Below are 103557 nucleotides of genomic sequence, written 5' to 3' on the forward strand. Positions count from 1 at the left end.
ATCTTCAACACAGTTTTCTACTAAATGTTCACCCCCTCATTTCCTTTTTGCACAGTTAACAAGCAATCAAAAATCAAACAAATAAATAAATAAACTGTTTCAGTAAATGTTGTCCTCTATATTTATATGAGTGTTTGGTTCCCCCCCCCCCCCCCAAAAAAAACAACATTTAACAGTAGTAGTAGGAATAGAATAATAGAATAGGAAAATGTCTCCTATTCCATAAAAGTTGACTATGGTTTAAAATATGAATAAAAAACTAAATATAATGATGTACAAATCTTCATTTGCACCATTTAAAGTATGATTAAAAAATAAGGTCATTTTGAATTTGATGGCAGCAACACATCTTTAAAAAGTTTTCGCTGTGTAGCATCCCGTCTTTAACAACAGTTTGTAAACATCTGGGAAGAGAAGAGACCAGATTCTGAACTTTTTGGAGAGGAATGTGTTCTCATGTTTTCTGATATATGATTCTGCTCAAGAGACCTGGCTCTTCTTTGCTGTATTTTATACTTCATGACACTCAAAATGTTTTCAGTTGGTGATATATGAAGCTATGTTATTGTAGCGAGCGAAAGCCACCGAGTAACCGCTAAGGGCCTCTATACTACTTGTGCAAACTTTCAGGCCCAAAGCTCTCACAGGAACGAGCCCAGAATAAACAGGACAAGAGGGTCAATATCAGTCCGATATGTTAAAATTTATTATTTTAAAAGAACACAAAGGGTTTGCAAAAGGCCTAAAACATCAAAATGGTAAAAGGTCACTAACGACCACAAGATAGTGTTATTGGTGCAACCTGCCAGCAATGCAACTATCACCTGAGGGCTTGCTCTCCCTTGGCGGTCCCAGATGCTCGTTGCTTTAAAAGAAACAAATCCACCCCAAATAAATACGAGCCCAACAGAACACTTATCGCATGCACTAAGTGCTAGTTCAGGCAATAATCGGTGGCACTAAAAATCACTCTTAATAAAAACTTATTCACTGCAAATCCACACAGAGCACCTCTAAAGATCCTAATTCCCCTAAGGTAAGAGCCCCACTCAGGGATTGCACAATGCCCGACTAATATTGCACCAGCCCAGTAGAAATAAAAACAAACCCGGCATAAAAAAAACAGTTTTAAAAGGTGACCCTACCAAAACCAAAAACACAACAACAAGGAGAAGGAGGAAAAAAAACAGTGACAAATTCACATGTGCAGCCTGCCCTCCAGCAGACAACTGTGTTTGCTGCACACCTGGCTTATCTTGGCTTATCTTGTAAAAATCACTACTCGAACCTCTGCTGTAGAGGTTTACAACAACTGTTTGTGTAGCAGACAATTAAAACTTCTCAGGCTCTTCACCTACTCACACAACCATTGTTCACAGCCGCTCGTCAGTGGAAATGAAGAGCACCTGCTGCTACTTCCTCTTTTATACCCTCCATTGGGTCCCCTGGGTCCTAAAGACTTCCCCATTACAATTGCCCCCGTTTTAAAAGGTCACCGTCCCGGTGACCACTTACTGCCAGGGCCTAAATAAATTTTGGGGCAAATCATTATGGACAAGAGAGCTCTGTGACTCGCTAGTGAGAACAGCAGTAGTCTGATTTACTGACCGTGGGAGATTAAAGGGGTTAGAATGCTTTCCTGCTGTACTTCTTTTAGGCCGCCCCTGAACTCTTCCCGAGTCCTGCTCTAAAACATTCTCCCTATTATCAATCCCACTTTCCTCTAGCTGTTCTGGAACTATGGATACAGGGTTCAAGTTGCTCGAGCCTATGCTACTAGTTTCACTAACAAGCTCGGGAACACATACCGAGGGTGGCTGATCTTTGGGTGGGTTTGGAACAAGGGCGAGTACAACTCCACCAGCCTCACTGTCATCATCTGGTGTATCTGATGTTGACTGCCGGGGTGACTCAACTACCAGCCCTGGGTCAGAGAGAGGATATTCGTCTGGAGCAGGTGCTACAATACCTGAAGGTATTACTCTCAACTCGGCCCGATTTAAGTTCTTGTCTGGACCTGACTGATCTCTAGGGCGTATTTTGTAAACCCTGCCTTCTTTGTCCATACTCTGCACAACAACATACACCATAGGATCCCAGGCATCGTGGATCTTATGGCGGCCTAAAGGATGACTTTTCCGATAAACCAGAGTACCTGGGGAGAGAAGGGAAGTAACTGTGGGCTGAAAATGTTTATTTCTCCTCTCTGCAGCTTGTTGGAGTTGTTCTTTCGCATGCACATAAACTGAACTTAGACGTTGTTTATGCTCCTCTACCCACTCCTGCGCAGATCTAGACATTGGTTCCGACTGGGAAGCCCCCAGTAAGAAGTCAACGGGCAACTGGGGCTTCTGACCAAACATAAGCTCATAAGGTGAAAAACCGGTGGACTGATGTTCTGTGGTATTGTAAGCATACAATACCTGTGGCAAGTATTGCGGCCACTTTCTTTTCTTATCAGGAGGGAGCGTACGCAACAGATCATGGAGTGTTCTGTTAAATCTCTCGCATTGTCCATTGCCCTCAGGATGATATGGTGTGGTCCTGCTTTTGTCTATGCCGTACAGGTGACACAGACGTTTCAGCAAGTCTCCCTCAAAGCTCTTTCCCTGATCACTATGGATACGCTTAGGGACCCCATAGATATAAAACCATTTTTCAGTTAATACCCGTGCCACTGTACTTGCCCGTTGATCTACTGTAGGGTATGCTTGAGAGAACTTTGAAAACACGTCAGTGACCACAAGTACATTCTCACGCCCATCACTAGACTTGTCCAAAACACTGAAATCAATGGCAATGACTTCCAGGGGTTTAGAAGCCACCAAACCCCCCCTGAATGTGCGAACTTTTGGTTTTACAGCCTTTGCCAAGACACAACGATCGCACTCCTGACAATATTTCTCAATGTCACGTGCCATAAAGGGCCAAAAACACCTTTCTCTCACCAGGCTGGTAGTGCGTCCAATGCCTTGATGCCCATGATCATCATGTAAACTTCTCAGGACCTCTGTTTGCAAGCACTGGGGTAGCAACAGTTGAAACAAAACTTGGCCATTACCAGGTGTCTGAACTTGACGATACAAGACACCTTCCTTCAACTTAATTCTGGGCCACTGTTGCACCAACTTTTTCACTCCCTTACGTACATTACCCATTTCCTGCTTGGTAGGCAGCCTCCCTCTTTCCCAATACTGTGAAAAAGGGCCAATTACCGGGTCAGCAGCTTGAAGGGATATTAGATCAGCTTTAGGTCGGGATGGAAATGCACCTATGGCTCTACACGTAGCGGCAACAGCATTTCCCAGTTGACCTACATCTGTCTGATCTTGCACTTCCTGTGGAACCTTCAACCCTGGAAGCAGGCCAGATGGACTCTGTGGATGCAGTTGCCGTGACAATGCATCAGCGTTGCGATTGCTGGGACCTGGCCTATATTTAATCTCAAAGTTGAACACAGCTAGTTCTGAGGCCCATCGCTGCTCTACGGCTCCCAATTTAGCAGTTTGCAAATAGCTAAGGGGATTGTTATCTGTGAACACGACAAACTTATTTCCCAACAAATATTCACGGAATTTTTGAGTGACAGCCCATTTTAGTGCCAAGAATTCCAACTTTCTAGAGCTATAATTGGACATATTCCTTTCACTAGGTCGCAGGCCCCGGCTAGCAAAAGCAACTGGCCGCCTCTTTCCTTCTTGCTCCTGAGATAAAACTGCCCCTAACCCTGCCTGACTAGCATCTATCTCAAGGACAAAAGGTTTAGCAAAATCTGCATATGCCAATACTGGGGCACTAACCAGCAGCCTTTTTAGTGTTTGGAATGCATTCTCACATTCCTCACTCCAAAGGTGACACATTGCCCCACTGGCACCACTTCTACGTTTCTTCTTGGTACCTCCCAGCTCGCCCACCAGCCGGTGGAGCGGGGCAGCATACTTGGCAAAACCTTCAACAAAACGCCGATAATATGAGGCAAATCCCAAAAATGACTGTAGCTCTGTACAAGTAGTCGGTCGTGCCCACTCAGCCACTGCACTAATCTTAGAAGGGTCGGTCGCCACCCCAGAAGCCGATATCACATGCCCGAGGTATTGAACCTCTGGCTGGAAAAAGTGACACTTCTCCAGCTTCAACTTTAGATTGTGTTCTTTGAGCCGCGTTAAGACCAAGTCAAGACGCTCCAGATGCTGCTCAAAGGAGGATGAAAACACAACAATATCATCCAGGTACAATAAAAGGGACTGGAAACTTTGATCCCCAAAAATCCGCTCCATTAGCCTCTGAAAGGTGCTAGGGGCATTACAAAGCCCAAATGGCATTCGATTGAATTCGAACAGACCAAAAGGGGTACAGAAAGCAGTCTTGGCTTTGTCCTTCTCGGCCACTGGTACTTGATTATACCCACTTGCAAGGTCCAATGTAGAGAACCACTGTGCTCCCGTCAGGGCATCTAATGACTCCTCAATACGGGGTAATGGATAAGCATCTTTCCGTGTCTTGGCATTAAGCAAACGGTAATCAACACACAGCCTAATCTCTCCATTTTTCTTGAAAACCACCACAATTGGGGAAGAATAAGGGCTACTGCTTAGACGCACTACCCCCCGATCCAACAAATCTTTAATATGGGCTTTCACTTGTTCATACTGAGAGGGTGGGAGCCTGCGATACCGCTGTCGCACTGGGGCATCATCCATTAAAGGGATCTCATGTTCCACCAATGTGGTACATCCTAAATCTCCCTCCCCATAGCTGAAAACTGAACAATACTTCTGCAAAAGTGACACTCCTTGTTGTGACTGTTCATTGGACAAGTTAGGCCATGAGAGCTCGGAAAAGTCAAGGTGCGGATGCGCCTGTACAGTCACTTCGTGCATCGTTATCTGCAACGTGGGATCATCAGACTCTGCAGTAATGCCAGAGTCCCCAGATGATGGAGGGTCAACCAGATGCAATTCACCTAGTTGTGTACAGGGCGGTAACCAAACATCCTCAATTCCCACATTAACCACCGGAATGTCAACAACACCCTGTTCAACAGAAAGGAGGGCCGGAGAAACCAAGATGCCCCCTGGCAGGGGATTACCTGTCGCTATGGGCTCCAGGAGCACTGATGGAAGGTTAATGTTAGCAGCAGAGGGGCAGCTAGTACGTATCCATTTCAACGAACCAGCAGGGACACAAACAGCTCGACCGTGGACTTTTGCTTTACCTAAATACCCGGATGTATTCAAAGCCTCAATGCGCTGACACTTGTGAAGTGTCTCTCTCCACGTCTTACTGGCATTTTCAAGGGCAGGAGATTCAAACAGACGAGGGCCAAACTGCTCAAAGAGTAGGTGGTAACAACGGCTAATGATATTCATCCCCAAGAGGCCAGGCACACTCTGTGGCTGCTGAACGCTCCCATCTAGAGGGTCCTCCACCACCAACACGCCCATTTTTGTCAGGGTGCCACCAAAAACAGTCACATCAAGCTCCATGTAGCCTATATAGGGGATTTTCAACCCATTAGCTGCCCTGAGGCGTAACCATTGGCATTTCTTTAAGTGCCCCACCCCCTGCGACCTGAAGTGCTTCTCAAAGAAACTCTCTCGAATAGTGGTGACCATGGACCCAGTATCCAAAAGACAGGGAACTATAACACCCCCCATTTCTATTTCCACCACTGGACAATTCCCAATTAGTCGAGAGGGATCTTCCATAACAACTTCAGCCGAGCCTATAAACCCTGTTCCTGATGCCTGGCTCTCTGCACCAGAGGGACCTAGTTTCCCGATGGCTGAGACTCAGGGCCTTGTTCCACAACCTGACTTTGTACATGTGCATCAGCATGAGACCCACCACTATTCTTTATAGCTGGATGTTTTACCCTACAGAACCTGGCAATATGACCAGCCCTACCACACCGATGGCAAATTGGCTTTCCATCTGCCTGGAAACGAAAAGGCCTAGTTGTGGGAGGGGTCAGGGGTAGTTCAGTCTGAGACGGCTGTGAAAATTGGACAGACATTTGCTTCATGAGCGTATCCAATTGAACCTGTTGTTTACGAAGGCACTCTTTTATCTGTAGAATGTCATCATTAGGCCCAAGGGTGACTGCATGCATCTCTGCATTAACTCCCTCTACTACCTGACAGTTCGTATCACAAGAATAGGCTCGGGACCTAATTTTCCCTCCCTGCCTACCTACATCAGCCCACTTAAGGGCGATACTGCGTAGGGCAAGAAAGGACATGTCTGGTGTTTGAAGGACCCGCTGTTTCAGCTCTCTGCGCAGCATATCATCATGGACATGTTCAGTAAACTGGTCCCTTAGCAATATATCAGAATTTGGAATACCACCTGGTGTCTTACAGATTACAGTGTCCATTAAAGATTTAAGGGCATGAGAGTAATCTCGCAGAGATTCCCCTTCTCGCTGGGTGCGCTGGAAGAACTGTAGCTGGGCAGCTACATATGACTGAGTGCAGCTATAGTGCTCGACCAAAATATCAAAGATCTTGTCAGGAGTGTCTCTGCTGATACTCGAATGAAAACAGACCTCAGATTTAGCACTGCCATCAAGATGGTCCATCACAAACATCACTTGTGCTGCTCTTGACATAGGACGAATCTCCAGGCATCTACGTACTTCTTCAACCCACTGGTCAACAGTTAACAAGTCCACTGACAATTTACCAGTAAACCTTGGGCATTTACGCTCCTGAGGTGCATAAACGTAACACACATTTGTAGCTTCATTTATTGGGTTGATATTTGATGGCACAGTAGATGGACCTGGCACTGGATCTGGCACTGGACCAGTCCCAGGAGAACGTTCCTGTAATTGGTCTCTCAACTGTTCATTTGCTGCTTTTAGCTGTTGCAGCTGCTCCAAGAGGGCCTGTACGTCGTCCATAGGGTCGGCGAAGGAGGTTTATTATCCCCGCAGCAGCCCAAGCGTTGGCTTCCCCTCCGTAGAAGATGTCACTGTTTTTCCTCCTCTCCTCTAACACTCTTACTAAAATAAACAGGGCCACACTAAAATAAAAACCAAACACCGTAACTGATATGACCTGGATCCTGTCGACAACGCCAAATAATGTAGCGAGCGAAAGCCACCGAGTAACCGCTAAGGGCCTCTATACTACTTGTGCAAACTTTCAGGCCCAAAGCTCTCACAGGAACGAGCCCAGAATAAACAGGACAAGAGGGTCAATATCAGTCCGATATGTTAAAATTTATTATTTTAAAAGAACACAAAGGGTTTGCAAAAGGCCTAAAACATCAAAATGGTAAAAGGTCACTAACGACCACAAGATAGTGTTATTGGTGCAACCTGCCAGCAATGCAACTATCACCTGAGGGCTTGCTCTCCCTTGGCGGTCCCAGATGCTCGTTGCTTTAAAAGAAACAAATCCACCCCAAATAAATACGAGCCCAACAGAACACTTATCGCATGCACTAAGTGCTAGTTCAGGCAATAATCGGTGGCACTAAAAATCACTCTTAATAAAAACTTATTCACTGCAAATCCACACAGAGCACCTCTAAAGATCCTAATTCCCCTAAGGTAAGAGCCCCACTCAGGGATTGCACAATGCCCGACTAATATTGCACCAGCCCAGTAGAAATAAAAACAAACCCGGCATAAAAAAAACAGTTTTAAAAGGTGACCCTACCAAAACCAAAAACACAACAACAAGGAGAAGGAGGAAAAAAACAGTGACAAATTCACATGTGCAGCCTGCCCTCCAGCAGACAACTGTGTTTGCTGCACACCTGGCTTATCTTGGCTTATCTTGTAAAAATCACTACTCGAACCTCTGCTGTAGAGGTTTACAACAACTGTTTGTGTAGCAGACAATTAAAACTTCTCAGGCTCTTCACCTACTCACACAACCATTGTTCACAGCCGCTCGTCAGTGGAAATGAAGAGCACCTGCTGCTACTTCCTCTTTTATACCCTCCATTGGGTCCCCTGGGTCCTAAAGACTTCCCCATTACATTATTATGGAGTAACATGATGGAGAACATGTTTCTGTAAAACATGCAAACACCTTTCAGCATTTATGAAGCCAGTTTTAAAGTACTTTGGCCCAGAGAAGAAGGCAGTTTTCCTGATGTTCAGCAATTTTCAGTCACAGTTTTTTCAAATTGATTAACGTCTGCCCATCGTTACTTTAAATAAGTCTGCCTCTCTAAGATGATGTTTTTATACTCAGTTATGTTACTGATGTTCCACAAGCATTTTCTTTTAGTACCGCTCAGATCTTCAACATTTTGATGCCCCTGTCCCAAATTTTGAGGTATCCAATGTAGCTGGATCGGCAAACGTATGACATGAGAGTACTTAGAAAATTTAGTCAGAAGCCTCTCAGCAGTGTTGGAAATCCAACAACCTGTTGATGTCCCAGGGAGTTTTTGCTTAGACCAATGAACAGTGAATTAAATACATGAATAACAATCTCCAGTTCAAAGTGTGACACAATGGGACTTAACTTAGCAATATTTCTTATGTGATAAAAGAGACTGATGTTACTGAGGGATGATTTACAATAAACCCAGAGCTTTCATTACCTTAGACATAACTCTGTCAGGGGAACAAACAAGGACTTCAGTTTTTTGATCATTAAAACTGGAGGAAGTTGTCAGCCATCCAACTTTTAATGGAGTCTAAGTTCCTAAATGACTGTAACTGTTGAATCAGAGGAAAGTCAAAGGGGCAGAGTGACTCTGTAAAAGAAGTGGTAAAATGGTTTCATCGTTGATATCAGCTAACAACGAGGCTGAAGATAAACATTAAAATATTTCATTGAAGTCCATCTAAATTATGTTATGTTGAGGCTTTTTCAAAGGTTTGTATTATATTATATTTAGCTTAAAAACACAAAGTAGAACTATAATTTTTGAAAAAAGCTTAGACGTTGCAGTAAAAGACCACTAAATTTTTTTTTCATTTCTCTGATATCATGTTGAATATGTATTCAGGTAAAATGACTCCATAATGTCATATATTAAATTTAGAACTTAGTTTAAGCTTTGTTTACAGAGTATCCAAACTCTGTGGTGCCTCCAGCCTGGTCTTTATCGTTTGAACCTATTCGCTGGAACTTTCAAGACAATTTAATTACACAGCAAAAGCCAGACACAAGTAGGCAAAGTTCTTCGTGTAACTCATGCATGAGGGAGAGAACTACAACAAGCGCCGTTCCTTCGCTTGACCCCAGTCGCTCTCGTCCATTCCCCCATAGCATTGATCTTTTATTGAGCTCACATGAATATACATAGGTTCATTAACATAAGACGTCTACATACACACAAAGAGTACCATGCCTGTGCGTTGTGTAAGTATGTGTGTGTGTGTGTGTGTGTGTGGGTGGGGTCAAGATATGACCCTGTGAAGACTCCCCAAAGCTGGTGCCAGGAGTCTAGCGGTCCATCTAAACAAAAGGCTCCTACACTCAAACAGATATACGTGTGTTTGCTATACCATATATCAGCAAGAGAAGATACGACCTCTCCTAGGAGGTGTGTGATCTATGCCAGAACACTCTGTAGAGGAGTGAACGCACCCCCCTCTTCATGCTACACAGAGTTGTTACAGACCTCCTAGGATGAGACATTCTTTCAATCTACAAATGATTATATACTTCTAAGCATATATGAGTAAATATTTCTAAGCATAAATGACAATGAACAATACAAATCTAACATTGGTAATCAGTAAGACCTAAATGTATAAAAGTTCATTACATTTATTATAGTTTTTTTAAATCCAGTTTTCAAACTATTTTGTACAGAATGTGTTATGCATTATTAGAGATGTACAAAAACAAGAAAGAAAACTCTCCTGGAGGCCAAGGCCATGCCATCCAAAGTAAGTATCTCGCTAGGCACCATGTTTTTTCATGAGTTTTTAGGGTATATAGAGTAAAACAACCTCAGTTTCAGGTGAATTTAAAAGCAGAAAATTAGAGGTCATCTAGACCTTTATATCTTTGGGCCTTCAGGTCACTTGCTTAATTTGTGAGTTTGTGAGAAACCTCTTTTGGTTGGTGTAGTAGTGCTGCTGCCAACACAACATTAAGAGTGGTAATACAATTAAGGGGTTTACCTGATTTGGAAAAAAAAGTTTTTCTACCTGTATTGTTGTGTATATATATATATATATATATATATATATATATATATATATATATATATATATATATATATATATATATATATATGAATGTGGAAAAGACCAAAGACACCAAAGAGATTATGGCAGATTACAGGAGAAGTCATTCCCAGCATACCCAACTGAACATCTACTGCGCTGCTGTGGCCAAGAAGGCCTAATCTCTCCTCCACTCCACTAAACTCTTGAATAGCTCCATTCATGAGGCTGTCAGAAGACTGAATTCTTTACTACCTCCCACCTACCCCCCAACACACTCTCACACAGTAAAACTTGACAGTACTGCTTTTCTCAGTGTCTTCAGACAGCATAAGCAGTGGCGTGTCTAGAAAATTTTTGTTGGGGGGGCCAGGTAGGGGCACAGATTTGGAGAAGGGTGGCAGATTTAATTGGCAGATAATGTTTAAAAAAAAATTCTACCAACCCTTAACCATAATTCAATAATCCTATAAACCTAATAACCAAATGCACTTTTAACTCTTATTAGAATGAGATTTTAACCACTACGGTGCAAAGTTTTTAGATACTGCGTTGATAAAGTACAAGAGATACAATCAGTGCTTTGTCAGTGCTTACTCAGCATTCAAGGACATCAATATTTGCATAGCATTTTTACTGACATGTAGTGCACATATGTTTTGGGCAAAAACATTTTTGAAAATTAAAATACGAACATTTGTAACAAACAATTGACAAATTAGCCAATGCCAATGCAAAACTTTATCTGCCTGTTAAAAAAAGAAGATAATCTTCTCACAAACTGGTGTTTGATTTTGAAACAGGAAAAAAGTGGGGAAACAAATGAAAAGACTAACATTTGAATAAAACCTGAAAGCAAGTAAATACTTTCTATGCTGCCTTATGGTAAACTTTGGTAATATTGATAAAGAACAACACTGGCTGATGATGAAATACAGTCAGCTGGCATGGTGACACTGCCAGTATTAACCTGCAGGGCTGGACTGGGACAAAAAAATTGGGCATTTTTACTACAGACCGACCCACCAGGTATTAAAGCCATAAAGCCTTTGAATGAAAACAAATGCTGTTGTGACAGTGATGTACAGTCTTTTTGGTATATGTATGATTTCTATACATTTTACGTCAGATAAAAACTTTGGTTGTAAGATTTAGATAATTATTTAATAAAAACTAGGTATTTTAAATGAGAATAAGAAAGAAAAGTATTTCTTTGTGCCCACCTTTCCCTGTTAATGCCCTACCTGGCCCCCTGGCAAAACTTTGCTAGACCCGCCCCTGCACAGTTACCAGCTGTCAGCTACATAAAAAAGGATCCTGGTGTTATTCGTCTCTCAGAAACAGTTCATAACTTCAACTCATTCATGTCACCTAAAAGGTAAACCTGTTTCTCCATCACCTGTTCAGCTCTGATGATTCCGTAAGGACATCTCCTGGTTTCATCTTCATGTTTCCCTCTCACCACATATCTAAACAGACATCATGACCAGCAGCTTTACAGCTGTGGCTCCAGCAAACATCAGCTGATACTAGAAATTAATATTAAATACATTCTAACAACAGCTGATCAAGCTTAAACGTGCTGCTGTTATTTAGCGCAATATCCGCTGGTTTCCTCTTTCTGGCGCAAAGTGGGCAATAAACAAACAAGAGAGAAAAGCCGATCAGCTGATCATTGATCAGTTTCATGATTGAAGTAGCAACAGGAGAGGGAGGGGGAGAGAATGAGAGAAGAAGAGGCAGCTGTGCAGCATAAAGACAGAATAAATCCAGCTTTGTGTCTTTTTTCCATTCTAGCTAAAGTCCGGGACAAACTGCGTCTCTTCTCAGCTCAATACGAAACGCGTAATATTTTCTCTGAATGAGGGACCATCCCATTTTTTTAAGGAGCCGTTGGCAACTCTACTAACCTTATGAATAAAATAAAGTTCACTATCAGTAACATCATAGCACCCACCCAGCTGTATAAAAACTCCGTCAAACTGGCTAGAACGCAGTATGAGTTATTGCAACTGACAGTAAAAAGTCAGCAACATGAAAATAAACTCCACCTAAACTTGGTTTATATCTGACCCAGATTGCAGGTCATAACTTCTTACCTGAAGTTCAGTTCACCTGACACTCGGACTGGTGGCTGCTTCGGGTCTCTCCTCCTGCCTCCCCTTCCCTCATCCACCTGTTGCCTCTGTGGAAGCCCCGTCATAGCCACCACCAAACAACGGAGTTATTTCTACACATCGACCTGCATCTGGCCAATCCACCACCTCTCATTGTTCATGCCATTACAAAAAAATAAAATAAAATAAGTCACCGGGCACATGCCCGGTATGCCCGATGGCCAGTCCAGCTATGTTAACCTGCAACCAAATCTGCAGCTCCATACAGCAATGTTACGACTTAGATTATATCTTATAACTCATAACTCTTATGTTAGCTGCCCTCAGTAGCATACTGTCTGAAATATTCCACAGCTGCAATAATTCTTTAAGTGTAATTTTTTCCTTGGTATTCTAATTTCACCGAAGTTTACTAAATTCAACAAACTTGATATTACTTACCGGGACATTTATTCTGTCCTCATTTTCTTTCACCGAAAAATTGTTTCCTGCAGTGACGTCTTTCGCGCTTGGCTCTCCTACCTTTGCTAACGTGATGCGCATAGCGCAGAAGCGATGCTGCATTCACTTACACTCGGATATCTGAGCGTCACCGTGAAAACATAATCGGACATTTGATATTTGATTGAATTTTATTGTTTTGCCTTTGGGGTGGCACCTGGGGTGGCCAGTCTGGTTTGGGGGGTGGCCTGTGCCCCCCCAGGCCACCCCGCTGGACACGCCATTGAGCATAAGGCCTGCAAAACCTTTGAAGGCTTTCTGTAATCATCCAGATTTTTCCAACATATAGATTGAGTTCACCATTAAAACATACAGGACCACATTTATGAGTGATAAACTGATGCAAGGGCTACAACCTCTGTGTATTTATTTTACATTTAATGATCAATAAGAGGCTACAGTCAGAGACCTATATCAAAATAATAGCAACTTAAAAAAAACTTCATATTTATTGTTGTAGGCAAATAATTTATAAACAATTTTCATATGTCCTGTTAAAATATTTTTATAATGACCCCAAAAAATATTATAACCAACAAACTAACAAAAACAATAACTTTTGTCTTCCCGGAGCAGATAGAGACTTCACAAATGTTTCATCTGCAGGACAAGAAAAGATAGACATTTTTTTCTAGCAGACAAACACTATAAACTGCATGCGAGTAGGCATTGGCTTTCAGCACTATTGGAAAAATGATAGATTTTTATACAGAGAAAAAATCTTTCACTCTTTTCCTTATTGTATAAGTATAATGTATAACAGTATTCTTTCTTAATAAAGCACAACAGTGAATTTAATACTTACCCTAAAATGGAAATACAGTTCAATTTTTCTTATCATTTGGGGAAGTGTTCTCATACACATGTTCTCCTGGTCAAAAAATAAGATACAGTAATTTTATTTATACTTTCTTTATTTTGTTATTAAAAATGTGAACGTTAAATAGTCTGTATTTGTATAGCGCTTTACTTAGTCCCTATGGACCCCAAAGTGCTTTACACTACATTCAGTCATTCCACTCACACACTGGTGATGGCAAGCTACGTTGTAGCCACAGCCACCCTGGGGCGCACTGACAGAGGCGAGGCTGCCGGATACTGGTGCCACCGGGCCCTCTGGCCACCACCAGTAGGCAACGGGTGAAGTGTCTTGCCCAAGGACACAACAACCGAGACTGTCGGAGCCAGGGCTCAAACCGGCAACCGGGGCTGCCAACTGTTGTGTGTAAGCCGTGAGACCAGTTTTCCCGTGATTCACTCGCGTACGTCAGTTTGAAGAGGAAAAAGAACTCCACGGGACTCCGATGTGAAAAGATGTAACAAAAAATTTATTCCACGGTTTTGCATCTTACAGGAGTGGTCAGGTTTAACTTGTCCTCAACAAAATAACCTACTACGGTAGGAAAACCGTGTGGCTCTGTTCTACCCTGCTGCCCCGTATAGCTTATGCCGTGTTAACTCCTTTTCTCTCTCTCTCTCCCCTCCCGCACCGCATGCACTAATTTGCATACATCCGTGATGCCCGGATTTTACTATAAACACGAGTCTTTAAGGCACATGTATTCATGGTACTACATAACCTAGTTCCACCATAAACATGCATCTATTTCCTAAAATTATTAATTACACACACGAGCTTAACAACAGCGAAATATAAATACTAAAACATATGAACTATCTTAACTTGGCTCCCACATACCGGCCCCTAATTGTGACCCTATTACACAATTACCAAATTACACTTGTGGAGCCAAGGTACACAAACTTCAGTCTCTGCAGTTGATTACTTCAGTCCGATTCCTGCAGAAGGCAAATCTTCGTAATGGGCCTGTCCAGTACACTCGCGTCTTGGTTTTGATCCTAACCTGCCGCACCATTCCTGCCTTGTCTGAGATAGCATGGATTACTTTCCCTGTAATCCAAGAGTTGCGTGGGGCTGTATCGTCAACAATAAGCACAATGTCTCCAACCAAAAAGTTGCGAGATGGACGGGTCCACCTTTGCCTCTCTTGAAGTTGTGGTAAATATTCCCTTGCCCATCGTTTCCAGAATATTTCCGACATGTATTGCACTTGCTTCCATCTTCTTCTTGCGTAGAGATCTTGCCTATCGAACAGTCCGGGAGGAAGAGATGGTTTGTTCCTGAGCAGCAACAGGTGATTGGGAGTGAGTACTTCCAGATCATTTGGATCACTGGACGCTTTGGTTATTGGCCGACTGTTAATAACGGCCTCCGCCTCACACAGAAGTGTATGCAGGCCCTCTTCATCCAGTGTCTGCAGCCTCAAGGTAACGTTTAGGATTTTCTTCACTGACTTGATCAATCTCTCCCAGACCCCTCCATGATGGGGTCCTGAGGGAGGGTTGAACGTCCACTGAATGCCTTGTTGTTTTAGGTGGTCTTCAATTTTGGACACATTCCATTCAGCAATGGCTCTTTTAAGTTCACGCTCTGCACCAATGAAGTTAGTTCCATTGTGAGAACGAAGGGTCTTTATCTGGCCTCGTCTGGCTATGAATCGACGGAGAGCATGGATGAAGGAATCTGTGTCCAGCGAGGCTGCCATCTCCAAGTGTATTGCACGAGTAGTTAGGCAGGTGAAAATGACTCCATACCTCTTCACCGTACTTCGACCACGTTTGATCTCGAACGGACCAAAGTAGTCCACTCCGCAGTTAGTAAATGGAGGGTCATCTGGCAGAACTCTGTCTCGGGGTAGGTCGGCCATTTGCTGCTGTCCTGCAATTCCATGCTCACGCCAACAGGCAATACACCTAGCGAGTATTTTTCGTACTGCAGAGTTGGCACCGGGTACCCAAAACTTTGTTCTCAACTTGGAGATAACATGATTGCGACCACTATGAGCCAAGTTCTCATGTATTTCTCTGAGGATAAGCTTCGTGACGTGAAGATCCTTGCTCAGGATTGCTGGCCGCTTAGCCTCCTCGGGTAGTGCTGCTCTGCTGAGTCGCCCTCCGACCCTAAGGATGCCTTGTTCAAGTACTGGACTCAGTTTGAAAAGACTACTAGTCCTCTTCACCCCCTGACCTTTAGAAAGTGCGCTGATCTCCTTAGGAAATGTCTTTCTCTGACAGTAGCGAATGATTGCTTCTTCAGCCTTCGCAAGGTTCTCTACCGTTAGCTTGTTGGTGTCCCCTTGAAACAGGCTGTCCTTGAAACCTTCCATATCCCTCTCGACTTCAGGTTGTGTTTTAACAGCACACAACTCCTTCCTTTTGGGACACAATTGCAGCAGAATGCTCTTGACTTTAAGCATCCATGCCACTGCCCTTTTAAGTTTAAACCAGGATGAGAAGTACTGCAGGAACTCCAGCACTACATCTTCACATTCCTTGATTGTACTAGCACACACCAGGTTACCCTTTACCTAGAGCTGGGCGATATGAGATTTTTTCATATCACGATATGTTTTTTTCATTTCAGGCGATAACGATATCTATCACGATATAAGCCAAATAACTATATTTGTAAGATTTAAATGTGCCGTTGCTCACAAGTAAAATGTGAAATAATCAGCAGCTTATTTTGATTTAAATATTTATTTCCCATAATAAGTTCAACAGGGTAGATGTACTTAAGGAACATGAGACTTTTTCAGATAAATAAAGGCAAATATTGCAAACTATACAAAAGGCAGCCGCTAAAGCGTTTAAGTTTCAAAATAGAACAAACGAAACAGACTAAATTGTCAATTCCACTTAGAAACAAAATATTAATTCTAAAAATAAATCTTAGTTTGTTTTACAGAAGAACAGACAAAACTGGCTAACTTTTGTCAATATCAAATAAACTGAGAACTAAAAGGAAATTCTCAATCTCTCCTTGTTGTATAGCTTAGCTTTTCAAACAGTTTTAACAGTTACTTTAGTCTGACAAAAGCTGAATGACGAATTAGCGCTTCCAGTCAGAGACTGTGGCTACGTCCACACGTACACGGGTATTTTTGAAAACGGAGATTTTCCGTTTTCGTTTTAAAAAATAATCCCGTCCACACATAAAGGCAGAAATGAAGGAAAACGCTGCTATGAACATGCCAAAGCAGCAGGTGGCGCTAGATTCCTAACCGTGCAGAAATGTTGGCCAATCAGAAGTCTAGAAGCCTCGGTGGGAAAAAGTAAACAAAGCTGCGGCATAGAAGCAGAACCGAGTCGTATGTGTGGACGGACAGTAACTGTGTGTATATGTAAGCATTTAAACACTGCAGAGAGTAGAATTAACAGTAACAGTATTGTAGAAATTCATTTCACCGAAACAATAACGTGGCGCACAGTGTGACGCATGCACCAGTTTATTGTATTTCCAGACTTGCTTTCGGCACAATTTACAGTGCACGCTACTCTGTTTTTTGTCAGACTTGAAATAGCTGAAATACCTTCACACTACGGAACTTCTATGGCTCTTCCGTTCGACAATCTCTCCGGCATTGGAACCATCATCGGTTTTCTCTTCGGTCACGCTCGGTTGATTTTTCTAGTCGGCACACTCATTTCCTCCATTACGCGCTGGCTCCATTACCCGCTGGCTGCTTCCCAAACAAACACACGTGCGGCTTGGCACTTGTGCTGTACGTAACAAGTCACGCGACGTGACGCTGCGGCTGTGATTGGTTCGGCTCTGCGCTACTTAATTTGGATTGGCTAACCTTTTTTTTTTTTTTTTTTTAAGAGGACAAGAGCGGCTAGGTCTATCGCGATAGCTTAATTTCTCTATCGAGTAAAAGTTATATCGCGATACATATCGTTATCGTTCTATCGCCCAGCTCTACCTTTACCTCTGGGTCATCTGTAGTCAGGCCTTCAACTGGGTGCACCTCTTCTGGCCACTCTTCCATAGGTTTGGTGAGAAAGTCCGGCCCCTGTAACCATGTGTGGGATTGCATGAAGCTCTCTGCTCGGAGCCCCCTTGATGCAAAGTCGGCAGGATTCAGTGAGGTGTTGATATACCTCCATTGCTCTGGACTGGAGCATTTCAAGATGGCATCCACACGGTTAGCAACAAAGGTACGGAATCTACTTGTTTGATTTCTGATATACTTGAGTACCGTGGTACTATCTGACCAAAATACAGATGGTTGGAGCGGAAGCTGCAATTCAGATGTCAGAACCCTGTCTATGCGTGCTGCCATGGTTGCTGCGGTAAGTTCCATGCGGGGAACTGTAATGGGCTTAAGTGGGGCCACTCTTGCCTTTCCCAACATGAATGCGCAGTGGACTTCGTTACGGCTGTTCCTCTGTAGCAAGTAGCTTACTGTACCGTAGCCCTCTTCACTGGCATCAGCAAAGTGTTGCAGCTGATTGTATACTGACTCTCCAAAGCCCACAGGTTTAAAACATCTTGGAACGCTTATGTTCCCTAGCTGGCGGAGCTGGGTCTTCCACTTGAGCCACTTGTGAGCTAGGTCTGCAGGTATGATGACATCCCAGCCAATCTTTCTCCTGCAAAGCTCTTGCAGAATCTTCTTTGCTTGAAGCGTGACTGGTGACAAGATACCCAGTGGGTCGTAGACAGAACTCACAGTGGACAGAAGGTTTCTCCGAGTGGGTGCCTTGTCTGGCATTACAATCTTGAACCTGAAGCTGTCAGATTGAATACACCATTGGACTCCCAGCGCTCTCTCAATGGGGAGTGTGTCCTGATCCAGATCGAGATCTTTAACCTCCGATGCCCTTTCTTCTTCTGGAATAGCAGACAGAACTGCTCTGCTATTGCTTATCCATTTTGTGAGCCTGAATCCACCCCTCTGACATACAGCTCTAAGAGTGTGGTATAACTGTATGGCTTCCTCTTCTGAGCTCACAGCCTTCAAACAGTCGTCCACATAGAAGTTGTGCAGGACTGTGTCAACCGCTTGGCTGTTGGCTGGATCTCGGTTGTCTTCAGCACATTTACGCAGAGCAAAGCTGGCGCAGCTTGGTGACGAAGTTGCACCGAAAATGTGAACCGCCATCTTGTACTCCACCATATTCTGAGTAATGTCACCAGATGTCCACCACAGGAACCAAAGAAGGTCAGAATCCTCATCAGGCACCTTTACTTGGTGGAACATTGCTTCCACATCTGCCATGATGACCACTTCTTCTTGTCTGAACCGGATAATTACCCCCAGAAGGGTACTGGTAAGATTTGGTCCTTGTAACAGCTGGTCATTTAAGGTGGTGCCTCTGTACGATGCTCCACAGTCAAAGACCACTCGAAGCTTGTGTTTCTTGGGATGGTAAACTCCGTGGTGCGGTAGGTACCAAACCTTTCCATCGTCACGATCAAGGTCCTATTCTGGCACTTTCACTGCGTAACCGTTGGTTATGACGTTACTCATGAAAGCCGAGTACTCTGCGTGGAATGAAGTATTCCTCTCCAACTTCCGCTTTAGGTGTAACCCACGTTGCTCAGCCACTTTGCGGTTGTTGGGCATCTTAATGCGCTTGTTCCGCAATGGCAGAGCGATGCTGTAATGTCCGTCCACAATAGTAGCTGACTCTGTCGCTATCTCCAGAAACTGCAAATCCTCTCTTGACATTTCTTGTTTCTCGTTTCTTTCACGCTCAGGGAAGTCACTTTTAAACTGCTGGTCCCAGAGTTCATCCAGTTTGCTAACTGATATTCGATTTGCTGCAACCTGAATCAGTCCGCATGATGCCCTTTGTGAACTGCTTCCTTGGAGGGGTTCGCTGATGGTCCAACAGAGCCTTGTCTTCACAGCATATGGACCGCCATTCTCGCTGGCTATAACTTGCCAAGGTTCAACAGCTTTAGGTGGATTAGCCCCGATTAGCAGTCCAATCTTTGCTTCAATCCTAGGTATAGACACCTGCTGAAGGTAGGTCCACCTGTTCACGTAGTCTTGAGAAGGAGCATTGTCGGCAGACGCAGGAATGTCACTGTGACTGTACATTTCTGGCAACTCAAAGAAGTCATTGCTGTCTAAGCTGCTTATTTCCAACCCAGACACAACGTGGCTACCGACGACCTTTTCCTCTCCCATTGTTTTCAGCAAAATGTTTGTCTTCCTGCCAGACAAGTTAAGCTCATGCATTAACTCTTCAGTACAAAAGCAGGCAGTACTGCCAGGGTCCAGAAAAGCATAAGTGTGTGTCACCTTTTGTCCTCTTTTAGGTTTCACTTGTACTGGAACTATTGCCAAAATGTGCTCTGTTTTCTCTGCAGCGTGAGCAGGTGCTTCCATTTCAACAAATCCATTCACGATTGACTCTGTTTGGTCTTCTCTTTCTAATGATTCCACTTCAGAAGCTACCCTTTTGCTTGTAGCACTGGGCTTAGTCTTCATGTGTAACACTGTGGGGTGCGGTTGTGCACAAACCTGACAACTTGCCTTTTCTTGGCACGAACCACTCATGTGTCCCTCCTTAAGACAGCTGAAGCATAGTCCTTTAGTTCGCATGAAGTCAATCTTTTCCTTATGAAGTGACTTCTTCATCCTCTTGCACTGTTCCATGGTGTGCTCTTCACCACGACAGAAAAGACAGGGTTTGGAAAATGCACACACTTGCTTCCCGCTGACCTTGTTCCTTTCTTTAGAGGGTACGTCCTGTGTAGTGGTGATAGTTGCAGCTGCAGTGAATCCTTTTCTGTTTCCACTTCTCCTTTGCAACCTCTCATCCACTTGCCCTCTAACTTGGACCTTTAATGTGCTGTCCTTTATATCACCGAACAATGGATGCAAAACTTCTTTGGCCTGCTTATTGACAAACTCCGCCAGATCTGCAAACGTGACTCTGTGTTTTGCCTTGTCTAAGACCCCACAAGCATATGTTCTCCACCTTTCTCTCAGCTTGTACGGAAGCTTGGAAACGATAGCACGCATGTTGGCCGTGTTATCCAACTCCTCCATGTACTCCACATCCATCATTGCATTATGACATCCAGTAAGATAGAGGCCGAAAGCATGCAGAGCCTCTCCATCATCTGACTTGATGGTTGGCCAGTTAAGAGCCTTGTGAATGTATGCCACTGATATCTTGTAGGCATTTCCAAAGTGCTCTTCTAACAGTCTCTTAGCCATTTGATATCCATGTGTATGTTCCATATGAAGACAACTCCGTGTCAATTCTCGTGGTTGCCCACTTGTGTATTGTTCCATGTAGTACAATCGATCCTTGTCGCTCTCTGTTCTGTCCTCCACACCATGTTCAAAAGCTCGCATGAACAGCCGATACTCTAATGGGTCCCCTTTAAACACAGAAATGTTCTGCGGGGGCAACGTAGCTAACTTCTGTTGCTTAGTTAGCGCTTCGACCACATCCTGTAGAGCACTTGGTGTCTGCGATGGCTGGGAGGTAACAGTGTGTGTTTGCTGTGCGTTTTGGAGAATGTTCTTCTTCTGCGCTTGTCTTTCTCGTGTGGGGGATGGGCTATTTGACTGCTGTGAAGTAAATAAATCTCCAACCTTCTGCGATGCCACGTAGGAGTTCATTCCATCCCGAGTGGATACGCGACTGGATGCCTTGGATGCACGACTTTCGTATTCCGATAAGATCTTGATCTTTGCCTCATTTGCTGCAAGAGCTGTTTGTATTTCTAGCTCCTCCTTTTCAGCTTGGAGCTTAGCCTCCCTTTCCTCCAGCAAGCGTTTCTGTCTTAAAGACGATGCCTTAATCAATAAGGTAGCTCGCTCCACCTCTGCCTTCATGCGTGTGGACGACACCGATGACGAAGCGCAGGAGCCGCGTTCTGACAATGCCTTATCACTGTGTTTTGAGACAGATACATTAGATATGCTGTCAGATGGATCCACATCTTCATTGCATTTTTCAGTCTCCCCAGCGCGCATGGCCATCTTGTCAATCCAAGCCGAAGCTGTCTCAGCAAAAGCCTTAAAGGAATCAGCCTTAGGTTTAAACCATTTTTCCTGGTCTTTAGTTAAATCCTCCTCCGGCGTTTGCTGGAGCACCTCTTTAACATTTGTGTTCAAACCACAAAACTCTCCAAACCGCTCATTAAAATCCTTCATTAACTGTGTTACTTCTGTTAGGCTGGTATCACATTCATTTTCCATCAGCTGGCGCACTTGTTTCACTGTGCCTGTTAATTTGGCTAGCTTGGCCTTCTGTAAATTGATAACACGTTGCAGCCTTTTCTCCATAGCTTTAGGTGTGATTTTCACCGCCCTAGCTTCCAATTCTGCTACTGTGTCTTCTTCTTCGTTGTTCATGCTATTAATTTCCCGAATAGCAACACCAAAATCCTTATTTTATCATCTAAAAATCATGCAGGTTGGCTACCACACAGTTCAGCATCCACCATGACTCAGCAATTTTTCCTCGTGAATTAGCTCCACTTACTCACGTTTGTTGTCGCTGCAGCAGCTCAGGTTTTTTGCTTCTTTAGTCGCGTCAATTACTCCACAACGAGCAGGTTTTCCTACAAATGTGTAAGCCGTGAGACCAGTTTTCCCGTGATTCACTCGCGTACGTCAGTTTGAAGAGGAAAAAGAACTCCACGGGACTCCGATGTGAAAAGATGTAACAAAAAATTTATTCCACGGTTTTGCATCTTACAGGAGTGGTCAGGTTTAACTTGTCCTCAACAAAATAACCTACTACGGTAGGAAAACCGTGTGGCTCTGTTCTACCCTGCTGCCCCGTATAGCTTATGCCGTGTTAACTCCTTTTCTCTCTCTCTCTCCCCTCCCGCACCGCATGCACTAATTTGCATACATCCGTGATGCCCGGATTTTACTATAAACACGAGTCTTTAAGGCACATGTATTCATGGTACTACATAACCTAGTTCCACCATAAACATGCATCTATTTCCTAAAATTATTAATTACACACACAAGCTTAACAACAGCGAAATATAAATACTAAAACATATGAACTATCTTAACTTGGCTCCCACATCTTGAGCCACGATCGCCCCCAATATTTTAAATGTATATTAAAAATATTACTCACCTGTATTATGTGTCTGTGGATTTTTGTTGGTTCTAAATATAATAAATGAAGCATTATCAAAGTCTTTCCACAAAGTTACACAAAACTGTAACACTAAACATTTATATTTGTTTAAAGCCAATCTTAATGATAAATGATAAAGACTTGTTTGTTCAAACAAACAGTGCACTGAAATACTTGCACCTCTGTGGTTATTTCATGAAATGATATGATGTTAAATTAATTACACATAACATTGCTAAGTTAAGCACAAGCATATGCTTTTGCTTATGTGTTTAGAAGTGGATTGAGTACACAGATTCAGAGACTAATAAGATCATTAAGAAATGATCCACCTACCTTCGCCTATAAAAGTAGTATCCTACACCACAAGCAACAGCAACGATGGCAAAACATGCGATTACAATCCCAGCGATACAACCTGCAGCACATTCTGATGATTGATCTGGGGAAGTTCAAATAGAGATAAAATAAAGATGACACAAAGTTGTCTCACCATCTCAAAACTCTCCAATAATTTCTCTCTTTGTTTGATTTCATAATTGAACAGGTTTCAGAGGACTTTTGGTCAGTGCATTGCTGTCTTTGTCTGGAGAGCACTTGTATTTGTCAAAATGATGAATGCACTGTGTAGTTTCAGCAAATATTTTGCTGAAGATTAATGTTTTGATAAAGGGTAGTTAAGTGTTAGGATACATTTCCAAAATTTAGTTCATGGAAAATATTAAAACTATAGGCACACTGCAAAATCCAAGAGTATCAGAGCACACAGTTACCTTTCACATCAAATCCATACAATGCTGATGATGATGCTCTCTCAGTTACATTAATCCATCTTTGAGAAATGTGCTTCACTCTCTTAGAAAAGAGCGAGTGATGCTTAAAAACCTCTATTTTTATGTAGTCACCCAAATTGGTAATGATCTGCCCCATTTTTGATTCTGCCAACAACACTCTCGACAGTTAACTCATTCACTGCCAGCCATTGGCAGTGAATGAGTTAAACCCATTGACTCATTCACTGCCATTGACGTCTATAGACGTCAATGGCAGTGAATGAGTTAATTAGGAATTGCCTTTTTCAGCTCAGAAATATCTCCCAACTGTGAACTTTGTTGTCTAAACCTGAGTTAGAAATAGTTATTCATGCTTTTATTTCATCTTGCTTAGATTATTGTAACAGTCTTTTTCTTTGTTTGAGCAAAAGGAATCTTGACCGTCTCCAGTTAGTCCAGAATGCTGCTGCAAGGCTTTTAACTAAGACACGAAAAAGAGAGCATGTTACACAAGTTTTACGTTCATTACACTGGCTTCCAGTACATTTTAGAATTCATTTTAAAATCTTGGTACTGACTTTTAAAGCTTTGAATTGTGATGCCCCTGCCTACATTTCTGATCTTTTAGAACCCCACGGTAGTCCCATGAACACGTTTTAAGACCAGAGGAGATAGACCTTTTAGAGCGGTGGCCCGCAGGTTGTGGAATCCTCTCCCTCAATCATCGCATAACCTTGATTGTATTTATTCTTTCAAAAAGTAGCTCAAGATTCTTTTAATTAGATTTGTGCTGAATGTTTGATTGGGCTGTTTTATATGTATATCTGTTCTTATATTATTGTGAAGCACTTTGTGGTTTATATCCTGTGACGAGTGCTATATAAATAAATTGAATTGAAATAAAGAATGAGGTAGATCTGGAAGATTGTGTGGATTTAGAAGAGCAGGTCAAATTTAACCCCTCTGTAAATTTACACCTTACTGCAGTTTGTATGTTACAGTGATCCTGCGTAAGGGATTCTGACAACATCTATGATAGCAGAAATAAGCATTGAAATAAATAAGCATTTGAATAGGATGACTCCAGGACTCACTGGAGAGATTATGTCACTTGGCTGGCTTTCCCCAAAGGACCGAACACTATTAAAACTAGATGAACATGAACAGTTGGATAGAAGTCAAATTTAAGGTGTCTTTAATATTGATATGGATATTTTTTGGAACTTCAATTTGAAAATGTTCTGGTCCATCTGAAGGACACCTAATAAAGTAATACACACAATAAATGTGTTCATTGCATTAAATTAAAAAAAAACAATTGCAATGATTGATTAAATATATTGTCAGTAGTGCCAATATTGTACCTCAATATTATATAACCATACGTGTGAACAGTTAGTGTGAACTGAACAGCATGTTACTTACAGTTAACAATCAGAACATATTTAACTCCATCACTGCTGACAGGGTTGCTGATATTACAAAAATATTCTCCTTCATCTTTCCTCTTCACACTGTTAAAGGTCAACACTCTGTTATTGTCAGAAAGGGTCATGTTGTCAGTCAGGGTCAGTTTGGAGCCATCCTTCATCCAGTTTCTGGTAAAGACTGAGCCGGAAGCCTCACAGGTTAAGTTGACAGAGGTCCCCTCAGCTGGCAGGTTTGTTGAAGATTTAAGCAAGATTGAAGCACCTGATATTTTCTCTGTTTGCCAGGAGACAGATTTTTGAGAAAGAAAATGCACATACAATTCTTTACATACAGGTTAGAAACTAAGAGATAAGAGAGTTTTATCTGCTTGCTGGTGATGCAGACAAGACAGAACATACCTGTATGATCCTCTCTCAAAAAATGTAACGGTAAGTAGTGCTAAATACTATTATTTTTAATATTATGAACATTCTGATGATATGGTTCTTTAGCTTAACTATGTCGTAGCAATGATGACTCCCAAAGCTATTAAAATTAGCTAGTGTTCCTATTAACTCATTATTAATCTTCAATGAGCAATTATCCCATGGTGATTAAATATATATTTAAAACAAGTGGATAACAATTTATTCATGCTTTACTTAATTGCAAATAAAAAAATACCCTCAAAAATGCCATTCTTTCAACCTGAAACCATAAATGAACCGAATAATGTTTACTACTTGTTAGCATGTCAGAAATGAACTGAAGACTTTTTTGCCGGCTTGTACAAATTGTGATAATGTTAGGCTAATCGCATAAAGCTCACAATATGTAATGAAATCATAACCAACGTTGTTATCATAACAGCCACATGTTAAACAAAGAAGAATTTATTTAACATGTGGCTGAGAATCCAGAGAGCAAAGAATGCATGAATCTTACATTTTTTAACAATAAATTTGGCTCACCCAGCACAGTGATGGCTGAAGGCTGAGATGTTTGAGATCTCAGAGTTTTGCTGTTAAAGGCCTGACAGCTGTAGTTTCCACTCTGACTCATCTGAACATCCATCAGTCTGAGCTCTGATCCAGTATCAGGCAGCTGATCTCCATTCAGAAACCACTTAAAGTGGGCAGGAGGTCTGGATCCAACTGAGCAGGTGAGGCTGATGTCTGACCCCACAGCAAAGTATCCTTGTGGAGGAGATGAGATCAAATCCATATTTTCTGGACCATCTAAATGTAGAGGGGACATAGAAAAGTTACGTTGGGTGGATGAAAAATGTAAAAGTATGTTACATTCAGTTTCTCTTGTGAAATCGTAAAATTATTCACAATTCACAATTATTCACAATTCACAGAAAAAAGATCTCATCCATCTTTTATTCAGCTTATCGGACATATCTAATGTTCTGAAATCTAAAATGATATCTAAACACCCTGATGCTTGTGTGCAGATGTTTTCAGATAAATTACTGAACATTTACTTTAGTAACTCACAGCTGATGGAGAGGTTTACTGGATCACTGATAACAGTACTGACAGGATTGGACACACGACACCTGAATGGTCCCTGGTCAAAGCGGGTCACAGTGATTATAGTCAGACTGGAGCCTCCATCAGTGAGCTGAACTCTGTCACTTGCTGTAACCTCAGAGCTGCCGTTCAACCAGAGGAAAGAGAGAGAGGGTCCAGAGGCAGAGCAGGACAGAGAGACAGAACCACTGAACTCAACCAAGTCTGTGCTGCTGGAATTTACCAACACACTGGAGACTTTCTCTGTGAAAAAACAAAAAAAAAAAAGTAGTTGTATTTTTTGGCATCAACAATAGAAAATAAGCATTAAAATTACAAAAAATCTGATTCCAGCGAAACTTAAAATAGAAACAATATATTTATAATTAAACCTTAAAAGAAGTACTGTACCAACCAAATGCTTCAAATACTTGAATTCACATAACTGACGATATCAACTCCCTTTAAGTGACTATTCTGAACAGAATCAATGAGATTAATTGAGTTCTCAGCTCGTTCTTTATCGTATGGGGGTCAATAAAATAAATAAACCATTCAGTTTCTTTCAGCCACTTTTTAAAGTCTTTAATATCACAGTCTTAAGAATAAGACGAGTTATTACAAGAATGCATTACTGCAGTGAGTAGAGATGTAACAGATATGTACTAATCATTACAGGTATTTTTACATGTTCAATATATTGTAAACTTGCTTAAATATTGCAAAAACACTTAAGCTGTTGAATTTCTACATCTGCTCACCATGTATCACCAGAGTAGTACGTCCATTCAGGATTGTTCCATCGTGTACAGCGTTAACAGTGTATTCTCCAGTGTCATCCAGAGTGAGACTCCTGAGCTCCAAAGACGCAGTAGATGGGAAGAAGGTGATCCTGCCTTCATATTCAGGTCCAATAATGTTTTCTGCGTTAATTACGAATACTATTATAGGTGTAGATACATTAAAACTCCAGTTCACAGATGAAAACGGTTTCTCTGTTGGAGACATTGTTGTAGTGAATATCATTGTTCCTCCTACAGCTGCATTCAGACGATCATCAGGCAACACACCAACTCCTTCAGTGAAACCTGCGGGAGAAGAATAGAAAAGTGCTGTTGTTACTCAAACATATAAAACAGTTGTGCAATATGTAAAGATTAGAATGAAATATGGCAGGTCTGAAGAGTTTGAGTTATTTTCATTAAAGTCTAATGTCAGCTTTTCCAGATAATACTGCACATAATTCTGATCGAGTTTCAGGAACTCGCTCAATAATCGCGTGGTTATTAAAACAGTTAACCAGCTGTTGCTTATGGTGACTTTCTGCTATTCTAAGCCCTTGGCGAACAACCAAAGGAAAAAAATAACTTTTTGTAACGAGACCATAAGTTCTGCTGAACATCTTAATTTTGAGACTTACTTGCAAATGCCACAAAGACAACAAGAAGCTGTAGTAACAAAGCCATTAATTAAATATCCTGGAGTGTGCAGTTAGTAATGTTCAACTATCAAACTGACCAAAAATCTACTGGCTCAGTATGGTGAATGAAACTCTACTTAACAAGATGCATTTTCAGTTTCATGCGCAAAGAGAGTCGTAGATTTTAAAAAATGTTTTTTTTTGTAATCTGATGTACCAGAAAACTTGCAGGATGCCTCCCTCATGTGGTGCAACTGTGTTAGTGCAAGATGTAAAACTTGAAATGTTGATATAAAAACTTTGATGTCCAGTCACAGGATGTTTTTCCGATTATGCCACACAGTTTAATTGATCAACAGAAAACAAACCATATGCAGTAACATATTCCTGCACCAGTCACATAAAAAAACCAAAACCTTCAAACAGTTTAATTGATCAGTAAACAATAAAGCACGTCTGAAAAGTTAAAGTTATTTTCATTATAGGTTTCATTGAAAAATAGAAAAGAAAAAGAAGCACACACAGCAGGTTAAATCAAGAAAAAAACACTGACACTGACAGATTCACATACAACATAATCTAGAAACAGGTAGCCAACAGGGGAGCCAGCTGAAGCAACCTGATCAAAGGCTTCCCATATTTCTCCTGTCTCCTCTGTCCTACATCTGAAATCAGTCTTGAGAAAGGTGTCCCAAGTCCTGCATCCAGAGGAGAAAGGAGACAAGAACTATAGGGTTTAATTGGAATAGATTTAAACTGAGATTCAGAAGGAAGCACTCAACTTTCTTTTAAATGTCTTTTGTTTCCACTCTTCTCTCTCTATATTCATGAAGAACAAATTAGAGGAGTTAAGAGAGTTAAAGTCGCATGATGAACAATTAACGATCAATGAACAACGACACAAAGGACGAGGAAAACTAAGCATTCCTAGAGAAGCCCTGAGAGAATTATAAGGATCATGGCACTGCTCTCCTACTCTCATTTAAAATACTTTTGTACAAACCTGCTTCTTCTCTGCTCCATGTTATCTGAGCATGAAAAAACAATTTCTGTTTATAATATTCAGGTTACACATGATTAAAATAAAACTTTAAAGTCAGTGTGAGCAGACAGTTTTTTTCTGCCACATCAAGCAGTGAGAGCTCACCTGAGATGGACCCAAAAATGAAGAAGTATATCACAAGTGTATTAGAAAATGTTCCCATTTCTAAAGCAGTCCTCCTCTCTTTGCCTTTTCCTTTGCTAATACCGGTACATGAATGTTCATTCAATAAGGAAGTCATGTTGTTATTCTGAAAGGTTAAACTTCACGAACTTGTTAATCATTAACAAACCTTTCTACTAAATGTTTGTGTCCGATTCTGTTTAGTCACATTAAGCTTTCCTTCTGTACTGTAACAGCTAGTTACAGAATTCAACAGGATTTATTGTCAGACAGAAATTAATTGATCTATTTTGGCAATTAGGCTCCAATGACCCATCACAGCAGCAGTGTTGGTCAAGTTACCTGAAAAAAGTAATCAGTAACTAATTACTGATTACTTCCCCCAAAAGTAATCCCATTACTATACTGATTACTTATTTTCAAAAGTAATTAATTACTTAGTTACTTCGTTATTTCGTTACTTTTTAAAGACACGATTTAGAACCTGAATAGGTGATAAAGCGATAGATCTTTCAGCCCAATTCTACTTTTTCTGCATAATCCATCATCCCAAAAGTCTCTTTTTAAATCTTCTATTATTAGTTTTAATCTTTTAACTTTATGCATCAAGCAAAGATTAAATAATATGCAACATTCTCTGACTGGAAGAAATTTGTTTAACATTTAAACCCATTTTCTGCACATTCCAGCACATAAAATAAAATATTTTTTGTGTTTACACTCAGTCTTTCAAATAGATGCAAGTGAAACACAGCAGAAAATAAATAGAATCAAAGACTCAGCGGTCCTGTTGCTCTATTTTCACCTGTAAAGCAGGCGGATGTTTGCCTTGGTGCAGGTGTGCCCAGCGGTCAGTGGAAGAATCCGCGAGTGTCTGTTGATTTCTGTTGATGCTGTCAGTTTTTGTAAAAAAAAAAAGAAAAAAAAAGAATAAGAAGCAAGTTTTAGCAAAGCAACTTCTATATTTATCAATGCATGACTCTCATTGTAAAAATGACTTTTTCAAGAGAGATCAGGCCAAGAGGGCAGGAGAAATTGAAATTGAAAAATGAGCAATTTGCATGTGGTTGGTTTGTAGTGCACGTTGTCTTCTGGGAAGATACTGTATGTAGGTCCCGTCCTCTCAATCTTTGTTTGAAATCTCCATTTTAAGTGTAAGTTGTGAAATAAAGTTTCTGATCTTGCCTTCTGTGATGGTGTCTTGTTTTCGGTTCTCTGACATATCACAACTTGGATTATTACAGTATTGAGCCTCTTACCCTGGGATAGGTGGGATAGGAACAAGCTCTGTGACTCTGTTGGATAGTCGTTATGATCCTGGTCATAATTTTGTGTATTGTGGGGGTGGTTTTATTCATTTTCTTCACTGTTCTTTTGCTTATGTAAGTTCCAGGTGGAAGCTGACCATTGGTTTGGGAGACTGAATGAGGCTGGCTATTAATTGGGACCCATCCAGACCAGCTGTGCCTTGCCCATATGTACTTCCAGCTTCCAACAAGGCTTTGTGTGATTAGCTGTGTGTTGTTGTGTGACCGATTTTCTGCTCTTAAACAAAATAAATAAAAACAAGATTATTTTGTACATATTTTAAATGTTGCAAATGTTGATCATTCTGAAGAGAACAGACGTGGTAGCTGAATTCTTTTAAAATGTTTTCTCCTGTTTAGTCTAGGGAGGCAGTTAAAAGGCCTATATTGTAGGGGTGGGTTTTGATAATTGATTTATCGATTAAAATCGATTCTCGCTCAGATAACGTGTTTTCGATTCATTAAAATCCTGAATCGATTTTTTAATATAAATTTGTTTTGCCTGAAATGCCAGAATCTCAGGTTTTATGTTTCTGCGCTTTGTGATTATGCCCTTTTTGCGCTGATTATAAAGCTGTTAGTCTCTCTCCAAACAATACTGACTGAACCAGCAGCAAAAGAAGATCCAAACGCTTCACATAAACATCATCTTGGATTCCCAAAAAAAATAAAAAAAAATAAAAAAAATCTTGGATTCCCTCTGACTTTTGCTGTTTTGCTTCTACCACGATAAAATCACACTTCATGCACAGCTCTCTCTCTCTGTATACTTCAAGAACAGTTTCCCGTCTAACAATCTGTTTTCTGCATTATTCGCTTGCTTGTTACGCACAAGTCTACCGTTGTTTACAGCGCTGTCGGCCGCTGTTTTTCCCCTTTTACTTACTTCCGAAAAGAAAACCTAATTTCTGTCGTTCAACTGAACAAATTTAAACTTTTTAAAATTATGCAAAATGCAAAATGCTTAGCTGTGTCTCTAATAAAACCGCTGTAACTTCAGAGGTAATGTTCATATGTTGATTAATGGTTTTCTTTCATTTTTGATGCAGAATATTTTTATAAAATCCCAGGCCAGGAAAATAACCTTCATGTTTTTCTGTGTTTTATCTTCAGCTACTTTGACACAAAGGCATCTGCTGTGATGCTCACACCTTTGATGAAGTCTTGCAAGTGTCAGCTTCCTTTTTATAGATACAAAAATATGTAAATGTACTGATCTGAATTATAATATTTCTGACTGTCTGAGGCAAAATTTCCCAGATTTAAATCGAATCAATTGAATCAGTGACGATACCCAGCCGTACTGTATTGTGTTTGTTGTTTTGGTTATGCCCGCCCTGAAACGCTCTACCTCAAAAGGAAAATAAATGATTCCGTTTTTTTGAGATAGACATTTATTCTTCTTGGACTCAGGCCATGCAAGACACTATTTTGCCTTGCTTCACCGTCTTACTCAGAATTTTAAAAACTCAAAAACAGGTATCAAGATTTTGGCTCAAAGTTTGCAATAAATGAATTGTTTCGACATTGGTTGCATTCTGTTTATAGTTTTAGGTCATTTGGAAGGTTATAAAAAATTTTCAGTATCTTTCTGAGTATTTTTACCTAAATAAATAACTAGGGCTTTGGCATGCAGTGCAGGAATACGTTACTGCATAGTGGTTTGTTTTCTGATGATCAATTAAACTGTGTGGCATAATCGGAAAAACATCCTGTGACTGGACATCAACGTTTTTATATCAACATTTCAAGTTTTACATCTTGCACTAACACAGTTGCACCACATGAGGGAGGCATCCTGCAAGTTTTCTGGTACATCAGATTACAAAAAAACAACAACATTTTTTTTAAATCTACGACTCTCTTTGCGCATGAAACTGAAAATGCATCTTGTTAAGTAGAGTTTCATTCACCATACTGAGCCAGTAGATTTTTGGTCAGTTTGATAGTTGAACATTACTAACTGCACACTCCAGGATATTTAATTAATGGCTTTGTTACTACAGCTTCTTGTTGTCTTTGTGGCATTTGCAAGTAAGTCTCAAAATTAAGATGTTCAGCAGAACTTATGGTCTCGTTACAAAAAGTCATTTTTTCCTTTGGTTGTTCGCCAAGGGCTTAGAATAGCAGAAAGTCACCATAAGCAACAGCTGGTTAACTGTTTTAATAACCACGCGATTATTGAGCGAGTTCCTGAAACTCGATCAGAATTATGTGCAGTATTATCTGGAAAAGCTGACATTAGACTTTAATGAAAATAACTCAAACTCTTCAGACCTGCCATATTTCATTCTAATCTTTACATATTGCACAACTGTTTTATATGTTTGAGTAACAACAGCACTTTTCTATTCTTCTCCCGCAGGTTTCACTGAAGGAGTTGGTGTGTTGCCTGATGATCGTCTGAATGCAGCTGTAGGAGAAACGGTGATGTTCACTACAACACTGTCTCCATCAGAGAAACCGTTTTCATCTGCGAACTGGAGTTTTAATGTATCTACAACTATAATAATAGTCGTAATTAACGCAGAAAACATTATTGGACCTGAATATGAAGACAGGATCACCTTCTTCCCATCTACTGTGTCTTTGGAGCTCAGGAGTCTCACTCTGGATGACACTGGAGAATACGGTGTTAACGCTGTACACGATGGAACAATCCTGAATGGACGTACTACTCTGGTGATACATGGTGAGCAGATGTAGAAATTCAACAGCTTAAGTGTTTTTGCAATATTTAAGCAAGTTTACAATATATTGAACATGTAAAAATACCTGTAATGATTAGTACATATCTGTTACATCTCTACTCACTGCAGTAATGCATTCTTGTAATAACTCGTCTTATTCTTAAGACTGTGATATTAAAGACTTTAAAAAGTGGCTGAAAGAAACTGAATGGTTTATTTATTTTATTGACCCCCATACGATAAAGAACGAGCTGAGAACTCAATTAATCTCATTGATTCTGTTCAGAATAGTCACTTAAAGGGAGTTGATATCGTCAGTTATGTGAATTCAAGTATTTGAAGCATTTGGTTGGTACAGTACTTCTTTTAAGGTTTAATTATAAATATATTGTTTCTAGTTTAAGTTTCGCTGGAATCAGATTTTTTGTAATTTTAATGCTTATTTTCTATTGTTGATGCCAAAAAATACAACTACTTGTTGTATTTGTTTTTTCACAGAGAAAGTCTCCAGTGTGTTGGTAAATTCCAGCAGCACAGACTTGGTTGAGTTCAGTGGTTCTGTCTCTCTGTCCTGCTCTGCCTCTGGATCCTCTCTCTCTTTCCTCTGGTTTAACGGCAGCTCTGAGGTTACAGCAAGTGACAGAGTTCAGCTCACTGATGGAGGCTCCAGTCTGACTATAATCAATGTGACCCGCTTTGACCAGGGACCATTCAGGTGTCGTGTGTCCAACCCTGTCAGTACTGTTACCAGTGATCCAGTAAACCTCTCCATCAGCTGTGAGTTACTGGGATTTGTTTTTTTGTTGTTGTTTTTTTAATTATTAGGTGATTTAAATTACAGTTTAAATCACCTAATTCACAGTGCAGTTGTCATTTAGATGGTTTTGTTTTCATACATTACAGAGTAAGTAGATTTTTTTATTGTGATATAATGTGGAATGATCTGGCTAATAATGTCACAGTTTCACAATAAGCCAAACTGAGTGGTATATACCAGGGTTGTCATACAAAGCCTGTGGGCCAGAATCAGCCTGACAAAGATTCCCATCTGGCCCATTGGATGGTTTTGGAAAAGGTGAAAGAGGACAGAAATTTTGGACTATTAACTGTTATTCTTTTTAGGTTTTACACCTTTTTATTTTGATAAAGAACTCCTTCAAGGGCATTCACAATACCCCAAAGTAATTAAATGACAGATTTCTGTAATTTTACACATTACTTCTTACATTTTAAGCCCAGACTCAAGCCGACAGATGTCTTTAATGTACTACGCTTCATTTCTTTATCATGTGAAAAATCTTAGACATCCTGTTGAAAAAGCTCCTTTTTGTCTTATACTACGACAGCTCATTGATAAATTGTGTAAGTAAATTTCTCGACACTGGCTGAAATTGGAGTTTCACTGGTTTGACCCACCTAAGAGCAAAGTAGACTGTATGTGGCCCACAATATAAAATAACTTTGAAATACCTGCTATATACCTTTAAATGTTTCATACAGTTAACATTAACTTTTCTATGTCCCCTCTACATTTAGATGGTCCAGAAAATATCAATTTGATATTATCTCCACCACAAGAATACTTTGCTGTGGGGTCAGACATCAGCCTCACCTGCTCGGTTGGATCCAGACCTCCTGCTCAGTTTAAGTGGTTTCTGAATGGAGATCAGTTGCCTGATATTGGATCAGAGCTCAGACTGATGAATGTTAACATGAGTAACAGTGGAAACTACAGCTGTCAGGCCTCTAACAACAAAACTCTGAGATCTCAAACATCTGAGCCTTCAGCCATCACTGTGCTGGGTAGGTTTGATTTATTGTTAAATTGTGTGATTCATGCATATATTTTTGACTAGAGCTATATTCAGATAATGATTTCACACATACACAAATATTTGTGGAGATAAACAATACAGAAAAACAATTTTCAAATAAAATGGTTTACTCATATACTACAGGCTTTTGACATATTTTCTCATGTAGAAAAAAACTGGAGCTGATAGAAAAAAGAAATTTACAACAAATCACCATTTAACACAAGGAAAATATAATGAAAAAGCTATTATGCACTTTTTTCACTGTAGAGCAAGTGCGCTTTGACTGTGATGATTTTTATTTTAATTCAATTTCTTGTGAAGTAAAAAAAAAAAAAAAAAGGTAGATGCTAGCAGGCAGGGCATACATGGAAAGTTATAACCAAGTGTCCGGCATAGTATACAGGAACATCTGTATATGTACAACTATAATCTCAAAATCCTGAGGCCAAATTGGGATACCTTCCTTAGGATATTTGAGAATAACCAACTAAAGATCTTGTGGGACCTTCAGATACAGATGAACAGGTGATGGCTAACCAACTGGACAGACAAGTGGTTGACAAGTAGAGGAAGACAGCCGTAGTGATAGATGTAGCAATACCAAGTGATAGCAAAATCAGGATGAAGGAACATGTGAAGCTTGAGAAATACTAAGGGCTAATAGAGGAGCTAGAGAAGGTGTGGAGGTGGAAGGCAACAGTTGTCTCAGTGGTAATTGGAGGACTCAGGGCAGTGACCCTTAAACTGGGCGAGTGTGTCAAGGCAATCCCAGGGAAAACATCCAAGAGCTCTATCCAGAAGATCACAAACCTAGGAACAGCATCGATACTACACAGGAGCCTCAAGCTACCAGGCCTCTGATAGAGGACCCAAGCTTGAAGCATATAAAACCACCCACAGGGGCGAGAGTTGACTTTACTGTATTCATGTTATAATCTTATCACCCCTGCCTCCAACTCCATATCTTCATGAACCTTCTTATAGAAGTAGCATCCTTGGCACCACAAAAAGACATAAATAAAAAGTTGTCTCTCTTTGTCGTTGTCCTCGTCATCTGCTCACAAAACATCAGTCATATTTAAATAGGGTAAAAAAAGTGTCTGGTATCACTTAGTATTAAATTGGTATTGGAGAAAATAGCCAAATTAAAAGTGTCCGGCAAGTTTAAATTGAATATTAGATGCCTTGACCTTGAAGGTGAAGTTGTATGAAAATGTCAAACAATAATAAATATTTTTAGTATTAGATAATATAACTCTAATTTAGTGTTGATCACTATCCTGCACATTATTCTACAGAGAATTACCATACCATATCTCAAGAGTTCTCCTCATCTCTGTGGTTTTCTTTGGTGTTTTTAAACTCATTATTTTGAAATTTTCAGTTGTTCTTCTATTTCACCATCACCGATTTTAGTGTATAAATTTGGCATTCAACTGATCATCTACTTTTGTTCTTGTTCTTGTATTATTTTTGTTCTTAATTATTATTTTTTTGTCAAACAGAGGAAATATCAGGTTCTTCTGTCAAACCATCAACAAACCTGCCAGTTGAGGGAACCTCTGTCAGTTTAACCTGTGAGGCTTTTGGCTCAGTCTTTAAAAGGAACTGGATGAAGGATGGCTCCGAACTGACCCTGACTGACAACATGACCCTTTCTGACAATAACAGAGTGTTGACCTTTAACACTGTGAATAGGAAAGACAATGGAGAATATTTCTGCCAGATCAGCAACCCCATCAGCAGTGATGGAGATAAATACATCATGACTATTAATTGTAAGTAACATCCTGGTCAGTCTACACTTCTTGTTCATGCATACAGTAAAATAATTTCAAACTTTAAATGGTACAACTAATATGATATGTAGTCTAGTGATGCAGAAATTTAAAAGTAACGAACACATTTATTATTTTTACCTGTTTTTCAGATGGACCAGAAAATGTTCAAATCAAAGGTCCAAATGAGATAAATATCAAAGGCACCTTAAAACTGACCTGCTCTGCTGAATCCACACCAACTGCCAGATTCACCTGGTTCTTTAATGGGACAGTGAAACTCACCAATTCAGTTGAGTACATTAAAGAAGAGGTTGAACTTTCTGACAGTGGAAACTACACCTGTCAAGCCTGGAATAATATAACTGAGAGAACATCATCATCAGTGGTGCATGGACTGACTGTAACAGGTACCTGCATGTCTTGGATTTTTTAGATAGCTTTAACTGTCATGCCACTAATAGGCTTCCTAACATTTTCTTAGAGATCTTTGATACTAACAAGATTAAGATGAATTAATAATTAATCTTTCATCTAATAAGGTTAAGATTCATTTCAAGCTCATGAGACAACAGTGTTTTTAAGTACAGAACTCCATTTAAAGATAGTTGTTTGTCAAGGCCTCACGGTGCCTCAACAGTCAGTCTATCTCTATCTATCTATCTAGATTAGGGATGGGTATTGATAAGATTTTAACGATTCCGATTCCATTTTCGATTCTGTTTAACGATTCAATTCTTTATCGATTCTCTTATCGATTCTTTTTTTAAAAAAAAAAAAGGAGAACACTAAGGTCGATTAGCTCAGAGCTTTGTTTTATATCTTCTCTTTGAACAAGATAGAAATTTAGGAGTAACATGGCCTTACAAACCCAACAGTGAGATCTTGAGAGATCCAGCCTACGGCTCTTCAATGGGGTGTCACAGGGTCCCCAGGAAAAAAAAATTGTAAATGTAAAATAATAAAATAAATATTCTTGTGAGACATATCACATATTGATGGGGTCGGGTTATGTTAAAAAGTATAAATTGTTATACTTTGTTCATTGGTTCAAAGGTACCCCACACTTCTTTTTTTGTTTGCTTGTTTGTTCTGGTGTATTTTTCATTTGAACTGTTACTCTGCCAGAGTACTCATATTTACAAGATGGCATTGAACGCCCCATTGGTGTATCAGGAAAACTATTTTGTACGTATGTTCCTTGAAGGGGATTGAAGTCGTTCTTTTTTCCACCGCAGCGAAGGGCTAGGAGTAGGAGAGGAGCTGCTGTATGTTTTTGTTATCGAATCGATCTGATTGTGAAATAAAGCATATGCAGTGAGAAAGCAACTCCAGGAGTCATCCCTGCCTTAAAGCTGCAACATTCTTCTGTAGCAATAACAAAGTATAACATAAATTGTTCTGTGGCAATTACACAAGAATATCCAGTAATGTCCCTGCCTACAATTAAACACATTCACTTACCAAAAATCGGGGGCATCTGCTGTGGCAAATGGGTGCAAGCCTTTGACCACAAACTTAGACACTGCTCGGTGACATTAGTCTATCCTGGCCTGAAAGGTAGTGATGGGCAGATGAAGCCCCATGAAGCACTGAAGCTTTTCATCCAATTGGTTCACCCCAACGCGAAGCTTCATGAAGCTTCATTTGCTCTAGCAGGACACCTACTGGACGTAAAAATAATAGCTGGCATGAATTTGAAGAGAGTGGCATTTTGCACACAGCCTGTAAATGTCAACAACAAAAGGAGTGTGTAAAACATGTATATTGTAGTGATGGCAGTATACTGTGTATATTTATAGTGGCAGTATGGAAAATGATTATTTGGAAATGCTTGAAATGGAAATGATCATTTACTGTGAGGTGAGGTGTGGTTGGGGTGTGGACAGTGGTTGTGCTTTTGTAACGTTGAGGTATGGACAGCTACACACTGAGGCTTTGAGCCTCAGTCCTGCCTGTTCACATTTTATTCTGTAAAAACTAAATTTTCACTGCTTTTATGACCTTTTTAGTGGGGAGAACATAGCTGGGATTTAATGATTTAACAAATCTTTTGAATCCTTTGTCCTCCACAATGCTAAATGGCTGGGAGTCCTCAATCACCATGCTGACCAGGTCTTCATCTATTTGAGATTGTTCTCCTGAGGAAAGACAATAAAGATAAAGCACAAATATAAATATCACACACGTAACTTATAACAGTTGTATAATATTGTTATATCATTTAGTAACATTACTGCATCCTATATTATCATTGCATTTGATGGCTCACCTGGTCTTGCTCCACAATCGGTGTCCCCCTTATTCTCATGCAAAGCTCTGTAGTGCCTAAGCATGGATGAGGTGTTGTTGTTATATCCCAGCTCCCTGGCACATAGCAAACACTTCACCTTGTACAAAAGTCAAGACAGCTCAACATAAATTGTATTGCAGCATCAGTATTATGGAAATACATCTTCTGTAGAAATTTACATACCTTGTTGGGAGGAATAAGATCAAAATGTTCCCACACAGGGGAGGACATCCTCCTCTTCTTAGCTGGCTCCATTCTCTCCTGACTTTCCTCACTCTCATAAACCTCCAAACTGTCTCCAAACTCTCACTAACAACTCTCCATCAAACACCCACATTTTTGAATGAAGTCTGAGGGGTTTATATCGCTGTCATATCTCGCGGCAAAGTTCGAACCGCTTCATGAACCAGTCACGTGGTACAGCCGGGCAGCGAGGCTTCGGACGTCATCATTTTCAGCTCCTCCCATAAATGAAGCAAGCCTCGATACGCGCTTCGCGGAAACGCCCCCTCCATTACTCGACACACGCTCCGAAGCCTCGATACAGAACGTCCCATCACTACTGAAAGGAGACGCTACCGGTAGACTGCAGCGACAACTGCCAGCGAGCGCCAGCCAGACTCTGTCTGTCTCTCTCATCATGGTCACCTACATGTACAGTAATGGCAGGTCTTGTAATAAGGCAGATTGCGCTAACATAATATGCACTGTTAGTTGATTATTTACCTGCCGCATTAACGGGAGAGGACGTGCAAACGTTACCGCTGCTGCTGGGCTGAGAGTCACGAGAACGGAGCGGAATTAAAAACGCGTGTCATCGCGTGTTTTGTGAGCAAATGCTTTTGCATATTCGTAGTGTTTCCTCCCTTAAATGAAATATCTACTTTGCAAGTTGCCCTGTTGTCATCGGTTCTCATAAAGTATAATCAAACTTTTGAGCGTTTGAGCCGCTTAGGCGCCATGTTTCCTGCCAGGTAAATGACGCTCCGCAACGTGGTGACGTCATTCGGGGCGACTGGAATCGATAAGGGAATCGTTTGCAAAAATGGCAAACGATTCCAAGGAATTGAAACAGTGGGAACCGGTTCTCAACAAGAACCGGTTTTCGATACCCATCCCTAATCTAGATAGATAGATAGATAGATAGATAGATAGATAGATAGATAGATAGATAGATAGATAGATAGATAGATAGAACTTTATTATTCTCTTAGGTAGCTTCCAATTTCCAGTTTCCAGTAGCAGAACACCGACAGAACTTTGTAAATAATTACAGAATTAGATAAATAAAGGGGAATAAGAGAATATGACAGCTTAGTTGTCCACACCCTCCTTTGTGCTCCTGTTTCCCCTCCCTCTCCTTTCTAGTGAGGAGTTAAACAGTTTGATGGCATGTTTGACAGAGAAGTTTTTAAGTCTATTTGTCCTAGACTTTAGGAGAAGCAACCTGTTGCTGAGCAGACTCCTCTGGTTGTTTATGACCATATATAGAGGATGCCCTGTATTGTCCATAATGTCCTGCAGTGTCTTTAATGTCCTTTAATGTTATAACAGAACATTAAAAAATTACAAAATGTTCTCCACGCAAGGAGTTCAGCAGCTCTGCTGTGTAATAAATTGACACTGAAACTTGACCAGTTACAAATTCAAAGGAAACTATTAAGTGACTGTGAGATGATGGAGTAATTCCTATCATCCAATATTTATTGCTTTTTGTACATTCCCAGGAAAATCATCAGGATTATCTGCCGGTGCCATCGCTGGAATAGTAATTGCATGTTTAGTCCTTGTTGCTGCAGCTGTTGGTGGTGGATACTACTTTTATAAGAAAAAGTAAGTTGGAAGCAGGTGGACATTTTTCTAAAAGTGCACCATTTTCTGAATGTGCATTGTCTGTGTGGTTTTAATGATTACTACAGCTTTAATTTGACAAGTCTTTATTGCTACTTCTTATGGGGACACCGGAAAATTGTATTTGAAATTTTTTTTAAATTGATTATATGTGTTATCAGTATTTGTTATAAAAATGTCAGTTGAGTAAAACACTTGAAAAACTTGAAATAAAAAATAGTTTGGACTTACTGATTATTATTTGCAAAGGTGCAAATATATGATTAATATTTGCACCTTTTGAACAACAGGATAGTGTGACATGCTTAAAAAAAGGGACTAAAAGTATAAAAAGAGTCAAACAGAAATTCAATTTCTAGTAATGTTGATAATATATTGATTATTGATATATTGATTATATTAATACTTAATATATATTGACTATATTATTGTTATTTGGCAAATTTTTATATGTGTAGTGTAGTCATGAGTCTTTATCTTTCTCAACAGAGGACCTCTGAAGAAATCTACAACAGGTTAGTGTGTGTGTGTGTGTGTGTGTGTGTGTGTGTGTGTGTGTGTGTGTGTGTGTGTGTGTGTGTGTGTGTGTGTGTGTGTGTGTGTCTGGATCAAGGGTATTTTGTAGTATTGGCAGCTAGTGGCTCAACAGATAAAGTGGGTCATCTGCTAATCAGAAGGTTGGTCATTTAATCCCCAGCTCTTTCTGTGTGTGTTTGAGTGGTAGCATTAAAGCATTAGGCAAGGCAAGGCAAGGCAAATTTATTTGTATAGCACAATTCAACAACAAGGTGATTCAAAGTGCTTTACAGAGACATTAGAAACAAAAACAAATAAAAAGCATGATTTAAAATTGATTAAAACAAGCAAACAAACAAACTAACTAAACACACACATTTCACACCTGTTCGCGCGATTTGAACCCTTATCGTAAGGGGAGCTACCAGTCCTTCTGTGGACGAGCTACTTTCTATTTTAAATTCCCTGAATTTAAAATACTCTCTAGACCCAGTCTAGACCCAGCTGGGGAGCTACCCAGAGCTCTAAACCCACTTAACAAACAAACAAACAAACAAACAAACAAACAAACAAACAAACAAACAAACAAACAAACAAACAAACAAAACAGTATATAAAATCAAAACAACATTAAAAGACAAAAATAATGACAACAATAATAAAATGGTATATGAATCAGTTAATGCAGCCTGTACTAAAACTGTACTGGTTGTATTGGGATCAGTTTATGGTGAAAGTTAATTAATTTACATGTCTTAATTTACATGCTGTGTTAATCTCAGTTTTTTTTTAGTTAATATTACCCCTGCTGAGTACATGTAAAGGAATTATTGCTTCTCCCTACATTTAACTCCTGTTATTATTATTTGTTGTTGTGTTAAAGGAGGCCAGGGAACTGCAGCTTCCTCAAATCAGGTAAAAGTTGCTAATTCCTTTAAATTCACATGAGTATTTATATACCTGAGTATATGTTTAAGGAAACAATGTTTCATCCCTAAACCCATTACTTAAATCATTCACAGAAACATCAGACGAATTAAAACCAATATTCCTCAAATCAACTATTTTCTTATGTTTATAAATTTTGCTAGAAAAATTATCACAGATTCATAATCTTGGAGTTTTGAGACACACTTATGGACTATAGCTTAGTCCATATAGTTTATATGGACCGATTAACAGAGTATGCCTCCTAACACTAAGACTAAGGCTAACACTTGTGTACCTTAGGCTCAGCATCAAACTTTGAACCTTGTCAGACTTTGAGTTAAACCCAACTTAACAGCTGGATACAACTGTCGGGCTCATGGTTGTGTTTTTCGTAAAAAATTAGCCATATATGTGTTTAATATTTAATTTATTGCAATGTAACTGAATGAAAGTTGGATCTTAAAGAGTCTAAAACAAATACGATAAGACTCCCTTTATTTCACAGTTATAATCTTATTCTACTCTCTGTTTCCTCTGTAGGAGTTGAACTATGCAGATGTCAGGTTTTTCCCAAAGAGAAATGATGGGAGAGTTCAGATGGGGGTACAGAATGAATCCTCAAATTATGCTCAGGTTCAAGCGAACAGCAGGGCTCCTGCAGCATCCTCCCTCCCTACATATGATGCTCACATGCACCACGTGAGGAGGCCCGCCCCTCAGCCTGATCCTAATGCTTCAGAAACCTATGCTCAGGTTCGCGTACGCTGAGTGTACTGGATGTGATTCATATCCAAGCCGGCCAGAAGCAGTCAATCTCACTCCATTTATTGTGGGCTAGCTTGGACTTGAACTCGTGAGTCAAAGCACTTTAAAAGTAGTCAATAATCAACCAGCTCTGAAATTTATTGCCATGGGAACAATGTTTCCTTATTACTTTGAGTAAACGGCATATCATAGTGTTCCTGTTCTTATGTTCAGCATTTTCTTTGTACAGTGCAAAGTGCAGTTATCTGAGCAGTGATATTCTTTTTATTTGATTCAGATATTTATCTGTCACTTTTGTCATAATATATTATCATGTGATTTCATACAAGATTCTTATTTGTGGCCAATAGTGAAGTAGTAATTTTTTAAAAGCAACACTCCTGGATGCTACTTGATGATCAGTGTGACAATTCATTACTTCATTATCTTAGTGAACTGTAAAGGTGCAGCAATTTAAAGATTTAAATGAAATCTGCTTTATCGTCCCTGCAAACGAAAGGTCAGCAGTGACAATAACTAATAATGCTTCTGTTTAAAATCATTTGAATGACTCCAGACTTTCAAACATTTTCTGGTGCTATTGGGCAGGTTTGGGGAAATCATCCGTTGCACACTAGACAATAATGTGGATCATATTTCAGAATAATACTACATCTTTTTTCTTTTTTTTTACTTACCCTGATAAATAACAATAATTGCTTTATATAGGCACGCTTTATCTTTGTCAGGGTTTATATAAACATGAGGGAACTGTAGATGTTTTCCTGGGACAGGTGAACCTGTGTGATGAGTATAGTTATTGATATGTATCATAACAGTGAGCTACTTTATCATTTAAATCCCTTCAACATGCCTAGATGACTTCATCTTCATAATTGTCACCATGTTTTTTATTAAGATGTTTGCTAAGTAATGTATAATGTGCTATGTGGGAATTGCAGGGCTGATTTTTTATTTTATTTTATTTTTTTACTTGTTCCTGTTTTCTATTCTTTTCTGTCTGTGCATTTCTATTTGTGTCTGAAATGTTTCTGCCATGTTAATTCTGAAAAACCCAGAAAAAATGTCTACACAAAATTGTCCACTAGTCATTCATGCATGTTTGCAGGCTAAGATAGCAAGGCATTTGCCTCCTCTGTCAATATCTATATCTCAATAGTGCAAACATAAACAGCGCTTAATGATACTGTAGTGTGCGATGTTTCAGTAAAGGCATTAGATACAGTAGAACTGCACACATTTTAAGGTGTCTTTTTAATAAATCAGAATATCCCACTTGAGAGTAAAATATGATCAGAGAGTTTTACTACAGATTTAAAGTTCTTTCTTCTTTTTTTTAATGTTGAATGAACTGAAAACTGTTGACAGTCAATAACTGTATGACTTCAGTTTAAGGGTATTGTAAATAAAATGAAGACATCATATAACAAAACATCTTTTACTTTGTTCTGTGGCTGCTGTGGAAATATATAATATTTTTTAGTAGTCTTAGTAGTGTGCTTCATGTATCAAACTAATTCATTTGCAAGTAGGCACTGGATCCTGGCAGGTGTTGCTAAGGATTGTGTTTGAAATCATTCAAGCAATAAATGCGTGACAGAGATGGCACTTGTCCTTTTCTTAGTGTGCATTTGGTAACAAGGAGTTATGGTAAATGGTAAATGGCCTGCATTTGTATAGCGCTTTTCTAGTCCCTAAGGACCCCAAAGCGCTTCACACTACATTCAGTCATTCACCCATTCACACACACATTCACACACTGGCGATGGCAAGCTACATTGTAGCCACAGCTGCCCTGGGGCGCACTGACAGAGGCGAGGCTGCCGGACACTGGCGCCACCGGGCCCTCTGACCACCACCAGTAGGCAAACATGGGGTTAGTATCTTGCCCAAGGATATTTGGCATGTAGCCAGGAGGCAGCCTGGGATCAAACCACCGACCTTCTGATTAGTGGTTGATTAGTGGCTCTGCCACCTGAGCTACAGCCACCCCCATGTCTATTTAAAGAACAAGGCTTCAATTAATAAATAAGAGTAGTTTGTCTTAACTCTTGCTTTAAATTCATTGAATCAATGCCATTCATTGTTTAACTGTGGACCAACAACACTTGTCATTCACCCTTTCTATTCAATTCACTTTAGTTCAAATCAAATGTATCAATTCTGACTGTGTGTGCAATCTGTACTTGGGTCATTGTTGGTCTTCTGTGTAAAACAATAACGTTAGTTTAGAGCACATGAAACCATGAGAGAAGACTCCCTCCCATCTTCAGTGTTTGTCTAGTGGTTATCTCAGTCAGCCCTCCCCCCATTAGTTACCCATTACTGAAGATCAAGCTACATGTGCATTGTCCCTGTGGGTGTTTTATGTCCATTGAAAGGTGATGTCATTTTTTCTGCCACATGCCGAAATTAAAGTTAAATAAATGTGTAACCAGTTTGCACCTGTTCACTCAGGAGTGCAATGATGTTATTTTTTAATGTATTTGTAATAATATACTTCTTCAAATGAATATAATAAAATATGTTTTCAACTACTGAGTTTACAGAGCATGTTCTGCTTTAGTGACACTTTTACTTCTGTCTTAAAATCCATGCATAAGTCACATGTGTCTTTTTGTTTGTTTTTGTTTTTCCAGAGACGAAATGACACAGTAGTTGATTGTTATCTGTTGTTTAAAATTTCACAAGAAAGGAACTGTAACTGAAAAAATAAAGAAGTTCAGAACAGGAACATAAATATCTTCTTATTCGCAAGACCCAAAGAGGGCTGCAAATGAAGGCCCATTTATTATTGCAACTATACTGTTGAAAGTTTCTTTGGTGTTTGTTTACTTAGTTTAAAGTTAAAACAAAAGACGGAGAAACTATTAGAAGTGGAACTGCAGGAGGAAGTAGTTGTAGCCTAATTATACAAAAATAAATTTAGTTCCAGGAATGAAACTCTTAACTGCAACTGCATTTTAACTGCAGCAATAAATTCAAAGGTCATTGTGCATAAAATACGTTGCCGTGCCAACCTAATGTCATCACAGCAATAAAATCAAATAACAGTGCAGTAAAAGTACCTGTTAATGAACACATGACGTCTGTTACATATTACACATCGACACATGTGCTTTTACTTAAATTTGAAAATAGAATTATACCACAAACTGACAGATTACTGAGTCTTTTACTGTTTGCCCTTTGTTTCTTCTGAAAAGTGCGACCTATTTGAACACAATATTTAATAACTTCTCTTAGTGTCTGACAGCTGGGAAGACTTCTCTACTAGTAACAGAGAACTAAAATAATAAAACACCCAAAATAATAATGACAATAATAAAACATAGAAATAAATGCTAAGGTTAATATTTTAATTAGATGTGTTTGCTAGTTTGTAGCTTATCGTTTATGTAATTACATATACATATATATACATATACTTACATATTACATATACTTACATATACTTACATATCTATATTATTGCTAATATATATTGTAATATATCTATATCACTAAGCACTTCTGGATGGATGCAAACTGCATTTCGTTGCCCTGTACCTGTGCATGTGCAATGACAATAAAGTTGAATTCTAATTCTAATTAGGCTTAAAATTCATAGTCATTTAGGGAAATAATGCCTCACACATACAGACACACACAGTGAGGATTAGAGAAGTAAAAAGGAATACTCATTGAGCAAGATTTGCGAAAAGAGGAAATATAATGTGAGCTTCATTACCGTATCAACAACAGTGTCAGGTTTACTGATAACTCTTTATAGTCAGCAATTCAGGTCATTTTCTGGTCACTACTTTTTATGAAGACCTTATTTAGAACTAGAGGGAACCACAAGTAATAAAAAAGACCCATGTGTGACAGTGCCATCTGGTGTTTTGAGGAATGTGAATAGCAGTTGTGCACTTTCAAGTGCTGTTTCAACCTGTACTTTTAATGACTGATAAACACATGGATCTTGTGCTGATACCAGGAGGCTCATTGAGAAAATATTTAGCACATTCAGCTCATATTAAACAAATACATGATAAATAAAAATTAATAACAACTAAGCTGACAGGAGGATTAAAATGCAACACAAATAATAACACTGCATGCAAGAATTAACCTGGCCAAAGAAAGAATATAAATACTTCCCTGTTTCTATTAATTTTTATAATAACCACAGGTATTTATTTGCTTAATATTTTTCCTGTAATTTCATACTTCATATATTTTTGCGTGATCAAGTAAAGTAACAAGTTTGTGCACGGTTAAAAATAATATTAGAGTTAACGGCTTAGTTTTAGAATTTAAGTAAAATCATTGTCATTATGTGCTGATAATGTGTCAGTAGAGCCAAAATGGTAAACCTAACACAAGCTTTAATAAAATAGCCTGTTGTTTTCATTTTGTATGTTAAATGCACTTCTCAGTTTATATCACAGAGGTCACGGTATCGGAATCCAAGTCGGGACCCCTCAAACTTTCCTATATGACGATATTCAGTGCTGCATTTGTGGTGCCTATTGTGCTCAACTTGACTTTGTCCAAGTAAATTAGATTATATGCCACAAATGTTTGTTTAAATAAATATGGCTTCTACTGTAAATAATTTACTAACAGGAACAAGACCTGAAGGGTCCAATGAGCATGGACAATCCAGCAGCAGCACATGAGGAAGTATCAGTGGACCCATGGAAGGTAACATTAACTGAAGGCCACATACTTTTAACCAATTTAATAATGAGTGAATGTGTTTTGTCAGTGAAGTCTTCTGGTGCTTCCTCCACATGAGGTGAAAATAAACAGAGTGAGTGATAATGGTACAGATGAACACTGTGCTCATGTCTCTTGCATTTCCTACAGATGCTTTATAACACAGAGAACCGTGGCAGCAAGTGTCACATTTACTGTGGCTGCTGCACCCCTGTATCTGCAGAATTTGCTGCAAATTCTGAGGCTTCCTCCTCCAAAAACCACTGAATATTAACTTTCTTATTATCAACATACTGTGTTTATGGAACAAAGTCTCTAGTGATATAACTGGATTTGGTGACAAATTCATGGTACTGGTTAGCATTGCAATGTTATAATAAGTAGTTATAATACTGAAGGAACAGAGGATACTCTGTTTATTTAAAAATAAATACTGGTGGATTCTAAAGTTCGAAACTTTATTTCTTTGTCTGCATCGATGTTGTTGTCATTTCAATTCAGTTTTATTTATACACAATACACAATAACAGCTGCCTTTATATTATAAGGTAAAGGTCCTACAACAATACAGAGATAACCCCAACAATCACATGACTCCTTTGAGCAAGCACTTGGTGACAGTTGGAAGGAAAAACTCTAGCAGAACCAGCCCTACTATGTCATTGTAGGACTTAGCAGTGGTGGACAAGCTGAGGAACTGATAGATGTAGTGATACCGAATGACGATGATAACATCAGGAAGAAGGAACACGAGAAGCTGAAGAAGTACCAAGGGCTCAGAGAAGAGCTTGAGAAGATGTGGAGGGTGAAGGTAACAGTGGTCCCAGTGGTAATCGGACCACTCGGTGCAGTGATCCCCAAATTAGGCGAGTGGCTCCAGCAGATCCCAGGAAAAATGTCAGAGATCTCTGTCTAGAAGAGCGCAATCCTAGGAGCAGCAAAGATACTGCAGGACCCTCAAGCTCACAGGCCTCTGGACCTGAGCTTGAAGGCTAAAAGGCCGCCCACAGAGGCGAGAGGAATTTATATATTTAATAGTTCACTTGAAATAATTGAACATCATAATTTGAAATAGAGAAATTAATGTATCATGTGAGTTTAGGTGATTTGTAAAATTTCAATTCACATTTTCTTCAAGAGTGTTGTACAAACACATTTTCACCACAGGAGGGAGACGTGTTCCAGGTTTTTAGAGAAAAACTGAGGCCTGCAGTAGGCTTGTAGATATTCACTTATGATAGGGGGTGTCAGGTTAGGGGTCAGGCTGACCTTTGAACATTCATCTTCTGTACACCTCATGAAGCTTTAATTAATGGCTAAATGACTTCTGACTTTCATCATCTGTTAAAGTTTTCATAATTTTCATCATCATTTAAAGTTTTTCAGTAAAACTGCGTCAAATTTTTTAAGCATGTCACATTATCCTGTTGTTGGCCAACAGACCTTCACTCTGGAGCACAGACTGTATGACTTCAGACTATTTTACAACCACTAACATCTGTTTTTTAGCCTGCTTCTAGGGACAACTAGAAACAACTTATCAGCTGACGTGAGAGTTCTATTTGGAGTATTTTTAGTTAACAGATCAGACGTATGATGGAGCTAATCCATTTAGAGATTTAAAAACAAGCAATGAAATCTTAAAATCAATTCTACAACGCACTGGAAGCCAGTTTAAATGAGCCAAGACTGGGGAAATATGGTCATGTTTACGAGTGCCTGTCAAGAGTCAGGCTGCAGCATTTTGAACTAGCTGAAGATGAGAGAGCAGAGCATGGCTGATACCAAAATAAAGACCATTACAGTAGTCAAGCCTGGATGAAATAAATGCATGTATCACTTTCTCGAAGTGAGCAACTGACTAATTGTTCTTAGTTTTTGCAAGGGCCCTGAGCTGGAAGAAGCTGGCTTTTACTACAGAATTTATTTGTTTCTCAAATGAGAAACTGCTATCAAAGAACAATCCCAGATTCTTTGCAAAGGGAGTTCTGGACTTTTCCAGAGGACCAGGGTCAGTTTTTTGGTCGTTTACATTGAAAAAATGTAATGCAAACCACGATTTAATGTCATCAAAGCAGTCTAGCAAAACCTTCAGAGAGTCTGTAGAATTCTTTTTAAGAGGAAAATAAATTCGAGAAACATCAGAATAACAGTGAAATGTTATAAATACTGTGGTGGGTGGCTTGTTGCATGTAGAATTGTTATCCCTTTAAAAAATAAACCATAAAGTAACTGACTGACTGAATGTGACTATTATTATGATTGTTATTATTGTTGTGAGTTATTCTTTTTTCAATAATTTAGCTTTATTTGAAACATAAATGTTAATTATAAGCAATAAGGAATTTAATCAAACATTTGGTTCTTTTGTTTAACTGGCAGTGTAACGTTGTATACATGTTGTCACGGCTGCGATGGCAGGCGTGTGGAGGTGAAGTAAGGACCCAAGTGCAGGCAGAGGTTGATATGAGAGTGGAGATGGCAAGGACTGGAACTAAGAAATAAACTAAAACTGGGAAAGCCTAAACACATGGAAATGAAGTCAAAACCCTTAGGGTGATCACAGGGAAACAGACCAGCAGCTTACAAAGGCAAACACAAGGCTTAAATACACAGAGGGATAACGAGGGAATGAGGCACAGAAGGAGAACACAGCTGGGAGTAATCAGAAATGATGAGACCGAGGGGAAGCAAAACTAGACACATTCACATAAGACATGCACCTTCAAAGTAAAACAGGAAATGCACAACAGACACAGAGATCCAGACTAGACACTGAACTTAACAGACAGATTCACGAGGAGACACTGTGACATCATGGACAGACAGAGGGAACACAGAGAAGTGGGACCAGGGCAGGCACAGAACAGAAACCTAACAAATGGCAAATCTTAATGAAAGACATAACCAGAATAAACAAGAACATAGAATATTATAAGGAAACACAAAACACTGAGTCGTCATTTTATTAAAAGACATGATGTTTGTTTGTTTGTTTGTTTGTTTGTTTGTTTGTTTGTTTGTTTGTTTGTTTGTTTGTTTGTTTGTTTGTTTGTTTGTTTGTTTGTTTTGTCCTGTCCTGTGTTTGTCCGTTATATGTCACATGTAGCACCAGGGTCTCGGAGGAACGCTGTCTCATTTCACTCTGTACTGTACCACTGTATGGTTGAAATGACAATAAAAAGAAATGCAGCAATCATAAAGCATATCTGTGGTAACACTCAGAGAGGAGGAAATGAAAGAAAACATGTTACTCTCCCTCTTGCAAAAAGAACTTAGAAGGATGTAGTTCAGGTGTATTCCTAAATTTTTATGCTTTTTTTGTTTTTCTGATGTTAGTGTATTTGATATACACTCAACATAAGGTTGTAGCCAAACAATGCAAGATTTAGAGGAATGACACAGCATGAAACTGCAGCAATAAATTCAAAGTTCAGCCAATAAATTATATTCCGGTTATCCAACCTGTTATCACAACAATGCAATAAGATAACACTGTACCAAAAGTACCGGTAATGTGTTGTGACAAAGCCTGCTAAATTTACTGACCACATTGCCAAATATATACTGTCAAGGCAAAAGTGACAGTTCACCAAGCAAACAGACTCAGAGATGTTCTTTTGGAAAGTTTTCTAAAATGGATGACTCAGCTTTTCTTGTGCTCTTCTGAATAGAGACCTCTGACATTGTGCCTGGAATCTGCTGGAGCTAGTCCCTCAAGTTTAATGGTCACAGCTCACAGTATTCCTTTTACCTCTGGTACCACTGTGGACACACATCCCACTACAAAGTGCTGGATAGTCTCCAGGACATCTTTGCACAGTCAGCCTATTTAGTTCTGTCAGTTGTGTTATACTCCTGCCTCCATGGATCTGGTGCTGAGGGCCCATCATTGTGCTACCGTGATTAGTGCCTCTGTGCTGTCCTTTCCCATATGGAAAAGATATATTCAAATTCAAATTCAAATTTTATTTGTCACACACACACAACCATACACAGTATGACATGGGGGTGAAATGCTTGTAGCTGTACAATGCCCGACCATTAAATGACAGAAGAAAAGTTTTACAATATTTACAATTTACTGCAGAATTTACAAATTAACTTAGGAATTTACAGTAAAGAATGTGCAAATAGCAGAAGAGATTATAAAGATTATAAAGATTATAAATTATAGGAATTATAGGATTGGGGATTATATATTATAGGATTATAGGATATAAATCTTATAAAGTTTGTATCTGTCTTGTGTGAAACTTGTATGAAAAGCATATAAGAGTGAAAACAGATATAAGATCCCTTGAAAAATTATATAATGAAACTTGTATGTTTTGAATACTTACTAAAACAATATATGAAAGTAATGAGAAAGTGGCCACTTTCATGAGTAATCACATATAAGTTTTTACTGTTTCTTTTTCATATGGGTTAGGCCAACCTTTTTTAGCCACTGCTTGGATTTCCTGATGTCAGCTACATCCTATGTTATCATTGGTACATCATATCCAGGGACTTGATCATCCATGATTGTTTCTCCTCATGTTCCTCATCACCATTTGCCTTCAGCCACCTAAAGTACTTTTGGAGAAAAATTCTCAGGGAACCAGATGAACTTCTTTAAGAACTTCTCCATCATCCTGATCATAGAGCCTCAAGGTGCTGGACTTCAGCTGGACACCCCAGTTGTGTCCAGCCCCATTGTGAGGAGTTTTGGTGTGTTGACATCAGTGACATATATCCTCTTCTGTGCCCATCTCTGACCATTAGGATGTATTGAAGGCTTGGATCTTATCCCTACCATTCCACTGACTTCTCAACCATTGCCTTACATTTTGGAAGTATTTTGTTGTGGTTGTGGTGTTTTTCCAGACTTGTGCTGTCAGGCCTTCATTGAATAATATTACTGTAGCTTCTTCATGCCTGAAAGTCAGTGTTAGAAATCTGCCTTTGTGATGTTCTGATTGTAACACTTGTTATTTTTGACATTTTTCCTAGATTCAACTAAAGAAATGGGAAGAAATTATGGGTTTGTGACTAAGTGTCTAAAAGTAGAATTTCTGATTGGTTCTTTGCTAAGTGTAGACAGCTTGAGTTAGGTTCCTCATAATGCTGAATGGTTTTTAATTCAGTGGATTAAAAAGTAAACACTCCTTTAAAAAAAGGTCAGGTACAAGAATTGAAGAGCTCTAAAAGACTTTCAGAAAGCCTGGACCAAGACCACTTTTTAAAAAAGGACAAGACAGTTTGACTTTTTTGGAAACAAACTATAAAGACGTGAGGGATGACTCAAGATGTTGGCACAGTACTGTCTACATGGCATAGATTACAATGTTTTTTTCTATTGTACTTATACCAGTAACAGACTGACAGCAACTTTTACTGCTTGTCTTTGCCCTTGTTTCAAAAGCCCCACCTATTTGAGCAATGATAATTACTGAATTATCTTAGTGTGTGACAGCAGGGAAGACTCAACCCCTATGTCATCTGACATAATAAAAAGCTTATCGTTGTGCTGCCATCAGAAGTTAAATTAGGTATATTTCATAATTCATACTCTATCTTCTATGTAATCACGTTCAAAGTGTCAATCACAGGACTAATGTTTTAGATTCACGAGGGCTAGAAAAGATAAGATAAATATAATATTAGCTGAGAACAGAAATATATAGTTGGATGTTGCATTATTGTGTCACTACCCATCTGCAGGCTTGTTGAGAGAAACCAAAAGGTCCAGGTATTTCTTGGTGAATACTTTTAATGCAGAGGTTATTTAGAGAAGAAGGAACCAGAATTAAAAGACTCCTGTGAGACAGTGCCATCTAGTGCTTTGAGGAGTGCACTATAAACATCTTCAATTTCACGCAGCTTTTGACTAGTCCATGCATTAATACAAATAAAAACCAAACAAAAAAATAATACATGCAAACAACAACAACAAAATCTAACCTATTCTTTGAACTCTATTTGACCTCTTTCCTCACTTGTTTCAGGGAACTTCCACCTTCTGCTGATTTCATCATCACGTGAATTCCAGTATTAAACAACATCAGTTGTGAAATCAAAGTGACTGTAATCTGCACTGTTTTAACAGATTTAGTAAATGATTTAAAACTTCCTCCCAGTAACTCACAGCTGTTATAAAAACAAAGAAGGTAAAGCAACCCTACAGCAGAGTCAAACATGGCGAGTGTTACTGTGACATCCTGTTGGAAGAGTCTTCTGCTGGTGGCACTTATGGGTGAGAACATTTCATTTGTGTTCACTGTTATTATTCTTTTAAATGCTGACTATGAACATGAATGACAATAGTAACAAAGTAAGTGATACAACAGTTAATAAGAGGCTCAAGAATAAGGGTCTCTGTGCTTTGATTCAGGTTTTATTTTAGCAGATGTTCATCACATTTATCCCTACATCTTCTGAGTGTAAAGATTTTTCCTCGTGATTTAAGAATACATGGAATGAATTAACTGAGTAAGGATTAACCCTCTGATGCATAGTGGTCACTGGAGTGGACAGCTACTAAAACGTACATATCTCTTTAATGCATTGGTTTCTATGGTGGAACTGCATATTAGCCTCTAGAGTGCTCTCTGCTGCCATGCTCCATTGAGGTCAATTCAGTGTTCAGTTAGTGCAACTGCAAGTAAATTTCCTCTGAATCAAAGATGGCAGACAAACTGTCACCCCTGCCGACCACTGCTGGCATATGCTGTCAATCCTTCTATGCTAAAAGAGCCCAACAGGTAAAAAAAATATGATGATATGCAGTAACATCTAGGGAAGGATATTATCTGTTTGGAATAAGAAATTGTTATGTCTAATATGTAGAAAACTACGATTAACCATGTGTCCACTGTAGTGGACATCATGCATTACCCACTATATTTTTTTAACATAAGTCATAAATTGTCTCACTGTTTTTTGGGACTGTTTTGGTTATAAGTAAGCATATAATTGTTACATTTATAAGCTACTCATTTAAAATGTATATTTCTGTGCAGATCAGCTGTAGTTTGAGTTACTATAATAATTATTTTATCATATTTTGTAGACTTCAAATGCAGCAAAGAATAAGGCAGCGTACAGAATAGTCCAGGAAATTCCATCCAGCTCCAGTGATGATGATTTCATTGATGAGTGCAGTGATGATGAGTTCAGTGATAAGTCCAGTGATGATGAGAGTGGCTGCCAGAGCAGAACAGAGACATAGGAACTACGGACAGCCTAGGTGTGATGAACACAGAAGTGTTTGGAGATGCAGAGACTAAGATGTCAGTTTGTGTTTTCTTCCAGCATGCTACTAAGGGCTTGGTAATACTGTCCTGCATCGTTATAGAACTGTGTAGACTCAAAAATGTTTCTCTTGTTGGAGATAGTTTGCCATATTCAGGTGTAGGATTCACAGCTAGGACTGTTGATTGGTTTTGTTATTTACGTCTAAACATTGGGGCCTTATGAGTTGAAAGTTCCAAAAAAATTGCTGAGATGTTTTTCAAAGGATACAAGCAAACAAGTGTTTGTATATTTACAATAGAACACAAGGTAATTAATTTTTATAGTAAATTCACAGTATTTCATGCTAAGTGCTCAGGCGCATGTAGTCCACTGGAGTGGACAAGTTTATAACTTTATAAAAAAACATATTTTTGGGGGAAAAAGAGTTGAACATTTTTTTTCATGTCCTGAGAAGAATAAAAGCACTTAAGAAAAAAATCTTGACCAAGGCTTTCATAATTCATGCATCAGAGGGTTTTAAAAAGTAGCTTTTTCTTTATATTATGTGATCCTGTTTTTGAGGTTGTTGTGCCCAAACTGTGCAACAGCCTTCCTCAGTCACTCAGGTCGGCTGACTACGTTAATTCATTTAAGTGACTGCTGAAAGACAGTTGCTTCTTTAACTTCTGTTTTCTTAAATGTAAATTATCATTATTATTTGTATGTTAGCAAAGTTTATATTTGACCATACATCTGTGGACAGCTTTGAGTACCTGCTGATACTAATATAAGTCTTACATCATTTTTTTCTCACACTTAAGTTTGTCTGGACACACGTCTGAACTCCTGTTTAGTTAACTGATACTTATGCAGATAGATATCCATTATGGAGTAATGGATTATATATTATTTAATTCTCAGATTGAGTTATTTTGTGCTTTTAACCAGTATTGTACCAGTATTGACACAGAGTGGCTTTTACTGGTATGTGTTACAGCCATCCTGACTGCTCTGTCCCTCAGGTTTACCAGGTTTGGGGACCAAGGTGCAGATTTCTTGGACTGGCAGGGTGACAGCTGGTTCCCCCACTACTTTCACATGCTCATCTAATTGTTTTCCAAACTGCATCTACACCTGGTCCTTTAAGGCCAGCACAGTCGACGGGAGCACATTAACTTGGACACCAGATGGACTGGATGATACAGTGAAACTGCACTGCACTGTCTTCAATCCACAAACAGGAGTCTACACAAGTACTGACACCATTGTAGAAATTACAAGTGAGTACATCAAGTTAAATGTCACATTAAATAGTGGAAAGTAACAAAGGTACCTTTTATTCTGTACTTCTAAAATGTTTGCCTTGATGACAGGAACAAGGTGAGTGTATGAGTTACACATAATTAGGACACACTACATGGACAAAACTACTTTGCTACCTACAGATTACACCTACCCTGTCATGAGGCCCTGGGCACGTGGTTTTTCAGCTGATGCTAATGCCAAAGGAGGTTTAAAACTCTGCAGTTATTGAGTCAGGAGGGAATATCTAAGAGGAAGGAAATTCCACATACTGATTTTTATCAATGGTGGCATGTTATTACATCTCATTCAAATTCAGTGATATTTATAGAACAACACATTCTTTCACAAATATTTGTAAAGGCAGACTGCATGGCTAGGTGCTTGACTTTACACACCTGGGACAACTGAATGCAAAGATTAAGAGGTGTGGCTTAACACTACTGTCCATATTTTTATTCTTACTTTATGAATTAAAAACGTATTTTTTCTTTTTGTACAGATCAAATATCTGTACAAGTCAGTCCGCTGAACACTGTACCATCTCTCAACCAGTCATTAAATCTCATCTGCCATGATGCCAGATTTGGTGATCCACAAGGTCTATCAGACCTGGTCTGGTATAAAGATGGACAAGAGGTGACCCTGCGTGAAAATATGTGGCTTCAGCAAAACAACCTCACACTTCATTTTGACTCCCTGCTGCCCTCTGATGCTGGTTTCTACCAGTGTCAAACGTATCTGCCTACATCACAGACAACAGTTGTCAGCCTGGGCTATCTACTCAGCTGTAAGTACAAGGATACAGAGGTTAAACCAGAACAAGAAAGGCTGTGTTTTGTCATAACTGCAACAAGCTTTCTAATCTTTTGCAGATGATCAGTGGAACGTCAGCATTAGCGGACCTGACACTGTGTTTCCTGGTCAGTTAAGTGAGTTCACCTGCCTGACTAGCTGCACCTTAAATGTGGAATGCACCGTCAGGTGGGAGTTCAGGGGAGGTTTCCCTGTTGGAACCTACTTTTCAGTTCATAAAAATGAGGTCAGGTGGACTCCTTCACTACCTGGGACTTTTCAAAATTTCACCTGCATTGCAGAGAATAAAGCTGCTGGACGTTCTGCTGAGGCCACCAAGATGGTAGAAGTTAAAGGTACGCACTACTCCTTAGCACTTGCTTGTTTCTATTCTTATTGCTAAATAAATTTCAATTACTTTCTTTTTCTCTCAACAGATATCCCAATCTCTGGATCGGAGGCGATGCAGCTTAGTGGACTTTTTGCAGGAATCCTCAGTCTGGGAATGTGGGTCCTCTTGGGTTGGGCTCTAGAAACAGTATACTTATATTCACTTTAAAGAGACAGTTCACCCCAGCATTAGCTTTATGCCCAAATAAACACATGACTACACCATGGATTATCACAGAATAGTTACTACAACTAAATGCAGCTGATATCTACAAAACTTTTCAACTCAGACTTACACTCCAGAGAAAAACAACATAAATTTGATTTGGGGTTGAACTGTATCTTTAAGTTTTAGTGTGAATATTTTCCACGCTATTTATTTCTGCAGCAGCTTATTCTTTTTATTATTATTCGTGGAAAAGAAACATATGTGATGTCAAATGTTAGAAAAGTAGAAGCAGTGTTTTTTCTTATGAATTTTTGCAAAACATCTGAACTCGCATATGAAAAATAAATTATGTGCATGAAGTCACAGTTGGAGTTGATTCCTATTTAACAATTAAAGTTGACACATGATTTCCTTTATGCTCCTTTATAGTGTACGTTTTAATTACAAGCCATTTGTAATTAAAACGTACACTGTAATTAATTTAATTTAACCACAAGGTGTCACTAACAACACAGAAGCACTGGATTTCAAGGACAGTGGAACATAAAATGTAAAATATTTCTGTGAATGATATTGCAATAAGATATTGCAATAAGATATTGCAATAAGATATTGCAATAAGTACTCTGACTGTTTTGTTTTTTTCAAAAACAAACCTCAAGATTTATTAAAGATTCTTTCGCTGGGACGTAACTCCTTCAGTGAAAAATTACTTTTGTAAAGCCAGCTTGATAAACAAACTGTGTGACGTCAATCCTGCGCATGTGGTCAGTGATTCAACAATCTGTTTCATGTTCCTTTGAAAGTGAACAATTAATGCAGAGAAGACAACCACACTAAGCAAACTGAGAGAGACTGAGGTTTTTACCTTTGTTTTTCTCTTTTCTTCTTTTGTCATATCTCAGTTGCTTTATCAGGCATAAGAATAGGTGGGAAAAATGAAACTAAAACATCTGCTTTCATTTTGTTGTAAAAGAAACCAACATTTGCATGTTAACCTCATTGTAGTTTCAGTTGAAATGCTGCAATCTCTGTAGTATATGTATATATATCCTGTGTTTAATTATAAACTAGAAAATGTAGGTTGGTGTTTTATGTTATGTCTGTTATGTACTTTCTCTTTTAAATTATTGAAACAAAAAGATATTCAAAAAAAGATTAATTCCAAAATGGACCAAAATGGAACTTTGTGGCCAAAATGCAAAACGCTATGTGTGGCGGAAAACTAACGCTGCACATCACTCTGAACACACCATCCCCACTGTCAAATATGGTGGTGGCAGCATCATGCTCTGGGGGTGCTTCTCTTCAGCAGGGACAGGGAAGCTGGTCAGAGTTGATGGGAAGATGGATGGAGCCAAATACAGGGCAGTCTTGGAAGAAAACCTCTTGGAGTCTGCAAAAGACTTGAGGCTGGGGCGGAGGGTCACCTTCCAGCAGGACAACGACCCTAAACATAAAGCCAGGGCAACAATGGAGTGGTTTAAAACAAAACATATCCATGTGTTAGACTGGCCCAGATCTAAATCCAATCGAGAATCTGTGGCAAGATCTGAAAACTGCTGTTCACAAACGCTGTCCATCTAATCTGACTGAGCTGGAGCTGTTTTGCAAAGAAGAACGGGCAAGGATTTCAGTCTGTAGATATGCAAAGCTGGTAGAGACATACCCTAAAAGACTGGCAGCTGTAATTGCAGCCAAAGGTGGTTCTACAAAGTATTGACTCAGGGGGCTGAATAATTACGCACACCCCACTTTGCAGTTATTGATTTGTAAAAAAATGTTTGGAATCATGTATGATTTTCGTTCCACTTCTCACGTGTACACCACTTTGTGTTGGTCTTTCACGTGGAATTCCAATAAAATTGATTCATGTTTGTGGCTGTAATGTGACAAAATGTGGAAAAGTTCAAGGGGGCTGAATACTTTTGCCCCACAGGGAACGGTTCTGGCTCTGTTTGTCTTCACCATCTACACTGCAGACTTCTCCCACAACTCCATCTTTTACGGTGTGGTCTGCTGAGGTGGCAAGATCTCTGCCGGGGACAGGAAGAGACTGAACAGGTTGATCCGCAGGGCCAGCTCTGTTCTAGGATGCCCTCTGGACCCAGTGGAGGTGGTGAGTGACAGGAGAATGGTGGCTAAGTTGTCATCCCTGTTGGACAACATCTCCCACCCCATGCAGGAGACTCTGACAGCACTGAGCAGCTCCTTCAGTGGGAGACTGCGGCACCCACGGTGTGGGACGGAGAGATTTCGCAGGTCTTTCTTCCCCACTGCTGTCAGACTCCACAACAAAGACTTTTGCAGCTGATCAAACACACAAACCCACACATGTGCAATAACACCAAGTGTAATACTCTTTTCTGACAAAGTTGTATTTTTACTCAGTTGTATATAGCATTTGTATTCTATTTTTAACCTATTGTAGATATTATTTTATTTTATTCTATTGTATATAGTATTTTATTTTAATTTATTCTATATTCTGTGCAGTTGTGTACAGTATATTATTCTTATTGTATTCCAGTGTTCAAATAAAGGTTATCTTATGTTATCCTAGGTTTCCTGCAAGACCTGAGGCATGACTGTAAACAAATATTGAATCTGACTAGGTGTGCCCTCCAAGGATCCATGATCTGCTCACACCTGCTCACACTGAAGTTTTGTTTTTTTTGTTGAGATGAAGTCAGGCCTCCATCAAATGTTTCTGTTTCATTCCCTTCTTTCCCTTCAGGCTCCGTGCCAAGTAAGGAAGGATGACGCTACCTGTTTATGGGAAAAGTGATTTCTGATAATATGGGTGCTGTAATATAAACTCCTCATATGAGGGTATCAAGCAGAAGCTCTTCCTCTTCCTCATTAACATTTTATTACCATTTTCTACTTATTTATTGTTGTTTTTGTTGTTCTCATTCTATTTACATGGTCTGACATTTACTTTGTTTTTCAGATGTATCATACAATATACTTGTTTTAAAAAGTACAACAGAACTTTGTATATGATGAATTCAAAACATATTACACCAGATATATTAAAGTCACATGATGACAGCGATGTTAAAAATATTAATGCAGAAGTCTGACAGGTAGTTCATACTTTATTCAAACCAAATAGTGAAACATGATTAAGTACCTAGCTTAGCTTTTAATTCCATTACATTTGATTGATTAGCTAGCTAACTATTGGCTATTGGTTATGTCAAAAATTTGTAGATTAAACTACAAAGTATTGCATTCACTGGCTGAAATTAGACCCACCATTTCACCCTTAGCATTAAAATGATGTGTACAAAAACCATTATCAAATGCAGGATGCAGCTATACTACATCATATTTGTTTGTAAAAAAAAACATAAGGTTTTTTATAAAACTCTGCCATGGCTCATCAAATGTTGTTTTTTCTTTTCTAGGACTGTGAATAGTGATCAGCAATAGGGAACTAAAGAGTTAAGACTATAATTTCATGTCAACAGGGCCCCTCACACTTACCTTTAAAATCTACAAATGACCTATACATCAATCACATCTTCTGTTTGTCCAGTATACACAGCACAGGTTTGCTCAGATGCTGAACTTCGTCCCGTCATAGCTCAAACAATACACCCGCTGTTTACTCAGTGCTATTGAGAGGGGCATAATGGTTTGCCTGTGCTTCACATCCAACGTGGGAAAGAGTATTTCTTAGTGTGTGAAAACAATTGGTTGTCTGAAATAATACAGTTTTCTAAAAATTGTATCACCTTTCTGAGAAGTTTGACAAGCATGAAACCCAGATGATCTATACCACCTGCAGATAAGAAGCAAGTGGAAGCAAGCAGGAAAGTTCCTCATCCTTACTTGGCTTGGCCAGGTTGCGGTTTTTACAAATCACAGTAGGAGGGCGTCTGTCAACATCCTCATTGGAGCGCTCACCCTTAGATCCGTCACATCTGTCCCACAACTTAGGGTCAACACTACCCTTACAGTTTTAGGTGAGAACAGATAAGTAAGAGCTGATGTTCAAGGTTGGGAGAACCATTTTTGTAGAATTTCAACTTGTTTATTAATAATGGTTTGAAGTTGGTAGTTTCTCACCAAACATTATAACTGAAACACAAGCATTTAAGGTAAATGTGAAAGCATAAAGTCTCAGGGAAAGGTTGGGAAAAAATATAAGAGCTTTTCCTAAAGTGTTTTTTTATTTGTACTTTTTAGTATTAGCATAATTTAAAAAAAAAAAGTTTATCATTTATTCTGAAACATTTCAGCAAGTCACTCTGACACTTGAACCCTTCACCCTGGCTTTCATGCATTATATTTATTACTCACTTTTTATTTTGGGAATGCTGAAGCATGCTTTGAATAAACTGTGATCAGTGTTGAGTAAATACTATGAGATGAAATGCATGTGGGTTTTACAAAAAATGAAATCATCTTTTGTGGAAGTCCAGTTTCTGATAATGTTACGTAAGGAGAAAAAAAAGAAAAGTTATCTAACCTTAAATGACTTTAAATTACGCAGCAAACTGTGTAATGTGAGGCAGAACAAAGATAAATCCCATGAGCAAATAAAGGCACCATAATGAATGACATATTCAAAAAGCCAAAGCAAACTTAAAAGAAACTGTGAACACTGGCCATAAATTCTTACAGTTCTGTAAGGTGACCAAAAACATTTCGACACACTGAGGGTAAGCGGGATGGAAAAACTTTAAAAATATGCTGATGGAAAAACTTTAAAAATATGCTGATGGAAAAACTTTAAAAATATGCTGATGAATTGTTTGCACTAAACACTTTACTGGAACAGGTTTCTGTTGTAATGAAAAATGATCCCAAAATAATATTGGAAAAGGTTTAATGGAATTCAGGAGGCCCCTGTCTCGTGGTATTTGGACTAACAACCAGCAAAGAGAAAAACAGCCTGTTCCTTACTGTATGTCTACGTGCTTTTGCCGTTTGTTGTTTTTGGTGTGCTGTTCGTCACGTTGCAGTGTCATCTAGTTTCTGCCTGCCCCCGTGTCTGTCCAAAGTAAGTAAGTATGTTAGTATGCTTCTTTTATCCCAATCGTCATTTCCAGTGTTGAGGAAGTTATATTGAAAAAATAATTAATTATAGTTACTAGTTATTTCTTCAAAAAAGTAACTGAGTTAGTAACTGAGTTACAAGAATCTAAAAGTAAGTAATTACTTGAAAAGTAACTATTGCTTTACTTTAAAAAATGTTTAACCCCCTGGGATCCAGGGTATAATTGGCCATTTTTAACCACATTTTACCTTTAAAAACTGTTTACTTTGCCTTGTTTGGTATCATCCTTTTCAGCACAACCTCACGTGTCTGAATTTACAGTTATGTTTTCATTTTGACATACTGTATTAACACAATTGATATGCAGTAAGCCGAACACAGCTTCAACCGTCTGTTTGTTGACAAATAGTAACGGACCGCATTTTCTTGTTAGCAACTGTAACGGCGTTGTAACGATACTCGTTACTGAAAAAAATAACGCCGTTGCTTGTAACGCATTCCCATCACTGGTCATTTCCATGCAACAAGGTTAATGATACGAATCTGCTCAGACCGCACCTTTTATTTGAATTTACATGTTGTTTGCATCTGGTTATTTGCAGGTGCTCTGGCTTCGTCCCTCAGTCCAAAGATGCCTATTTGGTTAATTGGTAATTTTAAGCATGGGAGGGTGTGGTTGTCTGCGTTGTTATGTTAGCTCTGTCATGACCGAGGGTGTAACCCACCTCTAAGTGAGCTGGGATAGGCACCAGCCAGAACATGGATGAATAAAGCAGAGAACTTCAGCTTGTCACATTGTTTCTGGCTTTTTGTCGTAGTTTAAATGTTCAGATAAAGCAATTTGAGAAACAATGTAGGGTATTTAGACCAAAATATTTTGATACTTATGGCAGGGATTATATATAATATTTTTTTATTAATTATTTTAAGGTAATTAAAGCACAAAAACAAATAATCAAATAATAAAAGAAATATGGCTAAATTCGTGCGTAAAGTTTTTGCTTTGTCTGTATTGTATACTGTCCTAAAACGTCATGGCTAATGATGGTATTAGTTTAGGAAACAATGATGGTGTAAAGCACAGTCATCGTTTAGTTATATTAGTTATATATTCAGATATATTCAGATATTTATAAGTACTGTTTGTAAGTACTGATGTATTTTATCATATTTAATAATTAAAATTAAGAATAACTAGAATTAATATCCATTACAATTAATACACTTTAACTGTATGCTTACTGCAAAAACTCATTGTTATGAAGTACATTTGTAAACATTTATTTTCATCTGTTTGGCTACCACAGAATGAATTATGTGCTGATCAGTGTGAACCTAAGAGTCTGAATGAATTCCGCAGCTCATCAATCATCAAGTGCTCAATTTTATTCTCCTTCCAATCTCTTTCTTTTGGATGAACAGCAGCTTTGAGGTTACTTCCAGTTACAGAGCTCAGCTCACTGATGAAAACGCTCTCTGTGATCAGTGTGACCTGCTGTGACCATGTAGTAAACTTTACCATCAGCTGTGAGTTGGGCAATAGCATATTCACTACTACTGCAGTTTTATATACTAATATAATCATTGAGCTTCAATACACAGTTCTTATTTTTCTGTATGTCTCTCGTCTGCCTAATTGTCATTGCTTTTCTGAGATGGACGAGATAACATAGCGCTCAAAATGAACGGACCGAACATTTTTCCTTTTTAGCTGGATCCAATCTGTCTGCGGTCTGTTCTGCATTCTCCAATCATCCAGCTCAGTTTTAGTGGGTTCAAAGCTGTTACATGTCAGCAAGTGGTCCATATTGCTGTCTGGCCTTCAACAATCACGCCAACATAAGAAACGACATCACCGCAAATGTGCTCATAGCAAGTGCATTTGTTACTATTACAACAGCAACATCAGTACTTCTTGGTTTTGTTCCAAACTAACTTTGTTTTGTTTTTTCTCAACACAAACTGTGTTCACTGTGGAGCACTGCCTCCCTTTGCTTTTCACAGATGATAGCACGTTCACTGTGATGGACCGAGCAGCGAAGGAAACTTAGGCACAGGTTAAAGGGAAAAAAAAAAAAGAAAGGATTTTTTTATTGAACCCCAATAAATAATTGGTTAAATCATGTAAAAAGAATCAAAATCTTGGGCCCATAAAAGAGGTCAAAATAACAGAACTCTACTCAAAGTTGACAAACCATACTGATAACTGAAACAAACTGAACTAACTTAACGAGACAAAGGGGAAACTTAACAATGGCTGATCACCCACAAAAGCACAAAAAGGGGTAAAACACACAAAACCTAACTCCAATTACCCCACATGGTCCTAAATTATGAAATGAGCCAATTTGCAGCTTTCCATCAAGGCTTGTTCTGCCCCTTTTCCACCTGTTGGCTCCTCAATCAAGGGACGGGAGCAGCTCCAACTAAAGTAACTCAGAAAACAAAAATTAAATCATACATAACAGTGTAAACTAAAATGTGCACACTTATTTTAGAATACTGTGTTATGTGGATATGTGAACTAATTCTAAACCAAATCCAGTTATTCATTGTCCTGTAAATTAATTCCTATTTGAAGAAAGACAAATGTGAATGTGATGTTATGTATAAGCCTCTACACTAATATGGTGGCTATTACCACTGTGTGGCTGTAAGTGCAGCCATCACCATTATCTACTAGAAATACTGTCATACCTAAATTAGGATGTGACCTCAGCTAGTGAATGCAACACCCTTGTTTTTTATGTGTAGCGTGATCATGTCTTTGTTTGCCATTTCCTTGCTCTATCAACCCTATTATTGGTTTATTTTCACTTAAAATCGATTCAATGTTTATAGCCTTTAACACCACATGTTATTAGGTGCTCCAAAAAAAGAAAAGCAGATATCGTGTATATTGAAAATAAAAAATTGAGCTGATTGTGAGAGGTATTTGTGAAACTTATTTATTTATTTATTTTTATTCTAGTCTTATGGGGGAAAGAAAATTGTAATTTTGTTTACAGATGAATAGTGCATTTATCCCGTGTCTCTTTGGTTACTGTAAACAAAGTAGGAGAAGGAGACGATCCAGTATAGTGGGACAGAGAGTCCATTGTCCTCTACAAATTCTTTAAGTTTTGATATTCTGGGTGCAACTCATAACCAAATAATCCAATAAGAAGGCATTTACAGATTTGGATGGATCATCATAGCTGAATCTGCAAATGCCTAACCCCAAATTTGTTTTTATTTTGTCCAATTCAGTGGTTTCCATCTCTATTGTGGGAGGAAGTGACTCATCTTTTTTATGAGAATACTAAAATGACGTTCAGAGACCAAGATTCCACAGATTTGGTTTGCATTCTAGGTACAGAGTCACGTGTTAAAATTATAAACGCTCTCCACATGTTTCCTTGGTTGGAAAAAGTTGCAGAACAACAGTATACAGTAAATGGACACTCATAGGTGTGCACCTGTAAAGCATCAATATAAAAGGGTAAAACAAGGTGTGGTCATGACTTTGAGGTGGTATGATGATGGTGAAGGCAGGGGAAGGCATTTGCATCAAGAACACAGAGAGCTGCAGTGTTACAGAGTAAATATTAGCTGATTTGAAGGCAGGTAGCAGAGAATATCACAGGATTTTATTCATCAAAGCCAGATTCAAGTTTAGGGAAAGGATACCAAGGAGCTTAATGGAGTCTCCAGTGGTGTTCATCCTATTCTTGGCTGCAGTAACTTTCACAGGTAAAACTGAATGATAAGTGAAGTTCAATGAGTTTTATTGCCTATTACAATAACTACAGGGTCAGAGAATTAGACAATTTATAGATCCTAATATCAATTAAAATTCTTTAAATATACTACTTTGACATATATCAGTACTTTTGTAACTACTTCTGTCCCAGTGTGTGGATGACAACTACGTGGTGACTGAATATTTTACTTGCTTTCTCTTTCTAGATGTGACATGCAGTCAGACATTATATGCCTCTGAGAACCCTGTCGCAGTGGGAAACAATGTTACCCTTAGCAGCAATTACACTGTCAGCTCAGGCGGATGGCTATTCAACACCCGCCAAATTGTGATAATACTAAATGGGGGTTTTGCTATTTCCAAAACTTGGCGTGACAGAGTATCTTTTAACCAAAGTACTTCATCACTGACCATACACTCAGTAAAATTGGAAGACTCTGGAAACTACGCACTACAGGATCTAATCAATGAAATTTCTTCTCAGTTAACACTTTCAGTTGAAGGTAAGCGCTCTCTCATTTTTCTTGTTTAGTCACCAGCACAGATTTCAAGAAGATTTCACTTCCTACATTATACTTCTTGCACGATTTCTGTATCATTGTCATTATTATTATTATTATTATTATTGTTGTTGTTGTTGTTGTTGTTATAATTAATTAACTTTGTTATGATTTATGAAAAGAGGCATTGTCAGAGTCTCTTGGTTCCATTATGTTAAGGAGAAAAACAACTCACACTATCACATTGTAGACATATCTATCTAGAAAAAAAGGGAAAACAATCACACTATAAATTTAAATAACACTATCAAAAATATGTTGATCTTGATTTTCAACAATTGTTACAACAAAGGTTTTACATCAAACTGATAAAAGTCAGGGTAAATACCAACTCAGAACACGACATCACACCAAGTCATTGTTTAACAAAAATTTTAAGAGGTAAATGCAAATTAAAGTATATCCTTGATGAACCAAAGAATTGGACTGACAAATCAACAGACCAATACTGTCACCCAAGGAGGCCATTTTGTATAAGACTGTTTTGTTTTTATTTGTTTTTATCTTGAACCTGACTTTATTTCAACATATGGGTCACATTTTCATATATATTTGGTGGAGGACACATTTGCTTAGATAAAACATGACAAATGCCTTGCTGTTTTATTCTCCGCAGAGTCTGTTTCAAATGTGACCGTTCAGACAAGCACAACCAACCTGGTGGAGTTCAATGACACAGCAGTACTTATGTGCAGTGTGTCCAAAGGTACATCCCTGTCTTATCAGTGGTTCAATGGGAGCTCAATGATCACGGCCAATGAAAAAGTTCAACTCAGCAGTGGAAACACCATTCTCACTATCATGAACGTGACCCGCTATGATCAAGGACTATACAAGTGTAATGTGTCTAATAATGTCAGTAATGACATCAGCGCCCCTGTGAATCTGACTATCAGCTGTGAGTTCTAACCAAAAGACACCAATACATGCATACAATCTATAAAACAATCTGCTGTCCCAACAATAACCTCTAAAACAATTTATGCCCTGTTCTGTCACCAGACGGCCCAAGTAACACGGAGATGACAGTCATGCCCCTTATGAGTATATACAAAGGCGGATCTAATATCACACTGTCATGCTCAGCGGTGTCCAGTCCTCCAGCAATGTTCCAGTGGATGGTTAATGGAGTGTACCTAAACAAAATTGAACCAAAGCTTGAACTAGAGAAAGTTAACGAGAGCATGTCAGGAAATTACACATGCCTAATTCACAATAATGTCACGTTCAGATTCAGCAGCCAAACAGCAACGATCCTGATTGTGGGTAAGTTTGGTTTGGTATCTGTTTAAAAATGTATTTTGTTTTATTTTTTACTTTGCTGCTTAGATCTGCTGAGCTGGTAGACCATCAAGACCAAAAAGAAAGAGTTGTGATTTGTGCCTTTTCCTTTGTACAGTGCAGAGGAATTATCTAGTTGAACATGCCATATTTTTTCAGGTCAAATATTTGAGTGAATTTAAATTACTTACTAAACTCCAACAGATCCTGTGAAAGCAGTCGTGGTGAATCTTGCCAAACCAGCAATATTTGGTGAGACATTCTCTTTGAGCTGTGAAGTGATGGGACCTGTTGACATCATTCATTGGTGGAAAAACGATCAACTTATTTCTGCTGACAATAAAACAACGTTTGGCACGGGCAACAGGACACTGACTATTAGTTCAACCCAGCATTCAGATGGTGGAGATTATCAGTGTGAGGCTTTTAATTCTGTAAGCAACCAAGCCAGCGACCCCTTCACAGTCACAGTTTACTGTAAGTATTTGTATCATTATTAACATAACGATTATCACTGTGATGTCAGTTCTGTATTATCTGAATGTTTGTAGTCACATAAGCATTTTTCAGTGAAAGTAATTTGTGGTGTTCTTTATGTGTTTAGATGGACCAGAGATAGCAAATGTCATGGGACCAAATTTGGCAAAGGCAGGAGACTACGTCACATTCACCTGCAATGCAACATCTAATCCTCCCAGCATCTATGAATGGTACCACGAAAATGTTCTGGTCTCCAACAAGTCAGAGTATGTCACACCGTCTCTGACAACCAGCATGAGTGGAAAGTACCTCTGTGTGGCCTTCAACAGCATCAGTGGCAAAAACAGCACTGCCGACATAATGCTTACTGTTATCGGTAAGACTTACGTGACCATTTTTTTTGGTGTACACAAAATAACTTTTCATTCATAAAAAGGAGACAGGTGCCTCGGGGGAGAACTAAAGAGCTATTTTGTGATTTGCTTTGTTTGCAGAGCCGCTGCAAAACATAATAGTAGAAGCACCAATGATGCCTGCCAAAGAAGGTTACTCCTATAATTTAACATGCAACCCAAATGTACCTGCTGATTACATTTACTGGATGAAGAATGGGGAGCCACTGGATGAAAACAACAGAATAGTTTTCTACAATGATAACAAAACACTTCACATCAGAATGGTGCAGCGCTATGATAATGCCAATTATGAGTGTATGGCTGTTAATGCCGTTTCATATAACAAGAGCACTCCTTACATGCTCTTTGTCAACTGTGAGTATAATATTTAGAGATTTTATGCAGTTTAGTGTCATGTTTAAATGAACAATTTTTAAGTTTTACATTTATAGTTGTTTAGATATTCATCTATCTCCTCTTCTGTTACAGATGGACCAGAAACACCTTCTGTTTATGGGCCAGCTTTTGCTGAAACAGGACATCAAGCTGTCTTCAGCTGTTCTGCCGAGTCAGTGCCTCCCAGTACGTTCTGCTGGTGGTTCAATGGATCCATCGTGGCCAATACATCAGATTACACAACTGATGTGTTGTCTTTAGGCATGAGCGGAGAGTACAAATGCATGGCCATTAATAATGTGACAGGAAAGAACAGCACAAACTCCACGACACTCACCGTGATTGGTATGAAAACTTTAGGATTCAGAGGAATTAGATGAAACATTTTTAACATATGACTCTGGCTGCTATTGTGTTCCAAGAATAAAGAACACTAAAGACATCTTACCCTCTCAACTCTCATGTTCTGTGTCTACAGAGGCCATAGAGTCAGTGATGATCAAAAGCACGACAATTCCAATCAACACTAAGAACTTTACTCTCACCTGTGATGTTACTGGGCCCTATGACACAATCTACTGGATGAAAGATAACGTGACGCTCAACATGGACCCCTCTAATGACTCACATATCTCCTATAACATTGAAAACAACATGCTGAACTTCATCCCAGTGACAACGTACAATGAAGGGATATATCAGTGTGTTGCTACCAATAAGGCTGGCCAGCAAAAAAGCCTCCAGTACAGACTACTGGTGAATTGTGAGCATGACAGAAAGCAGTGAAATGTGTTTTTTCTATTTTTTTTTTTTGAAAACTAGTTTTATTTAATTTTGTACTCATTTTCAAATGCTAGACACAAATTGTTTTAATATCTACATCCCTGAGAAAATGTTTGCTGTAACAAAGATCCAAATGAAGAGTCATGATATGTTTTTAGCAGTATTTAGACATTTTGGGGATTTAAATACTTAACAAAACAGCCAACATGTTTTTGGGTTGATGCAAAAAGTGTATTTAATTTATTTTCCTTCTTAGAAAGAGGAATGGCAGCTAAATAGAGAAATTAAGTGTTATGTGGTTTGCTTTGTTTGCAGATCCAATCCAAAATGTAAAACTAAATGCACCAGTGACCTTTGTCAAAGAAGGTTACGCCTATAATTTAACATGCAATGTAACTGGACCTGCTGACTACATTTACTGGATGAAGAATGGGCAGAGACTGCATGAAGACAACAGGACTTTTTTCCACAAGGATAACGAGACAGTTGAGATTAATCCAGTAAAGCGATATGACACTGGAAACTACTACTGTTTGGCTATTAATGCTGCTGGAAACATGCCCAGCGCTATTTACATGCTCGTTGTCATCTGTGAGTTTGATATTTTAAAGATTTACGCAACTGAGTGATATTATTTTAACATTTCAAGATAATTGTTGCAAGTCAATTATCTGGAGTTCAGATCATTTCAGTTATGTGAAATACCAAAAGTTCAGGCACAGAAAAATTAATTACAAATACATAAAACATATCAATATCGTATGAAACTTTACAGAAGGCAGTAAATAAAAGACAATGCACAGATGTTAAATTATACTTGCATATCTATGTGCATGTGTGTTGTGTGTTTGTCTCATTTCTTCATGCTTTGCGGGTTTTGGAAAAAAAAGAAAGTGTTCCATAGCGTGCCAGTGTGTGATTTATCAATGTTATGTCTATAACCAGAGGGCATCAGGGACAATAGGCTGTTGTGTGGCTGCCGTGGGCCATTTAAAACTCACCGAGATGCGCTAAAGGATGGTGTTGCCTTTGCTAGTGCGGTTAACATACCAGTTTTGGAGTATTTGAGGGCTCATACTAAAGGTTAAATGTGGGCACTGCTGGACCTTTTTAACAACAGCTTTGATGTAAGTTACCTTTGTCATGTCTTTCTGACTAAATGACTGTTGTGTTTGTTTTGTTTGCAGATCAAATAGAAAATGTGGAAGTAAAAGCACCAATGATGCCGGCCATAGAAGGTTATTCATATAACTTAACATGCAATGTAACTGGACCTGCTGAATACATTTACTGGATGAAGAATGGGGAGATACTGCATGATGAAAACAGAACTGTTTTCTACATGGAAAATAAGACGCTCCACCTCAGTATGGTGGAGCGCTATGATAATGGAAACTACTGCTGTATGGCTATTAATGCTTTTGGAAACAAGGCCAGCCCTGCTTATAACCTCATTGTCAATTGTGAGTATATTAGAATGTATAGAATGTATGCTACTAAATGGTTCAATGTCAATGGTGCATCACCTTAAATTAGGTAAATCCATTGTATTTCGGTTCTTCAGTTGGGGTGGCTGTAGCTCAGGTGGCAGAGCCACTAATCAGCCACTAATCAGAAGGTCGGTGGTTCGATCCCAGGCTGCCTCCTGGCTGCATGCCAAATATCCTTGGGCAAGATACTAACCCCATGTTTGCCTACTGGCGGTGGTCAGAGGGCCCGGTGGCGCCAGTGTCCGGCAGCCTCGCCTCTGTCAGTGCGCCCCAGGGCAGCTGTGGCTACAATGTAGCTTGCCATTGCCAGTGTTTGAATGGGTGAATGACTGAATGTAGTGTAAAGCACTATACAAATGCAGGCCATTTACCATTCTAAAACATGGATTCTACAAAAAGGGTCATAATGTTCATAATGTGCAGACTTGCTTCTCATATGCCTAACTACGATTGCCTGATTGATCACTTTTACAAAAAGTGCACCTCAATTTGTATTAGCTTCACATTAATTATAGATTAGTAATTTACTTAATGCAGCAATTTTACAAAGTCAGCTTTCATTGAGAAAGCACTGGTGTTACATGCTCTGGTGTGGATAGCAATCACACTACATGCTGAACCGTACCCACACAGCTGTGAAAAACATGATGACTTGACACACAGGTGACCAATTTCATGATAAAACTATCAAAGAGTATTTTAGTGTTGCAACTACAATGTCTCTTAAGACACAGGAGTCAACACAATAAATATACAATGAACTGCACAGCTGACCAGAACCTATCCAAATTTGGATAATACTTTACCCAGCTCAAAAGACAAATTTGCATGCTATATAGTCAGGTAGGCTACTCTTTTGCATTAAAGGTAGGACTATGAAATTGCTTCATAATGTTAAATTGCTCGGTGGTAGCTCATACTAACTCAAAGTGTTATCTTTGCCTTATAATACTTATTACTTACTTACTAAGTATTATACTTACTTATAATACTCCAGTGTTGCTTGTTGCTCAAAAGTTTAGACAATAAATTTCCTCAGGAGCGGCACAGATATTCAAAACGTCTGTAAGAACATTCATCAGGGACAGGTGTGTCAGTCTCTTTTGCATCATGCTGATCCATCACCACATTTTTAACCGCAAGTTGAAGAAGGATACTTGCACGAGTCCAACATGGGCACAATTTAAAGAACTTTGTAGTTAACAAAAAAGTTAACACTCTAGATTCTTACTGTTAGAGTCACCTATCCTCTTTTGCTGTTACAGATGGTCCAGAAAAGCCCATTATTTATGGGCCAGCTTTTGCTGAAACAGGACGTCAAGCCGTCTTCAGCTGTTCTGCCATGTCAGAGCCACTCAGCCAATTCTGCTGGTGGTTCAATGGATCAATTGTGTCCAACACGTCAGTGTATGCAACTAGCCTCTTGTCTTTCAACATGAGTGGAGAATACACATGTATGGCCATTAATAATGTGACAGGAAAGAACAGCACAAACTCCACTACGCTCACAGTTGTTGGTATGAACACTTTAAGATTTTTGGGAAATTTGTTGCACATGTGGCTCTGAAACTGATCAAATACAAATTCTTATTGTGTTCTTAAAGTCTAAATATTTCATGGGGATGTACTCCAGTCAAGATGTCATGCTCTTTTGTGTTTAACACCTTGTAATTTGTGTCTACAGAGGCCATAGAGTCAGTGATGATCAAAAACAAGACAATTCCAATCGACACTAAAAACTTTACTCTCACCTGTGAGGTTATTGGGCCCTATGACACGATCTACTGGATGAAAGACAACATGAAGCTTAACACTAATCCCTCTAATAACTCATATGCGTCCTATAATACTGAAAACAACATGCTGCATTTCACCCCAGTGACACTGGACAGTGAAGGGACATATCAGTGTGTTGCTACCAATAAGGCTGGTGATCATGTGAGCCCCCAGTACAGACTGTTGGTGAACTGTGAGTGTTTATTGAGAACTAGTTCTGAGTAATCTGCCCAATATTCTTTTGAATTGTGTGCCAAGGAAACACTATTCATAATTTTGCAGTACATTATTCAAACGAAATCTTTCTTTTTCCAGATGGCCCAGTCAGACTGACCATTTCCCGTGCAAGTATGTTCATGCACGTGTCCCTGATATGCCAGGCTGATTCTCGACCAGCGTGTGACTTCTCCTGGTTCTTCAACAATCTGTCAACACCTCTACAGAACACATCTACTATTGTATTCCCTGCAACCAGCCAGAATTTTGGGAATTACATATGCAAGGCATGGAACCCCGTGACTGATATCACAATGTACCAAAATCTTACCGTCACAGGTGAATAAACCACACATCTTATCTCTACTCATTTTTCTTTAACAAGTTCTTTAGTGTTGTTGAGCAACGGGTATTTTACTATAACCTATGACCTCATAAGAAAATTACGGAAGCGTAGAGCTGCCACCCAGGCAAAAGAAAAATAGAAGTATGTCACGTTATAACGTGACATACTTCTATGTCACGTTATAACGCTTCCGTAGAAAAATAGAGGTGAAATGTACAAAAGATTTTGAGACGTTAATGCCAAACGACGTCTTTGTAGTGTGGAGCATTTAAAGAAACTATGATGATCGCACCCATCTTTTAAAATTGGCCACAGGCAGTGCTATAAATTTGCAAATATGCTTTAAGCGTTTTTCTTTTTCAGTCCTAACCTCAAACGTGTCTCTTTGCTTGTCATATTTTCCACCCCCAGCTCACGCCCCTGCCATCCACTTCCCATACCAAGGCAGCCTGATGATGATGGTTCTGTTTGCCTTTTCTGCGCCTGTGTTGTTCAACTGAGTTCTCCACACTCTTAAGTCTTCTGAGAATGAAAGGCTTCTTTCTCGCTCCCTGTTTTTTGACAACAATCTTCCTGCACAATGATTAAGAAAACATAGCGCAGTCCATAATCCTAATGTTAGACATACACATTATTTAATTAGTGCAATGCCTATTTTTTATGTTCAATATTATATCTACTAACAGTAAAATGTAGTTTCGCTAGTTTTAATACTGTCATTGTAATCACTCCCCTGGAGCTAGTTCAGTGAATAGTTTCATAAAAGGAAAGCAGGGAAAGTGTACTCCTTACAAATTATAATCACTGTGAGCATTTAACCATGTTAATAATATATATACGTAGATGTTTTATTATACCTTGATTCACCTTATTTGATTGATTGATTACTTTTTTAAAAAATGAATAAAAAAAGACAACATAATATATTTTTTGGAGATTTTATTAAGTGGGATATTTAAAATAATAATGGTCCCATTCAGAAAGTTATAGTGAGTTCAAATTCCAGTGATAAAGTTTCTTTTACACTGCATTTGTAAAAAGTATCATGTGTATGCATAGAAAATATGATTGGCAATGAGTCTTACAAAAGCATGCATGTGTAAGAATAGAGGGCTTCTTTATATTGCTCATATGGGCACGGAGGGGTTGAAGGATTTATTAATCCTTTGGCATATCTTCATGTTCTTGAACTTTTCCTTCTTGCAGTGTTTTTTCCCTTGTGGTTTGAATGAATCCAGAAAGATAAAGCAATTGGACACAAAAAAGAAAATTAATGAAAAAATGAAATGAAAAAAAATGTGTAACTTCTATCTGTAATCACTCTTCAAAGCCATGATAATAAAGAGAATACAATAATTGATTTTATCACTGATTTTTCTCATCATTTTATTCCTTCCCTATTCCAAAAATCTTAGAAGTTATAGGCAACTTACACTTTCCAGTATTCAAGCAGTGGCAGGCTTTGTTCATCACACCCATTTCCTTCCCTGAGTGACATATAATAAAAGAAGAAGAATGGGTTAGAAATACTGTATTTTTCTAAGAGAGAGGATGTACTTACATAAAAGCGATACATGTAAATATCTATACATTCTTTGGTAAAATTCTCATGTCACCTTTACAGGTGCAAGGTCTTTTGTCCTGTCTTTGGATGACTGGACGTGCAGTTGTAAGTAGTTCTTTAACAGCAGATCCTGTAGCACAGTTTATTGTAGAAATAACTTTAAAAGATTTATAATAACAATTTTAATAAAGTAAGTATTTAGATACAAACCTGTAACTATCATTAAGGAGCTGGTCTTGTCGAAATGTGTTTAGAAAATAATCTCACATACCGTCAGTGAATGCGCTGACAACCAGGCTCTGTTTCTTTGTCTCATGAACACCTTTAACAAATGAAAAGGAAAATAATAGAGAAGGAGACTTCAGAATAGGGTGCAAAGGATACAAAAAGATTTTTACGAAGTATCATACTATACCTTGGATGCAATCAGTTAATATTACCAGCCCAAGAGCCAGCGGCAAAAGCACCCTGGGTCCCATGTTGGAGAAAAGGCAATTCAGTGAACTCGGGGAAAGAAATCCTGCTTGTGCACTGACTTCAGTCCCAGAGAAGAAATGATGGGGTTGGTGTTCCGGCTCTTTATAAAGGATGATGGTGATGAAATCATGGCTGCAGCACATTAATCAACTGGCTGAAAAAACAATTTTACGATATGTGGCAGTGACTGACAGAATGATGTACACTTGCCAACAGATAGTGGTTTTGAGTAATGGCTTTTTGCTTTTAGAGAGATTCACAGGGTTACTGAGATGCGGTAAAAGAGCACTTGAATGTCAGATGTGCCCATTTGATAGCCTCTAGTTAAACTTTCCTGATGGGAACCTAATACATCAATAATCTTTTATATGCATTTTATCTTTTTGCTGCCATTCACTAATTTGATAAAAATTGGGATCAAATTCTGTCTTCAGGATATATCTGTTACTCTCGTTAAAAAACTGGCTGGCGGTTATCACTTCTGTCAGCATGACTGCAACTGATACATCACTGTCAATATTAAATCGTGTTTGCTAATGTCAAGAAGAGCTGTAAGTGCTCTGCTTTTGTTTCATGTGTGATGACAGTTGGAGAAAGGATCAGATTCGTGGTAAAACTCACAAATGGGTGGTATGGACAAAGTTAGACTTGTTCACCTTCCTCAAGTTTCTGAAACGTGCCTCTGCTCACAAAATATGCGTGAGACAGGAACAAAACCAGTCAAGCAAACGTAATAAATCTCTTTTACACATCTAACAATCTATATGTACTCTTGATGAACCCAAGGCCTAAACATGTAGCTCTGCATCAGTGGTACTCAACACACAGATCCAATCTTGTTTTGATATTTAATGCATATCTTTCATCACTTACACAGTTGGCCATCCAATTGTTCATGTAATGTAGCACAGTCGTCACACAAGAGGCCCAGAAGCAGGTTAGTGTGAAGTAAAGCCTTTAAATATTTGAAGGAGCCATTACAAAAGACTTATCTCAATTCACAGACATCTAGATATATCACCACAGCTTCTCGACCTACTCAAACACATCTATCCTTGCAACAAAACAGTCTCTCATATGAATACTCTGTTGCTGTTATGGATAAAGGAAAAGATACAAGGGCATTAATGAGATAACATGATATGCTGAAAAGCAAGTAAACTGTAACGGTCAATTGTTTGCAAGTGCAGACAAGCAAAAAAAAAAAAAAAAAAACCCCAAAACACTTTGGTCCTTCAAATGAACAGGTACAAAAAAAAAAAAGAAACCAAACACATCAGACATCGCAATAAAGCTATTGCCAAATAAAGGTAACCTGAAGAACAGTGAAATCGAGATGATTTACAAGGATCTTCTAAGAAGGGCAGTTTTTCTATCTTGTATACAGGCATATTTTGGCTTAAACCTGATATATCCTGCATCCTTTTCCAACAAGCTCCTGTTCCTAAAGTTCAAGAAAGTGCAACCTGTTTTTGTGTGTGAAGGATTCATGAGCTATAGCCAAAGGGATAAGATCTGCAGCACAGCAAGCCTTTAACAAGGTGCTGCATTCAGCAGTTTGACCTACAGAATGTCTTCCTTAGAATATAAAGCTGCTGCCTACTTTTGAAATTTATTCATGACCACTGAACATCTGGACTGATGTGTGCTCTAACAGCCATCTCTTCACGTATCGTTAAAGGGTGCTTTATGGTCAGCGCATTAGTCGTGTCATTTGCAAACAGTGATATCACCACAGCAGTCACCATTAATACTGGTGCTTAGGGCTCAGTTACCCGCTACAGCATTTTCGAAAACAAACTGTCATCACTGAGATAAAACCTCCACATCAGCCCTCTTTAAGAGTAGAAGAAGCTCAAACCAGAAGCTGAGTTTTTAAGAAGTCTTTTTGTCAAGCTGTTGCAGCATCTCCCTCTGTATAATTTGGGAATTACCGGCCATGGTGCCAATGCCACCCACACACAGGTAAAAAAAATTGAGAGGTGTGTGACCGGCTAAAATGACACAAAAACTTGCACCGGTGGATATGACATCACTTTTAGTGAGCGGTGCCAATCATGAGGGTGATAATGGACAGTATAATTAGCTCATTATTATTCTCTTAAACCAGAGGGTCCCTGGATGACAAACAAAATTGTCCAATTGTATTGATTCTTTGTGTCAGAGAAGCTAATGGAACAGGTGCAATATTGGGAATGGAAGTAGGGATTTGTCAATTCATATAAACAAAAACCGTATGGTCACATTGTCTTTAACAGTGGTCACCAACCAAGGCCTTGAAGAGGTCTTCCACAAATAGTTTATGCAGCTCTTAGCCCTCAATAACTGATTCTATCCATCATTACACATCTTAATAATATAAGTGCAATGGTTTCTTGAAACAGGGACAAGGACCACTGTGGTAGTGTACTTTTGTGACCTAGATGCTCAGTTGTCAGTAGGTTCACCTAGCAGGGCCTTGAGATGGGCATGCAAAGGTTCACATACAGCTTGATATCCTTTCGGGGTCAGGTGAAGGTAGTCGTACATGTCCTGGTGGGAGATGCTACCATTGGAGTGAACAAAGCCGGGGTCTACATTGAAGAAGGAGGCACGGGGAAGGGATGTTAAGGTGTCCTTTACTAGCTCGTTCACCTTGGCATTTCTCTCCCGTAGAGGGTTTGGCATTTTTCCTCTGGGCAGTAAACTCTGGAAAACAAACATTAGCATACTTATTTTTAAATGTTTCATATTCCTTATTTCATATGCGTGTTAGCTGAATTTCCAATTAAGTTTCTGCCCCTAGTACATATACAGTAAATTAATACAGTTAAACTTCAGACCTGTCTGAAACAAGTACAGCTTTTTGGCCCCCTAACATTCACCTGACCAGGCAGAGACTCCTCTGGTTTACTTTTAACTACATATCATATAGCACAAAACCTTCTGATCCAAACAATCTAAGATATCCATTTACATACAATACAATATAGCATCAGTTGATTTTCAAGCAGATTTTCTAAGCCGTTGCCGTTTCAGTTTAGTTTTTATTGTCTGAAAATCTCAGTCTTTTTTTAATTACCAGAGTTAACCAGGTTTGCAGCACTTTTTCTAATTCTTCTTTCTGTATTTAGTGGTGACTTGAACAAAATTCTACTGCGGATCCAATTTTCTTAAACCATTAACTTACATATAGGTGACATACATTGAAGATAGCACATGAAACAAACGAAAACTATTAAGTCTTTTTTTAAAAAAACCATAGATGTTAGTGATCTGATGTTAGTTTTGTTCAGACTGGCCAACCCCGTTAAAGAGATCATTATAGCAAGATAAAAAATTCAAGAATTTTGGAATAGTTATTAGAATACATATAACATGTCCTAAATACACGTAACTCATCCCAGTCTCAATAAACATATTCACCACAGGCTCATCAGACAACTTGCATTGATAGATTCTACAAAATTGGCAAAGACTCAAGCTGAAGAGAGTTCCTCTGTATTTTCATTTGATATTAGTTTCCAAGGTTCACCAAAAAAGGTTGTTCCAGTTAGCATTAAATTTTCAAAAGTCTCGTTTTATTCTAAGTACCTAAAATATTTCAGTTTCAGTCTCTAACTTTAGTTGCAACAGCATCAGCAGCAATTGCAGCTTCTACACAGCTCCCATCAAGCTGCTATTCTCTGCAGACTCGTTGAAGAGCATGTCTGTAGAGTGTGTGCTGCACTGTTTTTCCAAATGGGCCTCAGAACAAAATACTTCCAAGCCCTTATTCTTATGAGCAATGTCTGCAGTGTATATTTAAAATCCTTGAATATACTACATGAAATGGCTCACAGATAATCAAAGTTCCAGCCTATGAAGAAGCATCCATAACTTTACACTTCACCTCATTTCAGATAGCTAAGATGCTGCTAAAAGGGGTGACATCGCACTGTACTTTGATGGTTGAATTAACTTCATTAGTCATTTTCAAAAAACATGCGGGTGAGCAGATTAACACCTGATACAAGGAATGCTTTAGGAAAAACACGTACAAGTACAAGCGTGTGGGCATTGGGAAGCTTGTTCTTGATAACTTGGATAATAGCCAAGATGCCTCCACAGATCTGTTCAGGAGTGTGACCGTGATTGTTAGTTCCTACCCACAGCACTACGACCTGCAACAACAAACGACAAAGCAATGCATGACTGAACACATGTCACTGATATTTTGACCCAATGTACCTGGAAGTGGGATTTTAACACAGAGTTGAGCACAATCAGTCTTTTGTGTGAATAAACAAGCATGATCATGTTATCTATTTCTGGCACTGTTTTGAACCTTTGGGCTGATGTTATCCAGTTCACCGTTGCTCAGTCGCCACAGCACATGTTGTGTTGCATCACCACCCACCCCAAAATTAAGGCAATGGAGAGGTGAGAACAACTGACGCCATATCTGCAGACAAACCACAATAATATTGCATTCACATGTTCCACAACAAGTTTTCACACTTTGAAAACATTTATGAGAAAACGTAAATCAGTTACATAATGGACAGAGGCACACATATCAATGCAATCTTTGTTTTACCCCAAACTCGTGCATGAGCTGAACAAGAGAGTCTCCAACAAACAGGACATCAGGTTCTTTGTCTTTGCTGTCGGACACAAACCGATTGTGCTACAAAAAGAAAATGTAAAAGATGTATATATATTTTTACTACAGTACCAACCATTGCACAACATCCGCACATATTGCAAGACAAACTTTTTAAAACCTTGTGTTTTTTTTAAGAATCAGCATGGTATGTTTCTTTTGATTTTCTGGTGACTACTGACATTTGTGTTCATTTAGAGACATCCTTTAAAATAACTACCCAAATGAATGCCCGATGGCAACGCCAAAAGGCTAACGAGTGGCGAGTCTACTTTCTAGAAGCACTTTGATATCATCACAGTGCAGTATTGAATGTAACACCAGCAATTTCATTTTTACATGGCAAGTCCAGGTACAAAAATGTATTTAGAATGCGCTGTTATGTGGATAGAGAAAACATTTTCTAATGGGTTTTTTTTAATCAATTAATGAAATATCTATGCATATCCCCATGTGTCTGAAAAAATACTAATTTGCCAAGACTTTTCTCCTTTCTTTCACAATCAATTGCAAAACTGCACACCCCTCACAAGCCATTGCATTTTCATTTATTAGACAGGTTTAAATAATTTATGAAGGCCATTATTGCAACAATATGTACTACAATATGTTAGTAGCTGGCTCTTTTCAACTATGAAGCTTCCCTTTATCTTCACTGATTGCAGAACTAAACATCAGCAACGATGCAAACGGAATAATATAACACCGTACTTTATAAAACCTAAAAATAATATAAAAGTCACACACCATAGACATCCATCGTCCATCTCCCTGCGTGTCTTCACAGGGAGTGGGTGTGGCGGCTGGGTTTGGTTCTCCTGCACTCATTCTGCTTTACCTGTGTTGGGAAAACAGTCGCATTGAGTTCTTCACACTTTCAGCAATGTATACAAACCAATTCATAAATAGCCCATAGCTCTGTTCGCTTGAGAGATCTGTGGAAGCTAACAAAGTTAGCTACAATAGCTAGCTCAACATGCTGGAACACATAAGAGATGTAGTTGAACAAAGATAAGAGAAATTGTGAAATTAAATAGGCCTGTGCTCTGCAGAATGGAAAAGGGTAGAGATTAACATAATGACTGCATTAAGAGGTATAACTTATCATAGCATACCACTAAATCAAAAACACTGTTGTCCCCCCGAATCACTTTCCGGAAGTGAGGTTCAGCACAGCAGAGCGTACCATTATCATGAGTAGTCAGCAACATGTATGGTTTTAGATATTTTAATTTTCCGACGTTTGAACATATAAAATTGTAGTGTGCAAAATATGATATGAGAATGTAAATAATAAAGGATTACATAAGTAGAGAAATGGAGCAGAGTTGATACTGTGTAACCCCTCGTTTTGTGAGGGTAGTTTCGTCCAACTCGTGGGCTTTCTTGGGCGTTATCACTGCGTGTAAAAAACGCAACGGCTGCGTGTTGCCGTGCAACGACACATTCGGTGTGCGATAAAATTAAGCGGTTGTTAACGACTTTGGTAAGTAGACACTATGTTTATTAACTATTTTTCCTTTTCATTTATTTTTTTCTCATGTATTTACGGTTTTAACTGATTTACAGTTTGCTAAAGTTGGAAATACTTTTCGCTTCTAAGCAGCTACAGCTTGGACTTCATGCACCGCGTGTCACCTTAACTTAAATTACACCTGGGGATAGTAGGTGCTTGCTAATCTCCAAGTTAGTTTGCTGACATAATTCAGTTAGTTTGCTCGTTTTAGTTAAGTTTTCATTAAGTTTCAGTATTAGTTCGAGCTGATTTGTGTTCAAAATACCTGGGGGTCAACCATCCAAAGCAACGAACAGTCCACACAGGAAGTGGTGAAGAGGTTGTGGACGAGGTGGAGTGAGTGGGCACTAGTGTCAGGTGTGATTGGCGACATAAGCATAGAAGAATGCAAAAGGAAAGTTAAGATGTTAGTAAGACTTGCGATGATGTATGGTTTGGAGACGGTGGCACTGACAAAAAGACGGGAGGTGGCGCTGAAGATTCTAAATTTTTAGTTGCGAGTGACTAGGAGGGACATTGAAGCAAAGTTGAAATGGCTTGGACATATGGTGAGGATGGATAGTGGACACAACGGGCAAAGCATGTTAAAGATAAAGCTGCCAGGCAGAAGGAAAAAGAGGATGATTGCAGAGGAGGTTTATGGATGTAATGAAAGTAGCAGGTTGGTGTTACAGAAGTGGGATGGGGTGAGATGGAGGCAGATGACAGACTGTAGGAATGCCCAACAGGGCAAACAGAAGTATAAGTTCTAACTTTTTTGTGTGCATACAGGATATTGTCCGGGGCTTTTCCCCCCCAGACATTCAGAGTAGAAATAAGTACATTCACATATATTATAAGCAGTACTTTTGACTTGCAGTCATCTCAATACTGCACATATTTTTATTATTATATTTTTTTAATGTTTTTATTTTTATTATTATTATTTTTTTACACAGGGTTAACAGCAGACCATATGAACTTGACAGGCAACTTTGATGGGTGTAGTCAGCTCAACTCACCTTACTATTCAGTATCTATACAATTACAAACGTTATAAATAATTACAACCATGCATGCACAGAGAAATGTAACCACAGCTATAAAACTGCAAAAATATCTGAAGGGGTACTTAAAGTGCTCAAAGTCTGACTGCAGTTGGCCCATCTGCTCAGTGTCTCTTTTTCGCCCATTTATGTGAAATGTTTTTCTCGAAACCTAGTTTTTAGTGTGTACAGCTGCACATATATGGTGAAACTCTTGTGATTGTGGAACAGGTCAAATAATACATTATATATTGGAATGATTTTGTGTCTGTAGTTTAATATGATTTTAAATGTCATGCAAATTAATTTCCTTACAATTTGTACTGTACATGAAATGATCCTCACTTCAGGGTTTAATTGCACAAATAATGTTAAGGTAAAGGAGACATTTTTCATACTTTATCTATCTCTGCTAAACTATGGCAAGTATGTTACATGCTTTCTTATTATTTTTATGAAGTGCTTAGAAAGTTGTATTATGTGTGGTCTACATGTTCAAGTCAAAGCCCACATTCAAATTTATATTTAGTCAGTTTCACTGAATCATTGGTAAGTTGCTCTTAATTTTAATACTAGAGTCGACCTCAATGAGGTACAACCACATCCTGTATTATCAAGCCTGCTTTACTAACTGTGGTTATTTTTCTACAGAATAGAATGCAGCATGAGCCATGTGTGTGGCAGGACCTCTATAAGAAGGAAAAGTCAACAATTTTCAACAAGAAACAAAAACAACAGATAAAAAGTGTTGCTTTGCAAAAAGATTCAGTGCTCTTCCCAGATATTCAACCCACTACAGTAAGGCAAATGAGGAGAAAAAAATGAAACGACTGAAGACCCGCAAGGAGAGGAGTCAAATAAGAGGTGGCTGGAAAGAGATTTCAAAGATCAAGTCAAATCACCATCATCATCACTACCGTCATTGCCAAAGCAACATAGACATGGCACATTTGCATAACTGCTGTTGTGCTAGTTGCCATTGTTCTTCGAGGAGAAATCCACCATTTCCAAGTGTTGTGCGCTCTGTGCAGGAGCCCAGTATCATCACAGACGGCCGCCTGACAGGACACCATGGCCTGTTTAACCATGAGGTGAAGTCTATTGATTTTGAACGCTTGCTAAGTGAACAGCCAAAACTGGAGGAACAAAGAAAAGAAAAGAACACTGTAATTTCACATTCATCTTCAGCATTGCACAATTCTGCTTCACTGTCCACTGATGCTTTGTTGGGAGCTGATACAGATGTTGGGAGCTGTGTGCCATTCAGAAAAAATACAGACCCTGCTTCAAAAGCCCACACTGACTGCCAAGAGAAGGAAAAGAACAACATCCAGTTTGAGTCAAAGCAGTCAGATGTCACAACAGAAGAGAAACCACAACAACAACTCCCTCTTTCATGTGAAAGTTTTCAAAGCAGCCACTGGTCTAAACACAGCTTCCTCGATGTACTAACAACAGAAACCAAGTGGGCATGTGTCATGTCTGAAAACAGCAGAGAATCACTGCTGACTCCGGTTGTTGACAGAGACAATATTAAGTCTTTCAACACAAATGTAAAGAAACGTGTGATTTCTACTCTTGTGCAAACCCCAAAGAACCAGGAGCCCCCTGTTCAGCAGTTTGTCAGTGCAGTAGCAGCACGTTTGTGTCAACGTTTGAAGCTTCCGTCGATCAGTAGGAGAAACCTGCTGTCAGAGAGCAGGGAGGTCCTGTTAAACTCTCTGAGGGAAACACATGGACCGTGGCTTCAAGAGAACCTCCTTAGACTTCAGCAACATCGTAGCTTTGCTGTGCATCCCACAAAGAAAGACCAAGATCATGATCAAGAGCCAACCAGGAAAAATGAAGAGAATCTCTTTGCCGCAGGTGAGCATTAACCTCTTGAGACTTGAACTCTTCCATGGCATGCATTTTTATTTCTTTTTGATATTTGGGCTCATTGGGACCTGATGAGTGTAAAAACAAAGAATTGCCAGATTTTCTTTACCTGATTTTTGTTTCTGACAAAAATGAGACGCACATATGAGGATATTCGTTTAAAATTTCAATTGAACTGTGGCACTATAATGTCATCGTAAGTGGATATCAGGCCCTTGTAGAGCAAAATTTAGTATTTTGGTCTAGAGCTTAAAATACATGTCCCCCATAATATAAAGGAAAGCGCAGATTTGTTCAAGCTCAACGGTTTTTTTTTTTTTAAAGTAACAACTACTTGTTATACTTTATCTATCACTATCATAGGGGAGATATTCTGGTGCAAGTTTTTAACTGATTATGTCTAATGATCTCTGTTTGACCACAGCCATGCTGGTTGACATGGTAATAATTTCAACTGTGTAACTTCCAGCTGATCAAACATCTGTTTGATAGATGTTATTACATTGTGATACAGATTATATGCTCAAAATTCGTTATTTTAAAAGTGTTTATGGACTATCTTTGCATTCATTGTTACTTATAAGTACTTAGTATAAAAGTGATTGTTAGTAATATATTGCCAAGCTGATTGGTAAGAAATATTTAAGTTCTTACATTTACTTTTGTTTGATAGCTTGAACATTTACACTGTCTTTTTATGTTGGTGTATTTTAACCATTTAGTCATTCAGATTAAATTGAACTAGTAATAGTGCATGCTGCATCCTGTAAGCTCACACACATTATTTTGTTCTTATGCACACAATACAAACACAACTTAAATACACTAATTGCGAATTCTGCACAAAGTGTTTCCCTTAGAGACTGACCATGACCTCCACCTACATCACGTTTACCTGTTGTCACTTTTTCTTCCCGTGTCTTTGTGCTGTCATGTACTATAGAATTTACCGTTGCAGTAATTGTTACTCCCCCTCAGCCTTGTAGACCTTGTGTATTTGGTTCAGATTTAACTTTGGCAGAGAGTTATTGGTACTCCAGCTAGGACCAGCTTCTCTACTATCAGACTTACAGATGTTTAGTGTAAATCTGCATCTGTCTATCTATGGTTTTAGAATAATTAACATTTCTTGCACTTCAATCAGTTGTCATTAACTCACCACTGTCCTCTCTTATACTTGTCTGTCTTTGTGCCACCTCTTCCTTCTGTCAAACACGTGCAAAAACAGTTACGGAAGAGAAGTGAAACACTGAAAAAAACCTTTTTCCCCTTAAAGAATGACTGGATAATGCCTTCTGTGCTAAAATAGTTTTAAAGGTTTATTTACTGTTAAATATCTTTAAACCAACATTTCTGCTGTTTTTTTGTTTTGTTTTGTTGTTTTTTTAAAAGAGAAAACATTGATCTTAACTCCATGTATTGCATGATGAGGAAGATTTTTTTTTTTAAAAAATACTTTTTTTTTTAATAGGCATCCATTGTGTGAAGATAGGTTTGGATTTTTTGACCTATCCTAAAAAGTGTTTTGTGTTTGTTTTATGTCAGGAGATTAATTTGTGTAAAGAATACAGAAAAGACACAAACCATCAATTTGGTTTTACATCATTTTATGTGGTTATTTAAAAAAAAAAAAACAGAAGTAGGCATGACATACCTACATTTTTTCAGTTTTGTTTCCTTATTTTTAGATATCTCTTTTAATATGCCAGCAAATAGCCATTCCAGCTGGAAGACCAGTCTGCAGCAACACTGCAGTCAAAAACAGGTGAGGCCCTCAGTTTACATTGTCACTCTTAAGTTATTTTCAGATTTCTATAATATAAGATTCTCTGATAATAAATAATGATTCCTTATGTTAATTGTCAAGGTTACTGAGTGGCTGGCGAGCCCTGCGGATATGGCTGACAGTGTTTTGGATGATATCCTCAGACCAAGTCTCTCTCCTCCATTGTTCATGAACCTTCAGACCTGTGAAGCTCCAGAAAGCATTTTGTTTGCTCCTTCTACCACTTTATGCCAGAGAGAAGGGGCTTCTGTACCTGAGAACTGGCAAGATGGTTTAAACTGGTCAAAGAGCAAAAATTCAGCTACATTTGGTTCTTTTGAAAATGGCTTCATGGACCAATCCAGCTTACTTGGAAATCAGAGCCTACAGTACTCTGACAGCAACTCCCAGCCCTCTTTTCCTTACCAATCGCAGCTGCCAGAAACATACGCAGGAGAGCCAATGCACTTTGCCCAGCAGGAAGACCCATTTGGAACTGATATGTACTCTTGTGTTCCCTCTTTTGCTGCCCCAGTTCACCATCAGAGCAGCCATTTCCAACCTTCAAACCAGTTCAGTCACGCTTCAGCTTGTTCTCTGAAGTCCCAGCACACTGATATTATGCACTACCCTCCGTCATTCATTCTTGAGAGAGACCCTTCACCTTCCCTTTCTGCTTTCCTTAGCCCTGAGCCGTGGTCCTTCCCTCCTATGAGACTGTACTAATGTGTGGTAAAGCTCTCCATACAAGCATGTGGATCAATATTTCTATGACTGATTAAAGTACAATTCTCCCTTAATTTATGCACTCCAAGGTTTTTGTTTAGTGAGTGATAAACATGTTATGTTCCCATATTAATATAACCATAGCATTAAGCATAGATGCAATAGCTATCCTCTGAAGAGTAACCTGTCTTTTTCTATTGTCCTGTTTTTGCTGAGTTAAGTAGCCTTTGATTATGCATCATTTTCAACCTTTTTAAGCATTTATGTTTATTTTGGACTTCTGTACAATTAAAAACACATGTCATAATGGAATATTATTTGTTTGTGAAAGTTGCGCATCCCTTTAAATGCAAAACAGTAATTTAAAAGACATTTTTAGAAATTGCATATATACATAAACACTGCAAAACATAAAATTAACAAAAGCTGCTCTTACATTTATTACACATTATATTGCATATTTACAACATAACTTCATCACAGATAAACACATTTAGACTGAAAGGTTAATTGAGTAAAACCACAAATCACACATTCTTATTTTCTTTCTAAGGTTGCAAGTAAAAGTTTTCATCAGATCTCTCATCCGTAAAGTCTTCAGCTTCTTTGCTCTCACGAGTTGCAGAATATTCTTCTGTCTCTAGTCTGGTCCCTGTTTTTATTCCTCTACGCAGCTGATTCCAGAACAGTTCCTGCGCCTGTGTTGGGTTAGTACAGTCTGAACCAGGCCACTGCAGGTAAGTTTTTTTTAACATAACTTTCCTCATGCGATGATACGAAGACAACTGCCTCTCAGAGATTGGCTCCAGAAAAACGAGCAGGAGAACATCTCTGTGCTCATCAAAGAGTCTGTAACTGGCAAGCTGGATTTCCAGAGAACACCACTCACTTTGCAGAAAATTCCTGCTCACCACACAAATGGTTTTCCGGCTGCTGTATACAGCAGAAACAATATTGTCCACAATATCACGGCCCAACTCAAAGTCCCTGTGGTGCAGGCAAAGCTTAAAAGATGATCCGCCTCCCTCCAAGTTGGGTAACAATTGGTCCATGACCCATTGTTCATCAGATGAGTTATAGGAAATAAATGCATCATATTTACAATTCTCCTCCTCCTCATGGAATCTGCTCCACTGCTCACTAAACCAGGCCCGAAACACATAGTAGCTGTACTTCATTTTCCAGTAGAGTTTAACATAGAATAAGGGAATGATTGTAAACAAGAAGATTGCAGCTGATGTGCTAAAAAACAGGTACATTCCTATATCTCCGCGACAAACTTTAGTGTCAAAATTGTAAAATTTGAGTTTTGGATTGTGTTGGCATGACAGGTTGTACAGGTACACCACCTGAACATCTGTGTTATTCTTTGTATAATTTTGCAAAGGCCCGTTGTTGCAGGTGCAGCTTACAGGATTATCTCGTATGTCAAGGTAACGAAGCATAGGTAGACTCATTAATGCGTCTACAGAAAGAGTCTGCATGGCATTGCGGTTGAGCTGCAGTAAACGTAACTGTGTAAGATTCCCAAAAACCTCTTTAGAGAAGTTCTGAATGCCCATATTTTCTGCAGCCAATCTGGTCAAATTTCTTAAATTTTTAAAGACCCCTGGTTCTAATTTTTTCACCCCAACACAGCAGTTATCCAGTGTGAGGAAACTTAAGTCTGTTAGGTCATCAAAGGTATCAGGAGCAAGATGGTATATGTTATTGTTGGTGAGATACAAAGATTTCAGCGAGTAGAGGCCACGTAGTAAAGTGCGTGGTAAAACGGTGAGTCCGTTAGGTCGCTGCCGATCTAATTTCAGATCAGTCAGTCTGCTGAGATTCATGAATGGTGACTCATGAGTTTCTGTTATGAAGCAAATCTGATTACTCTGTAAATCTAGCACAGTGAGGGTGTCTTGAAATGCACGATATAAGAAAGGGTCAATTTGTTTTAGCTGGTTTCCATCTAGATAGAGCTTGGACAGGCTTTTTAGTCCATCAAGACCCGATCGCTGAAAATGGGTAATCTTATTACCTCCAAGATCCAGTGTATTTAAAAATGTCAGGTTGAAAAAAGTCCTATTGAAAATGACAGAAATGCGGTTGTTGCGAATGTTAAGAATTTGCAAACTGACCAGATCTTCAAATGTGACACTGAACAAATCAGTTAAGAGGTTATTGTCTAAACGAAGTGTCTCGAGCTTTTTTAGTCCCTTGAGAGCGTGTATATGGAGAAATGCAATACTGTTTATGTTAAGTTGTAGCGTCCTGATATTTGGTGTATGATAAAAAGCATGAGAGTCAACTTTTAAGATGCGATTGTAACGATAACTCAGATTTTCCATTTTTTTAAATTGAAACATTTTTTTACAGTATATTAGGGAGCTGAGATGGTTGTGCTCTGCTTTGAAGTCTTCTATGTATACATGTCTTCTAAGAAACTCAAGGCAATATGCACTCTTTAGGTTGTTGCGGGATAGATCCAAAGCCCCTGTGATATTAGGACAATAGGACAGTGTGTTATTTGTAAGTTGCCTAATTGCATTATTACCCAGGTTCATATTTTTAAGATTTTTCTCTTTCAGCCTTTTTTTCAACAGTATGCATAATTCTTTGAGCATGCTGTCATTGTTCAGTCCTGTACCAGAGAAATCAACATGACTTGGATTGATGTTGCTAATGTTTAAAAACTCCACTATTGTTACATTTGTTGAACGCAAATGCAAATAATTTATAGTGCTCAAATCAATTTGATCAAAGGCTTTTGTAGGCAGCTGAGAATTGTATGACAAATCTAAAATGTTGATAAAGCTGAGAAATGAAGGCTTACATCCCAGCGTTAATAGATTATTATGGCAAACATACAAAACAGTGAGGGACTGGGGCAGTGACACATTTGAGTGTCTGAGGGAGGTCAAATTGTTAAAGCAAAGATCCAGTGTCGTCAGATTTGTCAGATGTGCCACAGACTTAGCAATGCCTGAGAAATCTGACAGAAAGTTTTGTCTCAGGATTAAAGTGTGTAGCTTGAGAACAGATGAAAAAATATCCTCGGGCAGCCGCTCCAATGCATTGTTGGCCAAAAAGAGGGAGGTGAGATTCTGCAGGTCCTTAAACAGAGAAGGGTTGAGCGCTGATATTTTGTTTAATGACATGTTTAGATTCTTCAGTTGATACAAGCCTTGGAAAGCTAACTGACGGATGGTTGTCAAGGAATTATTATCAATTCTGAGGTGCTGAAGGTCTACTAGGTTACTAAAGCTGTTGTTAGGAAGGTCCGTCAGAGGAGTTCTTAAAATGGTGAGATTGATGGCAGATGGTGGCAGGTCACTGACAATATCAGAAATATGCATTGCATTCCGATGCATGCAGTTGAAAGTTTTCCCATCAGAATCTGCTTCTGCAATGCAGTTCCTGAAACTGTAACTACTGGTGAGTTGAACAGCTGCAAGAACAACTGTAACTGACAGCAGCTGATGGTTTCCCATTTTGTCTTCTTGCAGTGCAAAGAAATAGTCCTTTAAATAACTTCTGTTGGCTCCTTTTTTTTCGTTTCGTTTGTTTAAATATTAAGTTGAAAACGTCTAAAGGCCTCTGTGTTTTTTCATCAGGTGAATGCAGGGATCTGAAAAGAGAATACTTTCAAATCAGAAAAAAATTCTAATATCAGATTGCAAATTCTCGCTTTAGGTATATCATTGATGTTTTCAGCTGTCTCTTAAAATCTGACAATAATAATAATGTGCTTTTTAAGACCCTCAAAAGCGCTTTACAATTCCACTATTCATTTACACACTGGTGGAGGTAAGCTACAGTTGTAGCCACAGCTGCCCTGGGGCACACTGACAGAAGCAAGGCTGCCATATCGCACCATCAACCCCTCTGGCCATCGCCAGTAGGCGGTAGATGAAGTTGCCCAAGGACACAACGACCGGTTTGAGCTGACTGTCCGAGCTCAAACCGGCAACCTTACAATTCGAAGACAAACTACCAACTCTTGAGCCACGATCGCCCCAAGTACAAGTACATTTAAACATTATAAAGACGTAAATTGACAAACTAGCATTGTATATCTGATAGATTTTTAATCATTTTTAAAATATTGTAGAAACAGTATACAGGACACTCATCATGGTTATTGGAGCCTGCTGCCTTCAACTGACATTTTAATTTAGACTAAATATTTTTATAATTACTTTACTAACCCAAGCTCAGATTCTTACCTTTTCTTGTTGCTGTTACCGTTTCTTATTAGAAGCAGTTGCGAGTCTCTAGGAATAGTCTCAGCATAAAAGAATCTTCTAATCCTGAGGTGTGAGGAGCGTGTCCCCGAAGAAATTTATACGATGAGAAAAACTTTGTTCCTCTTTTCTTATGTTTTCACATCCACTTTCAATATAAATGAATGTTTGCCCTTCTCCTCCTCTTTAGGGTTTCTCACACGTCATTGCGGTCCACACAATGCACAATGTTGAAAAGCAACGAATTCCTAATTGAATACTACAGGAATACAATATATGGCAAAAATCACGATATCAATAATTTTAGAACGATAAAAGAAATGCATAGAAAGAGTTGAGAAATAATTTGGTTCTTTCCTATGTATAATGTTTAATTTTCACCCTTTACAAACATAAATTCTTATGATTTTGCAAATAAGATAACGTTTATTTCCTATCCTTAGACGATCCCAAGAAAACTGAAAATGTCATGATGTGTGAAGTTAATCTAATTTGTACTTACTTAAATTAATGCTGTTTATCCTGCCTTCTTAGACAGCTTTGTTTTTGGTGGCTGCAAAAACATTGAGTCAGAAAGAGGAAGCTGTCTATAAAAATAAAATGTATAGAAAGAGTTGCGAAATAGTTTTCAGAGAGTTTTTTATATAATACGTGCCACTTTTAAGATTCACCCTTTATGAGCATAACTTTATAATATTGATGTCATTCCTCAAACCTCCCCAGGAAAACTGAAAACATGTCCTGATAGTTTAAAGTTATAAGGTACCCTAATTTGTACTTACTCAGATTAATGCTTTTCGCCTCACCCTGTGCCTTTAGACAGCTCTGAAGTACATGGTCAGCCAAAAATAAAACAGTCAGTCAGAAAGGGGAAGATGTCTCCAACGTATTCTTCTTCTTTCATAATCCTTTACAGCTGTGTTCAACTATTTAATCACAACACATTAATTCCAATAGTTTTATTGAAATATTGTTTTTGAGTGGATATACAATTTGCATTCACACATCTATAACTCACGTATTTTTAACACAATTATGTTAAACATTAAAAAAAGAAAAATATAAAATTGTGAACATTATTGAATTGTATTGTAGGTAGTAAAAAAGTTCTCAGAAATGATGATGATAGTTATTTGAGTTTACCACCATAAACTGGTTGATTCTTTTTGTTTTGTTTTGTTTTGGGGGGGTTTAAGGGTGGTTAAGAGTTACTCGTGCTGCAAATTCCCACATATCCGTCAGATTTTTTCACTGATTTGTTGCACAAACTTGGTGTCAGCACAATGAGTCGCTGTTGAACTTCGAGTGAAAGATACGGGGGTTTTAAGCCTTATTCTAAGACTCAGAGCTCACATTTAAAATATAACAGATATACTATGTAATCCTATTAAACTATAGAATAAACAAGGAAAAACAAGAAGAAATTGTCAGTTTAGTCCAGTTATCTGACTTTATTTCTTATCAAATCCTTTAGCTTTACTACAATATGTCTATGCCATTTTTTTAACATTTTAATTTAAGATACAGAAACTGAAGAAATACACTTTCACATATTATATTACTTTGATACTTTGAGGATATCATATATTGTATAAATTTTCAGTTTCCTCTTATCTTCTGCTCACGTGCCATCTGACATAATCCACATGCTGGAATGCAGGCCATGACTAACCAGTCGTCACACACAGAGCCCTGAGGAAAAGCACAGTCACAGTAAACTGGTGACAAACATCATAGTTTGTTTTTTTTACAGAACCATATTTAGAGTGCTGGGATTTCAAAAATGTAATATAAAACACCATCTAGATTAGAATTCTAGAGAATTTTCTGACTTCATGATTGAATTCATGATTAGAATTCTAGTCTTCTTGTTTAATAAATGATTAGAAATCTGCACCACACTTACACCAATATTGTATCTGTTGCGTATGCTTGTCCGTAAAGCAATCAGGGCGCCGGGAAGGCAGGCCAGACAGCAGCTTTCATCGCTGTCCTGAGCCACCTGACAAGCCAGGATGCAGGGAACGAATGTTCCACAAAGACCTGGAGGTGAGAGATGTTTTATCATATTTCTGTTATGTTACACTGTTGGTAAACTTCAGCATGTTCCCATAGAACTTATATAGACACGTACAGATGCCGCAGTCTTCACAGCAGTCGCATGCATTTGTACTCCACTCTGACGACCCACGGGAGACCGTGTACTGTGTCACAGTCACCTGAGGTTGTGCATTTATCACATTTGTCTGGTATTCCATGGCTGCAAGAAGAAGAAAAATAACTTGGAGCAAATTAAACATGAAGGTCACTTACTTTACCAATTTACTTTCTTGTTTATAGAACCTTTGAGACACTTTTACACAGTTTCTTTATAGCAAATGTTATATATCCAAATCTGTGTTGTGAAAGCTTCTTAAGATTTTATTCCAACCAAAAATTATTAGATCTTTCTTGATTAAGAGTTTACCCCAAATCAGATATGAAGAAAATCAGTTAGTAGGATGAGTTTAAACTACCTTGATTTGTAGGAAAATTTGCAGTCCCCTTCAACTCTTGAAGTTAGTATCTGGCTCCTGAAAGCAAGGTCTGAAATTGAAGACTAGGATAGGGTTTACAACCACAGCTCTTATACCCAATGACACAGTATGCATAGGTTGTAGTTCAGTTTCTATGCTGATATGAGATGGCAAACAATGACCAAGTAAACAGGGCTGAATGCCTTGTAAAGGAAAAAAGGAAAAAATGTTTGGTTTTGGGGCGTATCACACACCTAAAATGGTGCACCTAGAATTATGTGTGTGTACATAACAGGGGACAAGCTGAAAAAATTGAATGAACTGTGACGCTCAAGCGCATACTCTGTTGACTTTATAAAGTGGCACTCCGTATGTAAATACCAGTGACTCAAGAAAGTACTCAGCGCAGAAACATTATACTTGTTTAATACAATTTAGCAAAGTATTTCTGACTTCTAGGCCGTTCAAATACCACTTTTGTTGTTATTTATGGCTTTTTCAGTTAAAAAAAGCTAACAAATCATCAGTTCAAATGTATAGTGCATTACATTCAGTTTTAAATATGACTAACTTATCTCTGTTAATCAACTCTATACCACAGGCCTTCAATCTGGCAGTAATTAAACCACTACTTAAAAAGCCATCACTTGACCAGCTTTCTTGGCTACTTATCTCCAACCTTCCTTTTATCTCAATAATTCTTGAAAGAGTGGTTTAATGGTAATGCTAAATGGCTGATTTGAAGAGTTTCTGTCAGGTTTCATAACTTGGCAAAGTACAAAAATAGTGTTAGGGAAGGTTACAGAGGCGGAGGTGTAAGTGCCTGCCTCAAAACAGGACAATTTAGCTGCATTTAACCTTCAGTTAATCTTTATATAGTTAGGTAGGAGTCAGAACATGTTTCTTTTTAGCTGAAAAACATTACACCAGGTAACCTGCAGTTTTGAAAACGTGTTTTCCGACGATGTTTGCTACCCTACAATCCGTCCTACTCTGTAGTAAAATCAGTGACATTTGACAGTCCTGTTGCTCCCATTGAAATTTCTATAGCCTATTTAAAATCTAAAACTTAAAATTGTCCGTAGCCTACTGTTGTTACCACTGTCCTGGATGCCCATTAACCTTATAACTCCTGTTGTGTGTGTGTGTGTGTGTGTGTGTGTGTGTGTGTGTGTGTGTGTGTGTGTGTGTGTGTGTGTGTGTGTGTGTGTGTGTGTGTGTTGTGTACAGAGAGACAGCCAGGTTCATAATGGATATAAGGAGGTTTTTCAAAAAAAGGTGTAAGATCAAATGATCCGTCAATAAAGGATAATGTTGGATCAATGTTTCAATATTCATATCTTTTATTAGTGGTACATGTGGTTTGGTTATTTTCCTTTTAGTTGAAAGTACACTGAGAGAGGGCTTTTTTCATATTAATGTAATTTTTTCATCTAATTGAATACAATCTATTTGTGTATGATTGTCAGTCCAAAGAGGGAGAGAGGAAAGAGGGGAACGTGAGGAGAATGGTCAGGAAGAACCAGGTAAGAAAATGGACAGGGAATAGTGACAGGCAAAACTGAAACAGATAAACTGCTTGAGAGAGTTGATCACCAAAAAGTGACAGACAGATTTGCCAACCTCAAGGTGAGGTGACATCTGCAGAGCCATACTAGTATCTGCAGTAAAGATCGTCTTGATGCATTCTCAATCATCCAGGAAAGTAAATCTCCAAAAGTCGATTCTGTTCATCTGGACGTAACGTTTTGTGGGAGAAACGTTTCGTCACTCACCCAAGTGACTTCTTTAGTCTCAGCTGACTGCAGGTTTCCCCAATCTTATAAATTTGCAATTCATTATGCAAATGTACTATAAGATTGGGGAAACTTGCAGTCAGCTAAGACTAAAGAAGTCACTTGGGTGAGTGACAAAACCTTTCTTCCACAAAACGTTACGTCCAGATGAACAGAATCGACTTTTGGAGATGCAGTAAAGATCGTTTCATAGATAGTATACATTGTACCATAGGCAAAGTTGCCTCCATTTTTAAGATTTAAGTTTGTTTTTTTTTATTAATATTTTGTACATTTGTACATGTGAAATGCACTTCACACACGTACACACACACACAGTTGTTTGTCGCCAGATGGCACGTTTATTTCTAGTTTTCATTTGTTATGACCGTCCACAGTCTGACAGCTCCGGTCTCAGCTGATTTCCAGCTCTCCCTCTGCTCCTCTCCCGTCTCACTATAAAAGGGGAAGGAAACCATCATCAGTCCAAACGCCATCAGCTGTTCTCACCTGCGTCTCCAGCACCGCCCCTTTGAGCTCACTGCACCACTCCTCCCCTGCAGCCGCGCCCGGGACCACATGGGCGATCGTGGCTCAAGAGTTGGGAGTTCGCCTTGTAATCGGAAGGTTGCCGGTTCGAGCCCCCGGCTTGGGCAGTCTCGGTCGTTGTGTCCTTGGGCAAGACACTTCACCCGTTGGCTGTCCTAAAACTGGTGGTGGTCAGAGGGCCCGGTGGCGCCAGTGTCCGGCAGCCTCGCCTCTGTCAGTGCGCCCCAGGGTGGCTGTGGCTACAATGTAGCTTGCCATCACCAGTGTGTGAATGTGTGCTTGAATGGGTGGATGACTGGATATGTAAAGCGCTTTGGGGTCCTTAGGGACTAGTAAAGCGCTATATAAATACAGGCCATTTACCATTTACACCTCCGCCACAGTACATTTCAAGGACTCTTCTATTTTTGGAGTGTATTTTTGTGTATCTGTAATATATTATACATACACATTAAAAGTGAATCTCTGTCCACTCAGTTTACTTCTTGCTCACTATGAACATCATTCATTTTTCTTCCCCAGTAATTAAGGTTAGGATATGTAATTTTTTTTTAAAATTCCAATCCATTCTTCTTTTGCAGCATTTAAATAACCTTTATCAGATTTGATGGTTTTGTTACAGACTTTTCAAAAAAGTGTTTTCCTTTTTCACAAATGTGGGGATTAAATTGTGTTAAAATGTACAAAACAGTCATGTTTTGTGATGAGGACCCAGGCACAGAGAGACTTGATGAATTTAAGAATCTTATGATTTAATAAAGAAATTTGCAGACTTGCATAGAGATGGTAAAATTATGATGACTGATAACGGAGACGAAGACAACAGATGACGAGGACAGGGAGGAACAGAGGTATAAATGCACCAAGGAGACAGTCAGAGAGAACCTGGGATAACTGGAGACATTAAAGGATGCAGGGACTGACAGAGACAGGGAAGAAGTCTCATCGTGACGAGTAAAGTTTATCTTGTCTGGCTGGGCAGCTCTCTGGGTGCTCCACACCCCCAAAGCTCTGATCCTAGAATCCCCCCTGGTTAAAAATGATCTTCTTATGGCACCTGACAGTAACATCATCCTTTTGCTGTCAGAGGCTATACTTCAGTGCATCATTCATTGTTGACCACAATATTTTATTAGAGACATTGGGGCAAGCATTAGGTATTTAAGGCACTGCTATGCAGTGGTTTGAATTTTATCTAGACTCCAACAGATTTTATGCTAGGACCAGTTCTGTTTACTTTGTATATGCTATCATTAGAAGGCATAGCATACATTTTCACTGCTATGCAGATGATCCCCAGCTTTATCTAGCTCTGAAGCTAGATAACACACACCAGTTAGTTAAACTGAATGAATATCTTAAACACATAACTACCTGAATGACTTCTAACTTTCTGCTTCTAAATTCAGGTAAAACTGAGCATATTGTACTCAGCCCTAAAAATCCTAGAAATATGGTCTCTAACCAGACGCTTTCTCTGGATGACAGTGCCTTAGTCTCCTGTATTACTGTGAGGAATCTTGCAACTGTTCTTGGTGAGAATGTGTCCTTCAATGCGCATATTGAACAAATATGTAGGACTGCTTCCCTCTCCTTTTGTGCAATATCTTTCAAATTAGAAACGTCTGATCGTGATGCTAAAAAATGAGTTAGTTGAGAATTACTTTCTGGCTGGACTATTGGATATCATTATTATCAGGCTGTCCTAAAAACTTACTGAAAAGTCTTGAGTTTATCCAAAATTCAGCAAATAGAAAGAGAGAGTGTATTTTTCCTATATTATCTTCTCTTCATTGGCTCCCTGTTAAATCCAGAATCAAATTTAAACTCTGTCTCCTCACATACAAGGTCTTGAATAATCGGGGCCCATCTTACCTTAATGACCTCATTCATACACCACTCTGCATTTAATTATTAGCTGTTATTAATCTCAGGTTCTCTTCTACACTCTGTCTTTGGCCTGTTTTTCCCCTTCTCCCTCCCAGCCAGTCGAGGTAAGTGGTTGCCCCTCCATGAGCTTGGTTCTGCCAGTTGTTTCTTTCCATTAAAAGGACATTTTTCCTTCCCACCATGTGTAAGTGCTTGCTCATATGGGGCCATCAAATTCTTGGGGGTTTCCCTGTATTATCATACGGTCTTTGCTATCTTACAATATAAAGTGCCTTAAGGCAACTGTTTTTGTAATTTTGCACTATATACATACATTAAATTGAACTGAATACATTAGTTGACTTGATGATTCAATGTGGAAATACTGAAACAATATTGTCTCTTCATCACTGACAAGTTTATTTTTAGCACTTTGTAAAGTCATTGATCTGCACTTGGACCAAGAGGTTTTTGTCAAACCCCTCTCATCACATCAAATTTTTCCCCATACATCCTCATCCATTACACTGAACACTGAATCTCTTTGAGGTTGCTTCTTTACATAGCGCACACCAGTGACTGTACAGCTGTCCACTCATCCAACATCATTGTTTAATCTGCTGATGATGCAATTGTTGTTGAGCTAATATCAGGTGAAGGTAAGTCACCATACAGAGATGAGATGTGCCCATCAGCAGTAGCGGTTTTTGATAGGGGCGACATGGGCGGTTGCCCAGGGTGGCATCGTGGTGGGAGCAGCATCACGGGCATCTCCAATAAAAAAAAAGTTGCTCGTACTCATGCTGCCAGACATCAGCCAGTGCATTTTGGAGATGGCATAGGCACCGGTCGGTTTTCTGCCGCCCATTTGCTGGGAGTAAAGGCGCCCTCCGTTTGCGACGTGCGCCTGCTGCTTGCGGCACATGGAGGAGAGGGCGGGGCGGCGGAGGATTCACTGCCTGGAGCAGCATCTAATAACCAGCTCGCAGAATATAACAAAATAAAAACAAACCAACAAACACGAAACACCAGACATTATGATACAGTCTTATAATTTGTTTGAAAAAGGTTTTTTTGGGTTTTTTTTTTCGAAATTCTATAAAGTGAACGTGAGAGCCCTCGGTGCGCCCGTTTGCTGCTGTGCTGAAATCAAAGTAAACTTTATTGTCATCTCCGCTACATGCAGTACAGTATACAGAAAGACGAGACGACGAGGCTCCAGTTACAACAGTGCAAGTAAAAAAACAATAAATATAAAAAGAGTAAAATATATATATATACTTTAGGACTAGCAGTAAAGGGATCAATAACAATTTATAATTTACAGTTTGATGATTTAAAGTCTGGCACACAAAGTGTCGATAGGGGAGGGGGCGGCTGCTTCCAAATAGAGCACATTTCATTCATAATGTGGAAATCCAAGCCCATTTTGTATTCCTGGTCTGACTCCTGGGTTGTGCGAAATCCCAGAAATAAACCCTAGACAAAGCATATCTGTGAACTAAGGTGTAGGTCTATTAGGTTATGTTGTGGTGATCCTCGGGTTGGGGGGTGGATGTTCATACTGGAGTGCAAAATTAAAACCAATGGAAGGTGGACAAGAAAAGTTCAAAGCCATCAGGTGCTCAGTTTAGGAAAAAAGAGAAAAGAAGAGGAGGAGAAACGAGCAAAAGATACAGGTAAGCAGATGTGTCATTGGATAATGGCAGGTCATGTGTCCTGAAACAATCAGAATCAGAATACTTTATTAATCCCTATGGAAATTATGTGGGTTACAGTTGGTCCAAGAAGAAATTCTAAAAATAGTAACAGTAACAGACTAAACTCCAAACAATACATTGTGTTACAGATTTTACACATTTGGGAAATAGCACTAATATATACAGATCACTCAGTTATAAATATCAAGAATTAACAGAGGTGATTATAAATAAATATCAACAAAATTGACAAGAATATTCCAGAGTAAAAAAGAGCGTGTGTAAAAAGGGTGTAACTATTGCAGCATTTACAGTGTATTAGATGGAGGAGTTGTACAGGGAGATGGCCACGGGCAGGAATGATTTCCTGTGTCATTCAGTGGTGCATTTGGTAATCTCAGTCTCTCACTGAACGTGCTCCTGTAACTAGCCAGTACTTCATGGAGTGGGTGGGAGGTATTATTCATGATTGTCCTTATCTTGGACAACATCTGCCTCTCAGACACCACCCTGACAGAGTCCAGCTCCATCCCCACAACATTACTGGCCTTGTGGATCAGTTTATTTAGTCTGTGGGCATCTGTGACCCTCAACCTGCTGTCCCAGCATGCAACAGCATAGAAGATAGCACTGACCACAACAGAGATACGACAAGATAACATTAATTAGTAGGGATAGTGAAAATGTCTGTTTACGTTTGTTAGCCACTTGGCTATAGTAAACAGTAGACACTGATGTAGCTTACTGAATCTTTTGGATTGTGTTCAGCACAATATTAAGGTGCATTAGTCATCGTCAGTTATTGATTTGTTCCAATAACAGTAAAATATGTTATTGTACAATCTTTAATATATTGAATGTGTGATTGAGGGGTGTGGGGTGGGGCGGGGTGGAGGGTGCGGGGGGCGGGGTGGGCGGGTGCCAGAGGGGGTGTTCCAGGGCACCAAACAGGCTAAGACCACCACTGCCCATCAGTGTGGTGTTCAGTGAACATAGTAGCTTAGAATACCTTTAGGACTAAAGAGTTGATACTGAAATACAGGAAAAGCTTGACTCAAACCAAGCGTCATTTTGTATTGACTGTGGAGAGCTTGTGAGTTCCTCAGTGAGACTCCACTTTCTGCTGTTATAACATAATTCACATCAGTGTGGTAGGCATGCTGCTCTGTGGCAGAAAAAAATGGTGCTGCAAGCACTGGTGGAGAAAAAACCAGCGGTTGCTATCTGTCAACCCTAGAGAACATTGCCACCTCAGACCACAAAACATCATCAGGGGACTGCTCTCTTTCCAGTTAGGGACTTATTCTTCGTCTAAAACATGCACCTCTAGATTGTGACACCCTTTCTTTCCAAAAGCTATCTGTGTTCTGAACACTTGCATCCACCAATAAATAAATGTGCCGATAACTGACTCATGCTGCAACTTTTTTATTTCAATAAAGCTACAAAATGCAAGTGTAAAATGTCACATTAATAAAACACTAGGGTTGAGTTTTTGTTCACATTGGGTAACATAAGAAAAAGTCTGAATTTAAACATGGGAGCATAGTGTTTGAGGGGCTGTCAGAAGACACAAAAACATGTATGATGTTACACAATAGCTTAATTTTCCAGGAGACCTTCGGTTGAGACAGATGTAACCACAACAGTATTCAGTTCCTCTCAAACGAACTGCTTTTCAAAAATAACACTTGTACCGTGAGGGGATATGGCTCACTCAGACTATCCAGCCTCTGTCTAGTTTATGACTCATTTTTTAACTGAATTTTTCAATTTGCATTTGAATGTTCTTGAACCTCACTATGCAATTATCTACTGCTTAAACATACCTTTTTTTTATGTGTTCACCTTAGTTTCAAACTTGTGGACTGACTGTCTTTTGGTGTCATTGGTGCCCAAACCTCATAAACTTTTAAAGTTTTTTAAAGTCTGCATAGAGACATCGTCTGCAGGAAATCCTATCTACCACATTTCAAGCAAACGATATATTCTGATGTCATCCTCTTAAACCTATGTTTAATTTAACCACAAAGATAAACGCAAATAATGTCATATCCTGTCTTCTTTAAAGCCTGCACAATCATAAAGCCTTCAGTATCTCTTTCACCAGCCTTCATCAGCTTGTATCCTGTTTTTATAAAAGTTCAGAAGGTAAGTCTTGTTTGCTCTATTTATACATATATATATATAATATTTTAGTGAGTTGACATGGCTCACTCAGTTAATCCAGCTTTAGTAGTTTTAACTGAGTGACTTTAATTAAGTCGCCCACTGCTTGCTAACACGCTTTTTAAAAATTTTTCATCTTACCTCAATTTAAAATTTAAAATCTTTTAGTATTTAGTACACTAATTTAGTAAAACAGTTTTAGCATTTACTTTTAATTCACTTCCGAGAGCCTTTGAAGTACCTCTAACATTGCTTCTGCACACAGCTTATATCCTGTTGTCATCCTTTAAACCAGACGTGGGGGAACTCGAGGCCTTAATGGCCAGTGTCCTGCAGGTTTCAGATGTGTCCTTGATCCAACACAGCTGATTGTAATGGCTAAATTACTTCAACATGTCTTGAAGTTCTCCAGACTTCTGGTAATGAACTAATCATTTGATTCAGGTGTGTTGATCCAGGGTGATATCTAAAACCTGCAGTACGCCGCCCTTGAGTAATATGTAATGCATGTTTATAGAGAGATCTTTTGTTTTCAGTGAGGGATGTTTTTTTTTTTCCCCCCAGAAATCTTTTATGTATTTTTTCATTGCCTCCCTACAGGTTTACATTTTGCCAGGAATGTCATTGCTAAAATAAAAGAAAAAAAAAAGAGCACAATTATTAATCTCACTGAGGAAAACACTAAATGGATTTAACCTCTATAATCTAGCATGAAAATACTGAAAATACCACAAAGCTAATAAACTTTGTTTTATGCAAGAACGCACTCTTGGCTGAAAACCTGAAGGTTGACATAGCTCACTTCCAGGTGCAAAGTTCCAGGAAGACAGCTCTCTGTTTTTCTTGCTTATTTTTTTATTATAGAAAACTGCATGTGGCACCATGGTGAAGTGGTTCACACATACTGGTGGTGGTCAGAGGGCCCGGTGGCGCCAGTGTCCGGCAGCCTCGCCTCTGTCAATGCGCCCCAGGGCAGCTGTGGCTACAATGTAGCTTGCCATCACCAGTGTGTGAATGGGTGAATGACTGAATGTAGTGTAAAGCGCTTTGGGGTCCTTAAGGACTTGAAAAAGCGCTATACAAATGCAGGCCATTTACCATTTGCCTGACATGCAAAACCTGCTCAGTATGTGCCTAGATAAATGGTAGTGCATCAGGAAGGTTATTTGCCATAAAAAAAAACCT

The 103557-nt window shown here is 38.9% G+C and overlaps 9 protein-coding genes and 2 long non-coding RNA genes across 14 annotated transcripts; 5 read left to right on the forward strand and 6 right to left on the reverse strand.

Annotated features, from left to right (window-relative positions):
- Positions 1–13203: 13203 nt before the first annotated feature.
- On the reverse strand, positions 13204–23148 carry LOC143421095 (uncharacterized). Its single transcript, XR_013100850.1, has 4 exons — positions 23041–23148; positions 22702–22733; positions 13571–13636; positions 13204–13365 (listed from the first exon to the last, which is right to left on the reverse strand). It is a non-coding gene; the product is annotated as an uncharacterized LOC143421095 (long non-coding RNA).
- A 1709-nt stretch (positions 23149–24857) lies between these two features.
- On the reverse strand, positions 24858–29050 carry LOC101479143 (cell adhesion molecule CEACAM1). The gene is made up of 5 exons (XM_076889650.1): positions 28972–29050; positions 27166–27492; positions 26390–26668; positions 25859–26125; positions 24858–25181 (listed from the first exon to the last, which is right to left on the reverse strand). Exons 1-5 carry the CDS (start codon positions 29027–29029, stop codon positions 24895–24897), a joined length of 1218 nt encoding a protein of 405 aa, XP_076745765.1. The 5' UTR covers positions 29030–29050; the 3' UTR covers positions 24858–24894.
- Positions 29051–32726: 3676 nt separating this feature from the next.
- On the forward strand, positions 32727–37017 carry LOC143421010 (cell adhesion molecule CEACAM5-like). Its single transcript, XM_076889651.1, has 4 exons — positions 32727–32988; positions 34523–34789; positions 36297–36581; positions 36734–37017. The coding sequence occupies exons 1-4, from the start codon at positions 32727–32729 to the stop codon at positions 37015–37017; spliced, it is 1098 nt and encodes a 365-aa protein (XP_076745766.1).
- Positions 37018–39227: 2210 nt separating this feature from the next.
- On the forward strand, positions 39228–45515 carry LOC143421097 (uncharacterized). The gene is made up of 5 exons (XR_013100851.1): positions 39228–39702; positions 40602–40707; positions 41215–41240; positions 42125–42156; positions 42712–45515. It is a non-coding gene; the product is annotated as an uncharacterized LOC143421097 (long non-coding RNA).
- A 7936-nt stretch (positions 45516–53451) lies between these two features.
- On the forward strand, positions 53452–59859 carry LOC105940907 (uncharacterized). The gene is made up of 5 exons (XM_024804250.2): positions 53452–53878; positions 55881–56138; positions 56663–56950; positions 57036–57311; positions 57393–59859. The coding sequence occupies exons 1-5, from the start codon at positions 53821–53823 to the stop codon at positions 57512–57514; spliced, it is 1002 nt and encodes a 333-aa protein (XP_024660018.2). The 5' UTR covers positions 53452–53820; the 3' UTR covers positions 57515–59859.
- A 6183-nt stretch (positions 59860–66042) lies between these two features.
- ceacam1 (CEA cell adhesion molecule 1) lies at positions 66043–75350 on the forward strand. The gene is made up of 15 exons (XM_004550896.4): positions 66043–66257; positions 66474–66770; positions 67444–67725; positions 67830–68093; positions 68313–68585; positions 68713–68964; positions 69083–69358; positions 69473–69724; positions 69858–70142; positions 70478–70753; positions 71350–71625; positions 72918–73169; positions 73337–73621; positions 73744–73983; positions 74402–75350. The coding sequence occupies exons 1-15, from the start codon at positions 66206–66208 to the stop codon at positions 74488–74490; spliced, it is 3651 nt and encodes a 1216-aa protein (XP_004550953.3). The 5' UTR covers positions 66043–66205; the 3' UTR covers positions 74491–75350.
- On the reverse strand, positions 74915–76223 carry LOC143421096 (uncharacterized). Its single transcript, XM_076890097.1, has 5 exons — positions 75970–76223; positions 75826–75876; positions 75607–75684; positions 75424–75477; positions 74915–75206 (listed from the first exon to the last, which is right to left on the reverse strand). Exons 1-5 carry the CDS (start codon positions 76172–76174, stop codon positions 75118–75120), a joined length of 477 nt encoding a protein of 158 aa, XP_076746212.1. The 5' UTR covers positions 76175–76223; the 3' UTR covers positions 74915–75117.
- Positions 76224–76865: 642 nt separating this feature from the next.
- pafah1b3 (platelet-activating factor acetylhydrolase, isoform Ib, gamma subunit) lies at positions 76866–82515 on the reverse strand. 2 transcript variants are annotated; one of them, XM_024804205.2, is made up of 6 exons: positions 82437–82515; positions 81403–81493; positions 80590–80679; positions 80338–80454; positions 80051–80173; positions 76866–78719 (listed from the first exon to the last, which is right to left on the reverse strand). In XM_024804205.2, exons 2-6 carry the CDS (start codon positions 81481–81483, stop codon positions 78459–78461), a joined length of 672 nt encoding a protein of 223 aa, XP_024659973.1. In that variant the 5' UTR covers positions 81484–81493; positions 82437–82515; the 3' UTR covers positions 76866–78458. The 2 variants fall into 2 exon arrangements, with proteins under 2 accessions (XP_024659973.1, XP_004550954.1); XM_004550897.3 differs by lacking the exon at positions 82437–82515 and adding an exon at positions 81771–81827.
- Positions 82006–87639, forward strand: prr19 (proline rich 19). Of its 3 annotated transcripts, none has more exons than XM_004550898.6 (4): positions 82006–82141; positions 83848–85062; positions 86763–86839; positions 86942–87639. In XM_004550898.6, exons 2-4 carry the CDS (start codon positions 84018–84020, stop codon positions 87563–87565), a joined length of 1746 nt encoding a protein of 581 aa, XP_004550955.2. In that variant the 5' UTR covers positions 82006–82141; positions 83848–84017; the 3' UTR covers positions 87566–87639. The 3 variants fall into 3 exon arrangements, with proteins under 3 accessions (XP_004550955.2, XP_076746211.1, XP_023009610.2); XM_076890096.1 differs by lacking the exon at positions 82006–82141 and adding an exon at positions 82235–82528; XM_023153842.3 differs by lacking the exon at positions 82006–82141 and adding an exon at positions 82612–82719.
- Positions 87640–87981: 342 nt separating this feature from the next.
- Positions 87982–91851, reverse strand: tlr21 (toll-like receptor 21). The gene is made up of 2 exons (XM_004550900.5): positions 91777–91851; positions 87982–91178 (listed from the first exon to the last, which is right to left on the reverse strand). The coding sequence occupies exon 2, from the start codon at positions 91039–91041 to the stop codon at positions 88114–88116; it is 2928 nt and encodes a 975-aa protein (XP_004550957.3). The 5' UTR covers positions 91042–91178; positions 91777–91851; the 3' UTR covers positions 87982–88113.
- A 1374-nt stretch (positions 91852–93225) lies between these two features.
- Positions 93226–94620, reverse strand: cnfn (cornifelin). The gene is made up of 4 exons (XM_004550899.2): positions 94311–94620; positions 93929–94054; positions 93701–93837; positions 93226–93486 (listed from the first exon to the last, which is right to left on the reverse strand). Exons 2-4 carry the CDS (start codon positions 94050–94052, stop codon positions 93394–93396), a joined length of 354 nt encoding a protein of 117 aa, XP_004550956.1. The 5' UTR covers positions 94053–94054; positions 94311–94620; the 3' UTR covers positions 93226–93393.
- Between the last annotated feature and the right edge of the window lie 8937 nt (positions 94621–103557).

This window comes from Maylandia zebra, linkage group LG11 (genome assembly GCF_041146795.1).
Source record: "Maylandia zebra isolate NMK-2024a linkage group LG11, Mzebra_GT3a, whole genome shotgun sequence".
NCBI classification, from domain to species: domain Eukaryota; kingdom Metazoa; phylum Chordata; class Actinopteri; order Cichliformes; family Cichlidae; genus Maylandia; species Maylandia zebra.

Coding starts and splice junctions, on each gene's coding strand:
- LOC101479143 (XM_076889650.1), bottom strand. CDS start 29,029: ATGGGAACATTTTCTAATACACTTGTGATATACTTCTTCATTTTTGGG. Junction 27,493..28,971: donor CATTTTTGGGTCCATCTCAG/GTGAGCTCTCAC, acceptor CTTCTCCCGCAG/GTTTCACTGAAGGAGTTGGT. Junction 26,126..26,389: donor AGTAAACCTCTCCATCAGCT/GTGAGTTACTAA, acceptor CTCTACATTTAG/ATGGTCCAGAAAATATGGAT.
- LOC143421010 (XM_076889651.1), top strand. CDS start 32,727: ATGTTCACTACAACACTGTCTCCATCAGAGAAACCGTTTTCATCTGCG. Junction 34,790..36,296: donor TTCAGCCATCACTGTGCTGG/GTAGGTTTGATT, acceptor AATTATTATTTT/TTTGTCAAACAGAGGAAATA. Junction 36,582..36,733: donor ATACATCATGACTATTAATT/GTAAGTAACATC, acceptor CCTGTTTTTCAG/ATGGACCAGAAAATGTTCAA.
- LOC105940907 (XM_024804250.2), top strand. CDS start 53,821: ATGGCGAGTGTTACTGTGACATCCTGTTGGAAGAGTCTTCTGCTGGTG. Junction 53,879..55,880: donor TCTGCTGGTGGCACTTATGG/GTGAGAACATTT, acceptor TCTGTCCCTCAG/GTTTACCAGGTTTGGGGACC. Junction 56,139..56,662: donor CACCATTGTAGAAATTACAA/GTGAGTACATCA, acceptor CTTTTTGTACAG/ATCAAATATCTGTACAAGTC.
- ceacam1 (XM_004550896.4), top strand. CDS start 66,206: ATGGAGTCTCCAGTGGTGTTCATCCTATTCTTGGCTGCAGTAACTTTC. Junction 67,726..67,829: donor TGTGAATCTGACTATCAGCT/GTGAGTTCTAAC, acceptor TTCTGTCACCAG/ACGGCCCAAGTAACACGGAG. Junction 69,359..69,472: donor TTACATGCTCTTTGTCAACT/GTGAGTATAATA, acceptor CTTCTGTTACAG/ATGGACCAGAAACACCTTCT.
- LOC143421096 (XM_076890097.1), bottom strand. CDS start 76,174: ATGTGCTGCAGCCATGATTTCATCACCATCATCCTTTATAAAGAGCCG. Junction 75,877..75,969: donor ATTAACTGATTGCATCCAAG/GTATAGTATGAT, acceptor CATTTGTTAAAG/GTGTTCATGAGACAAAGAAA. Junction 75,685..75,825: donor TGTCAGCGCATTCACTGACG/GTATGTGAGATT, acceptor ACTGTGCTACAG/GATCTGCTGTTAAAGAACTA.
- pafah1b3 (XM_024804205.2), bottom strand. CDS start 81,483: ATGAGTGCAGGAGAACCAAACCCAGCCGCCACACCCACTCCCTGTGAA. Junction 80,174..80,337: donor TGGATAACATCAGCCCAAAG/GTTCAAAACAGT, acceptor TTGTTGTTGCAG/GTCGTAGTGCTGTGGGTAGG. Junction 78,720..80,050: donor ATGCCCACACGCTTGTACTT/GTACGTGTTTTT, acceptor TTTGTTTTCCAG/AGTTTACTGCCCAGAGGAAA.
- prr19 (XM_004550898.6), top strand. CDS start 84,018: ATGAAACGACTGAAGACCCGCAAGGAGAGGAGTCAAATAAGAGGTGGC. Junction 85,063..86,762: donor AGAGAATCTCTTTGCCGCAG/GTGAGCATTAAC, acceptor CCTTATTTTTAG/ATATCTCTTTTAATATGCCA. Junction 86,840..86,941: donor AACACTGCAGTCAAAAACAG/GTGAGGCCCTCA, acceptor TTAATTGTCAAG/GTTACTGAGTGGCTGGCGAG.
- tlr21 (XM_004550900.5), bottom strand. CDS start 91,041: ATGGGAAACCATCAGCTGCTGTCAGTTACAGTTGTTCTTGCAGCTGTT.
- cnfn (XM_004550899.2), bottom strand. CDS start 94,052: ATGGAATACCAGACAAATGTGATAAATGCACAACCTCAGGTGACTGTG. Junction 93,838..93,928: donor CTGTGAAGACTGCGGCATCT/GTACGTGTCTAT, acceptor TCTCACCTCCAG/GTCTTTGTGGAACATTCGTT. Junction 93,487..93,700: donor GCAACAGATACAATATTGGT/GTAAGTGTGGTG, acceptor GCTTTTCCTCAG/GGCTCTGTGTGTGACGACTG.